The sequence below is a fragment of the Vigna angularis genome, chromosome 6 (genome assembly GCF_016808095.1).
Source record: "Vigna angularis cultivar LongXiaoDou No.4 chromosome 6, ASM1680809v1, whole genome shotgun sequence".
NCBI lineage: Eukaryota > Viridiplantae > Streptophyta > Magnoliopsida > Fabales > Fabaceae > Vigna > Vigna angularis.
In genome coordinates this window covers 30870917-31007703 of record NC_068975.1, presented here as the reverse complement: position 1 = coordinate 31007703, position 136787 = coordinate 30870917, and the positions used below count along the sequence as shown (strand labels likewise).

The window sequence follows — 136787 nt, the reverse complement described above, 5'->3', positions numbered from 1 at the left end:
AAGGAATTTAAAGCATGTCTTTATGTGTACCTTATCTCGTGCCTGACTTTTTTACCATAATAATGTTTTAATTTGTAATTTTTTTTATTCTATCAAAATATAACAATTCAAAATAAATATTATATAACAAAACATTGTTGCAATTATTATGTTCTTTTAGAGTCCAAATACTCTCCTTAATTTTTAGTGTTCATGATTTTTTTTTCTTCAATAGACGGGTTGTTTCTAATCATTTTTTCGATTCCGTCGAGATCTTTTCAATCAAGCATGAGTGTTTGTAAAAACACTCTGACAGTTAAGTATAATAATAATTGTATTAATAACTCATGAATAATATATTTTTATATTATTGTCATGATTCTTCACCTGAGGGTTAACTACGTTAGGTCCATACTAAATATTTTTAAGGTATTATAATCTCATTTTAATCTTTCATGAATCAATTATAATTTCGTTAATCACATCAGTAATACGAGATGATGATATTGTCTCGTATAGACAATATTATTCTTTAATGTAAACCAATCGATATGACATCGTCTTGTGCCAACCATATCATTTCTTTATAAGTAAATGTAAAAAGAAACTAAAGTAAAGGTCAATGTTGCATTTATATAACAGCTGTCTTCAGTGATTTGTCATTTTATAAAATATTAAGTTGAGAATGGTGCATCGACGGTTGTTGAGTTTTTTTTTTTTTAAGTTTAAAATTCAGAAAAAAAAAAGAGATTTCTGATCAATTTTTTCATAAACTAGAAAAATAATTTATAAAATATTGTCCAAAAATTACATCATAAAATATTCTTCAAAGTAATTCAAACGCGTCCAAGTTTCCACCCTATATTTGGTGCCTAAAATTGGCTGAAACCAACGTGTTGTAAAAATTAAAATATTAATTTCATTAAAAAAAATTGTTATATCAATATAAAATGCAGCTGAAGCTTACATAAAAATATATACAAATGTAAATATTTATAAAAGAAACCTCCCTAATTAATACCATTTGAGGTGATGATGGATTCAATCTAACATAAGAATCTAATAAACGAACCCAACTTGAAGAAAAAAGAGAGGAAAGACCGGTTTATTTAGTATTAAGTTGAGTGGCATCATCAAGACATTGGTGAAATCCAACGATACCAATTGAGTATTGAATGCGTAATCTCGATCATGATGAATATAAATCCGAGTCGTCTTCACTATTTTTTATTCCCTCCCACTTTTAAAAATTTTACCAATGCTTGAACAAATTAATCAAAGAAATATATGGAAGAGTTATTTTAAAAGCTAAATTGCATGTGTTTCGAAAACTTAAAGTTTTGAATGTGTTGATTTAGCTTCTAACAAATTCAATTGATATAGTTTAATGAGATTAGTTCAACTTGAATTTCTTTGACAATTTCAAATTAATAAAAAAAAACTATCCGAATTATGTTATTTTACTTTTAATTATAATTTATCCAAGAATATTCGCACCAAATTTCGGAAGTATATAAAAGTAAGGTTAATACAAGATATTTGGGTACTATCAATCTGCATTCAACATGCATGATCTGAGTCGCCAAATTTAATTGCAAATATATTATCTCATCCTCCAATAAAAACAATTTGTAAGTGATGTCAAGTTAGTATACATTCGTTAATAATAATAGCACACTACTACCTTATTAGAAAAGATATACTTCTTATGTAATAAAATTTTAATATAATTATATTTAACATCTTATTAGTATTTAGAAACTTAATTTTATTTATGCATATTTTTAAAAAATATTATATATATATAAATATACTTTAACGAGGTCCTACAGAGCAGGTTTAAAATATATGTATTATGAAATTAACTCCAATTTCAATAATTATTACGATAAAACCACCATAAGTAAATAATTATATAAAACTTTAGTTACATATGTAGATAAGGTAGATAGTATCTTTTTAATGATTTAAAAAGTTTAACATAGTCGCTTGTAATGATAGCATGAGTCAATCTATTTCATTTCAGCTAATCTTATATTTGTTTGATCGGATGAAGCAAGTTATAACCTGCATAATGTGGTTAATTAGTTTGACTTATCTCAAATGATTGCAAGTTTACATGAATTAAAATACAATGTTTTTTTAATGTTTTAATTTCAATTAAATATTAAAAATTTAATATATAATGAAATGTTTAAGAATTAATGTAAAATTAGAAAATTGGATGAGTAAGCATGTAAATCAAACTTATCCAAACTGATGAACTTAAATAGCTAATTTGTTTTTGCATCTTATTCACAATGGCTTACGAATCAGACTAATGTGGTCTTTCCAGAAAGAACTAAAAATCATCTTCGAAATATAAAAACCTAAAACCAAAATTGAAAAGTTACAATTGATATTAGGTTACATAGACACTGCATGGCATTGTTGGATATTTCCAAACAGTGCTTGGATTTAAAAGAACCATGCCCCTCCAAAAATTTACACTATTGCTCCACGGATAAAATAAATTCTTTTATTACTCCATTTTTATATATATTTTTCAAAATTTTAATGACTGATTTGATATAATGAATAATAACAGAGAATAACGGTCTAATTAACTTGAGTTTAATTTGATGTTTATTCGATCTAGTTAAATTTAATTGGATTGAATTTATCTTTATTTTTTTATTTAGCACAGTGTGCTCAAATAACAACTTTTGAAAAGAATATCATTTATTTAAAAATATATCAAAGTAAATATTTTATAAAGAAGAACATCATCGTACTTATTACAGGACAGAACATATTGGTGACTTGCTTGAAGGATAGTAAATATCTTAGTGGAAAAAAAAATACTTAAAAGTAAGAAAGAACGTTACCTGGCTCAAAGAAACACCATTCTTTGACTAAGCTGATATGGATTTATTAGAGTGAAAGTTTATTAGCTTTGCTTCATTATAATTAGGAAAGTATGGACTATCTTACAAGAGCTAAATATGTCCATAATATTCCTTAATAATTATAAGACAACCAGAATGTTTATAATATGTAAATAAATAATATTAATGTCTATGCAAAATTGGTGGACACTTGAGATTTAGTCTTTAATAATGGTAGTCTAATTCGATTTGTTGTACTGCATAAGGTACTTCCACGATTAAGTTTACAGGTTATAATAATTACAGTAGTTATAGTAATAAATACATTATTTGCTATCAGTTTTTCTTTTTGAATAGTCTAACTATAATCCAATTGCTTTATATAACTTTTATTATATATCTATTTGTCATTTATCTAATTATCTTTTGTCGAACATGACGCGGCCTCTCATAACATACCGGATCGAGACATAACGTCTAGATAAAATAGTCATCCTAACTCTTTGAGCGACTGGATACCATATTATACAATTAAGATAAAATATAATTATTTTTATAATAAAATTATTAAACAAAAATATGTTTATTATATATTTATCATGTAGTTGAGTTAGGTGTTTATATATATATGACATTTATAGATTGAGTACACAATTCAATTCTTTTTTTTAATGCTATTTGTTACACAATCTTACCCTATAACTCCATTTAATTTTTAAAAAACGTGATTGGATTATGTGGAATTGGACATATTGACAACTTTAAGTGCAATCCACTTACAATCCTAAATATATCTATAAAGAAACACGTATATGCAAAACTTAATGATTTTCTAATTAAACTTGTTTAGAAATATTTTATAACATCTATCAAGTGGTTTTGAAATGCTTTTACAATTTTAAATAGTCAAATACTCCATATTTTGGATGGTTTTTTGTTTGTGTTTTTTTTTATTGATTTTGGGGACTATAAACTGCAGTGTTTTTTCTTTTCATTCTTGTTTCTAGACCTCCGTAAATTGCATGGGAAAAAGGTATTTTACTTTTTGCAAATAGAAAAAGAATAAAATTATATATAAATACAAGAGATACCTAAACCAATTTCCACCTAGGAGCGCACATGCACATGCACTTGTATATTATTATGTTATCTGTTACAATATATAGTTTGATTAGATTACATAATTATAGTATAATTAGTTATATGTTTTCAAAAGAAAATATAGTTACGTGAATAATTAGTTATAATTATGTTTACATTTGAATAATTCTCCCTATTTTGACTACTGTTTATTGTCGATTGTCTTTGATTACACGTGCCGTGATTCATGGACAAGTTTAATTCATAGTCATTCGTTTTTGTTGGAATAAAAGTAGCATTGATTTCAAACTTGTGACAAAAATTATTAAAAAAATAAATGTTTTAATTATTTCCTTATAGAAAAAATGAAGAATATAATTATATTTTTGCAAGTATATTAATTGAAATTTAAAAACATAAAAACAAACCATCACTACTGAAGTTTTCCATCTTCTTTCTAAAAAACAAAATATAAAAATAAAGTGATATTTATTGATAAAAATATTAAAAAACAAAAAAAAATATTTTTTCATTTTCCATTAACACGTTTTTAAGAAAAATATTCATTATTTTTTTAGCTAAGAGTTTTCTATTTATTAATTAGTATATCAATTTTTTGTGTTTATTCAAATAGAAAAAGATAATATATGAAATACAGGAAACATCTTGGTCGTTTCTTACGTGCTGTATGAATACTTACCTTGTGCTACTCGGTTAGGTAGAACTTATTATTATCACGTGATTTTCAATTTTTAATAATAGAAAATCTACGTCACGTTCTTTGCGCATATATGCAATTGCACGTGTGATTCTTTTTCATAAGTTTTAATTAAAAACTGTTGCACAACCTTATTATTTCGAAACTCAATAATACAAAACAATAAACTTTAGACTTAAATATAAATAAATTTTGAATATTTTTATCTCATTACATAATATACTACTTAAGAAAATATCTTTTAAATTAATTGGGATTATATTATATTTTTGTATTAAGTTCCAACAAAAAAAATCTTTTAAAGCCACAATTTTGAATTTTGCAACATATATTAATCATGATTATTATAAAACCATTAAAATATTGATATTCTGTTATTAAATTTCACAACTCCACTGAGCTCAATGAGCCACTAATTGACATAAACATTTACCTTGCATTAATATTAGTTGCTTTACTATTTTATCTTTTGATATATTTAATTGTATTATTTTAATAAAATATACTGATGCCATACATTAAAGGTTGATATAGTTTGCATCTATTTATTTTTATCATATGTTTACACGTGTGTTAACTTGTTATATAAAACCTAAAGATAGAAAAAGTAATATCAATATTATGGTTAAGAAAATACTTTCCTTATTCACCATTTAAATCTTTTACACCACTTTAATAATATATACATTATGATGTACTATATATCAATTATTTTTTGCATTATATATATATATATATATATATATATATATATATATATATATATATATATATATATATATATATATATATATATATAATGAAAAAACAATTGACGTGTCTTACATCATATTTTTTGTATTTTGAGAATGTAAGTAGATTTTGGTTTAATGTTATAACTCCTTGAGGGATTAAAGTTATATTGAACACTCCATAAATGTTTATTATAATATTATTAATAGATATAGAACTGTTATTATATATGTTTATTTATTACAGTTTTACTATTTCATCAATGTTTTATTTCATGTCAACATTATATTATCCTATGTAAGGCAAACTACCACTAATTCAACATTTGAATAAATACAAAGATACATTTTAATCCAAAATAATTCAGAGAAAAACAAAACAAAACCATAAAAAGTTAATTTTATATAAAAAAATCATTAAATAACAATTTTTTTTAAAAAAAGCACTATAACAATTATTTTAAATATTAATTTATAAATTAAAAAATTATTGATATCTAAAATAGTTTTTATAATGAATAAAAAATTATAATTAATTTATAAACTATTGTCTAAATTAGTTTATAATATTAGTTACCAAGATTTTAACTGTTTAAACTTTCTTTTTTGTATAAAATTTACAAATAGATAATAAATTGTTTTATACTTTAAACCAAATCATATGTAAAACAAGATAAAGTATAAATAATATACAAATTATAAAATAGGTATCAATCTTCAAAAGAGTTAATAAACCATTTATATTATTTATATAGGATATATACATATTTATATATGTATATAAAACAAAGTAAATAATTTATGCAAATCTACATAATGGTTTTATATTTTTACAACCTTCTTTACTGAATGTTTAATATACAAATATTCAACTTCATAAACAAAGTAAGTGACGGATATAAGATATTAAACATAATATTTAATCATAAATAAAATTAATATTTTTCTATGACATAAAAAATTATCATTATGATGAATTTTAATTATTTTTAACTAGATTTACAACTGTACAATTTTTTAAAGATTAAAAGAGAGCATGCACACCTATCAAAGACTAGTAATTGATTCAATAGTGAAAGAGTTTTCATTCACTTTTCACCTTTAATGTTACATAATTTGAAAATCAGTGAAGTCTAGATATATTATTTCTTTAATAGTTTATATGTTGAAGAGACTACACATTGTTAGTGATTTTCTATCATGAAAATTTACTTTCAAATTTGACCAAAGATAAATTCTCCCATGCTCAATAAAATTAGACATAAGTAAAATTTCAATTATATATATATATATATATATATATATATATATATATATATATATATATATATATATATATATATATATATATATATATATATATATATATATATATATATATATATATATATATATATATATATATATATATATATATATATAAGGAGACATTAACACATAAATCAGAATTATATATAATTTTAGTGAGACAAGGTGACTTGAAAGTTATTTTCTAAGAAAAGGAGTTGGTCTTAAACCTAAATCCATCATTTATACTTACGAGCTAAAATTATTATTTCAAAAACACGAGCGTATTTTTTTGACGTAATTGTCAGAGTGTATAGATTTATTTATCTTGAATTTCCAATTTGCTGGAAATCTTTGTTTTTGTTTTCACTTTCTTTGTAACTCTATACATGTCGTATTATAAAAAAGAAAACGGAAATTCAATCCATGTCGATGTGAAGGAATCACTTGCTTTTAATTCGTCCAATCAATCCTTCAAATTACACTTTTTCTTTTAAGCGAAAAGGGTGACTGGTATCTATCAGTAATAGTTTGAAAGAGAACAAGTGGACATTTTTTAATTAAAAGTTAAAAATCTTACGAAAGTATATAATCAATTGTAAATTTTTATTATAATTTTTCCATATAAGAAATATCAAATTAAAAATTAAATAAAAAAATCCATTATATAGTTTCAGTATTAGAAAGATATAGTAGCTAATATTCACTCAAACTTCACCGCCTTTCACAGTCAACAAGTCAGGTGTGAACTGCTTTCTCAAGCCAACTCTGCAACTGATGTTAACATCACTTAGTTTTCAGTTCTCAGTTTTCACATTTACAAACACAGTTTCACATAGAAAAGAAAGATAGAACACAAAGTGAATGTCACACTTTTACAAAGTGAACATATTCAATGAAATTTAAACACCTCATAATAGTTGAGTCCATGTCATGTAACCATGCAAAAACAATCAACCCAGTTTTTCTGATTATGACATATTCTTCTGGCGAAACACTATACTCAACTTGATTATTCCATAATTCATAATGCATTACTTTGATATAAGGTTCAAACTACACAGTGGATATTCTCAAGTACAAAGGCACGATTTAACTAAGCCGTTTTGGTTGCTAATTTGGCTTACCATTGAGTACAAACATAAAGATGTTGAAGAAAGACAGACAAACAAGGAAATGCATTATCTATGGGTCATCATGGGCATTTCAAATTTGACCATTCACAAATGGAGGAAATGACTTGTCTGACACGAACATTTAAAAATTTGAACCTATTTCTCAGTTGCCGACTAGAAATTTATTAGTTGGGACAATAAGGTAGTTATGACATTTATACAAATAAATATTATAAACTACAAAAAATATACAATTTCATGACAAAAAAATCTCAAATATTTAAGTTTGAATAAACTACTATTGCCTTTGCCAAATTTTCGTACTTTGAAAATCCTGTATCCATTTTTTATTGTGAATATAAAAATTCATTTCGGAAGTAAATTTATAACTAGATATATAGTACGCTGTTAACTGTTACCATCATAAAAAAATCAACAAGCTATATCGTGTTCCTCATGGAGACAATATCTAACTTTTGGGAAGAAAAAATATATTACATATGTAAAAATCAGTAAAATCAGACCACATACTTTCACATTCTATTCCCCAAAAAGTTAAACCGTTTAATAAACTATTAGCACACACAGACAATATAGAATTATGCGCATGGAGAAACAGAGTGCAAATAGCACAATAGACACTTAGGAACACTCTTTTGTCTGTTTATATTCGTCAACGCAGGATAACCTTCCCTTCTCTAAAAAGGAACTTCTGATATGTAAACAATATACTTTTAAATACAATAAATAAAGAAATATGTCAATTCATGATTATAGAGAACAAATACATTGTTAACTTTCATGTTCAATGTGATGACGCATTCATGACTCTGATAGGTATATCTGTAATTGATTATAAGGATGAGTATATGCAATCTTGGTTTCCGATGATCATGATTTTGATTAAAAATAACTGAAATAAAACGATTTACATTTGGTCTCAAGAGTAAGTCTGATAAAATTTGGGCGTATTTTTGGACCCACAACTTGACAAATGGGTGGTTTTGGACCCTTAAGTTTCAATTTCTGAAATAAGTTTTCCATACTTTTCAAATCAATGAAACGATCATGTTGATTACGTTTTGTTCATATGACAATTGGTGATGATTCAATAACATCAATAATATGGCGCTCCATTAAATAATAAGTACAGTCTAACCTTAATATTTTGTCTACATATAGACATAGTAAGTTGATGTTAACAACCCTTCTGTGGCATAACAATAACATTCTTGAATCACAGAGACAATCGATTTTGTAGCTTATGAACCAATTAGAAATCATTCTAATTATGACTTTAAATACAAAAGTTGACAAGTTTACTTTTGTTGATGAGCCCACATTGAGATAATGTCACATTATAATATATAAATGATTACCAACCTCGTCTTACAAGTTAATATAGAATTAAGTTAGACTTAAACTTCACTTGTATAAGTCAATTTTATAGAATTAAGTTAGACTTAAACTTCACTTTCCAAAATGGTATAAGTGTCCTTTAGAACCTATCTAAATCAAGTTTGTAGAGTCTCATGTCACCAGATATTGGGTTTTCCCTAGTTCGATGCTCAAGATGTAGTCTACGACATGAGGAGTATTGACGAGTCCATATATAATATGCTGCAAAACACACCTAAGTAAATGGGTTTTGGGTTTTGTATGATTGGATTAGACTTAAATCTCACATTCTAAGAACCTTAAATGACACTATGACTAATGTTTTACACTTTTTAGCGCATTCTAACCAGACTCTTATTGCATTGCCGATAAAAGGCACACAACATAGAATTCATAGACATTTGCGCTCAAAGAGACTGAAAAAAAAATCTAATTAACACTATCAACAAGGAAAATGCACCTTGTCAAACAAAACACCAAAATCCACAAACCCCGCACCAAATCCACAAACTTGCATACCACATATTACATTGGCACTGCCTCCCTTAAGCGAAATTATAGAATCCAAAACTAGCAAGGTTTTATCACTCCTTTATAAGGAGAATGAAGTAAATTCCGTACAAATAAAAGCTTAAAAAATAGGAGAGGCAAAATGTGATTATTAATGTTCAGAAACAACTACAAAGGAGGGCTTTTGTAACGAGAAACGAAAAAAGATTACTTTTTGTTCTGTCGAGCTACCTCGTCGTCGTTGGGGAAGAAACCCATGAGTCTCCCGGCAGAATTTTGGTAAGCATACATGAAGCCACCCATCACTCCAATCAGACCCCCTGTAACCATCGAAGGACCCCTAATTCCAGGCTTAATCCCTAACCAACAAAATTCGTTTTCCAAATTTCAATTTCCATATTGGATTAGATTCGTTACAAATTGACACATGGCAAGAAAATAGGTAAGGGTACAGACCGGAGAGATAGCCGACGGTGACGGAAACGCCGGTGATGGTGACGAATCGGAGATAATCGAGAGTACTAAAGTTGCCGACAACTTTGGTGAAGGGAGGGTTGCGATCAACGACAGGGTACTCCGGTTTCGTCGATGCAGTGATGTCTGTGTTCATCTTTCCTCTTCGGATTCTCTCTCTATATATCCAACGTTGCTACAACAAATCACAAAGACACTGCAACCTCGACACAACTCGACACAACTTAACACAATACAACACTCTTTCTGCTTTGATGTTTGCCTAACATTTGTAACATCAATTGGGCCTTTTTCAGTTTTCACAGGCCGGCCCAATTTTTGAATTGAATGTTGATCCAAGAAAATGTCTTCATTTTTCAGTACCATTCATTGACAGTGCACACCCAATCATTTTGCATCGTTTGGGGGGTTCGGGTCATCCTGTCTATGTGCATTAACTAATCTTTGGGCAATGCTTAGAGTGTAATCAATGATCATAATGTATTATTGTTAAAATAAATGGATTTCCCAAACACATTTTTTCAAATGAATTTGCTGCGATGTTATTTTTGGACCGAATACTTCATTCTCGTACTTTAATTAGTTTGAAATTTTCAATTAGACTCTTAATGTTTATTTAGTTTAATTAAATCTTTTAGTTTTTAAAAATATTTTATTAGATTAGTGTTATCATCGTGTTTATACATGTTATGTGCAATATAAATTTTAATTAATAATTTAGTTTTATTTTGGAGAAATTGCCTTTAAAATAAATTGAGATTTAATTAAATCAAAATTTTAAATACAAAAACTAAATTGAATACATGATACTCACTTGAAAAATTTTTTATATAAAAAAATGAAAAGACTTAACACCAATCTAACAAAAATGATATAATTGAATAATTTTTAAAAATTAAAAAAAGACTTAATTAAACTAAATAAAAATTATGAATCTAATTGAATTTTCCAAAAGAATTAGATGATGAAAAATGTATTTAGCCTAGATAAATGATAATGACGATAATAATCTCATGATAGTTAGAAATAATAATGTGAAGTCATTAGAAAACCTAGCTAACAATTGCATCATCCAACATATTTTCAATTAAAATAATAAAGATATGTTGATGATTCTACATTAATCATAATATTATTTTATATTAATTACAAAACCTTATATTTTTTTTTATATTTAAAAAGAAGTAAACATGACGACTAAACATAATAAGATCACTCAGATAACAAAAAAATTGAACAACAATAATTTAATTAAAGAATATAATTACTTTGAATTTTCAATAAAAAAATTTATATAAACTTAATTGAAACTACTCAATATACAAATAACATTCAAATATATAAATAACTTAAAGCCTAATTAAGAGAAAAACAAATCTTTATAGAATTACACGAACTTATAAAGAAATTGAATAAAAAAATTATTCAAAAGTTAACGTACATAATTTAATTTATTTGTATATTTGTTTCATTTTATTATACTTGGGTAGGTAGATGTGTGGGCAAGCTGCCATTAAAATAACACTTGAATTAAAGTTGGGTTAAAGAGGAACCCGAGAAGAGAAAGACCTGATTTATGGGAACAGATTATTAATCTCATGTTATGTTTCAAATGGTGATGTGTTAAGGCAGCTCAGAAATCATTCTAGATTATCGAGGAACAGAGACATAAATCATAAGTTGTGTAGAGCCTGTTATGATATGCAACAACCGCATGTTGCCGTGTCTCACAATGTTATTTTTCTAAAGCTTGAAACTGGTTACCAATAGATGATCACGATTAAGATATAAAAACTATAGCTATCATCGTTATATTATTATATATGTGTTTCGAGTTTAAGATGGTTCGTAGATTGGTCTTGCAAATTAGGGATTTTGGAGAGGAATGATAAGTAATGAAAAATGAGAAAATAGAACATCATCGTGTAAGGATGAAGAAGAGTATTAGCGTACTTCAAAACAAAATCCTTCTAAAAGTGTTTGATGAAATACTTGAAATTAGATTATCTTCTTGTTTGTCTCTTCCAACCTTTCCCATCTATATCACAAGCTGATGATGTATGAAATGAGAGTCTCTTTACAAATTCTTTCAAGTGTTTTGTTCTTGTAGGTAACAATAGCCATACAAGATTTTGATGGAGAAGACAAACATAGTACATTGGTGTTTGAGATTCTAAGTTAGACAGCAATACAACCAAAACAGTACAAAAGTTTTGAAACAATTTTTAAAAGTTGATAAAAGTGAGGATAAGCTTTGTAATAAGCCCAAATGCAGTGTCATTTAGGATTGGAATTGGGGCATTGAATTGAATTGAAAAATTGATCGAAAGAAGGGTTTTGGGTACGGGACAGAAGAGAAATGATTGGAAATTGAGTCAGTGAGCACGTTAACTGGCAATGAAGAACGTGGGTTTTGGTCCAGCTTGGTTGTGGTGAGGCAGAAGAAGGAATTGAAGAAATTTGAGAGGAAGGACCACACGACAGTTGAGTCGTGCACTCACAAACACAACTGATGTTTCTGTCCGACACCTGGTTGGAACTTTATGGTGCAATGGCAAAAACACCCCAATAACTCATCAAAAGGACCACCTCCACCATCTATTATATATTTTTATACCCTCATAATAATAACACTCAAACATTGCTCGATGCCACCACCTTCTTCTGCTCAAACAATCAATCACGGTTAACGGTGAACTTCAATTCACTATAAAATTTAGTAATTCAAAAGAGAAACTGAAAAGGACGGCCAAAAGTTGCTGAGAGACCATGAAAGTGAAAGCTATGTAACCACGATGCTAACCAGATTTCCTTTTTCCAAAAAACAAAATTAATAATTTCAAATCTGGCTGCACTTTAAAAGTATGTTAACTTATCCTTTCGAAAAAAAGGTACTGTAAGTTTTGTTTTTGAAAACCTATATTTTATTAATTTACTCTTTCTTAAAAAAAAATAAGTATAAGTTAGAAAACCATATAAATAAGTTATTTTATGATTGAAACTATCATTCTCATGAACTAAAATTTCATCAAATTCTATAAATTAAATTAGTATTTGGGGATTCTTATATTTTATCTTTTAACTTACACAAACTTTCTACTATGAAACTCTTTTTTATCATTTATCAATTACCGTCACTAGTCCCTTCATTATTATTATACATTATTGTAACTGCTACCATATTATGTGGTTGTGTTTCTATCATTAATATTAATTATTATCACTACCACCATCTATTGCCTCCAATCATTGTGGATTTTGTTTTCTTTTTCAATTCAAACTTCCTCTTAATATATAACCTCATTTAGAGGTGTGAAATAAAATTTAAATTAACTTAGAATTAGAATTATATAATTTTTTCATAACTAAACCTATAAATAATATTTTCTGATACAATTATAACTTTGACAGCATAAGAATTAAATTAAATAAAATATAATTCAAATTTTATGCCCCTAAATAAGCTTACAGGAGAAGGACTCAAAACTATTTCGTGTGAAGAATTACCATTTTCGGAAACAATTGACAATAACATCTCTCGTAAATTTAGTCATAAAGCCCAATATAAATATAAATCTCTCTCTTTCTCTCTCTCTCTTCAGTATTAGTTATATTTCAGTAATTGCTTTTTTTAATTTAAATAGTTACCCTTTATAAAAAAAATTATTTACACGTGTTTGAGTAACTATTTTTCAAATTTAAATAATTATTCATAATAAAAAATTATTTATAATATTTTTTTTATTTTAATAAATAAAATTGATTTATCTATTGTTACATCTATAATTATATACACTTTCTTTTGCGTCCTTTTCTTTCAATTTTACCCTTTTATTTATTATCATTAAAATTAAAATATATTCACAATAAAAAAATATTTTTCAGTTTTATCATTTTAACAATTACTATTTTGAATTCAAATCATTATTAATTATAATTAAATTATTTACATAATATTATTTATAATATTTTTTATTTTAATAACTAAAAATTATTTTATCTATAACTATATGTAAATGGTTTATTTTTGTAACCGCATCTTTATTGTACACATTTTATTTTCAGTTTTACCTTTATTACTATAAATTACTTTATAATTTTACTTTTTAAATTTTATAATTATTTTTAAAATTAATTAATTACCTACAATAAGAATTATATATCTATAACTATTAATAAATTGATTTTTCATTTTGGTGTACATAACTTTTTCCAATTTTATCTTTTAGGCAATGTTCTTTTAAACTAAAACAATTATCTTACCATTTTTATTTATCCGATTCTTTATTTAAATTTAAGAAAAAAAATTCAAACTATTTATTCAAATTTAACTAATCAAAATTTTCAAACTATGTAATAAATAGTTGACATTTTGTAGTAAAATACTAAATTTGTGAAGAAATGGAACACCTGGAAATATGATTATTTGCTCTTATTGGTTAGGCCAATAGACAACAAGATAATCAAATGAATTCATTTCTACAATAATGTATGTCATGTTTACATATATGTGGACAACAATAATGTATGTGATATTTACATATATGTTATGTTTACCTATATTGTTCTTTAATTGTAGATTCATCATTTGCAAATTTATTCTATTGGTTAAGGTTCTATAACATATGAAACACAATTTCTAAAATTGATCAAACAAGAATTACTTTCTCAAAAAACAAACATTTAATCTGCACATTCTAAATTATTTATTTTCTTTCATTATACGAAACAAAATTTGTATACTTTTACTTATTTATTTTCATTACAAGGACACAACACAATTCAATACCAATTCATACTGTAATAACAAAAGTATACGTGTACATCAAAATATATTTATCAATGAGGTTATTACTATTTATTCAATACTTTATACCATTGTGTATTTTTAATGTCTCATAAGTAAACCATAATATTCAATTTTAATTATTAGTTTTTTAAAACTTAATCATTCATGAGCCATGTCTCCATAAAAAATTAAGAAGACTCTTTGAAAGGTAAATAATGATTTTTATTTATTACTTCTATATAAACTCAATTGCTACATAATATTTATGTTTTATTTATGCTTATATACTATTAATATCTCATGTACAATATTACATTATTTTTTTTTTTGTTTTCAATTCTTTAATATTGAATAAATTACATAATTAAGAAAACCCCTTTAAAGATATATTTTACCTTTTTAACAAAATTAATATATTTATTTCCTAATATATATATACACACACACACAAAAAAAAATAAACATTACACTTTGTTCATAATAAATTTAAATTTATTTCATATGAACTTAGTTAAATTTCAATATCATTACCTATTAATATAATATTATATTATAGATATTAAAAAAATAGAAACACTGCACATAAACTTTCGTTAATTATCAATCATATTAATCAGTAATAATTTAACTCAATTATATTGTTAACAATAATTTGTTCCTATATCATAAATTTGAATTTTTATGTTGCGCATTTATAACAAGTAAAATTAGTAATTTCATTTTTTTTAAAAATACTAAAATCTATCAGTTTTGTTTATTATTTTAGTCGATATTTATTTATCCATCTGGTTAAAAAAGTCAACATCTATAAGTTTGGCTGAAATATCTTCTCCTATTTTCTCTTCCTCAGCTGTGAATCACTGTCAACTTAGACATTAGGTCACACTCAAGGAAATGATCAAACACAGTATACCGCATCAATCAAAGTTAACGATGACTATTACTTTCAGTAATGAATGCCTATCAATCAAACTGTGCTATTGATATATAGTCTGGAGATCCCACTTGGGTATAGCACCCCAGTTTCTATATATTGTTACTTGTTTCCGTTGTTTTCCCAATTAAGTAAATAAAGTGTTAAAAAATGTGAGTGTGATTTGATAGCAGTTTTAGATCTGAGATTTGAGAATGAGCAGTGTGGTTAGGAAGTTGAGAGATGAGTGAGTGTGGACAGAACCCCACAATGGGGTCAAATGTGGTGAATAAGAATTTCTGTTGATTTGAGATATTACTTTTCTATTTTGTTTTGATGAAGCTGGATGGGTGGTATGGTACGTCCATTCAAACTCAGCTCCAAATGCCTTTTTCTTTATTGGACATAGTGAGGCAGAGTTATAGCAGTAAGTCCTCGGCGGTACTCGGAGCGACTGTTTCAGATAAATGGATGTGTGTTTTGCATGAGCAACTTCTTATGGTTGTATGTTGGTAATTTGGCCTAGATTGGTCACATAGTTCCAGCAACATGTGCTAATTATAATTAAGTAAGTGGCGAATGAGAATGAATATAATAGGATTTATAATGCACGCCTTGTCCGTGTGCGAGTGTGGTTTAAATTAATGGAGTATTATGGTTTAAAAGTGGAAAGATGGAAAGAAAATAATAGAGGAGAGGAGGGGGCGCTTCTGCCGCATAAAAGAAGCAGCTTTGATTTCTGCATGCCATTCAGATCCAAACACTCGGGGACAAAGGAGTTGCATAGAGATGAAGAGAGAGAGAAGAATGTTGGTATGTTTGTCCTTGTCATACATAATTGTTCAATCAAAGCATGATGACCTCCAAAGATTTTTCCTCCTTCTAAGCCTTGTCTTCTTGCTATTACACTGCCCCCAACAAAAGCAACAAGTTAGGAGCGCATTTCATTAGAGAGTAAGAAGAAAGTAAATAATAATCTAAAAGGAAAAAGGGGGAAGTTAAATAATTTGATGATATCCAAACAAAGCCTACCAAAAAGACTCCACTATCCCCAAAGCTTAAGAGACCTTTTGGTACATGTTGGCAGGGCATCACTCGACTTATTATTCCTCCAAACATACCCTTCCATGTGCTACTTCCGACATTCCCTTGTTTTCTTCCCTTTGTACTCTTCTGCTTTAGTATGCTTTTGCCTCTTCGTACCCAAAAAAAGGAAAGATATGCTTGTGCCTCCTTCCCCCACATACACACCCTTAAAACTCGCTTAGATTGCCCAATCAACATCTTCTTTTTGGACCTTCCACCTTCTCTGCCGATTCTCATTCCCTTTTCTTAACCATTTACAATTTTATCTTTAGACTAAAAGTAAAAACACTCCCATATTTTATTCTCCTCTACAACTTCTTAACCATGCCATCATCCTATATAACCACACCTACTCTCTCATTCATTCCTATACCTCTCTACCTCCAATCACACCATGGGTCGGGAAAGCCATGATCCTACCTCCTTTCACTCTTCCATTGCTCTTCTACAAGAGAGGTTTAGACAATTGCAGAGAGTAAAACAAATGAGGGAGGAGAGGGAGCTCCAGAAGATGCTCAATGAACCTAAGCAATTCACTTCCAACTCCACTCTCACTTATCACAATTCCAACACTTGCTCCATTCTCTCTCACCCTGAATTCATCATGCCATCCACCTCACCACCCCACGTTTCTCTCTCCCTCTGGCCATCTTCTCAGTCCAAGCAAGACGACTATGCAAGTGCTCCTACCCCGGTCTCAACCCACTCACAGTCCCTCCAGCTTTCATGGAAGAACGTCTATGATTCTGACTCTGGCGCTGATTCTGGTGTTGACACTTCTCTTCACCTGTGAAACAATCTCAGTTTCTCTAACGATGTTGCTTCGGATGGATAATGTAAAATCTAGTGATTGTGATGTGACACAATGGCCTCTCTCGTGGCTTCATTTGGCACCACTGTATTATCTCAACTAATCATCAGCTTAGCTATTTGATATTGCTACCTGTGTTAATTGCTACCTACTACTACGAAAAGATTCAATGATAAGGCTCGAAAAAGCATGACCATGCATGAGAGCTTTTTGGATATTTTGGTCAGTCAGTCAGTCACTGAATATCAACGAACAATATGTTTGGTTAATTTTCTTAATTGGTTGGTTTTATCTTTCATCCTTTGATTTCTAGTTAGCATCAATCTTTGAAGTTTCTCATCACTCTGCTTAGTAATCAACTTCATTTTTTCCTTGAAAAACGAACGTGCAATTGAGGTTTGTGTAAGTGATATATATTTGTAACATAACGGTGATGCGCCGTACTGCGATTTTGACATAGCCCTTATAAGAAATTCTTATAGATAATAAGGTTTCTCAGATAACAACGAAGGAAGGAGAAAATAGTACTATGGTTAAGCAAAAGTTTAAAATAAAGTATTAAAAAAATGAAGAAACAAATCCCTCTGAACAAGTAAACGGTTTTCATGCAACAAGATTTACAAAAAATACAACGATGAAGATGACTTCAAAGTTCAATGAATCCAAATTGTTTTTTTCTGTATGTTTGGATGTGGGATAACCTCACAAAGTCCATGCACCTCCCTAGCTAATATATTACCACTTTAATATTATAGTAATCGTATGTGTGTGTATATATATAGGATAGGATGAGGTACTTCGATTCAATGCACACTAGTGGGGTTATATGCTGGACCTTTTACTACAAAACATCATGGATCCTCTTTTTACTGCTACAAAATGAGGCACACACGCTATCCTTAATACCATTTTATCTTCGAAAACAAATTTCTATAATTTGATTGAATGAATTACCTCCTCTTGAAATAAGGCAATGTAAATTGTGCTGTATGTCCTTTCATCACATCAACCCTCAAGATACTGCATTGGATAAAAGGTGAAAACGTAATTCTCTGAGAAAATGTTTTCTGCTTTTATTTTTAATCACAAAACTCTTGGAGTTTTCAAGATTTTATAGAAAATAGTTAGTTTTTTTCCTGTGTAAATCTTTGAAAAGTTTTAATAGATTGAAACAATGTGACATGTTTTGTGATTAAAATGAATGCAGAAAATGTCTAGATAAGTGAAAACAAACAACTTGAAACGTAGTGATGGTTTTATTTCTGTCGGATAGAGTTTGGAGCATGTATGAGGACAAACGAAATCCGTTCTGATATCCAAGGTTGTTTGCACCTGAAGGGTGCTAAAATACGTCTTCATTAATTACGTAATGTATTTTCAATTATAATAGTCAATTATTGCATCAACTCCATGGCATTTGATCACAGATTTCAAGCAAACATTGGCCGAAACAATTTTTGCATTATTAAGAAAGAAATCTCCTTTGCCACGGTTATGGATCCTAATCATTTTGGAGGTATTCCCCGAGGGAATAAGGGTACCAGTTGGGAAATGAGATAAGTCACTGAAGTATAGAGGCATTGGTATGGCATGTTTTAGCAAGAAATCTCCCACTTGATCAGCAGAAATAGATGAAGAAGATAGTTGTTTATCATCCGGCATCAAGAAAGTGAATTCCCCATTTGGTTGTGCTGTTGTTCCAGTGAGCATCTGCAAAAGCATTGCGAATCCGTAGTAAGATTTTGCTCGCATGTCACGTATTGCTGATTGTAAGTCAGTGTGGTTAAAGGGGTGTGTGAGAGGCTGTGATTCTGCAAAACCAAGAAGGAAAAGAATGATAAAGAAACAAGAGCTTATGAGGGCCATTGGGGAAGAGAAGAGAAGAGAATAGAAGAAAAGAAAAGAAGAGGGTGTTGGAAAAGTTATGGAGTGTGTGAATAAATAAGAAGAGAGTGAGAGTGTTGATGGTGTTTGCAGCTGCAGGCTAAAAGGCATGAAGATCTCATCACAATATTCTTTAACAGAAACGTATAATGGAGAGTAGGTTGTACATGAGGAACCACTTTCTCATCACAAAGTTAGGCTACTACATTCTGCTGCTATCCACTCTTCATTTAATAAACAATAAGATGTGAGAAAAAGTATAATCATCATCATCTGTGTATCCAATACTAGCTAGCTGTTCTAAGTTTCGTATTTCATTGGACGGGCATATTATATTATTAATTTATTTTGAGAAATTTAATAGAAATTATAATTAAAATTACCAATAATTTATAGCCTAGAGTGATAGAGTGTTCATATACGACTGCTTGAGGTTAAATTAATTGTTTTTAACTAAAAATTAAGTTAGCGAAGCCCCAGATTGAGTGATACGAGGGATTGAGTGTCCGTGGGATGCAGTTTGTTTTGATCTGAGCGTAGGACCTGGACATGGGCCACCCAGTTTTCCTGACAAAAACAATTGGCCCGTTTTACTCTCATCTCCCCTTTGTTCTCTTTAAGTCTTTTTCTTTTTGTCTACCAAAATTTGTTTTCCAAATGTATTTTTAGCTTTCGAAAGCTAATTTAAGAAAAAATAAAAGAGTTGAACTAAAATTTCCAATTTATCTACTGGTAATTTTGAGACATTTTTGGACATGTTTGGAATGTTGGATTGGTCCATATGAGGAGTTTCGGGTCCGGAAAGTATGGAATAATTGCAGAAAGATTAAGTTAGTGTTTGTGTTTGAAAATGAATTTAAAGAAGTAAATCTAAGGAGGAAAAAATGAGGTAGATGTAAATTTGTTTTGGATTAAAGAAAACATATTATGTGAAAATTTGTGGAGAAATAAAAAAGTTTTTGAAATAAGAAGAAAATTTGTGAATGATTTAATTGATATAAATTAAAAAAATATTTGAATAAAAGAAATTTATTGAAATGACCCAATTATCCTTTGGTAGATATTATTATTACTAATTAAGGTATTATTATTATTTTAATTATTACCCATGATTATTATTATAATAATGGAGATAATTATTATTATTATTTATATTCTTAGAATCATTATTATTGTTAAACTCAATTAAGAATACAAGCCATGAAAATGATACAGGTAATTTGCTGTTTAATTAGGTATGTGCATTTCATTGGACTAGTGCCCTAAATATAGAGAAAAAGAAAATATATAATGATAAATATATAAATAAATAAATAAAGAGTGTAATCACAAAATATATTTACGGCTTTAAATCCTCTTGATATTTTGAGAACATTTTAACATCATCTACTTATCATTCTATGATTATTTCAAAATTATTCATAATCAATAATAATAATCATAAATACCAATATGTACCAATCATAGAATGACACGTAAATGATGTTAAAATATTGTTAAATAAATATTGTCAAAAGTATCATTATCCATATAGAAACAAATCCCATAATCATCCACATCTCAGTATTTATGTTGAAATAAATTGATTGTGAAGATGGAAGATGATGAATGTTCGTTGATTTGATTGATTTGTGTATTGTGATTTATATGTACTTTACATTTTCTTTAACCTAATATATGAAACAATAAAAATAATGAAAACTTAATTATTTAATATTAATTTTAATTTTTTACCATGTAATACTTAATTAAAATTATTTCCTACCAATCAAATTATATTTTAAATTAATTATAGCTATTAAATAATCTTTTCTAAATTGATCATCAAATTTTATTTTTTTTAAATAATTTAATCATAAGGATAAAAATGTAGATTCAAATTTTAATTTATTAAAATAATTTTTTTCATCACCACATCAGTTGAATCATTCACAAATTTTAGTTTTAAATATCTGAACTTTCACGGACACGACACAAACTTCATTCTCAGATCTCTTCCAATTTATTCATTATTTTTTTTCTCAAATTCATTTTTACATTTAAAAATTATTTGCATCCCTTTGATCAGAAGGATTTGTGGTAGGGGACTCCTTGAGTGAGCCAAGAGAACTAGGGAGAAGGCCAGCTCAGCGTGCTTCAATTACTCCGATACCCTTCCCTTTTCATCACTTTTGTGGTAGTGAATTACATTAATCATATTTAACATCTCATTAATAATATATAATAATAATAATAATATAATATATTATTAATAATAATAATAAATTTTCATTTTAATATAATTAACATTAGTTATATTTTATTTTAAATTATTTTTATGATTAAAGGTAAAGTAGAAATCTTTTATTTTTAACAATTAAAATATATTTTTTTATTCTATTAAACTTATAATATCACTCATTTCATATGAAATTCTTCTATTTTTCATCAATTTTTTTAATCTAAACTCTATTTTTATTTTTTAATCTATTTTTTCAAATCCATCTTCAGATCTAAATACACCCTTAATGCTATGTTTGTTTCCACTAATGTTATATTCATTCACTCTTTTATTTAAGCGAAATGGGCAAATTTGTACATGAAAAACACTCCAAATAGATGATAAAGACACCTAAGCATGGTTGTTCATCAAAATACTATTAATAACTCATTTTGTAAGTATTTATCACAAGTTAAACTCAGAACCAATTTCTATCAAATGCAAGATAAAACTCCTTTTTATAAGCCCATAAAAGATCTAATCCTTCCTCAGACCACCTTGTTGATTGTTCAGTGGTGCAGACAGCAATGCACCATACGCAAAGTAGCAGTACTAAATAATATATATTTAATTTTACTTCAAATAGACAAGCATGGTGGAAACTGGGAGGACATAAGGTATGTACTAGAAAATTTAAATTTATTCAATTCAGCTTCTATAACTCCATCTTTAAAAAAACATAGCATAATGCAATGTGCTTTTTTTTTTCTTGGAAGTACTTGAGAATTGAGAATTTGAGATAACTTTCTATGCACATGTAAAGGCAATCTTACAAGGGTAAGTTAAGCTTGTTAGTGGAATGAAGTTGTTGATATGTAGTGGAATGGCATTATCTTAATTTATACTTGGCATGGTTTGCTGTCCTTTCATTTCACGTGTGAACACTCAGTTCTTCATTTATGAGACAAATCACATACATGTTTTCTGAGTTGCATATTCACTAATACGCGTACCTGTATATTATCTATCAAACGATCCAAATAATCAAAACTCTTGATGACCCTTAATGATTCCTCCACCAGCTTTTATATTCAGTAACTTTTCAGCAACCAAATTCTACACTAGGCCAAACAAGTGAAACTAACTGTTATTATGCTTTATCAAGCAAGATATCTACAAAAGGGGAAGGTCGCATTTCTCTGCTTAGACTTCATCCTTTTCCTAAACCCCAGAAAAAAAAAATGTTAAAAACTAGGCACCATATCCTCCTTTACCATGCTTTTGGTATGGTCTAGGCAAAAATGCAAATGGGTTATCACACGCTATCCTTGGTTGATCAGGATTTAAACACTCCTCATATTATCATATCAGATCATTCCTAGGGACGGGAAACTGTTACTTCTTCTCAGACACAATTAAGGAGCGCTCAAAATCAAATTTTTCTTTGCCTTTATCAGTCCTTAAATGCAGAACCAGAGGTCAGAGCAGACCCATTTAATGCCAATGTAAGTATACATGGATTGAAGTGCCTTTTATGTCTACCTAACACACTTTCTCTAGTCTGTCCTAGCAGCTCCAATTTTGGACCACTTGGCAGCTGCACCACAGTCACAACTTTATAGGAGGAAAAAAAAACTGTCTATATAACTAATAGAAAGTTAAACTTGGTGTTCATCCATAGTTCTCATTTCTCAGTACTTTTCTTTCTAGGCTGATTTGAGGAATTTTTTTCTATTGTACCGTGTTTCTTGTTTCTGAGTGTTGATTTTGGAAGAGAAATGAGTAGTTATTTGGGTGTAGGTGTTAGTACTGGGACTGTCCCAGTTAACCACGACACAAATGCGAAAGTGTTTGATAGGAGGGTCAAGATAACTGAGTTGGTGTTGAGATGTGTGATCTTAGGTTTGGGAGTTCTCACGGCTGTTCTCGTGGGAACTGATTCCCAAGTCAAAGAGTTTTTCTCAATTCAGAAAACAGCAAAATTTACAGACATGAAGGCTTTAGTGTAAGCTCTTCAACCCCAATCTTCTCTTTTGATTACAAAACTGCGATTGTGATTGAAATTTTAAACCTTGCTTATGATTGTCTAAACGTTGCAGATTGTAGTGTTCTAATTTATGTTGTTATTAACCTTGCAGATTCCTGGTAGTTGCAAATGGGTTAGCTGCTGGGCTCTCCTTACTCCAAGGGCTGCACTGTATCATTCGTATCCTAAGAGGAAGAGCACTCTTAAGCAAGCACCTAGCGTGGGCAATTTTTTCTGGTGATCAGGTACATTTTATACAAGTGAAAAACACTGCGATTTGCTTTTCTTTTGAAATGTGACCAAAACTAAGGTATCAAGATGCGTCACCATGTTATTAGATTCCCACTACATTTCATTTTTCTGTGGAATTTTGACTGCTTCCCCTTAACTAATACTCCAAGTTGAAGTCTTGTTTCAAAGGAATTCATATGAACAATTACTTATAGTTTGCATTCAATCAGTTCCTTTTATTCTATTTATTAGATCAATCAATGTAATTGTTAACCAATATCACATTAGGCAAAACATCACAGTTCACAATAGAGAGCGACGTTTGATAACATTATTAGATATGTTTATCTATAGTTTTTTCTCTCTACATTTGTCTAAAGCTCAACAAGGGTCAAATTTAGACAGCAAAACATAAAGATCTCAATTTTGTCCTCTCAAGCAAGGATACTGTGGTGGGGCCTTTTAGGGAACCGTGTCTGATTCATGTTAGGATTCCTGCATCATTCACCGTTAAGACATACTAAATTCCATGATTGGGGAGTATCAAGTGTGTGGTGGCTGTTGGGATTTTTAATAGCACATGGGAATGAGTAATGAAAACACAATGAGCATGGTAGATGTGGTGTTATTATCCTACAATTTCAATACACCTATACAGAAAGAAAGAAATTCTGTTGTATTCATTTATTGTTTCTAACAAATCCATTATGAAGAAATGGATCCTGGTCTTACAGAACATGTTAGTTAAGAAAAGTGCTACACACTGTGATCATAAGACTAAAGACATAAGTTTGGTATGTATGAAGGTAATGGCATATGTAACAGTGGCGGCAGTGGCGGCTGCAGGGCAATCGGGTATGTTAGCAAAGGTGGGCCAGGCAGAACTGCAGTGGATGGAGTTGTGCAACATGTATGGAAAATTCTGCAACCAAGTGGAAGAAGGGATGGCTAGTGCTTTTGTGGTTAGCCTTAGTATGGTGGTCCTGTCTTGTATTTCTGCTTTCAGTCTCTTCCGTTTGTATGGTGGTCACAAAATGAAAATTGTAAATTGCTAGGTTGGAAAATACCATTGATTCAAGTTATTAGGATACCTACTACTCAACCAACTGTTCTGCAACTTGCAATGTTCTTGTTCAGCAACTTGCAATGTTCTTCGTGTATGGTGTATTTCTGTTAACTATAACTTTAACTTATTCAAAAAATAATTAGACATGTGATCAAAATAGACTTATTCAGAACATCGACATCAACTTCTCAAGAAGAAGAGGAAGAACATTTGAAAACATTAACATGCATTAGTTAGCAATGGAAAGCATCAGAGGTGCACAAACAAAAATATATGATCACGAACTACTAAAGATATAGCTACATACCAAATTCGCCAGGATTCTTAATTTTTCTTTAAAAGAGTAACAAACAAAATAAATTCTTAACTAAATTATTTATAGAAACGCAGACATCTGATATCTTTGGAAGTGTACTTTAATTCCTAATTAATTGATCTTTATTTGTTATTGGGTGTGTGTTTTTTTGTTAAGGTGGTCAAAGTATTGCTCATGATAAGATTTTATGAGTCACTGTACGAGACTTTGTAGCATTCAACATCTTGTTATTTGTATTTTTTTTTCTTGTTTTTTTTATTCTGAAAGTATAATTTGAATGAAAAATTAAAATTTGTCCACATTGAAACTTTAATAAATTAATGTAGTTATATTATTTTTAATGTGTTAATTTTTATTATGTGTTAAATTCTTTTTATAATAATATTTAAACTAAAATATATCAAAATGGATAAACAATTCAAATCTCAACTCATAATTAACCACATTTGATACGTTAAATATTAAATTATGAAAACTATATTCATCCATTCTTAAATTTTGATAATTAAATTATATTAAAATTTATTATATCAAAATTTTAAACATAAATAAATTTTAATTTTACATTAAAATTTAAAAACTAAAAATTAGGCTTTTAATTAAATAAGTGACTAGACAATTAGGTATAACTGATATTATTTATTAGAGTAAACTATGATAATATTTTGGGTTTTTATGCTTTTCCTTCACGTTAAATTAAATTGACAAATGTTTGTATATACATGAAATTTTAAAGGATAACTTTATAGCTTAAATTATTTTTAAGATTATCTTAACTGAAAGGAAATATTATATTTATTTATTTTTATAAAAAAAAAAACCTTCAAAATTAAATTCAACTTTTTTTAACTCTATCTTAAATTCTTAGGAGAATGTAAATAGGATATTTTTTTCCTACATTCTAACCACAAAATCTTGAGGATAGATAGCCAAATTCCTTGTCAAAACAAAATTTATTATTTATCAGTTTCGTAATTCATTGCCACATCATTAAAGATAAGTTAGTGATGATTTGTAATGAATGGTCCGTATAGGGTTGATTTCAGACTTTTTGAAATCAACCCTATACTGTTAAGATAACAAATATCAAGAAAAAACAGCTTTTGTCAACTTAAAATTAGTTTATACATATAATAGTTTAATAAAATTATTTTATATAATTTCTCTATTTTATTTTTTATTTTTGAGGTTAACAAATAATCTTAATCATTTTTATAGTTTTTTTTCTTTTGGAAATATCTTTCTCAAAAACTAGTCTAATTATTTACTTATTCATGTAATTATACATAGTATTAGTTCGAATAGTCCTTGAATTCCCACCCTCTTGATTTCTTGGGATACAAATAATTTTATTTTATTTGTTAATTTTGTAAAACGCTGTTTTCATGATCACATGTACGATTTATTAAGAAAAAATATGTAATGTTATTAGATAAAATATCACTAATTATATCATTACATACTTAATAAAATTACATTATAATATATATATATATATATATATATATTATGTATCTAAATTAATATTATATATATATATATATATATATATATTTATTTATATATATTATTCTAACATTTTGAAATTCATGTAATTTTATGATGTATTTCTTTAATATTTATATGATTTTTTACTCACATATAACATACAATTATTTTACGCGGATATCAAAACACAAAAATCGATAATTACAATTTATCAAAATAAAAAAAAAAGAATAAAAGAATAAAACAAATAAAAACTTACTCTATTTAAATTTATAATTGAGTCAAAAACAATTAAGTGTTTGTCTATATGATAAGTGGTTGAATTTTGAAATAGATTAATTGTAATTAAAACTGTAAGAAAGAAATATAATTATGAAATATATAGCTTGAAAAGAAAAGATAAGCATAAGGATGAAGTTCCATTTATTTCTTTTTGTTTTGTTTCTAAACACGTTACAAATAAAATTAATATGCATATGATATTGTAGTTGTATACCCAAGTTTTACCTTCAAAACTAAGATAATAATTTTAACAAAAATAAGTAAAGTAGATTTTTATTTTAATAAAAAATGTAAGTGGAAAGTTACTCCATCATAAATAAAATCAGAAAAAACACAACATAATATGATTTTATGAAGAGAGAAGTTTAATTTGAAAAACTAAGTTGATATAAATATTATAAAAATATACGTTTAAATCATATTATTTAATAAAAATGTCAATACTATTAGTAGGAAGCTACATAATTAAAATTGACTTCTTAATAAGAAATACCATATTTTAGTAATAATAAGAGGTATTTTTGTTTAATTTTTGCAAGAATTTTTTTAATAAAATAATTATTTAGAAAAAATTACATTTTTAAGTAAATTCATTTTAAAAAGGGCTAATAAAGAATTGGAAGTAAATTTATTTTTATAAAAAGTGATTAAAGATATGGAATACAAAAATATTTTTTTTTTCTGGTTCTAATACTCTTGTAATATTTGTATTTTAAAATACAAATCACTTATATAAACTTATATTCGGCAAATGGTCTCGATATTATACAATATAGTCAAATGTAATATTCCCTAGATCTAATATATTTTATGAACTTTTTATTGAGTACTAATTAATGGTAAAGATTGAATGGAGGTTATTATAATTAAAATAAAAGTATAAAACTGAAAATAAAGATTAAATTATGCATTTAATATTTGTGTTCAACTATATTTAATTTTTATATATTACATCAAAATTAGCATACCATAAAAAAAGTTGACTGCCAAATAACATTAAATATACATATTTATTTCATTTATTGTCACATTTAATAGGCTATAATATAGTCAAGTAATTGGATATTTTTATCATTCCTAAGCAACTTTAAAACATTACTTAAAAAAGTTGGATTCCAATTTAGCCAATGAACTGATATTGGTTTTCAATTTGATTTCCCCAACATTAAACTGACATTCAAATACAAATAATTTTGGTCTAAAATAAATTCCAACCAAATTCAATTTGAAGCTACTACTATCAGTTTCAACCAAATTCAAACAAATATATATTACATAAAGATTTCGTGTCACTCTTTTTTTTTAAGGTTGATTTTAATACGGTTCACACTAACAATCTTAAATGTAATGAATTATTTATTTTTTAAAATTAATCAAAAACACGTTCAAAAAATGATAACATAACAAAGTGCTATACTCTTACCATATTTTTAAATAATAGTAATAATAAGCAATATTAAAATTGAATAAAATTGTTAAACCTTAGTTTCATTATCACTTTTGCTAGTACAAAGAAAATAAATTCAAAATAATATTTTAATATAAATTTTTTTATAATCTGATTAATTAAAATATAATCTGATTATTTATTACACGTATTCTAAATTAAAATATTGTAAAAAAAATCTATATTCATAATTTAATTCCTTTTGCAACGTATCCGTTGACAAGAGAAAGTCTTAAATTAATCAGCCATTGAAACGTCCGTAATTACAGAGCATTTAATGAGTCAGTAACTCATCACGCATTTGGTATAATATTTTTCCAAAACAGAGAAAGATATAATTACACTTCCCAAAGTAGAAGAAGAGGGTGTGTTTGGATAATCTCCACGAGTCAGCTTAAGGAGGTGACACACTCATACGTACGTGACAAACATCACTCAAATGCCCCTCTCCTTTTCATTATAAGTACCAAAAAACACTGTTCAGGTTTCAGTGTTTCATCGTTTTACAAAAAAAATTGTTAATTTCCTCACTACTTCTAAAGGGTTGTTCGGTTGGTCTCTCGTCTTCTTACTGCTGTCATTATGGTAAAGTTTCTCTCCCTCGTTCTTTTCTTAATTTATTCTGTAATTTTGGTTGGTTTTTTCTTTTGTTTCTGATTAATTTGTTGCTGTTATTTTTGTATTTTATTGATTGTCACTGAAATCCCGTTGACTTATTTGCCTTCGTGGCCAGTTCATTGTAATAGTCCTTTCTATCTGGTGTTCTCTGGTATTCTTTTCTTTAGTTCGAAAATCTTTGCTTTATCTGTTTGATAATAGGGAAGAGAAAAAGTAGATTTCGGAAATTTGTAATTTGTATATCGGTGTTAATTTCTTTGATTATATTTTTTAAATGTAGCCCAGAATCTTATGTCGTCAAGCTTCTTTAATCAAATCAATAGGCCAAAAAACATTATTTTTCAATTTTATCACAAAAAAAGTTCATGGTTTTAATTTTGTGAATGACATTGTTATCTTTTGTTATCAAATTTGAAGAAAGAAATATAAACGATCAAACTTCAATTAATAATATAAAAATAGGAGCAATATCATATAATTTGGATATGGAGTCCCTGAACCCTCCAAATGTTGTCCTTTTTTATATTTTTTTGCTTTTGGGAATTGCTGTTACAGAAGTCAGAATAAAGACGGTCATTTTCCAAATTTTCATCTTTGATGTTTTGGATTTTGATTTTGGAGCCTTCGGATTTCATCTTTATGCTTTTTGGTTGGTGATATTTCTTGTGTTTGTTTCTTTACCTTGTTTGATTTCACAGACTACTTCAAAGCGCCTAGCAGACAGGAAAATCGCAAGGTTTGAAAGGAATATTAGCAAAAAAGGATCAGAAAGCACTAAGAAAGGCTACCCTGTGGGCCCAATTGTTCTTGGATTCTTCATCTTTGTTGTCGTTGGATCCTGTATGCTCTTCTGCTTCTTTCAAATTTTCATTTCAGTTTTAAACAGCAAAAGGCTAGATTGGATATGTTAGGAGGATACTTTTTTGTAAATATTTAGTTTTTTCTCTGAAAATATGACTCATTGTTGTTTTGTTTGACAGCTCTGTTTCAGATCATTAGGACAGCTTCAAGTCGTGGGATGTTCTAAGGCTGGTGGAATAATGTTTGTCAAGGATTACATTTGTTATATATATATAACGAATGTTATATGTATAGCAAGTAGGTAGCTAGAAAACATAATAAATATTTTACTTTACATCGGCTTTGGTTGATAAAGAGTGAAATTAGAACTTAGCTTTGCTAATAGAGGAATGTTTCATTTTTTATGTGTTTTATTTATTTTTATTTTTTTTTCAGCAAAATTTATGTGGTTTAATTACATGTTTCCTAGAATGTTCTATGCTCAATTCTCAAGTGGTCGAAGTCACAAAGCCATAGGCAATGACATAAAAAAACTAGACTAGTTAATTTTGGTGCTTTGCATTCCGATCTAGAATAATTTATCTGCATGGATTTTTTAAAACAAAATGACGGATTTATAATTGGAAAGGAAAAAACAAAATATAAAATATGCCTCCTAAATTTTCACGATAGAAGCACAAGAGAAACCTGAATTATTAGTTCATCCTGTAGGAAAGTCTCAAAATTTGAGTACACGACCAAAACCAAGAAAACCTTAATTTGAAAGCCTTGTAATGTTGCTACACAATTGAAACAATAAAATTTAATGTAAAAGTACGGTCTAAGAATTGATTCATATTTATTGTTATTGAAAGTAGCATAGAAATTTGCTAATTGGACAATGTCACGAATGATACACAGGGGAAATGAAGGTAATCTAATTGTAGATCAAATATAAAACTTGAGACTGATTATTCTCTCTGTAAGCCAATAATCTCAGCAGATGTAGGAATTTGTACTTTGTAATATCGAATTTTCGAGCAATATTTCTAAGGATATGTAGATTTGGACGCCTTATTCACTGCCCTTGTGCACAAATATACAACGAGGAGTAATTTAATCTTACATGTTTCAAAGAGACGATGTCCAAGTTCTTGAAACAGAAATATTGACGGTATAATAATGTAAAAACTGAAAGATGATAACAGGGAAAAGGGATAAGAAATCCCACTAAGGTGCAGGGTTGAGATTATTTATGCAAATCTATGGTTCATTCTACTTCCATAAGCTAATTTGCTCTCATCAGATCTTCGAGCTGCTTTGGTTGGGACATTTCTTTTGCTGGAATTATGGCAACAGTCAGAACTTTTGGAAAACTTGTGATCGAGAGCGCTAAAATTCATCTCAGGATATACTTTAGCATCATCCTCGGATAAGCTTTCATCAAGTATAGAGCCAGAGCCCCTACCCTCAAATTCCTGCAGAAAAAAGGAGTCATTTTATAAGAAAGACTAATTTGTGGAACACGGGAAATTTTACAACAGAATACAGGAGAAGTTAATCACCTTTGATCTTGATTTGGCGTTGCACGGTGTTAAGCAGGGATTTAGATCATTTAGTAATAGGTCATCGGACTGGTCATCAGAGCTGAATTCCTGCATAAATTTGTTGAGCAGTAAGGTCAAAGATAATAACAGAGTTGCCTAAGAATATATCTTCTTTGGCTGATAGCAGGACTCTGGATTGGCTTCTAACATCTACGATAGATCATACAACTATGATTACGAAATTTCAATTGTATTGTGACTAACTGCAAGCTTACCCAAGAGTTGCAAGCATCTTCCCGGGCATATGTCGGTGTCCTCGGAGAACTTCCATAACCGAGAAGACCTGCTTTGGCTGAATATTTATCAGCCTTGACCTAAAAAAAGCAAATGAAAAATATAAACAACCGAAGAATAAAGAAAAAATACTCAGCAATCGATTTTTCATTTCAAAATTATTAATTTTTAGATTGTTTCCAAAACAACACTTTTCAAAACAAGTGCAGTTAGACTTTTTTCATCTTCTCTTGCTTTCATTTTATCGAACTTCCCCTTGCATTCCACCCGCTGAGTTTGAAAACTAAAAACAGTTTTTAGAATAGAAATCAAACAGACCCTAAAAAATCCCAGTACACTAGCTCCTAATAGGTAATAATACTACCTTTTCTTCATTTATTTAAGATAAAACGAAGATGCCATTCAATAAAAAAACATGACCATGTGTAGCTGAAAGGTGTCCACCTCAATCAGTGTCTAATTTTAATAACCTGCATTTTTGTGACAAATGACAACAACTTGATGTCATACATACAAGGATGCAAGTTATGTATACCTCGGCAAGATCCTCCGCAAGGTTTTGAAGCTGACCGGTGAGAGAAGAAACCTGCTGTTGCAGAGCTGGAATAACCAATTTGGCTTGCTTCAGCTCCGAACCTTGCTTCTCTAGAAGCTCTTGAAGCTGAGAATTCATAACATCCGGGAACAGTATGGCATTCTTCAGCGACTTGATCTCCTCCCTTTGCGTCAAACACAAGTCCTTCAACTTCTCCACCTGCAAATTCAAAATCCAAATCAAAATGCATGATTCCCTTTCCTTGGTTGAATCAGATCCAAAAACAAGACAACACTATAAGAATTCGGTTTGCACTCATCCACAAATGGTCAGATAATGATTAAAAAGACTAATCATACCACTATAAGCTCAATAACAATCACTAGAACAAACTCTCAGTTTTCAAATTTGGAATTGTATACTTAGTGTGATATTTGCTGGTCTGGCAACAATCAAATAGCAATAATCCGACGAGTCCATGAACATATAATCATTAGGATAAACTCCGATATAATACTAAAATCTGGATTTAAAAAAGAAAATCAATCGAAAAACTAGTTCGCGAGGTTAAGACTGTCTCCAAGTTACGTTGTATTGTATAAGTATAACTATGTTGAGATCTCCAACAAACACATTTGAGTATTTTACCTCTTTGTTCCTGTCCTCTAGCATTTGTTTGAGGAGAGAAATTTGCTCCTCGTGCTCCTTGTTGATGCTAAGAAGCTCCCTCTCGCTCCTGAGCACCATGGCCAATGTCCTGGTGTTGTTCTTGACCTCGGTCAAGGCCTTCACCTTCTCCTTCTTCTCGGAAGCGCCCTTTCCGAAGAGCTTCTTCTGCAGCGCAGAGAAGCCCGCCACTCTCTTGGCGTCCTTTTTCAAATCCTGCGCTATCAAATCGGAGGGAATAATCAACCTGGTGGCGGTGGCGGAGGAGGACTTGGGCTTGCGGTCCATGAACTTCTTGACCATGGTGGTGAAGGTGGGGTCCACCTTGGCGGTGTGAGAGGGTTTGGTCTTGACGAGGGCGCGAGAGGAAACTGGTTTGGTTCTGGGGTTGTTGAATTCATGGGAGGAAGAAGGGTCGGAGAAATGAGAGGAGGTGGAGGAGCGTGAATCGTAGGAACTGTAACGCGAAGGAGGTTTCGCACCGGAGGAAGACATCCTGATTCAAATTGAAACTCAACAAGAAGCAAAGGCTGTGAAGTGGTTTTTAGTAAGAGGATGTCGTGGTTGGGGACACGTGGCGTGTGATGGTGTGTGTGTTCCATTCGGCGCTGTAGCAATTCAAATATTTTCACGTGTTGGGCGCGGGCTTTGGTTTTTGAGTAATTGATTGACTGCATTTGTTTTGGAAATTACCAGATAAATCGGACACTCTTCTCTTCATTCAACAGTTGTTTTCTTTTCTTATTTACTTCTGTTCTGCTATTCTCTCTGCCCTTCGCCCTCCAAATTTTAACTTCATATCACTAATTTATATTTTAAGTAATAATTGTTCTAATTTATCTAGTATTGTAGTCTTGGAAAAAAAAATGTCATGTATTTTTATCATATTTATTCATTTTTTCGAGTTATACTAAATATAGTATTTTTCATCTAGTGATATTATGTAATATAATTGATAGAATATTTCAGCTGAAACTTTTAATAAAAATTTAATTATTTAACTAATTGTTTTTAATTTATCTAACGATCAAGTTTGATTCATATTTATAAATATATTAATAATTGATTTCATGTTATCATAAAATTGATAATAATTATGAAAAATTTATATGACCTTTTAATGGTTATATAGTGTTTAAATGTATTTCAATTGATATATTAATTTATACATCAATTTAATTAACAGTAATACTAATTTAATAAAAATATTTTAATTTAATTGTTATAATGAGATCCAAAAAATAAATAAATATAAAATGAAGATGTGGAACGAATGTAGACCACCTTTATCCCTTTCCTTATCTTTATGTTTTCATAACCTAAAATACAAAGTAGCTTAAAGAAATAAAATAGAAGTAGTTTTTCCGTTTCAAAATAATAGTAATTAACACCTTGACTAATAAACATTTAATTAATATATATTGAGTCAAACTTGCTCAAACTTTTTTAATAACTTTTAGATTTTCTTAATAAAAAAAAATATTATATTAAATACCCTTCTTTATATTTGATGATATTATTCAAACTACTATACAAAGTTATACTTCACTAAATCTGGAAACAACTCTAAAGATTCCATCCATACGTGTGTTTCTCACTTTCTTTTACTGTCAACGGAAATAGAGGTGACATTTTTCTTTTGTACGTTATACGTATCACTGTTTTTCAATATTCAAATATTTAATTTATAATTTTAATCAAAATAATGTTAAAAAAATAATATAGATTACATGTTTGGATAAAAGAAAAAAAAACTAATTATATTATAAATTAATAAAAAATAAAATTGTAACGGGTACTTTTCTTGTTATATAATTGATATTATTTTCAAAAAAATTTACTGTTACACGTGACGGAAATAATAGTCATAAGATGGAAAATATTATAATTTTAAAACATAATTAAAAACTAAAATAATAAGTGTTGTTCTAGAAAAAAAAAATACTTTGAAATTGTACCAGTAGGGACCGGACGCCAAACAGGACAGACGTCCATGTAACTACATTGGACTCAAGAATACCCTTCTGCTTACCATCAGGAAGGGCTGGACACGGTAGGCTGGACGCACGTGGACCACGATCACGTAACATTACCGCTTGCCACCCGTGGGAAAAAACAACTCACGTGTAGCCGGTCGATCATACCGCTGACCAGCTGGGTTGCCTGTATGTGCCGGCCGGCCATGAGGGCAAGCCTCGCGAGACCGGCCAGTTATATCGTTAATTAACTTAGTTTAAGGTAAGTAGTGGTTAAAAGCTATTGGGCTGAATTTGGGCCGATCGAAGGTGAGTGGTAGATAGGTTGCATTTACTGCACATTTATTACTGTTCAATAGAAAGACCACTGTTCTCAAACTGACTTTGGCATCGGAGAACCTTTTGCAGGTCTTCCCCGTGCTCGGAGTAAGAAATCGAAAAATGAGGACGAAGGGCCGAACATACGAAAAGCGAACAAAAGACGACGTAGAGATATTGTACTATGCAGTCCCTCACATCCGAAACAGAAATGATTCCTATAACTTTTAGCTAAAATAATACGAACTAAGTATCTTTCCTCGTAATAATAAGAGGGGTATAAAAGTTGTAGGAAGTTGTTTTGTTATTTTCAAAATTTAACTAATATTGTTTAATTTTGAAAGTTTATATCTTTCTTAATGAATTTCAAGTATTTTTGTTTAAAATTTTTATTAATTTTATTGGTTATTTTTTGTTAATCATTAGCATGTTTTATAATTAATTGATTATATAAGTTATATTAAATTGACTATTATTCTGATATTAAATCCGACAAATAACATAGCTAGAATTAATAGTTATAATTAACCAATTCATATTCAATTTTTATTACAGTTTTATTTTTTAAAAAATGAAAAAATAGAGTATATAAATTGTGAACAGAGAGGATCATGTTCGGATCAGATGTAAGAAATTGAGACATTATTTATAATTGAACTTATCCAATCTGTTTAATCATAACAACATACAAAAACCTCCGTGTCTTATAATACGTAATGAAAGAAAAATTAATCACTCTTGTGGTAGAATTCAAGGAAAAAAAAGGGGTCTGAATGCCTTACGAAACATATAAAATACAAAAAATATCTTTTTAACGATGTTTTTTTTTTAAACTTTTTTTACACTCACATGTCACATGTATAATAATAACTTGTGATTCATCCGTTTCAAATATACGGATCAATAAAATAATAACACATAATTTATTATGAAAAATTTGTTAAAAGAATTTGTTAACATAATCCATACAATATATAACAAATGATAAACTTTTATATGCCACTTAAAAGATGTACACAAGGGGATATAAATAAAAAATAAAACTTACACAATGCCAAATCATCATTACCATATTTATTTTCCTTTTCACTATTCACATACTAGATTTTATTTTCACCAATAATATTGTCATTGATATTTAAATATTTTTAGATTTGGTAAGCCTGATAAGGGACAGAAATGCTACAAAATAACTAGGATTGATAGTATTTTTAATCTCTAAATTTAAATTTTGAAGTTATTGTAATTTTTATTTTTTTAATCTCTTAAAATATGATTTTAATTTTTTTTAAAAAATCTGAGAGAGTAAAATAGTTTTCAACCCTAAACCAAAATAACACATTTATCAGTGAGAAATGCATAAAATTACAATTGATTTACATATTAAGTTTAAATTTACATATTTCATGGAATTCTCATTTATAGGTTTGACCATACAAATGTGTAAATTAAGTTTAATTTTTCATTTATACAGAATGATAATATGATGTTGAAATTAATATTTATAAAAATATGTTATTAGATTTATATTCCAATAAATAAATATATATATATATATATATATATATATATATATATATATATTATATATATATCCACTTATAAGTAGTTGTGTAATTCACTTTCGTTATAGAATACAAATGTTATGAATTAAAAAAAAATTGGTTTAAGAAAATGTATTACAATTACAATGATGTCACATTTACATATTTTCAAATAAAAAAAATCCTTTTATTAATATATATATATATATATATATATATATATATATATATATATATATATATATATATATGTTTAAGTTAGACATAAATATATTAGTTGTAGTTGATGCAGAATCCTCGTAGCTGAGTTCCGCACAGGCATCATCAAACTCAACTTGGTTTGACCCTACGCAGGGCTAAAACATATCCTTTGTTGCTGTTCTCTTCCACAATTCCCTCTCTCATTCTTTTTTCACTGCATTTTAGCGCCCAATACAAAAACTACATACAAATCCTCAGGTTTCCATATCTATAAAAAGTTCCCACCTCAATTCTAATCACAAAAATCTAGGGTTTTTATCTTAAAAAATTATAATTCCTGTCCCTTTTCTTCCATCCTGATCTTCTGCTCCAACAAACTTAAATTCCTTCAGGAGTTCTTGCGGAGAATCAATGGGTCGTTCTCGTGGGAATTTTCATCACGCCGACGAGGACCCCAACCAGAGGTTTCTCTCTTTCAATTTATTTTCTTATCTTTACCTGATTATACTTAAAGATTTTAGTCCTTGGTCCAAATGTAAATCTCCTTGTGAGAGAACCGATGACAATTACAATTGAACTTGATGTGTTCTTGAATGTGTATAACTGATCACAAATACAGTAAAATGCCATGCTTATTTTACACTTTGATGCTTAACTAAATCTTTCTTTGCTCCCTTTCTTTTTCCCCCCCTTGTGTTGTATCTGTTTAATTGGTTTTTTGGCTCTGTAGATCAAGAAGAAAAAAAAATGCCGCCAGTGGAGAAAACTCTGAATCTGGAGCTGCAGGTAATTTTTTTGCACTATTCTGCATTATCTTGATAAGTTTGATCCTTCAATGTACTATGAAGTTATAGGGTTTATGTAAAAGATGAGGTTCTCAGGGTTGTTTGATTGTACGAAAATACGTAAGAGCACACCTATTTATCTCCTCGCCGATTTGCATGTAAATTGCACAGTATCAATGGGGCATAGTTGGTTGTCTGTGCCATTTGCCCGTAAACATAGTTGTTAACTGGGTATGAATAATTCATAATTATGATTGATCAATTACAAGTTCTTTATGAGCGATTGAGACAAATTGAGACAAATTTATCTACATAGCCTATCTCACTTATTCGGGTTGAAATTTATTGTTGTAAATATGTACCCGTACTTCATATTCACAATGGGTATATTATGATGTAGTTATGTTGAACACTGTAGTTTTGTCACTACAGTGTATTCCTGAAGGAACTTTTAAATTATGTTTTCAAACTCCATCAAATACAAAAGCTTATTTCTCAATGCATGTGCTCAATAGTCTTTTTACTGAAGATATCATGTATGTGTGGCCTGATTTTCTTTTTCCATTTAAAATAAAGGAAACTAGAAGAAAGGTTGTGTTGTGATTTGTTCTGGTTGTTCTGATATGTTAAAGAAACCACACTAATTAATTTTCAGACATGAAAAACTATAGCTGTAGTAGTTACTTAGACCTTAAATTGCCTTGTTGATTCATGAATATTGATGTTCGAAAATATATATTCTTTTGGTTTTCACATGAACTAGGTCAAGGAGCAGGTGAAGGGAAAAAGGCTCTGTACCATTGCAATTATTGTAATAAAGATATAACAGGAAAAATCCGGATTAAGTGTGCCATGTGCCCGGATTTTGACTTGTGTATAGAGTGCTTTTCCGTTGGAGCTGAGGTGACACCTCACAAAAGCAACCATCCTTACAGGGTTATGGTCAGTTACTGTTAATCTCCCATGTTTTTGTTTAATGCTTTCTTAATTTAAAGATTTTTATTAATGAGAAAGTTGTGTTATTTTTCCTGCAAAACTGCTGCTTGAGCTGTCTGACTGTCTCTGATAGATTACAGGATCACTCACTTAAGTTTCATTGGAGTTTTCTTCTAAAAATGTTTTGTTACCTTGTGTAAAATATGATTTAGATTTGTGGGAGTTTATCTTTAAATGAATGTCCCAAGCTGTTAAGAAAATTGTGTTATGTGATTCTATTTTGACAGGATAATTTGTCTTTCCCTCTTATTTGCCCAGACTGGAATGCAGATGATGAAATTTTGCTTCTAGAGGTAATTCAAATTTATTTCCTAGGTGTAATGATGACCAGTTGTTTGAAACTGGAAAACCTGTGTTCCTGGAATATATCTCTTATTTGTATCTGATCTTTGAGCAAATTTTTTTTATTATTTATTTTAGGGAATCGAAATGTATGGCTTGGGAAACTGGACAGAAGTCGCTGAGCACGTTGGAACCAAAAACAAAGAGTCATGCATCGAACACTATAAGAACATATACTTGAGCTCCCCATTCTTTCCTGTTCCGGTATGATGGGGCATCAAATGAAGATTCAATGAATGTTTTTTATTATTTTCATAGTGGTATTTTATATCCTGGTCTGTCTTATTTTCTAGGACATGTCTCATGTGGTTGGGAAAAACAGAAAAGAACTTCTTGCCATGGCAAAGGGGCAGGGTGAAGACAAGAAAGGTTTGTCAAGATCCATGAAAGCACATTCATTAATTTCTAATTTAGTGTCACTTGTATAGTATGTTTACCAGTTCTTTTAGAGGACATGAACTTGCTTCCTTCTACTTGACTTTGTATGTACAAATAATAATGCCTGGATGCTTGCAGCAGATTGTCTTAATATAAATGCACCGAATGACTCTGATTACTTTGATTATTTTGCATGATCGATATGTGGTTTCTGATTATTTTGCATGGTTGATAGGCTTTTTGTGTTTTAGTGACATTTTCATATCTATTGGTCACCTGTGATTGGCACAGGAATTTCCATGGGGGATCTTAGTTTAAAGGCAGAATCTCCCTTCTCTCCATCTAGAGCCAAGTAAGACTGTCATTTTTATATGCTTCATCTCTCTTCTTTATATTATATTCTCTAATGTCTATTTGTTCATTCAGGGTTGAAGATTCACATAAAGCGGGCACTGCTAATCGTTTGTCTTCCAATTTGAATTCAGGTAAAGCAAAATAAGTTTAGAGCTGATTAGTTAACCATGCATCGACTTACCCATTTTCATATTCTTTGGATCCCCTATCTTGTTTATTTATGGCAGAGCTAGATTCTGGTCCCTCGGGTAACACACACTCTGCAGCTGGTGCTAACCAAAAGGCATCTAATGTGACGAGGGGAAAAGGTGGTCCTGGAGTCATTAAAATGGAAGGTATGCATCTTTATGTTTGGTTCTTAGCCCTCATTGACTTTTAATAAATTTTGTCCTTTTGAATTTCACTTCATCGAAAAACTTAAAAACCAACCTGTTGGAATAACACCTTTTACTTTTATTCGTATAAAAGAAAGAGAGGTGAAAGACTTTTGTGTGTTGCATATTTTTCAACCATAACAATAACTTATATGTGATGAAATGAAGCAGTTCTTCCATTACTAGTATAACTAAAACTAAGATTTTCACGTAGTTTAATTTTCTATCATGTATGTTCTTTGAGGAGATTAATGACACTCTGATGTATTAAATTTCCTAGTCTCTATCATTGACAGATTCTCAGATAGACAGAGATTTTGGAGGAAAGAAGCCAACTTCCTCAGGAAATGAAGGTCCTTCTTTAGTAGAATTGAGTGGTTACAATGCTAAAAGACAAGAATTTGATCCTGAATATGATAATGATGCTGAACAACTACTTGCTGAAATGGAATTTAAGGATACTGACTCTGAGGAAGAGCGAGAGTTGAAATTACGTGTATTGCGTTTATATTCAAAGAGGTAAATAACCAATTTAATGATTTTTTGTTTTTTTAATCATTTAAGGTCAACTATTATTTTATTAATGTGATAATGAGCATATTCGATATGACGAAACACTTATTTTAAGAATAATATCATAATTGAAGCGTGACAAATATATATTTAAAAATGTATAAAAATGCTTAAAATGCAATAAATGTATGACTGTAATTGGACCAGTACAAATTAAACTCACATTTCTTAGACATGATCAAATAAAGAGTTATAAATCATTATGATCACAAAAGCTTTGGTGCTTCATATGCTTTGATACTTCATTGATACGAATTGGTGATGCATCCTAGAGTATCCTATAGAGATTTGTAAAACAAATTGAAACATCAGAGCATCAAAGTCTGGATGTATTGACAGTAAGAATTTTTTATTCGATAATTGTTGCAGGCTTGATGAAAGAAAGCGGAGGAAGGATTTCATACTCGAAAGAAATTTGTTATACCCAAATCCATTGGAGAAGGATTTAACAGCCGAGGAGAAGGCAATGTGTCGAAAATATGATATATTCATGCGCTTTCATTCTAAGGAAGATCACGATGAATTACTTAGAACAATGCTCTTTGAGCATAGAAGTTGGAAAAAAATTCAAGAGCTTAAGGTTTGAAACATGACATTAAATTACTATTTAACATTCACTTTTATTGTTCTTTCTTTTGCTTTTTGTCCCTTGGTATGACATATGTGGAGAATAGAAAATTTTTCATCCTAATTAAGCACTTAGATTGCTGTAGTGAAATTGATATTCTGTTAGATTCTAACTCTCACTTTTGATATACTGCAGGAAGCCCGGTTAGCCGGCTGCCGTAATTCAGCTGATGCTGAAAAATATATCTCATTGAAGAGAAAGAGGGAAGCTGAAGAAAATGCTCGAAGGACAAGGACAAAAGAAAGTGCTCAGGTTGGGCCGAGCAATCAGGGAATTCCAAATGCATTGACTTCTCCAGATTCAGCTGGTAAGGATCTGAGTGCAAGACCTGCAGGGCCAGCTACTTCTAGTTCTGTCAACGAGATGGATGCCATAGGATACAATGGAGCAGATTTACTTTCTGAAGCGGTAAGCTTCTGGAATTGACCTGATATAAACTGTAATAGTTATCTAAGTTTATTTATATTTTTCTATGCTTATTATAAATGGTTTTGGCCAATTTTTCTTTATTAATATATATCCAGTTAATTAATTTTCTGAGGTCTGTTTTGTATGTTAGGAGAAACGTTTGTGCTGTGAGCTAAGATTGTCTCCAGCCACGTATCTAAAAATGCAAGAGCAACTGTCACTGCAAATACTTGCTGGCACCGTCTCTGCAAAATCCGATGCTCATCAATTGTTCAAGTTGGATGCCATGAAAGTTGACAGGGTGTATGATATGCTTATTAAAAAGGGGATCGGTTTACCCTGAGACCTATTTTGCTTCCTATCTGTAACTTGGAAATAGATTATTCTCTTCTAGCCTCCCATAATTGGAAGTTAGCTTGTATAACAGGATCATAGAAATTTTGCAGTGCTGTATTATGTTTTATGTACTAGATTTATTAATATAAATAATTTTATTATTTTATCTTTCTGATTTTCAAACTGATTTTTTAAAATTCAATAACTGTCTTTAAAAGAAAATTACCTACTTATAATAATATTTTAAAAACTATTCATTTCATACTTACTTTCTATTTTTTTTATTTGTTTTATAAATTTAAGGTTAAACCCTTTTAGTTGTCCCTATTTATGTAGAGTTTTTCCAGTTCAATTTCCGTTCTTTTAAAATTTTCAATTTGAGTCCTAAATAGAGTTTTTCAATTAAGTTTTGCTGAGGTTAGAAGTTGATGTGGCAGATTTTTTAAACCTGGCATTCAGAGAGCTTACGTGTAATTTAAAAACATTTTAACATTTTGATTAAAAAAAAAAGTTATTTTCCATCCATTTCAGTCAAGTCATCTTCCATCCAGAACTAGAGAACCCAATCGTGCAGAACTACCATCATCTTCCTCGTGCACCATCAACCTGTAATCAAGTAACCATAAAATCAAAATAGTGACTCTGCCATGTTTACTTTAATTCATCTCCTTCAATCCAGCACCACGAAGGCACTTTAATTCATTTCCTTCCATCCAGCACCATGAAGGCAAATTGCCACCATGACCAACGTAACAGTGCTCAAGCTCTTCACACCCAATCGAACTCATCATCATCTATTTTCTTCTTCATTAAACCATTTGAAACCTGTAAAAAGAAAACAGAATCACAAATCTGAAAATCCCCAAATTAGTCACCAACCTTAAATCACGCCAGACACAAATTGAACTATTTGAAAACCAGTTTTTCGATTAATTACCTTAAGGTTTAGGAAACCTTAGTAGTTTAATTCTCTTGGACCTCTCTTAGGACACTCTCACAGGGGAACTACCACATGCAATAGCCTCTTTGTGTCTCTATTCGCTTAACCTAAATGACAACCTTCTCGGGGGAAATTCCTGAAATTTTAGCTTTAAATTTGCATCAGCTGAAACTCTTCAACAACAGCTTCACTGGGAAACTTCCACAAGATCTGGGACAAAACTCAGACATACAAGATCGCTTCTCCTCCAACCCTCCGCCAACCTCAACAACCGCTTTCTCCCCTGTCCTGACCACATCTCCACCGGCGCCGTTTTGATCTGCGACGAGGACGTGGAGGTGGACTCAAAGTCGTTGGAATTCGCGTTCCGTCGGCATGGCTTGCGCGGGGAATCGTGGACGCGGTGCGGAACTTTGAAGATGTGTTGATGAACTTGGTGGTGGCAGAGGAGGCACGGGTGGGTCCATTGCTGGTGGGGGCGAAGAGAGTGGGGGATTACGGGGACGCAAGGAACGAGGGGGAGGAAGGGGTGAGGGTGGGGTTGAGAAGTAGAAAAGGGGAGCACAGGAAGAGAAGAGGGTGGTGCATTGAGGTTACTTGATTAAAATGTTTCTTGATTGTAGAGTCACTATTTTGATTTTGTTTTCCAAGTTAATGGTGCACGAGGAAGATGATGGTAGTTCTGCGTGTTTGGGTTGTTCATGATGATGCTTGACTGAAATGGATGGAAGATGGAAGATAACTTTTTTTAAATTTTTTAATCAAAATGTTAAAATATTTTTAAATTACACGTAAAACTCTCTAAATGCCAGGTTTAAAAAATCTGCCACGTCAACTTCTAACCTCAGTAAAACTTAACTCCGTTAAGTCAAATTTAACGGCAATGACCCAATTGATCCAAATTAGCACTATTTAGGACTTAATTAGAAAATTTAAAAGAACGGGAATTGAACTGGGAAAACTCTACATAAATAGGAACAACTAAAGAGTTTTAACCTAAATTTAATGATAAAATTAATTTTTATCTTTTTATTATTATGATATAAAAGTATATAGTGCATGTATTGTTACTAGTTTTAAGTAAAAAGTTCATATTTTATTTTATTTTCTTAGAGAAAGAATTAACGATAAAATTAGTTTGCTTAGCTTTAAAAATAATGAAATGCGATTAGATATTTTTCAAACGGCAAAAATAGAAACATATATGACGAAATCGAAGCCTGTTGTTCAATTATTATTATTTTTGTTTGGTAACAACTATAATCAATACTGATTGAATGTTTCCATTTGTCTAACTAATACCCACTCACAAGGGTAACTTGTCACAATAAAAGTTGTCTAATTATTAGGAGTTTCAATTAAGTTAACTTGTAACATTTAAGAATTTGTATAATTCTAAATGTGACCTAATTATTATTCTTTACCAGATGATGAACCACAATAGCATGTGATTATTTTACAAAGTGTATCTTTATTGGGAAAACAAAAATTTTAAAAAACAATAAAACAGCACTTGATTATTTTACCAATAATGATGTGAAACAACAAAGTAATTCTAAAACGAAATTTCTTCCCTTCTAATAAATCAATTTAAAAGTCAACTGAGTTCCGTAGTAGTTGGAGTAGAACCAATCTAAGGAAATTCTACTTACATCTATTTCCTCCATTTACCAGAAAAAAACGGGACCTTACTTAAGAAATCAAATCAGATACTTCTTGAACGATAATTTAGATATAGAAGAATCTCGACATGGCAGATTTTGTAATTCTGTAATCTTTTAAGATTCATGGTCAAATGCCAAAACTACTGAATATCATTAGGGGTGGGCAAACTGCACTATCTGTACTGTATTATAACTAAACTATAATTAACTATATAATAATTCAAAGAAACTGAATTGAACTAAAAAGTAATTAAAAAAAACTGATCTGAACTTAATTTTAGTGCACTTAGTGCAGTACAATCCAGTAAACTGCTTAAGTTCAAAGCCACACTTTTCATCACGCGCAATGCCTTCCTGGACTGTCCTCCTCTGGATCCTCTCCTGTTTCCGTGTCACGTGGTCTCCCAGCGCCTCCCCTTCTCCGACCACCTCCTCCTCCCCCGCCGTGCCTACCGCCCTACGCTCCTCGCCGTCTCCCTACGCTCCTCGCTGCCAAAACCATCTTCGTCACTGACAACTCCCCTGCCAACTTCTCCCTCGACCACACCCCCTTCACCCACCCCGACCTCTTCTTCACCCTCTCCCCTCGCCAGCAACTCCATCGACTCCTTCTGGAACTCAGGTGCGTCCTCCTCCGGCTCCCGTCTCAACGACATCGTTTTGCTCCCCCTCTTCTCTTTCGTTCTTCCACTGCTACCATGCCAAGGTTTTTCAATCTCTTTTGAAAGGGAAAGGGAAAAACGTGGGTTTGCAGATTTGCTTCTCTTTCCAACGAGAAATGTTCTCAGAACCCGAGTCTTCAACAACAATGACGGCAGCAGGAAATTGTGATGGAAAAAGGAAATAAAAAAACCTACGATTAGAAAAAGAAATAGGAAACTGAAACCATAGTTAACTGTACTCAAAATGAAATAGTTCAATATTTTTAAACTGAACTGTTAACCAGTATAATTAGTTTTTAGTAAAAGTAGTTTTAAGTTTTTTAAGTTTAAAACAATACAGATAAACTATAATTTAAGTTTCTTAACTTAACTGTGCCCAGCCCTAAATATCATTACAAACTTTACTCATGGGCTAACTCTATAATATGCGGTTTGAACTGATATGTGCAGTTGCGCATCTACCAGCCACATGACCTAAATATGGAGCCTATAGAAGTTGATCTCATGAGTCCAAAAACATAAGCTATAATGCTATACACTACAATTATCCTTAAGTCAGATCCTTGAACATCATTATCCTCTGCATATGTAACTACCTCAGGGCTTCATATGGTTTATATACAAGCTCATTCCACCTTCAGGTAAAATCAGGAGAGAAAAAAATTCCCCATTTAGCTTCTATAATATATTCATTATGCAACTTGTATTGATTCTGCTGCATCAAGTTTTGGTTCACAACAATCAAAATTTTCCTCACTGGCCTCCCCGTTGTCAACATCATCACCATTGACATTATCATCATCCTCAGTGTCATCATCACTACAAGAGCTATTAGCGTTGTGTTCATTTAAGGTCAGAAGTGTCTTCACAGCCTTGTCAGCTTCATCATCACAGCCACCACCAGAGTTATCCTTGTCCTCATGAATGGCATAGAGTGGCTCCCTCAGAGTTATTCCCTTCATAATTTCCAGATCAACAGGGATTTCCAAACCAGACGATTCTGGTTCAACCTTCTTAGCAAGTTCAACTTTGGGAATTGATGATGATTTACTTTCTAAAGCAGAGCAATCAGACATGGATCCATCCACCACTGCAGAATTAGCTGACATCCCGATGCTGGACCTGACATTTGAAGTTAAATAAGTGCAAATGTCAGGCTTTCCTCGTATATCAATCCATCTGTTATTGATCCAATCTCGGGAAATGCGAATGTTCTTCTGCTCGACCTTTAGGAACCTCTCTTCACCTAATGAGAAAGTCATATTTACCAATTGTCAGACATAAAACCCGAACAAAACATGATTCACAAACTCACGGAGTCCATGGGCTAGTGAACTACATCACAATAATTAAAGAAAAAAAATGTATCCTACCAGGGGTGTAAACTTGCAGGATTCCATCTCCGCTGACATTAACTGCAGTTATGACCCCTTCCCACCATCCATCACACGACCAGGCATCCACTGCTGCTCCAATCTCAAAAGTACGACTTGAATTGTATTCAGGAGGGCATGGCCGGACTGTTAAGCGGCCTAAACATCGCATACCCAATTTATCAGGAGCTGCCACTCTAGATGCAGGAACCCATTCCTAAAAGTGTTAACAACAGGCTGAGAACCATACTCTTCACTAGCTTCATGGATCAATAGAATTTTTTTTATATGATTGGACTTCTATGTCCAAAAATTACTACAATCAGTAGTTCAGCAATGCTGAGATAAGATAGATAGAAAGAATAAAGAAAAGAAAACACAAGCCATTGCATACCTCTAGTTTCTGTGCTCCGTCTATATCAAGCAAATCATCATACTGGACCTTCAGCAGCCTCGGAGACATGCTCAAGATTTTACATCTAAACCAGCATCCTCTAATGCCACTATCTTGACAAAGAACCTCTATCTTAGCACCGACCTGAAAAGGAAGTTTAGGCTTTGGTCCAATAACCTTAATACCTACTGTTTTTCTTGATAGTTTTAATTTTAAACTGGGATATTTCAGTCCACATTTTGTCATTTCATTGGTAGGAATAGAGACTTGCAGACCAGAAAAAGCCTTCCCAAATATGTGATCCTTAGAACATCTAATCCTCTTATTGCTGGACCTTAAAGGATCATCTTGAGTGAAGTTCTCATCATCATCTGTGTGTGACTTTTCAAACTTTGCCTTTCTCTTGGAGAGAATAGGACTATTTAAACAAGAAAGAACAGGCTGGCTACTATACCCACGCAACTTTGTAAGTGTGAAGGGCTTAAGCCTATTGTTTTTAAACTGCCTAAAGCACGTATGGATCTCGGATAAAGACGTATGAGGCACAGCAGCCAGGTATTTCTCATAATGCTTAGGAGTCAAAACAGTCGCAGGACCATTGACACACTCAGCACTGATCACCTGAACATGAGGTGTGATGAAAACCTCTCCCTCTTGCAGAATCAGCTGTGGAATCACCTGCTTAACTTCCTGACCATGATGAAACCAACGCACCTTCACCTTTTTTTGTCTCTTCTTGTCTTCATACATATCTTCCAAGTAACCAAGATAATGGTTTTCTTCTTCAGCCATAATATACACAAATGAATGAACCTAAAATTTACAAAAAATAGCTTCAGAATCATAAAAATTAAACAATTCCAAAAACAGAAAAAGTATATGGTACCAAGAAAGTGGGTTATAAGCACTTGGGGAAGCCACCCTCAAATGCTATCTGTCAAGGAGAACCTAAACACTTAAATACTCCATCAAACATCCCATTTTATTCGATGTGATCTTAAACACCCCATAATACCCAAGTCCTTATCACAGCACTACCCCTAAGAGCCAAAGTCTTCACTTTCACAATACATTACTTGATACCACTTTACTCAACTCCTTGTTGGTCTAAAACCTCCACAGGTTCCTTTCCCAGACACTGACAGCCAACTTTGTTACTGTTTGATAAGCACTCAAAGTCTTAGGAAACCCATCCTCAAAAGCCAGCTACTTGGGGAATAGGAGAGAACCAAACACTTAAATATCCCACCGAATATCACATACTACTTGATGTGAGACTTAGGCACCTCATAATACCAAGTCCCTATTAGCGAGGAAAAAAATTGAGATATAATGAAAAACAAAATAATTTTCTCACATTTATGGTTGTTCCATTCCTGCAAAACCCTGAGTAGTGCTTCAGCTGTTTAGCACAAAACCAAGTGCTGCCTGACCATTCAATATCCGAGGTTTGGAATTTTAGTTTCCTAGAAATCTGCAGTACAAGAAAAAATACATGGTTAATTAATCACATGAAGATAGAAGAGAAAATATAGAGATATGAATTTAATTAGTTGTCATTTCCTTACCATTTTATCAGGTAAAATCTTATTACTGAAATTAATTCCAGGCACTAAAATTTTGAGAGATTCATCAACTTGTGCAAATTCATCCAATTGTACACCTGTGACAGAAAGGTTATGGCTGCTTAAAATGTCTTCTTTCCACAACTACAGAAAAAACAGCTAAAAGAACTAGTGGATCAAATTGTAGAAAAATCAGGATAAGACAAACAACAAAAATATCCACTAGATTAGGGAAAGGAGATTCATCTCGAAAAACCAGTAATTAGTTTTGCAACAAAAGGGCATAAAGCATTTTATTTGGACTAAGGGATCACATAACCACATTAAGAGTGTTCAGATTGCCATTTAACGCTTGCTAAACAGACAATCACACTTTCCAGTGATGAAAACAGAGAAGTAAGGTTTTTTTCTCATTGATGAAAGTTACGTTGAAGGAAATCGTTAGAAAAACCCATCCTAAGATAGTGGCATCCAACTCAACTCAGTTGTAATGTTAGTTCATCTTTGGTTCCTTCTCACAAAATGTTCAAACTATTGGTCTTCAGAGTATTTATACCTACCTAAAATACTACATAAAGACATTCATCTTACTTTATAGAAACAACAAAAATAGTGAATTAGCTAGCGAGACATCAAGTAAAAAGAATTAAACCATAATTTTCTTCAATAGAAGGTTCCTGTCTTTTTTGGACCTCATAATAATAGTATTCTAAACAAATATGAAAAGGCATGGGATAGAATGAAATGTAAAGTTCATTAGCATCAATAGAAATTATTTATCCATGGAAAAGATGTTCTTAAAACTGATTCAAGAAAAGATTGAAATCAACAAACTACCCAACTCAATGCCATAATTGTCTTCATGGTAACATAAGACCAAAGAAAATTTACCAATTCCTCAATGGATACCTTATCAAATCTTTCTTGCCATGAAAAAATAACTACAGGCTAGGCTCACTTCCAAATTAAAAGAGAAATAATATAGGGTGTGAGAGGTCAAGATTTTAAGTACCACATTTAGTAGTTTATTCTTGTCAATGTGGAACTCACATTGCTACCCATTATGAAAACCAACATCCTCAACGATTTTCACTTTATCAATACTTACCCGACGACAGTCCTTTCCCTTTGATAACTTTACTCACATATCAACATTTGGTTTCACCTTAATACAGCCAAAGTTGCCCTACAATTTTGGGTTGGATCTCCTTATTTTCATAAGTTCTAGCTGGTACAATTAGAATCTTGTAGATATGGTAAAATCCAATATATATAGTAATTGTTAATATTAGGATCAATTAGATTCATTTTATATTTATGTTATTAGAGCCTAAAATAGGGTAAATAAATATTTTGTAATTATGTTTTTCCCCTATAAATTCAATAGCATTGTGGTCTAAACATACAGAACTCATTAAATGTCTTCTTGATTTCTCTCTTCTCAACATGGTTTAAAGTGCCTAACGAGAAAGGAACCCTAATTCATACTTTCCCCGTAGGCCAACTTCTAATAAATGTAAAAATTTTATAACCCATGTATGGTTTCTGGTTTTCTTCTTTTTTCAGTTGTGCTTCACTGTTCACCTCTTAAGACTTTCAGGAGAGTGTTTTCTGGTCGATAGTGCCACAACTGGCATTGCTTTGCAATGGCTCTCCGAGCATCTTTCTTTTGCTATCCAGTAATTTCCACACTCTCCAAGCATCTTTTTGCTCTTTGGTAGTCATTGTGTCCTTTGAGCAATTTTGTCCTCAGGCAGTTGGCGTGCCCTTTGACCAATTTTGGTCTTTGAAAACCATTGCATTCTCCGAGCAATTATTGCTCTACAATAGTCATTGTTCCCCGAGTTTTATTTGCACTCCTGCAATCACAGCATCCTCTTACCACTAATGTGACTCTATAATTGGAGTTGCCCTTTATTTGGCAACCACTAGCTGCCTCACTCACTGCCAACTGCCACCATGTGCCACAAGCTAATTGGCAAATCATCTTCACACACACTAAATTGATGTGCGAAGCTTTGTCATTATATACTTTGTCAGCTCCAACAACCACCTAGCTTTGTAACATGCTTGACTTATACATATGTTTCAACTTGAGAGGCAGTGCTAAAGATATGATTTTAAAGGACAAAGCATATTGAAGTTAATTGTAACTGTTAGAGAAAAAGTTATATCTGGGAAAATTCTGATGATCACCTAGCATATATATTCACCAAGGGGTCCTTGGATTAACTACATATGTGAAAAACTTGGTACATATGACCTATATGCTCCAACTTGAGGAGAGTGTTAGAATCCTATAAATATAGTAAATGATGATATTAGGGTATTAGCCTAAAATAGGGTAACAAAATATTCTGTAATTCCATTTTGTGGTCATAAACACTCATATTTTATCATACGCCTTCTTGGTTTCTCTCTTCTCTACAGGTTACTTCATTGAGAGTCAGGCCAAGATAAGGATTACTTATAGGCTATATTAAGGTGCAAACTGAATACTGATAAGACACTAATATTGTCAAATAGAAAAACCTACTATTTAGTAGTGTCAATAGAGTGAAAGTTGTTACGGATTTAAAGAGAGTGGCAATGTTAGGCACTCTACATTGAGTAGCATAAATTACTTGATGTAGTACTTCAGTCCTGAGACTCTTCCACCCAACAATGGTTTTTCTAGTTGGACTCCTCATTAAAGAGCACTTGTAGAGAGTCTAACCCAAAACACTAATCTATTAGGTGGAAGAGCCTCAAATGTGGATTAAGTAGTTTATACTACTCAATATGGAACGTCAAACAAAGGTCACCACTCTTCGAATTGAGTCATGTTACGCCTAAATGTTACTGGTGGAGCGGCTCAAATCACAATAGTCTACAACATTTGCTAATGCAATGTCAAATAAGGTACTAGAGATAGTTTCCCCCTTGACAAGTTTCCATTTCAAGCTCATATATAGAGGGAAACAATGGAAGATTAGGCAATTTGAAGTTGATCCATTTAAGGTTTTCCTTAGCTTCTTATACATCAGAACCCTCTACTGCACTTGTCTGCAAGTTTATAGCACCAAACACTATTCCTTGCTGCCACGCAGCACTTTCTAGCCAATTTTTTGGCATTGAGACTTTGTTCGCACTGGTTTACAAATATATTCCTCTTTCCTCATTAATTTTAGGCATTTTCGTCATTGTTGTAACCTGTCCTCTGCCATTTCAATCTTATTTCTACTTCTTTCTTATAGAGATTTCATATCGGTTAGATATATGATCAAATTATATACTATGTAAATGGGTACAAACCTCACCTTTCAAATTGATTATGTAGGATTCAGTTAGACCTAAACCCACTAGGTAAGATGGTACCAAAATCTATCCTAACCTGTCAGGTTTGAGATTTTCAGTATTAGACATGAAAGGATGTGCGAGAGATCCACATTGGCTGGAGATATAATTGAATTATTATAGTGCATAGGTGCATTCAAACCTCATTTTGCAACAATTTTTGTGAGATTAGGCTTAAGCCCTCTTTCAAGACTTTCTACTCAATTCTATCTTCAGTCTCTTTAAAAATGTTTAGGGTTTAGGTTTAAAAATGTTGAAGCAACAATGACTTATTAACTTTGGGTGATTTTTCTTTATTTTTCAACATATATACTACAGCAGTTATAAGTTGATGCCTGGTGTTTAGGTTCGAAATAGTGGTCATCCTGTTGTCCCTCAAGCTTTTTGGGGTTCACCACACCATGCTACTAGTTGGGATTGACTACTGAGGTATTATACAAGTAAACCAAGAATAAGTAGACCACAAGACTTGTATTAAGTTGTCATGTAATATATATATATATATATATATATATATATATATATATATATATATATATAGTATATGAGTGGTTTGTCAACCCTAGAACCCTAATTCTTTTATTATTATTAGCTATATCTTCTTCAGTCTATCAAAACTGAAAAGGCTGGTGCCTTTTCTGCCTTGCTTCATAATGGAAGCAAGCATTTCAAGCCAGAAGGCCAGATTAAGTCTCTAAACAATGTTTTTCCTAACCATAAGTGCACCTATAAAGAAATACCATAATGTATTAATACAATACCTAATATCTCATGTTTCAAGAAAGGAAAGAGAACAATTTTTCGATTGCTGCTGTATTGATTACATAAGCAAAACGACAGGCCACCAACCAGAATAACAAACCAATCACAGCTACTCTCACATTTATTCACTTAACATGGAAAAAATCAATGACAAATGCTAACATGGCGATAATTAGTCATCCTTAATAGCTAGCTAGGAAAAGTAGAATATAAATTCCATTAAATTTGCACTTAAGCAATCCAAATAAAATATTTGATGTGGTAGTGACACTATTTCAAAATAAACCACTTTACTCAATTTGAACAAATCATAAAAAATCTTTGATTTCCAAAATAAATTCACCTATTATTGTAAATCTTCAATAAGTCCAAAGACAACATCCCACAAATAAGGTGCATGTAAAATAACTTTTACGCAAGTGGTCATGCAGGGAAGAATAACAGGAGTTGACAAAATTCCTTGAAAAGATAAACTCACGGGAAGTGCATTTCCGTTATTAAACAGAACAAGTCTTTCTAAAGGAATACAGGACAAGCGGTTACAGCTGAAAAAATAATGAAAACCGAGTCTTATCCCATTAGGTGCCAATAAAAACCTCCATGTCAAAATTCCGTGAGCCAAAACCATTAAAAAAATACAGGACAAGCTGTTACAGCTGAAAAATTAATAAAAACCGAGTCTTATCCCATTAAGTGCCAATGTCAAAATTCCGTGAGCCGAAACCATGCACACAGTAACTTCAAGCACATGCATCTGCAATTAATATTTCACAAATACAAAATAACCCAAAGCAATAGAAAAATGTGATTGCATGCTGAAAACCTAACTACTGCATGTGAAGCCGACAATTCCACCAAAACAAACAAATGAGTCAGTTGACGACATAACCTATATAACTCAGCACAGACTTGATCAAATTCCTTTAATAGATAAACTCATAGGAAGGATAATTGTGCAGTCAATCAGAACAAGCCTTGTAGCTTTCCAGCATTAATATGAGACACCAGTCATTTTATAACCAACAACTAAAAACAACCAAGCTATTTCTTGATTAGTCAGAACAATTTTTGTTGCTTTCTAATGCTGGTGATACAAGAACCAGTTTATTACCGACTACAACTAACAAAAACCAAGCCATTATGCAATTAATCAGCACAATATAGCACAAGCTTTACCAAATTCCTTTAATAGATAAAATCATATGAAGCAAAGTGTGCGATTAATCGGAACCAGCCTTGTAGCTTTCTGGCATTGATACAAGATATTGATCAGTTCATAACAAACAATTAAAGACAACCAAGCTATTTCTTGAATAATGAGAACAAGTTTTGTCGCTTTCAGGTGTGGTAGTATAAGACACCAGTTTATTACCTACTAAAACTAACAACAACCAAGCTATCATGCAATTAATCAGTACAATATAGCACAGTCTTTACCAAATTCCTTTAATAGATAAACTCATACAAAGCAAAGTTGTGAGATTAATCAGAACAAGCCTTGTAGCTTTGCTGTGGCAGCAGTTTATAACTAACAACTAGAAACAGCCAAGATATTTCTTGATTAATCAGAACAAGTTTTGTAGCCTTCTGGTGTCCATACAATACACCAGTTTATGACCTACTAGAACTGACAACACCCAAGCCATCATGCAATTAATCAGCACAGGTCTTGTAGCTTTCAGGTGTTAGTGCATGACAACAGTTTACTACCAACAATCAAGCCTGCCATTAGGCTGGAAAGTTTTCAAACTGCAGTACCAGTTGATATTGCAGGAAATTATGAACAAATGCAGCTCCAATTGCAGTCCTGGTGATCCCAAAATCCTTATTGTTGTAGCTGAGATAACAAACCACCGTGACAAACCATTTTTTTCAAAACATTAGGGGGATAACAAAACATACAACCTTCCTGGTAAAATTCCAAGGCAAAAGACCATGCAAACAGTAGTAAGTAACATTCAGCACATGCATCCACAATGAACATTCCATCAAACCATACAAATCACCCATAGAACACTATAAGAGTCAAACTACCTGGATGGTGTGACCTATTCCTGGAGACCAAACAAGTAAGCCAGTCAACAACCTCTCGCCGTGCCCTCCACTTGCAGGCATTGATGGGCTGTGTGGATCCATAGGCCTGCAAGAAATGGTCAGGGACAACATACATCATGTGCCTCACACTCCTCTCCGTCCCCACAACCGCCAGCACCGAATTTCCGGACGCATCCTTCAGATAGAAGTGAATCACTCGGTTCCCACGCTCCTGGCATATCACCTGCTCCTCCCAGGCCACAAAAACATCCCCACCACCTACCTCCCCACCAGACATTCTCAAACCTACCACAGTTAGTTCCTCCACCAACGGCAAATTGTACAAGGAAAAACCCTAACACAAACCACCACCCCCTAAGTCAAACCATCTCACAGCACCCAAACCTGCAAAAATACAGCAATTCAAAAAAAAAAAAACCCCGCAAAGCAATAGGGATCAAGTTCTGGAGAGAGTGAAACATCACCGCCAGAATTGAAGTGAGAGAAAACCAAGTGAGAGGAGTCCTGAAAGTGAAGTCAAACAATGCCCAGCAAAAGGAGGGAAAGACTAGAAAAAACACAAATGTTAGAGCGCATTCAAGAGAGTGTGCAATAACTAGGAGTGTGAGGAAGTTTGTGTGTTTAGCTGTGTCTGTGACGAAGGTTTTGGTGGGTGGGGCCAGGTGGGTTCAATGGAGGGGTGACCGAGACGACCCAGATAACAAACAAAACAAAAACAAAACCAAGAAAAAAAAAACTTCAAACTCTTGGGGAGGGATTAGAGAGCATGGTTGGGTCCTCTTTAGTGGGAGAAAAAATGGGTAATAGAGCAGACAAAGAGAGAGACAGGGTTGAAGCTGCTCTGCTATTGCTGCTGCTACCAAGTGACCTTTCTCTTCTCTTCTTCTGTTTCTGTGCCATGTGGTGTGAATCAGTGGGTTGAGGAGAAGAGAAAGGAGAAAGAGAAGAACTGCGAGGGTATTATGGGAATTGTGCTTGTTTTTCCTGGAGGGATATTCGAGTGCTGCGACTACATTGTACTCACTGACACGTGGCTCTCTATTTGACTACCTTTTCTCCATCATGCCCATGTTGTTGCTTGTAGTTGTTGCTTGTAGTTGTGTCCTGTCCATACGACCGTTACTATAATAAATTTGGTTGTGTTTTCTCTTTGTCAAGTTTTCCATCTTAATTTTCTTTTTCTGTGTCTTTGTGATATTCTTAGGGAAGGTGGCTCCTACTCATACTGCACACAGGGTTGTAGTCACTTCCTTAAAGATTGTCTACAAAATAGGTTTACACTTGTAGAATGTCCCAACTTAAAAGTCAAAAATTAAGAAAATAATCATATATATATATATATAAATATGGAAATATTGTTTTTTGTGATAAAAAGTGGAAATCCTTTGACATATTGAAAGGTAACAATTCCCCTAATATAAAATAATATTGATTGGTAAAATTTATGATCATATTCATGTTTACATAAAAATGAATTTGAAAGGTTTAATACTATAGCAGCACATTATTTATTACTATCATCAGTGAGAGTTTATTGGAAATTAATTATAACTTTTTTTAGCTCTTATTTGATGGATATTTTTTATGACTTTGTAATTTTATATTTTTTAATCTGTAGCATATGTTTTATTTAAATTGTGTTTTTATATTAGAGTTGTATGATTGATTATTGAATCCCTTTATTTTTTTTCAAAATTTCTTAAATAGGTGAAGATAATATTGTTAAGATCAGTTTTGGAATTTAAAATTTTATTTTTAAAATTCAATTCAAAGAATTTATACTAAAACAACATTAAATGTGAGATTATTAAATGTATTAAAGTAGCATTAAAATAATATGCATTAACTTTTGTTTGAGATTTACAGTGAGAAATTCATACATTTCATTATTTAAGAATTTTTTATATGATTAGCGTGTAATACAAATACTTTAAAAGAAATATAGTATTTTTTATGTGTGAAAATGTTCAAAATATGATAGCAAAGTCTCAACATTTTAAATGAAATTTACACAGCTATATGACATTTATTGCAACTGAATTCAAACCTAAAAATAGATTCTCCTTAACCACTGTTTTTACCTACAAATAAATTAACTACTGTTTTAACTAAAAGATATTCATAAATATAGATATGTTATAATTTGCTTTTAATTGAAAAAAAAAAACTCACTCTACACGCCTTTTACTTTTTATTTATTTAAAGTCAAACTTGAAAATTAACATTAGTAGAAACATTATATTATAAAGATTAAGTTCTTTTGTAAACCATTACTGCATCCCTAATAAAAATTACTTATAATAGTTATTTATAAATGAAGATAAAATACTTTGAAATTAAAGAAAGTTATTAACAACTATCTAAAAATTTAAGTAACCATGAATATATGACTTATATTTAAATAGTGATTGAATTGCATCCAACTATTAAAAGCAATGTATTACATACTTTTAAGTTTATCATTTTCTTTTCTAGACTTCTTCGTTATTATTTTGATTTTAAAATATATACACATTTTTATATTTTGAAAATAAATAATTACTTTTCTCCAATTTTAAGTAAAAATAATATCAATATTTATTGTATTTTCATTTTGCTTAAAAATTAATAAAAAGGTACGTGTAATTACATCTCTGTCCACCTTTTTATGATAGGAATAAAAAAATTGAGTCCAAAAGAATAAAATTACAAAGAAAAAACATGAGATTAAAAATTAAAAGTTTTAAAATAAAAGTAAATGCTTTTTAAGTGTAGAAAAGTTATATTTATTTTTTGTAGAGTATTTTTTTAGAACACTTAACTACAAACATGATTGTTTTTAGTTGGGGTTATATTTAGTGTTTATGAGAGTTTTATCCCTTAGTAAAGGGCGTTTTTAGTGACTTGTTATTTTTCTAAAAAGAGTCCGTGTAATTAATAAGTTACTTTGAGATTTTTAACAATCTGTATAATAACTTACGCTATCATTTTAAATTATAAATAAATAAACATTTTTGTTATTTTTTATTTATATTTATTCTTTATTAAAATAACAAATATTAAGTTAATAAATATAATTATATCTTTTATTTTGTATTAATTATATTATATTAACTTTTTCTATAATATCATTTTTATATTATTATAAGATATTTAGTAGATATAACATCTCAATTTAATCCCAATTTAATAGTAAAAACTATTAAACTTGAAATTTTATAAATGATAATTAATAGTAAATAATTTTAATTATATATAATATCAAAGTAATACCATATTAACATATTACATATATAAGGAAACTATTTAACTATAAATACATATTCCCATAAAATTGTACATGACAATCATGCACTCTTATCTTAAGGATCAAATTGAAGACTCATCAACGTTATGATATACATCAATTCTTGCATCATTCTCTGTCCACATCACAATGGTGATCATTGCGAGAAGAAGATACAATACAAGACAACCAGAAAGATAAACTAACTAAAAAAGAGAAATAGATAAATACCAAGTACCTAAAATCCACTTAATCATCACATTTAGATATAAAAGCAACCATTCATAATAAATTCACACATACAATTAAATTTGTCTAAACTCAATTTATCTAATTATGTGTATTTGAGTCAGACTTGTAAAATCATGCACTTATGGTAGTATATACCGCTCTACTAAACTATCATATAAAAGGTTAATTTTGGTCATGGTCATAAAAACCTTGAAACTGTCCTTATGACAAGTGTCGATGGTCCAATGCAATCAATTTTTGCAACATGTATATTGGGTAATTTGTAGTACAAGTGTGTATCCACAAATATCTTGTAGTATACATAATGTTTGAACTAGTTTAACTTAATAAAACAATGTTTGAGTTGTGTAAAGATAGATTGATACATAAAGATGTTGATTTAATGTAACAAAAAAGTGTTAAAACAATTTTGAGTAAAAGGTTGGTTTCAATATGATAAAGACGTGTTGAAGCTAAATTTAACCATTTTGTCCTTCCCTTGTCGTGATCCAATCATTATTTACAAAGATACAATTATCCATGTACTGGAAGTTCTCTTTAAATGTAACTCTATGTTCATTCTTAACACTTATAGTATAATATTATCAAACTTGAGTATAATTCCTCAGTGACTGCTTGAATGAATCACTTGCATTAAGATTGTGATTCTATAGTCAATTAGAGCCTTATATATATTTATAAAAGTAAAAGAAGATTTAGTTGAACCACAAATTGGAACCAATTTTCACTTAATCTCAAGCTAATGAAATAAAATTGATAACTTTTTGGCAAGTATACCAAATCGTTCAAAGTAATATATAGTGAGTTCAGAGTATCGTTCTCCCAAAGGACTTGTGCAACACATGACAATTCTTCCTTTTATAACTCAATTAGACATCAAAATGCACAAAACAACACAAGAAACTCTTTTAGGTATTTTATCAGACAGTTGGTGTGCAAGGAATTTATATTTAAAAGAAACTTTGTTGGAATTAGGTTTCATGAATCATATGAATATAAAACTCTGTTCAATATTTCATTATTTCATTCAAACATTCACATCAAGACATACTAGTCCTAATCCCTTAGCAACTAGTTCTAAATTAATATATCAAAATGCTAATCCTTAGTCAATTTAACATATAATTTGCATTAAGTCTGATGTTAAGAATGACCAAGTTATTGAGTCTATCCCTAGATCTCAGATCACTTAGGTGCTCTATCTATGTCCATGTTCAAAGTTACTTTCTCGTAATCAGAAACATTCAAATAACATTATATTTCCATACAATGATAGTAAATTCAAGAAAGAAAATATGAATGAACAACGATATATTGAACAGGAAAATTACATCAGAGTGAGTTCATTACATCCAATTCCAACGAAAGAAAAATTTAACTAGTCCTAGTCATCTAGAACGTACACATTTGACGCAATCACTTGCGATAATGGTGTCTTGATAACTTGAAGTAGTCTCTGAAGTTTCTGAGATGTTTTCGTTTCTTTCCTCTTCCGGAACTTCTCTCCCGTTCTTTCTGTCCAATTCCCACTTTAAAAGCCAATTGAAAAAATAACTAATTCGCTAAGCGCACAACTCTTTATGCGCTAAGCGAATATTCAACTGCAGCATATCTTTAATTGTCCTTTATTCGCTCAGCGAGTTGTGCTGGTACGCTGAGCGAAAAAAACTCTATTTAGCTGAGCAATTTAATGTTGGCTTAGCGAGAAACATCTGATAACACTCCACTTTGATGTATAAATTCTTGTACAATTTATTACACACTTTCCTACTTCTAATTACAACTTTTCAATGAGGAAAACACATTATTTCATGAATAAATACAAATTTTGAGTTAATTAATAAGTCTGAAAACATGTATTTTTCATACTTATCAAAAATGAATAATCAGTTCATCCAACAATAAACATAAATTAATTCACAATCATGTATGTAATAAAAACATACTTTGATAACAATACTAGTACACTAGAGTTTCAAAGGTTTACATCTTAGCTTCAACACCAAAGAGACTTAGCTTCTCACAATGGATACAAACTTTGTAATGCTTTTGATAGTCGTGTCTCTTCTTCCTCTCTAAAGGTATATAATAAGTACAGAGAAAAATGTCTAAAAATCTCTTTAAAAATGTCTCTCAAAATCTCCCAAAAAGTCTGACTAAAACAAGGATACAACTCTAATTTTATAAACTATCTAGAGCAGTGCTCAATAGTGCACTTATGGCTTAACAATAGAGGTTTCCTTCCTATGTGAGTTTGGTTTTATGGTTCAACCTCATGCTCTAATGCTAGGCTCCTAAGATAACTTCTTTGAAAATGAGTCTTTATGGCTTAATCTTAGGTTTAGTGCTTGAGGTTTTGATAATGCTAAATTTTACCATATTTTAAGCATCATTTTAGTAGCAAAATCAACTCCTTTCTAACTTATAACTTGCTTAATCCTCTTGTTTTGTCTTGTTTTCTATATATTTGTGTTTTTGGCTACTTTGATGTACTTTCATCAATAATCCCTTATTTTGTAGCTAAAAATGAGCTTGGAAGACTCTCCAACAAACGATAGAACTGGACCAAGAAATTAACACGAAGAAATGCCATCAGCAGCGCAAGAACGCTCGTCCCAGGAGAGCGGACGCTCGCCCAGAAGGCAGAAGAGTGGACGCTCGTCCAGAGTGGAAGCACGAGCGGACGCTCGTCCAGGAGCTGGAGGACGTTCGTCCCACATTGAGGACGCTCGTCCAGTCAGGTGGCCGCTCGTCCAAGAGAGCGGACGTTCGTCCAGGAGGACGCTCGTCCAAAAGAGGTCGTTCGTCCCATGCAGAGGGCGCTCGTCCAGCCAGGCAGAAGTGGACGCTCGTCCAGCCAGGCAGAGGACGCTCGTCCAGAACGCTCGTCCAGCAAGGAGGACGCTCGGCCAGATTGAAGGACGTTCGTCCACTTTCAGCTTCCAGAGAGTTTCACGCCCGGGCGTGAGAAATGGGGCGCCCGGGCGCGACTTTTCGCCAGTTTTCAATATTTCCAGTGAGTCTCGCGCCCGGGCGTGAGAAAATGGGGCGCTCGGGCGCGACTTTTGCTGATGTGTCTATTTAACCCTAAAACGCGAAGGGGAAATGTCTTTGGTCATTTGGAGGCGCGATTTCACGGCTGGAGCTCATGGAGGGCGTGAGGAGCTTGTGGGAACATCTCCTCCTCTTCCTTTGGGTCTCCTTCTTCTTCCATCTTCCATGTTTGTAAGCTTAGGGTTCTCCATGGAAATGGAGAACCAAACCCATCTTTGTTGGGATTAGTTGTAGCCTTTGAATTCTTGTGTAATTGTTGAATGATTTGATTATATATATGCCTTTTCTATCAATTGCTAGTATTCTTGTTTCCAATCTTAAAGCTTGCATGTAATGGGAACGTTCATGACATGATTTTGGGGTTTTATGGATTATGGGAACGTAAGATGAAATCTTGAACTGAAATAAGAGTCCTTGTGGGTCATTGATTCTAGGAATGGAAGATGATTCACATGTTGTCTTAGATCCCAACTCTTTAATGCGGGTTTTGCTTGTTAGATTGCCAAGGAATTGGGGTTTGATAAGGAAAACCTAGGCTCTTTCACTTAAGGAATTAGGGTTAGAGTGTTTTAGTGGATTGACTTTAGTAAATTGATAGAGAGGAGATAAAATTGGTTATACACAAGAGTGCATTGGTGAAAACTAACCTTAGCAATGTCATTTCATACCATTTCTCGTCTTTTCCATTTCCAAGTGTCTTCAATACCAAAGTCCAACCTTGTAATTATGTATGAATTTACATTCCTGCACTTGTTCTGTATATTGATGTTATGTTATTGAGTCTATATGAGTTGTTAATCGCACAATTCTCTAGTATTACGAGTCTCTTGGGAAAACGATACCCGGTCTTACCGGTTTATTACTTGAACGATTCGGTGCACTTGCCGAAATCGAGCCCAACAAGTATTTTTTGAGTCAACAAGTTTTTAGCGCCGTTGCCAAGGATTTGGGGATTGAACCCGAGTCCTAGCAACGGCTAACAAGTTAAATTGGGCTTCAACAGGTTTCCTCTTCCAAAGAGTTTTTTCTATGACTCAACCTCAATTCTACCTCTCATCAGTTAAAGTTTCCACATAATTGCATGCATTTCGTCTAGTTTTATGTGTTTTTCCATTTTGACTCTCGTGATGTTGGAAACTGCAAAATAAATTGAATTTTGGTAAATTTAACATAACTAATTCAAAATAAGTGTTAAATTCATCTCAAAATTAACTCAATTTAGACACTTATTAACAAGACCTTCTGTCACTCTCACCATCTAACCATACTCCTCTACATGAGTATGAATAGTCAGTCATGATAGCTTCATAAAATGAAACAATTATCGTCTCAAGTCACACCCTAGTGAAACACACATTCAATGAGATTTCCTCCCTAAAAATGCACTACAACTCATCCTTTCATACCTTTTGTTTCACTTTACAAACCAAATACAATATTAAGATCACACTTGGTATCATAAAATCAGAGAAAACAATCACTCAAAGATGCATAACAAATGACACCCAATGATAAGTGCTCACTTTATCTATAATTCACATGCATTTTTGCATTTATTTTGTTGATTTTATTACATAATTTAGATTTTCCTCGTGATATTTAAAGAATTTAGCAAAAACATAAGGATATAAACATGTGTGGTAAAACTAATGTACTTTCGATGAATTTCTAAAGAATTAGAAGAAACATAACATAATAGCTTAAGCATCAAAATAACAGCTTGAGCACTCAAAGGCAGTTTCTAAAAGATACAAAATTTGTTTCCACAGCTCAAGCAGAGAAGATGGTGTATGAGTCACGTGAGCAAACCTTTACCATAAAGCAACCTCAAACACCAAGTTTTGGAGCTCAACTATGGAAGAAACCCACCATTGAAAAAGCTTTGTGCTTGAACAATAAGAACAAAGTCTAAGCTACAAGGAAACCCTCCATGAAATAAAAGCTCACAAGATTGGCCATCATGTTTGGAGCTGTAATCAACTTCCACTTTTCAATAAATTAAGGGCAAACCCCTTACTATACAATCCAAAATTCCATATCCAAATTCTTAGTCTCTCTCCAAACTCTCTTTGCAGTTTGTAATATTTTCTTAGGATTTAGAAGAAATACGAGGAATAAACAATAACTCCTAGGATTAAATGTTATGATCATTATGAGTTACTGAACTTCCTAGTGTTGTAATTGGATGTAGCTCTCTAAAATTATGCATTAGTACCATTTTAGTGTTTTATTCAAGTATTCTTTCACATGTTAGTGATTTAATTCATTTTTTACGTCTGATGAACAAATCAATCATTTTAAGTTAGGCAAAAGCTAATTCATCTTATAGATCCAATTGAAGCATATAAAGTTATTGCTCTCGAAATGGGATGTCATCACCTATCAATATTAGAAATGCGTCCAGCGGTAGTGCTCAAGAGACCTGACACTCAAGGATAAAACCTTTGGAACACCTCTAGATGATTTTTAAAGACAAATGTCTAACGGTATAAGGTGATGCTTAGCGACATAAAGCCAGTAACTAACTTTGGTTTCACCCAACGAAACACGTACTCACCCAACAATAACTAACTCATGAAGTCACTGTTAAAGTAGCATCCGACGACATCATACGCCCAACACCTTAGATCGAAATTGCTCCAAACCTTGAAATTTGAGTTAATTTTTTTAATTAAAAAAAAAAAAGTATCAAGTACATTAATATGTCCTCTAATGAAAATTATGTAAGACCCATGAAAAATATTTATAGTAGTAAATTTTAGCATTTTATTAGTAATAATAATTTTAGTGGATAGAAAAATGTAAATTTTGAATATAAAATTATAGTAATTTTAGAAGGAGAGGTTCAAATTTTTGGTAACTTATTTAGTAAATTTTTTAAATTGAATAGTAAAAAGTGAATAGTAAATAGTAAAAAGTGAATAGTAAATAGTAAAAAGTGAATAGTAAAAATAAATTTTTAGCATGAGGATTTCTTAGCATGGAAGAAAGTAGTAGGTAGAAATTAGGATCAGATTTGGTGAGAAAATGATTGAAATATTATTTTTAAATAATATTAAAATAATAAATAATATTAAAATATTAATGAATAGTAATTTTTTTTTTATAAATAGCCATAGGAGGGAAGGGTATTTTGCACCAAGAAAAGAGGAATCAAGTGAGAGCTTGAGAAATAGAGAAGAAAGAGTTAGGGAGAAATTTTTAGTTGCAAGAAGAGTAGAGGTTCTGAAGGGTTTCGGGGGAAACAAATTCGGAGCAGGAGATTAAGTCTGGAATAGAGGTAGGGGAGCTAACTTTTCTAAGCTTTTATATTATGATTTAGTACTGTTTTATTACTATTCATGTCTTGAAATTATGTATGAATATTGTTAATGCTTACTTATGTTTATCTATATTGATATTCGGTATAAATATTATATGCTGTTGTTTTGAATCTGTTAATAAGAAATTTGTTAAAAACTAGTTGAGGAACACTTTGGCTAAGGAAAGACTTGGTACTTAAGTTGTCCATTGTGACGCACCTCTCTTTCCTGGAAGTCTACTCGACAAGTTTTTAACTTAAATCTTGTGTACAGATTATGTACTGTTAAATTATCATGTAATATATCTTGTTGGAATATATTCAGTTTGTATGATTTCTGAAATGATTGAAGTTTATTTGATTTGAATTTATGCATCTACACATGTATGAGTATTACGGGGAAATGTCGTAAGGGTATAATATGAGTCGAGGAATGTGAGTATGGTATGAGTCTCGCGGAGAGATTCTGTAATGTCAGGGTATGTGTATGAGGATTAGGGGTAGATTTCGTAATGGTATAATATGAGTTGAGGAATATGAGTATGGCATGAGTCTCGTGGAGAGATTCAGTAATATTATAGTATTTGTGTATATGTTGATGTTGAGGGTCCCGTAGTTGGAGGTTATCCTGATACTCTAATAATCATCTAGTCTCAAGTAGAGAGGGATGAATTATGTGGTGAGAGGAGCAGGAGGTCCTGGTCTATGTGCCGGTTTTGGACATAGTGAGGGGACTAACCTTGTGAATGGTATGAAGTATTTTGGAAGTGTATTTGTAAGAAGAAGTAGAAGTCATTCCAAGTGCATAACCTCCCGTGACCACTCATCAACGTATCATCCGGATGAGTGTCTATTGGGTATTGTGGTGTCTATTGGGTATTGTGAGACGAGTGTCTAATAGGGATTGTGGTATGAGGGTGTCGAACATAATTATTATATGATGTTTATATCAAGGTAATTATACATGTTTTAAATGATTTGTTGCATGTTAGCTCACCCTACTTGTTTGTGTTTGTTTTGTGTTTGGGTATGTGCGATGATCGTATAATTCGTTATACGGGAGCAGATGAAGGAATGTCGTCTGATCCAATGCCAATGAAGGGAGAGACAGAAGAATAAGTTAGAAGAATTCGAATTATATTTATGAGATTATAGTTGAAATCTGAGTTTAAAACATGTGTAGACATATATTAATTATGAATTTATAAGTGTGAGATTACGGGATATTACCGTAAATGTAATGTTACAATATATAAATTATGAATTATCTGGCGTGAGATATTGGGATGTTACAAATTAAAAAGCTAATTTGAAAGTTGTTAGAAACTATGAAATTCAAGCCCTATTTCTATATTTACATAAAAATAATATAATTATAATACTTTAAATGATAAACATTAAAAAAAAATTCAAGTTCAAATGCATATATCAGGGTTTATTTGAATACATTCATCTATAAATATTTATAAAATAATAAACAATACGTAATATTTTTTTGTAAACTACAAGCAATTATAACTAATTTATACATGAATTAAAAATTATAATAATTAATATAAAAAAATTTATAAACCAGCTTCCATATAAATTAGTTTTAAGTTTTGAAAAACATAGTGTAATTTTCCATTTGATGAAATTTAGGAAGGAAAGTATCCAAACATGGCATAGATGTGTAGTTGAGTTTTGAAGAAATGGAAGGAAAAGAAAAGAAAGAAGAAGAAGGTGGGTTCCACAGGGTTATTGAGAAGGAAGGGAGAGAAAGAAGATAAGGTTTGGTGAATTGTAGGTTGCAATAGTATGGTTGCTGTCAACAACACCTTCATTTTCATCCACAAAACCTTAGTGGGATATACCACAATTTTAATGGGACACTGTCACAGCATAAAAACATGAAAAACCTTCAAAATCACTTCTTATGATCTTCAACATCACATGCATCTACAAAAAATTCCTTCACTTTTTGATTCTACTGTTCCGGTCTGGCACTGGAAAAATGAGCATGAGGTTTGTGATTTCTTAAGGCTCAGTTACGGAAGATCAAATGATATGAAGAGTTTTGAGTTGGTTAACTGCTATTCTCAACTGCAGTTGTTCTTTAGGATACTAGTTGGAACATGTTTGTTATTATCTTAGTTTTTCACCCTTAGTATCAAATGTGAGACTGTTGGAACATTTTGTTGTTGTTATCTTTATTAGTTCTTCATCCTCGGAATGAAATGTTAATTGTACATAAATTGATACAGTGAAGTTCAGAATTTCAGAAATTCGAAAGACAAAATTGAAAATGAGTAATGCCATAGAAGTAAAAGAATAAAATAAATAATAAAATTATTGTACAAAATTGTTACTGATGTAAATTCTTCCCTGCTTTGAAAGTGATCTTTTGAATAAGATAGAGGGAAGATACCGAGATAAAAATGATCTGGATAATATATACTTGTGTGTGAGTGAATATATTATATATGATTTTTATTTCTAATAGGTAGAATAGTTTATGATATAATATTATTACATATTTTACAAACAAAATTTTGGATTGCCAAACGCAAATGAACATAGTAAATTAGGTCCATCTTGGCGTATAATTATATCATACCCTTAAAAACCTATTGGACTATTTTAGATTGAGCATCCAAAAGTTTATCATGCACTTCCATAATATCAAAAATACATTCAAAGCCGGTTAAAAAATTTACTTAACCAGCGAATTACAGTTAAGAAATTTACTTAACCAATTTCGAATGCCGATTAAATTTTTTTTTTTACTTTTTTTTTTATATTTTTTTTTGTTTTTATTTAATAATAATAATAATAATAAATATATTAAAAGTTTAATATTTTAAATTAAAAAACTAAATTTAAAAATTATTTATTTAAATTTTATAATTAAAAATTATTTTTTTAATATAATAAATATTTAATTAATTTAAAAACCAAAAACTTAAAAAAAATATGTTAATCGTGTTTGGAAATACGGTTAACCTATTCAATTTCAAAAATGTTGGCCGTGTTTCCAATTACGGTTTTTAATTTTTTTTTAATTTTGTAATATTTTTTTATAATTTTTGATAAATGAATAATATTTTAATTTAAAAGTTTAAATTTTATTTTATAACTTTTTAATATATATTATTATTTATTATGATTATTAAATAAAAAATAAACTAAAATAATTTGAAAAAAATCTTGAAAGTTGTTTAAAGTTTTTTCTAAGTTTTTTTTAAGTTAATTAAATATTTATTATATTAAAAAAATAGTTTTTAATTATAAAATTTAAATAAATAATTTTTAAATTTAGTTTTTCAATTTAAAATATTAAATTTTTAATATTTTTAATGTTTTTTTTATTATTATTATTAATAAATAAAAACAAAAAAAAAATATAAACAAAAAGAAAAGTAAAAAAAACCTTAATCGACGTTCAAAAATCGATTAATCAGTTTTCGAATGCCGAAGGGTATTTTTGATATTATGAAGGTAAAGATGAACTTGAGGTGCAGGCAACTGCTGTTTTAGATATTATGGAAATTTTCAAATACACCACTGTTATTTCCTCCACCTCATTTTTTTTTCTTGCACCCCTAAAATCTTTAATCTCTATTCTACCCCTCAATAAAATAATATTAAAAATCCTAACTATTCTTTTTTTTTGCTTTCAAAATGAATTTTCATATTAAAAAATGTTTTTCAAAACCATCTATCTAAAATGTATTTTTTCATACTTTTTGGGTTGACTATTTCGAAAGACATTTTTTAAATTTGAAAATATTTTTCCAGTAAGCCTATCCGGAGATTATAAAATATAAGGAAATGTACGAATTTTTATTATAATTTTAATAAGGGATATTTTGGGGTTTACAACTTTTATGGGTTGCAGGAAAAAATAAGGAGGTGCATGAAGAAAGACCCAAATAAACATCCTCACTTGTTTGTTGTCCTCCGTCTTTATCAAGAAAATGAATTTGTTCTTAACAATATTTATATTATATTTATTATCTTTTCACTGGTCAATTAAATATGATACAATTTTTATTTTATTTTATATGACCTTTTGTATATTTAAATTGCCTATTCATTATTTTTATATAGCCATAATTGTAATAATATTTTCCAGAAGAACTATAAAAGATTTATCAGACTTAGTAGTTAAGTTCAATCAAATTCATTAAAACTCTTATTTTTATGGTCTATAATGTGAGTTTAATTGTGAATAGTCTTTATTTGTGTTTCTTTATTGTAAAATAATATTTTCAAGAATTGTTCATGGGAATTTAACTCATTATTATAAAACAATTTGTTTTTAAAGATTGAAATCAGTTAAGAAAATGTGAGTCACATTGAAAATTTTATATAACCAAAAAGATTATTGATGATAAATAAAAAATTAATTAATTTAAAAGAGAATATTACGTTAAAATATGTTATTTATGTAGTAAAAAATGCATAACTTATATGTATTTATATAAATGTTCGAATTTGTTTTTCAATTTTAATTTTTATATAATTTTTTAAATTAAAATAATTATTTTATAAGTTTTACTTTTTATTTAATTTTTTAATTTTTTTTTCAATTTGATTATTTTTTTAGACTTAACCATTTTTTAATTATAAAATTACCTACAAAATAAATAAATAAAATTTACAATAAAATCATAAAAGTGATTTATATTTAATTTTATAATTATAATGATAATGATAATAAATAATAATAATTTTATTAATTTTTATTATATGAAGTTTTCAGTAGTAACTTTATAAAGAAAATCTCAGAAGTTAAACATTCAGTTTATATATGCTTAATTTATATTATTTCATATTGTCACCAAATATTCTTTTAATCATTTTAATACTATATTTATCTTTTTACTTTGATACTTACATGAATATATATTTTATACTTTGTATGGTTGATCATCCAGTTTTGCCTTATTAAAAATATATGAATTACGGAAAAATAGATTTTATCTAAAAATAAAACTCACACCATACAAAATATTTTCCTCTCAGTAATAAGAAAACTATTAGCATTATTAGACACAAAACATTTGCTAGCATTTAGGCATATATCAATCAAAAGGCCAAAATATAATTAAATAATGGAAAGTTTTTAAATTCTTAATATCTGAAATACTATAACAACAACCAGCATGCATAAAGCAATCATTGATAACAGCACATAATATACGTAGCAATTAGAAAAATATATGAACATAAACCACAAGACAACTTGACCTATTACGAGACTCCAAGCATCCCCACCCACGTATTCATATATGATAACTCTCAGGCCAAGCAACAACCAACTTCAAACATCGCATGAAATCTACGAATACTAAATTCATAGACATGTCGTAAGGGATTGTTAATTTCCTTAATTAAAGCGAATAATGCGCACTTTTTTGTCTTACACGGCTCACAGTGCGCGCCTTCTTCTATATATATATTGTTTCTGTGATGCAGTATCTGTTTCTCAGAGGAACACAAGTTTATAAAATGGCTCTTAGATGGCTTCTGCACTCAGCTTGCCATCTTGTGGGGTACCCTACAAAGGAAGAGGAGTGCAAGGAGAATGAAGGATACCCTAATGGAGAGAGGGTGAAGGGGTTGTGTCCTTGTTCAGGGTTTGAAATGCCACTTCACTATCCGCGCTACACCAGAGAGGAGTATGAGAGCATGGAGGAGTGGAAGGTGGAGTTGCTTCTGAAGCAATATGGATTAAGTTTGAAGGGTAGTGTCGAGGAAAAGAGAGTTTTTGCAATGGGAGCATTCTTGTGGCCATGATCATCATCAAATGTCATTTTTTCTCTGGAAAAATCTGTGTGGTAGATGCTGGTCAAGTTTTGTGTACTTGACCGTGGTATATGATGATGAGGCACGTGAATATATAATAAATTGATAATGCTGTGATAATATGTGTCGTTGTCCATGTACACTTGTATTTGTCGCTGTGTTAATGTATGGTTCATGAATATTGATGGCATATGGTCTTGTTTTCTGGTTGAGGTGGTTGATGGTGATACGTGTCGGTAATGTGGCAGTTCTGTTTCCACGTATACCTGTGCTGAATAATAACACTTGAGATTAATGAGTGTTTTTTTGGGTGATAGTTTGTTAGTAATCAAATATGAAAGAAATGTATCAATGGAGTGATCCTACACAACGTTTTTCGGCTTAAGAAATTTTTATTACCATTACTTTCTAATAAAAACACGAATTTTCAAGTTTTTTTTTTAAAATATAAATAAATAAAGCAAAAAAAAAAATATGATTTTTCAAAAAAGATTATTGAAAAAATTGAGTATGTATTTTTTTAATGAAATTGTGGCACTATTATATAATCATTAAAACGTACTTTAGAGTCCACAGAAAGTGGTTTAAATTTTTTTATAAGAAAATTATATTACAAATATGCTGAAGTTTGAGTTCTTTTAAAAATGTTTAGGTTTAATATTTTAACGTTGGGCATAGAATTATTTTTGGAAAAAAGGATGGTATTGGGTATGTTGTGCATGATTCAATTGAAGATTAAAATTTGGTTGGAGTAGTGTGAGGGGTTGATTTAACTAATTATAAGACAAACATGACACATGGTCACGTATTGAAAAGGTTTTGGCTAGAGAAGCTTCAATATTGATGATAAAACCATAATTAGTGTCTACATCCACACATTTTTGTAGTCTATTATTGTACCAAAAATATCTCAATAATTGTGGAATGACTACGTGGTGCTAACATACTCATCACTTTCATCAAAATTGCCCGAGACCATTACCGATCAAGTTACATCAATTTCCTTTAAAAAGTTTACTTCTTCTTACATTCACAAATGTATACTACTCTATCTCCTTTTCAAATATTTTATGGTCGAGCAATATAGCTAATTAGTTGTATATCTTGATATGTATTTAATACATATAACTTTTATAATTTAATTGAGAAAAACTATTAACATATATGCCTGTTCAAAATTTATGTTGAATTTTTTCAAAAGAAATGTAAGAGAATTTTAACACCAATGAATTAACATCAAAATACACAATATTTAATATAAAAAAAAATCTTAGAACAGATTATGGGTCACGTTATTTATTTTATTTATTTTTATCTAATATAAGACTTGTAAGTTATCTTAAATTTCTGAAAATTAAAAATAATACATGTTATTTTTTAAATATTAATATGAATTATTGATACTATATTTAAATTTTAAATAATTTTACAAAAATATAAAGTTTCTGTTATTTATGTCAACTAATATTCATATCTTAATACATATAAAAACTAAAAATTATTTAACAAATATTTTGTAATATATATATATATAATATATATATATATATATATATATATATATATATATATATATATATATATAATAATATAACCAAGAAAATATTTCCTGAAAAAAAAATTGTAAAAAAAGTTTTTCTTAATTATATGTTTATTGAGTGATATTCTGTTATGATTTTATTCTTAAAAAACATCCTAGAGAGTGAATAGAAGAAAAAATATTTAAAGTGCACATTGCCTCAAATTTTAAATGATGTAAGATTATTCATGTGATAAGAACATCTATATACATACTGTAATATTATTTTTTAAGTTGTATATGCTATCTTGTTTTCGGAAAAATCAATGGTTTGATCCTTTAGTAATTACATGAAAAATGTTGGTGAGGAAGAGAGAAATGTCTCTCTCTTTATACATATAAGCAAAGTAGAGAGTTAATTATAGTGGTTTTTTATTTATTTTCTTTATGGAATGAAAATAAAAGAAAATGATGGTAGATAAAACACAGACCAAACAGCGAAAATGTGTGTTAAATGATTTATCTTAATAACTAATAGTAATATCATATGAATTTGCTTTAAACATCCCAACATATACTCCACCGAATGCGCATATGCCAATTGCCCAGGCAAGTTATTTTAGCTGCTATCCCTTCTAATCTCCTCAAGAAAATTTATATATCCTAATTATCAGAACAAATTAAATAATATGTTATAGTAAAACTGTTCTTTTACTTGTTTATGCATCTTATTTTTATTGGTACTTAGTTTTTTTTTTTTAAAAAAAAAATACATCATAGACAAAAAGCATGAAACAAAGGTAGTAGAAGATCTGAGGCAGGAGATGTGGTAGCCCTCAAATGATAATGCGTGATAGGGTCCACGAATTTTCAGAATGTACACAAATTATTGAGTATCCATTGTTGAGGGAAATTAAGCGCCAAATCATTTTTTTTCTTTTACCAAGCTTATGAAGAACAAAGGTGGCACCTAGAATCTTCACTTCTTTTCCATTATTTCTTCCTGTTCTTTTTCCCAAGTAGTTATTGTCTCTTTTTATTTTGGTCTATCGTTGTTAGTGTCAAAATTTGATATTAGGAACATAATTTGAAACTTCCAATAATGTTATGTAATTATGACGAGTTTTGAAAATTTTCTTGTGTATATCTTTCTCGTGTCCGTACCATCCATAAAATTAGGCCATTTGGCCAAGTTACGTAACAACCCCAATAAACCATTATAGCTTTAGGCTTAGTATAAATTGATGCGCGCATGAAGTTCATTGTTCACTCCACACCACACAACTACACACCAAGACAAATATAGAAGCACAATTCATCATTCACTTCAAAATCTTCTCCTCAAACTCTGAGCTTTCTTTTGCAAGAAGGTAGCAGCTATGGATCAAAACCAAAGCAAGTATCAGGTTTTGAGGGAATATTTCAACAATAGACCGTTTTTGAAAAGAACTTTGCAGTTTGTTCTCTCAGTTTCTGTGTTTTCTGTTTTTGTTTGGTACTCTTCTGGCTTTTCCATACACCCTCAGTCCTTCAATGCCTACTTCTCCACGTGCCTTTTCTCCATGTTCACTCACACCCTTGAGAGAAAATACGTGTTCCTCATTTGTAACGGAATCCTTGCATTTGTAGCCAAGATGTCACTCATGAACTCTTCAGATTCGGACTTTGACCAACCTTCCGATCTGTCAGAGACTAAAACAACAACAGTTTCTGACATGGTAGTTGCTCCTCTGGTCGAAAGTTTTGCGTCCCCAGAGAATGTTTGTCTGGTGGTTGAAGAACAACATGGGCAAGAGGAATACACTGAAGAAGTTTCAGAAGACGAAGACCAAGAACAAGACACCAAAACCGAAGGAAGAGAAAGTGAAGGTTACATTACTGAAGAGGAGATCAAAGAAGGAGAATCAGATAGCGAGGTTGAGATGGCACTAGATGATGAACTTGCAGAAACAACTACTACAACAAACAATGAAGAGTTATTAAATACAGATGAACTGAACAGAAAGTTTGAAGAGTTCATAAGGAAAATGAAAGAAGAGATAAGAATTGAAGCTCAAAGACAGCTTATTGCAGTTTAATTAGTGCATTGATAAAATAAAAGACAAAGAATAAAGTGCTTCAGTCTGTTTCAAATAACTAGAGTTTATTGAAACTTAGTCACTTTTGTTTGCATGTGTAGAACTATTCATTCCATGTTTTCCATCTTTTAAGCTTCTTTCCTTTTCAGTACGCAGAATTTCTGTCATGTCGTTTTTCAATGGTGTTTCGTTCAATCTTAGCCCCATAACCTGATCGTACTTCTATATTCCTCTCGTCTTGTCTTTCTTCTTCTACTTCTCCTTAATCAATTTACAATTGTCGCTTCTTTAATTCAAACTATCTGAATAAATAAGCACTTCATCCATACAACTAAATATTGAATCTGAACATTCAATATCTCAACTTGCATTAATAGAAAAAGAGAATGATATATATACATTCCAAGAATTTTCCACAAAGAATACCAATGATTTAACGAAGAATTTGTTTTACGTGAAGGCACACGAGTTAATGTGGAAATTTATATTAAAATTGATCAACGATTATACAAAATATAATCTCAATGGTGAAAATTAAAAAGAAAGACAAAGTTCAGGCCAATAGAAGAAATTATAGTTTTTTTTAGCTAGAATAATGAATGATTTTTTTTTGGCATAGTATTGTGAGCAATGCTATTTTTCTCTAAAAAATTTCACAAATTTTGCTTCATAATTTTTTTTATTACTGTAAGTGTTGAGAGAACTTTAAGTGAAAATAGTATTACTCTAAAACTATATGAATCCTATAGTTTTGGATAATTGCAAATGAAAATCTGTAAAATATATATATAATAAAAGTATATATGTGATTGTTAAAATTGAAAATGATATTGCCAAAAAAAAATGGAAATGTCTAGATGCTATGACCATGTTACAGTAATTTTTAATAATTTTTTTAATTTCTTAAAATGTGAAGACACTTTATATATGTAGTTAAATAATCAACCAAATTTTAAAATGATATCAAATTAAAATTCGTGGGAATTTGCAGCAGTTAATCCAATCCAATTATTTCTTGTTAGATTCTGCAAATTTCTCTCAATGTAGTAAATACGTAATACAATTTAGCAGTGTGTAATTTTCTTTCCTATTATGCAGTTTGTCGAAGTAACAGCCCTTTCGGCCAGAATAGACATGTTGTTTGTCGTTTATTAGTTTTTTATATCAGTATTGTTGTCCATTCTTTTTCGGTCAACAACGTTTCTATTTTGGGAATATTATCTAAGTTTTCGTAGCCATTTTGATCAACAAATGTTTTCATTTCAAAGCTTTAATTGTTTATAGTTTATACAATCCTTTTCTTCAATTTAATAAATTTGTTCTTTCAGTCTTTATATAAAGAGAGTCATAATAAAAATAATCATATATTACAAGACTAAATATTTAAAGCACTAATTGTAAAAAATTATTTAATTTAATTTTTCAAGATTGGATTTATTTTCATAAGAATAGTTTTGATTTTTTTTATAACTAAAATTGAGTGAAACTTTAGATATTTTTCCATAAAGAAATATTTTATATTTCCCGCACTTCAAGTCTTCAGAAGGATCAGTGATATTTAGTAATTTGGTGACAAAAGATAATTAACAATATGGTAACCATTACATTTTAAATTTTTAGGAGACTAAGTTGGTTATTAATATTTTTAAACGATCTGGTAACACCCACAATTTCACAAGATTAAATTGAGATATTTTTTTCTACAAAAAGACTGAAATCCCTTTTAAAAATAAAATGATTTGCTATATTAGTATAATTTTCTAAAACATCCTTAGAATTTTTAATAAATTTCTTAATATATTGAAACCCATAATAAATTACAAACAGTATTTTCTATCAGTACAATCAACATATGAAAGAAATGATAGCCAAGAAAGTGAACAGTGTTATTGTTGATCAACCTTTGTATTGTGACCAAATATCATGGACAGGGTCACTATACTCATCCTCTAGCAGGGAGGTACCCTCTTTTGAATATGAGGAGTTGATGGATGGAACGAATCACGTCAAAATATCATGCCAAAACATTTAACTGTTCACTCTTAAAAGGAGAAATCTAGAAAGGTCAGGGACACTTGCATGATGAGGGTGAAGCCATGAAACTTAAGAACACAAAACCAATTATACTTGTTGGCACATGTTCCAACAAATGAAATTATAGAAGCCTGCAACATAATTGCCTATATCATGGATCAGTACAGGAACGATCTTTCACAAAATAACATCTCTGTTGAAAACTTGGTCTGAGAAAAATGACATTTGATTGTAAAAAGACAAATGCACAACTCAAGCCCTGTGTTCATTCATCAATCACTCAAGTGGGTCCAACTATTCAGCCAAGAAGATGGGAGGAAAAATAATAATTGAAGAGAATATGGTCACTACTGGTTCATCATCTCACATACAATTAACTAGATCAACTTAAAGAACCTAAGCTCATATTACATTATATCAATTAACAGAAAAAAGATATGAAAACACAAATATTAGGTATTGTCCCGTTGGTTGACAAAGATGATGTTGTTAAGGGATATGGCGTCTCAAGCAGGCAACTGTTCTCAACATTTTCTTCTAATTTTGTAAACTCTACTATTAACAGTTGTAACAGTACCATATTGCGGCATTAACATTTGTCTATTTTTTATCACTACAGCAATAAGATTCTCTTTTGGATGTCAAATTCGAAAATAGTAAGTGCGCCTTTTAGCAATTTCTCTTGGCATAATTAACTTTCTTTGTTGAATTGTACAGGAGAAAACAAAGTTGTAGGCACTAATGCAACAAATAATATCTGAAGAATGTACATGTAGAATAGCTGAAAGTGATTTTGACATTTTCATTTCATCACTTCCTGTGCATGCATTCTTTACTTCTTTTCATTGTATTGTGATGTACATTGGTTGCAAACTTGCAAGTATAAACAACTAAACATCCAAACTAGTTGGCTGGTGAAACTGACATGTTCATGCAGACTCCATCAGCCTCAGGGAGATTTCTAACCTCGTTAAGAATCCTATTAAGTTCTTTCGTCAGTTCTTTACGCACATAGTCAGATCGCTCCTTTGTAATTGATGATTCTTGAAATAAAGTTTCAGCCAGAGACTGATATTCTTGAAACCATTCCCCTCCAACACCTTGATTATTATTATCATCATCAACAAGTAATGAGCATTCCCGCCTCCATCTACCTAAAAAGTACTTATCAGGTAACTGAAAGTAGTTCTTTATTACAAATACACGAAGAGCATGCCTGCATAGTATCCCAGAGGATTCAAATTCCTTGCAAGAACAATGTATCTGATCATCTTCAACCAACCATATTACAAGCCGTTCTCCGTTCATCCTTTTGAAATGCCGCACAATATATGATCCATTGGCCATTTCGGATGCAGCATATTGCATTGCTAGCAACAGCTCTTGCTGCATGGCATTAAAAGCAAAAGGAGTGAGAATACTCCGCGCATGCTCTTCAATCGGTATGCAAGTTTTGAGCTGAATATATTGAGTCTCCTTAAATACTTGATGTTGAAAACTTGCAGAAATGCCAACCTGCAAGCATAAGAATGACAAGTAGAAGAAAATCATTAGAATGACAAGTGAGCATCTAGGCTAGTGTAAGCATACAAGACAAGATACTTCTCGCAAACATACCTGCTCAAAAAAGCTACGTAAACACGTATGAGCAGAGAAAATCCCTTTCAAAAATGCATCTATAGACTTTGAGTAAGTTATTGTCGCCATTCGAGCCAGAAAGTAACCTCTTACATAGGCTTGTGCCCAGGATGCCCGAACGGTATATAGTAAATCAGCATGTTTATCTGAACCAAGTCCAAACACAGAAATCATCTGGCTCCACTGAAGTTCAAATTCCTCTGTATTCTCAATGTGAAATAAGGCATCGAACTCAGATTTAAATTCTGTATACCGAGAACCCAGAGTAGGAGAAAACCAACAGGGTACCTTGGGTAGAATATTCCATTGAGGGACAACATGTTTAGTTGCTGGAAATTCACTTACAATCGCATCTCTAAGTCCCGGGTCTAGATCAGTTAGAATAGTTTGTGGACATCTTCCTCTCATGAACCTGACAAAAGTCTGTATTGAGGAATAATCACCATAAGAGGAGTTTTACAAAAGAACAAGTAAAATCTTATCTTATACAGAGGATGCTAGTAGTAAACCTGTAATGCCCATGAGAAGGATTGAGGTGTTTCATCCTGCAACAAAACACAACCATAAAAAATAGTTCTACCATAGCTATCAATACCAAACCATACTCCAAAAAGCAATCCATAAGTGACCGATCTATAAGATGTGTCAAAATAAACAACATCGCCAAACATAGCATTTGCATTAACTGAGTCGCCATATGACCAAGCTACATTTTCAACCTTATCATTCCCATCCACAGTAAAATCATACACAAACTCATCATCTGCTTCTTTCATAACTTTGCACGCCTCAAGAAGTTCCAAAACATCATTTTCTCTTTTCTCACTGAGCAATGCCTCATTCTCTAGAACAACCTTTTTACGGTTTTGAACAAAGTTCCTCACATCCCTTTCCAAGAAAGGCAGCTGCCCCCCTTGAATCCCCTTTTCCTGCTCCAGCATTTTCACTATCCGATGAATTGGAAACCCTGCCTTGGAGAGCAAGAGTATACGCTCTTGATCAGCCTCATGAATTTTACGATACGCGGGCAAAAGACGCACTTGATCATCTTCCAAAAGTTCATGATTGTGCACATTACTAAACTGCACAACAAACCACTGGGAAACCCCTTCTACAACCTCCTTGGATAGGTACATCTTTGCATCACATCCACACCTCACTGATTTCCTATCTCTATGGTGTTCTCCATTAGGCTTCTTCTTCACTGGGGCAAAGCCGGACCGGTAGCAAACGAAGTCTCGCTTGTAAATCCCCAACTGCGGGCTAATTCTAGACCTTTCCTTCCTAATAGAGAACCCATTCTTCCTGGCAAAGTTTCCATAATACTCAAAAGCATCATCGTCACTCTTAAAAACCATTCCAACATAAGGAGTAATCATAGCCCCGGACGATGCTTTCTCTTCCTTCACCATTTCAGGTGCCGCAGAACCCTCTTCAGAATCACCCTCATATGTAATATAACACTTCCAATCTCCACAAGGACATTGTTGCCTCCGAACACATAGGTTTTTAGAAGGTATGGACGTCATTTGAATGGAGTGTCGTAATTAGTAGTTTCAAACCTTGAAGAGACCCAGAAACATTTAGTGTTAAAAAACAAACCAAAAACCTTAACATGAGCAGAAAATGAAGAAAATCGAAGAATGGGCAAGGTAAATAAAAAAAAAAAAGAAGATTTATTTTCTTATACCGAAAAATTCCCAAAGCAGATATTGAAATTGGCAAGATAAAGAGGTTTTAGGCTGACAGAAAGAGAAGCTTGAAAATATTTGTCCCAAGGGAAATGGAAAACTTGGTTGAACGCAAAGACATATGTTTTAAGAAAATTAATGAAAGCGACATACCTCAGAGTGAGGAGTGCAGAGAGCTTAAACCCTTGTTCTCTGGTTCATCGTATTCCCAACACCTGTTATTGTTTTTTGACAATGCCGAGAATTCCACCAAAAGGAAAAGAAATTCAATTTGGGATTTTCATTTTGAGCTAGTTTGTTTATTGGGCCTCCACAATAAGAAGGATTTTAAGGCCTCGGCCCACAGAGCGTTTTGAGGTGATACAATAAAATTCAATTTTGTCAAAAGGAAAATAAAGGTAGTAACATCATTCCGACCTTCAATCAAAATTGAAATTTCATCTCTTTACATGCTGCATTTATATTGACGATTAGAAGTGGCAAGAACTATTGAGATTAAATGTATGTTTCAATTAAAAAAATAACACTTGTTAACTAGTATCTATGTTGTATCTAAGTCTTGTTTAGTGCTAAATTGTTTGTTTGGGAGTTAAGACAACGGATTGATATACGCTGCTGATTAAATTTTAATTTAGAAGTTGCTCAAAAGGGAGTGTTGCTCTTTTGGGATAATGTGATAGAATTTCTCAAGGGTGGAAAACAGATATCAAGTTCCTTTCTGGATAAGTTGATGTATAAGATGCAACTTTCTCTGGTTCTCATTCTTGTGCCTATGGGTTGTAATGTCCTTATGTGTGCATCTTTTAGAACCTCTTGCTATGGTTCTTATGGACCAAAAAAGATGTTATGGCATAAAGTTTTATATGCATTGTAAAGTAATTTTACCTCCTGAGATAAAAAGTCAGATTACTGTTTTTTTTTTTCAGGTTTGAAAATTACTAGGGATTAGGTTATACAAGTGATGCCACCGACTGTAGAAGATTAAAGAAACAATATTCTCTATGCATAGTCAGTTCAAATGCATTTATTGGTTAAAAAGTTACTGAAAAAGTTAATGAAGTTATCAAACAGGACCATTTGTAATTACATTAAAGTGTAAAAAATCAGTTGTTGGTATATTATATTCTCGTGTGTTAATCTGCAGTTATTGCTCTTTTAGTCTGCTAGATTTTTGTGACTCTGTTAGGGGTGGAAGCAAACAGTATATATGAATAGCATGTGGGTGCTTGGGCTCTCATCCAATTCAGTAGGGACAAACCCAGGCTACCATCAATTCAGTCACTAAAGGGAAGGAGAATAAAGGTAAGTGGGCACATTATGATACGCATGAGCAAAGTAAATGACAAACACCATTTATTTGCTACGCATACTTCTTACCAACCACACAAAACAATTCACATATTTTCATTTATTAACTTCAGAATCTAGGGAAGTTGATCCTAACGTAGACATGTTCCTGGTTTTGACACAAATGTGGCACACATTTGCATTGGAAAATTATGTCCCTTACACAATGCATACATGAAGTATAAAATATCTTTGGATGGATATCAATTTTCCAAAATGTATCTGTAAGTATCATCTATATTATACATTTTAGATCAAGACATCTTAAATATAGGTTTTATAATATTAGTATGCTTGGTTTATAGTAGTTTAACTGAAGCCGTTTGGACTTATTTTCATACAAATACTTGGCTTGTTTGGTTTAGACACTTTCAGACTCAAATTTGCAATAAAACACATATAGCTCATGAAAATCATGACACGCATCTTTTCCAGAACTATACTCTTGTTTATTTTCGTTCTTGTTGTTGCAACAAATTTAAGCACATTGGATAAACAAAACACTCATTTCAGTAGCTATTCGATGACAAAGATCATGACATATTATACTCGAACACAGATTTTATTCACTTGAAAGTTTCTAAGCCCATCTAAACTAAGTCTGAAATTGGTACGACCTTCATTCACTAATAAATGTTTGAGCCTCATGAATATGTTCTGCCCTTCCTGCTACATAATCCAATATTCCTTCACCCACCTTTTCACCATGATCTTCAGTCGAGAGTTTTGAAATGCCTCCGAAGGCTATTATTGCTACCAAGAAGAAAGTAGTGGAAGCGAACAAAGGCCAAAAGTATGCCAGAATGGTGAGAAAGTGTGGAGCAGCATACAACAGCAAAGAGAAGGATAATAAAACGAGTATTGTTATGGTTATGTGATGTCTATATTGTTTAAGCTTTTCTGATATATCCATACCAGAGAAAGAGGAGAAAAGATGGGAAAGGAGGGTGAAGAAAAAGAGGTTGGTGGAGAGGGATGGTGTGTTGTGGTTATGTATCTTATAACAAGTTTAGTGTTGGCAAGCATTATATATCTGAAGAGATTCTACTTTGGAAATAATGGTCTCAATGATTTTCAAAAGTTTGCTTGACCCATTTGCCATTTCTTTTCTAAATGATACATACTTTTCCTAAACTCTCCTCCATTAATAAGTGGACTTAAATAGATAGAGTAAAAATTCACATTCTATCTTGAATATTATATTTGGTTTCTATCCAACTATCATGGTTAAGTTGACAATACACTTTGAACCGGTAAAAATGGTCTGAATTTGATTTTTCACATAACATACATATCTAAGATATAGAAAAAACCTACAAGTAGGCTAAGTCTCAAATTGAAGATTAGTTCTGCAAAATACCACTGAAAAATTAATTATTAGAAATTCTAAGTAGAAGTCTACGTGTCATATTGTATAAAAATAAAAAAGTAAAATATTATTATATAAAGGTGAAATAAAAATAAAAAGATAAAACATTATATAAAGGTGAAAGACTCGTTAACCTATAAAATTTTAGATAAATAGTGGTGTCAATATCTTATATGATATATAAGACTTATATTTCATTAGTGTATCTATCGAGACCCAATAATAAGATCAGCTTAACTTTGAAACGAAAGAAGGAGGAGGGTGCTATTCTACAATCAAATTCATTTACATAGTGATGACTCTAATGGACGGCCAGGGCGGGGGAAAGGGATAAGCCTTTCAATAATTGTTCTAAAGAAGAATTTGAGAAGGGCACATTAGTCAGTAGAATAAGGTGATCAAATGCTTTTGGTATAGATTCTTTGTTAAATGCCTGATGGGTCGGTTTGTGGGTCCTTTTTCGAAGTGGATGCTTTTAATTGGGATGAAGATTACCAATATCTTCTTATTCTTCTCTTTGGTGATGTATATCAAAGAACATACATATTATATTAATCCATGAATAATTGAGAATCATTGATATTTGTATAGTTTACTTCAAATGAGATTTATGCACTAATGCTGTGATAATATGGAAAAGACTGAACAAAATAAAATGTATGTTAAAGACTTTTGATTGAGAAGATAGGCATCTGAGTTTGTGAGTTTAAGGTAAGGGGTAACCTTCAGCCTCATAGAGGAGATGAAAATTGTGACTAAGTTTGAGGTAGGACGTAATCTTCAACCTTATGAATCAGACAACGACAAGAGGTAAAAGTCAATTAACAATAAATCGTAAGCCTTTTTTTTTACTTATGTTGTGTGGGTCAGTGGGTGTTTGAAATTTTGTTAATGTTGTTCTGTTGGAAAGAACCCTAAGCCCACCGAAGATTAATTTGCTTTGATTACACGTAATCTCTCAGTCCATTCATCAAACTTGGGTTTAATATCGTTATCCGTTGCATCATGCAGAAGTGGACATTCAAGGATGATTCAGAAAGTAAAAATGGGCTCAAATCAGCAAAAGCCCAATTCTTGATGAATTTTTCTACTTTTCAATGCAGTTTCTAGATTTAATAATAATAATAGCAGTTGCATCAGTTCCTAGATTTAATAACAATAATAGAAGTTGCACGTGTTTCTTGTAGGGTCTCTTCAAAAATAAAAGAAATTCAAAAGTAGTGAAATTTATATAAAAGATTTGATATTATTTCCAATTCAAAATTTACAGAAGTAATTTTTAATGGATTTTTCATTTTTTAATAATAATACTTCAATAATTTCAGATAATAAATTTATCGATTTTCCTTTTGCTCAAAATTTTATACTCAACATATGATCTTCTATCATAACTCGTTTCACTTATTTATGTGTTTCTATTCATTAATATAAGAAAAACATTTTAAACAAAAAAAAAAAACATCTCTCTTAATTAACTGGGAAATTTATATGTATAAATATTTAACATCGAATAAAAAAATACCTGTAATTCCAATTAATTAAGACATTTTTTCATTATGAATTTCTCTCATTTTACTAAACCATATACTAATTATGAACCTCTTATTGTTAACTTTGTATAGAAGAATATGTAATGTTGTGTGTTAATTGACACCCTTTAATTGTCACTGAAGGAAAATGTAGCAGCATCTGAATAATACTTGATGATAAGATAAAAACGTCCCTTTCTATAACTACCATTATATATATCTCACATATTATAGCGATAATAAATATAGCTAAAGTTCAATACGTTATATAACAACCACTTTATTATTAGCCAGAATTGAACATACATTCTAAAGTTTATAATAATTCTTAAACACTGTTCAACTTATCAGAGTACACCATCCTGTTATCTGCTCAAACATTTATAAAACAAATATATATATATATATATATATATATATATATATATATAATTACAAGCCTTAAAAAGCATTTTTGTCCTATAGCTAGTTTTCCAACTCTATAAAATTTAAAATAAACCATGTCTACTTCTAAATTATTAGCATTTTTTTTTACTGAAAAGGTTATATTTACATTTGAGCAATCTCAACAGCTAATTAATTCTCACGAATTCTTAAATTATGTTGTTAGTTGAAATTATTTTATACTTTGATTTCATAAAGTGGTTTTTTAGAGACCTAAATCAATTAGTAGTAAAAAAAAAATAGAGATTTATTTTCTAAGGCTTGGTTAAAGATAAAATATTGATATTGCAAACCTACCAATTGAAACCAACAAAAAACATATGGCATTAAGTGAACCACAACAACTATAGGAACCCTGTTCTTTCACATCATTATCCCACCCTTTTTAGCAACACATGAATTCAACCCTCTTAATCTTCCATTTTTGTTCATTGGGCTTTCATTGTGTCGCCCTTGGTTGTTGGTGAAGCCCTACATTTGTTGTCTCCATCCAAACAAAAACCACAAAAAATAAAAACTAAAACACAATAAATATATATATATATATATTTGCCTTTCACATGGTGTGCAGAGGAACCGTATTTTTTTTCTTTTTTTTACTTCACTTAATTATTATACTTTTAAGCTAAGATGAGAGCTTCTCTGAATATTAATCCAAATTCATTTATTCTTCGAAGCCACTTTAATTACTTGGTCGCTTTCAGACTCATACTCTTAATTCAAATCGCAGTCTTTTCTCAATGACTTTGATTTCACCAAGTAAAACAAAACTGATCTCAGAACGGTTTTAGCGCTGAAGCAATATAATAGTCTAAAGTGATATCCTTCGCTTGACACAGATATCACAGGATACGACAACTTCAACACATTACTCACTCTCACAATACAGCATTCATATTTCTGTTCATATCTCCCGTACAATTATTAGAAACATACAATATTAATAACACATAAATTCAACCTGAATTTTCATTAATTTGATTGTTAAAAAGTAGATTTGTAAGGTGAGGAAGTTTTCACCTATTTATATACTATAAATTTGTTTTATTTCTAGTTGATGCGAGACTTCCAACACACCTCTTCAATGAATGATTCGATAATGGTCCGATAGTGAATGGAACAATATCCAACAAACAACAACTATTGTTAGGATAACCTGACTCTAATACTATGTTAGAACTTTAAATCTAATTCAATCCTACAAAATCGACTCGTAAGATAAGATTTGTATCTAGTTATATACTCTAAATTCTAAATTGGCACGAGGACTTCCAACATTGATATGATGCTCTGTTTTTATTCAAATATTTGAGACCGAAGCAAAATGTGTCAGCAGAGAAAGAATAGAAAGAAGGATTGAAAGGAAATCAAATTGCAACACCAACTAATGCAGCACTTGGTATTCACCGATATGATTGAACCTGAAGGTTACTGATCACTGGTGAATATGGTTATTCATTGCCGACAATAACGTGCTCAATTGCCACTGGTCCACTTCTGCTGGCTGTAATCTACCCTTTCCAATTCCCAATAGTAACTTCATCAACCTTGCTTTTAAACTTTATATCAAGTACATACTAAAAACTTTCGTACGCATCATCATTTTCACATATAATTCTCTCAAGTAACAAGCAAAATTTTGTCCAGTATAGAATGGTATACTGTGAAAGTTTTCACTGTCACTTCTCATAAACCTCTACAGTAAATTCGTCAACTTTTATAACAGTTATTTGAAGAATTGTAGCTTGATAGTTAACCATCTATGTTGTGGGTAAAGATAAGATGAAGTTATAATATTTCAGTTAACTAATACTGTAAGATGGAGTTATACTTAGTCCTTCTACCATAGTTAACCCATAAAACATAATAGGCAAAGAGAAAGAAGGTAACCGTTGCTGTCAAGCTAGAATTAAGGAGAAGCTAAAGTAGAAGCAGGCTTGTGCATTTCATTTGTCAAGTTTAGTTTGCTTCAGTGCAGGGTAAGCTCATTCCTCGCTTTGCGGTCAATTGATTTCTTATACGAATACACTTTTTTATCTTTTTCCTTCTCTCATTATTATTATTATTATTATTATTATTATTATTATTATGTGTCATCCTTTTAAAATCATCTTTTGTTGTTGTTGTTTTAGGATTAAACCTCAAGCAGAGTGCACTTGTCAGCATAGGTAAGAAAAGCAAAGCACACAAAAGAATTATAAATAGGCAGTGAGCAAGTCTCATTTTTTGTTGAAGAAAGGGTATACGTGTGAGGCTTTGGGCGCAGCAGAAAGAAGAGAATGGTAGCTAGCGAAGAGGTATACTGTGGGGAAGAACTTCCTCTGGTCCAACCAGATCCTGTCAGGTTACAGATTGATCGTTTCAAAAACCAGCTAACAGGTTCATATCATAAATCTCAGAGTGTTGTGTGCGTGTGTGTGTGTGTGTATATATATATCACTTTATCTGCTTCACCATTACTCCTCTTAACTTGGTTTTTCATAGTCTTATCATCTTCCTGTATGCAAAAAACCAGAGGGAATGACTGTTATGTGTGTGTGTGTTTGAACTATAGCAGACCATGATTTGGATAATTCTCATCATCTACTTAAACAAAAGAGATAAAACCAAGTGTTTATGTTTTACGTGATATACTCATTAAAGAGAATGCTATGCAAAAGCTTTTAAACACTTCTTTATTAATTAGATCACTGTCTATAAACTTTTAATGCAATGGCTAATTTTCACCTGAAAAAATAAATTTACAGTTTAAGTTATAATTAATCATTTAATGCACCTCCAGTTTTCAATAGGTTAAAATAATTTCTCAATATGTTTGTACAGAATTGTTTGTAGGACATAATATACTAATCTTTCGTAAGACACTGTTTTGCTAGAGTCATATGTATATAGATGACAAAACTTTAAGAATTGAACTAAAATAACTAATTGGATACAGTAAATTTGGTACGTGTTGAACAGTTAGATGGCATAAGTTTATTTTATTTTGTATGAGAAATTTTATCTATGTTTTTCTTCTACTTTAAATATTCATTGAAAATTTTATCCACGATACTTATATAGATAAAGTTGACATTCAAAACTGATTTTAATTATGAATAAATTTGATTGAATTGCTATGTGTGTGAAAAGTTATTTTCTTATATTGAGCATAGATATAAACAGACTCATAATACAAATTAGTTTTAGACTTATAATTTTCTCAAAAAAATGGTTTTCCATAATGCAGTGTTAAGGTGAATGTTAATGATATTAAACCGATTTTATAACGTTGAATTAGATTTAAAATTTATTTATTGACATAATATTAAAATCATAAGTTAGAATTTATTTTAACAAAATTTATTCTTAATGAATATATTGTTTCATTCGTTATTGGATTTTTATTTGATCATCTATTAATGTTTAGTTTCATGTTTCATATGTAAATACTCGACATCAATGAGATGTATTAGGATCTTACCTCAACTAAAGATAAGACAAATTTATAATATACAATTGAACAAAAACTTTATCAACATCTACTTTTTAATATAAAATTATTTTTTTTACCTCTCTTTATATAAGTATATGTCTGTGAATAATATTTTACTGAGCGTAGAAGTAATAAAATGTAGCTTTCACGTTAAGAGAGTTAAAACTAAATTTAGAACGAAAGCACAACACATGCAGGACATTAAAGAGGTTGGGTATGTTTTTGGAAATAATGGCAAGAGGTTGAATGCATGTTGAGACAAGCAAAGCTTTATTACTTTTTTAAGTTTAACATATACACACGTTCACACCCTCCAAGCTGGAGTTTTGGTTCCTCCATGCTTAAACAAACTCAAACTTAAACTTTTAACTAAACTATTCAAAATGCATTTTATATCTTCAAAACTAAGAACACGTTAAGTTTTACTACAACTTTTATTCTTCATTTCTTATTTAATTAAGTATATATTATACAAATTATGCATTATTTACACTGTTTTCTTATTCTCAAAGTTTCTTTTCAAGATGATGACACAATGCTACTTCAATATTTTCTTCTGTTCATAATTTCGAAAAAAATAAGGTCAAAATAGTTATTAGTAAGAGACAAAATATATATATATATATATATATATATATATATATATATATATATATATAAATTAAAAGAATAAAAAAACTTTTAGACCATAATCCTATAACAAATGAGATTAGTTTGTTATCTTAAAAATCATACTAAGGGTATTTTGTAATTAAATAATAATATAAATTAGCATTAAACTATATAATTAAACATTAAAAAAACACTATCTTCTATGTCTTTAAATGATTCGACACGTTTTTTTTAATCTCAAAATAACTGATATTTTAGAATTTCAAAGTGTGATTAGTGTTATAACTACCATAATAAAGGAGATAAGTAAAAACTGTAATATAATTTTTCTAAAATTCATATGCATAACCTTAAGCACTTAAAGATATAGAAAATAAAGAATGTTATCAAGCCAAATTTCTTATTATTACCAACACTTTGTCCTATACTAGAAATTAGCTACGGATATTTTCTGACAAACCAGAATTTGTGTGACAAATTCAATTCTTACAAGTGACTTGATACCTGTTCTAAAAGTTCTCTTTTAACTTTTTTGACAGTCCTCTTATTTACTTGAACCACAATGTTAACCTAATTTGAAATTTAATTATGTCTCGACAAAATCTTTAAAAAATTATAAGCAAATATGTACTTTACATCTCTACTGTTTTTACAAGATTGGGCAATTACGATAATTTGCTTTCTAAAAGTTAGGAGAATTTCTTCATTTGAAACTCTATCTTCTTTTATTCTCTTAGTTTATGAACATTGTGGTTGAATAGTTTCATTATAGTATTAATGTCTTGAAATATGACTCTTAAAAAATTACTAACAAGGGAATAATAAATATTAGGATACAAATAAAGTTCTACATTTTGAATAAAATGAGATATAAACCTGAGTTTATATACATATAAAATATCTTTGTTAATAAGAAGTTTTTTGGAATGATATTAAAAACAAATATGTGAACTTAGAGTGAATAATACCTTACCAATATATGTGTATTAACCTATATGAAAGAATAGATACTAATCAATACATCTGGGATTTTAAAAATTAAGACAACAATTTAAAATATGATGTTGAAATTAAGCACACTATAATAACGTAATTTTTTTTATAGTAAATCACGTTAAACATGCATTTGGAAAATACAAAGAAGTAGATTAATACAAATCTGTCTTCCAAATAGAGAAGGCAATCTAAAAGAGAAAAAACATTGAGATTGGGAGCCACAAGTCTAAAATTTACATTTGTTAGATTCCGTTACCGTTGAAACTATTTAAAAATTTTAATATTGATAGAAGTTATGTAACTAAGTTTCATTGTCTGCTAATTATAATGTCTCAAGAAAACGAAGAATAAATTATTATAATTAATTTCTTTTTTATCTTTTTTATTTAAATCTGTGTTTCATCTATAAAATTATGCAGAAAAGGCCAAGGAACTAGCAACTTGTCAAAGTGAAATCAAGGTCTTGAAGGCAACTGAAGCTAAAAAGGACAAGGCCATAGAAGAGGTATCAATTTGTTAATTTTATAATAATTATTTTAAAATGATAGCTAGCATGATTTCTGATTAGTTGATCGTGTCAAAATCTTTAGGCATATTGATATACAGTTTAGTTTTTTACGTTATTGATTCATTCAGATAATTAGCCATTCTCAGTCTTCATTGAACTGATTCAGTTGCACTACAGATTTATTTGTTTATAACAAGATATACAAATTTATCAGTCACTAAACAATGGCTGCAATTATTATTATTTAATTGCAGCTGAGAAATGAAGTGAGTAAGCTGGAAGAGAGACTTAGACTTACACAGGATCATCTTAAACACAAGGTACTAATATCACTTGAAACTAATTGGAACCGTGTCAAACAGTGGTAAATTCTAAAAATGCATATGCCTCAATTTTATGCAGAAGCTAGAAATCAAGAAACTGACAGAGGAAAAGAAGGATGCATTGGCAGCACAATATGCTGCAGAAGCCACTCTTAGAAGGTTACACGCAGATCAAAAGGAAGATGATTTTGTTCCTCTTGAAAGTGTCATTACTCCTCTTGAGGCTGAGATTAAGATGTTTAGGAATGAGGTTGTAATAATGCAATTTCCACCAAAGAGGCTCTTGAAAGGAGTGGATTCTAACATTCATTTTGCATTCAGATTGCAGCTCTCCAAGAAGATAAGAAAGCGTTGGAACGGCTCACAAAGTCAAAAGAGGCAGCGTTGCTTGAAGCAGAGAAGATTTTAAGAACTGCACTGGAGAGAGTTTTAATAGTTGAGGAAGTTCAGAATGAAAATTTTGACTTGAAGAGACAGATTGAGATCTGCCAGGCATACCTTTTATGATTCAATTATATAACACGTAGTTTCTGTAGTAAGTGTAAGTATTTGGCTAAATTACAAACTTCCATGAGCAGGAGGAGAACAAAATCTTAGAGAAAACGCATCGCCAAAAGATTTTGGAAGTTGAAAAACTTAGCCAAACCATCCATGAACTTGAGGAGGTCATCTTATCCAGTGGAGTCAATGCTAATGCTGTTCGCGATTATCAGAGACAAATTTCTGAATTGCAGGTAGACAATTCTTATGGCAGATGCCGTTTTGAACACGATGACTTTCTTCATTGTGGTTGATCCTTTTAGTGACATAATTTAACACACATTTTCAGGAGGAGAAGAGGACACTGGAGAGGGAACTAGCAAGAGTAAAAGTTTCAGCCAATAGAGTTGCAACAGTTGTGGCAAATGAGTGGAAGGACGAGAATGACAAGGTCATGCCTGTCAAACAATGGTTGGAAGAGAGAAGGATAATGCAGGTATATTTTCCCATAAGAATCTTCTTTGGAGCTCATATGGTTCTGCCTATTCAATCCAAAAATACTGCTACATCTATTAGTGACACAGCTTTTCCTTCAGTAAATCCAAGACTACGATGAATAAGAAAATAATTAAAAAGGTCCGAAGTTCAATCAAGAAAAAGAAAATTTCAACTCCTAACTGTACCTTAAAATGTTGAAGAACGCAACTCAAATAGGATTTTTATTGTAAGTTTTGGTCATTCGAGTGAGCAAAAGAATTTTACAATCAAAAATGTCCATGCACATGCAGGCAGAGATGCAACGCTTGAAAGAAAAGCTGGCTATATCAGAGAGAACAGCAAAGGCGGAGTCACAATTGAAGGTAACTTTTTCCTTTCATGAATGCGTGCAGATAGAGTTTTTAGTGATAACTAATGTTATCTGGTATTCTTTTCAGGATAAACTGAAGCTGAGGTTAAAAACAGTAGAAGAAGGCTTAAAGCATTTCTCAAATAGTTCAAATTCTGGGTCTGCAAAAGCAGAAAAGTCTAACATCTTAAGCTTCCTAACGACCAATGGTGGACTGAGAAACAGATCCACATCACAGCCAAGGGGATCTACTGCTGGAAGCTCTTTGTTCCCAAAGACAAATGTAAAAAGCAACATCGACAGTGTTACTGCGAGCCTATTACCGAGCAGCATTCTAAGAAAGAAATGTGGTTCTGCAGAAAACATGTTGAAGAAAGGAATATGGGCATCAAGAAATAAAGTTGTTGACAGTGATGAAAAAGAAAATAAGATGCAGGTGAATGCAGGAATAAATTCAAATAAACGCAGCGATGAAAGAGAAGCAGCACAGATTAAAACCGCAGTTGAAGATGATGAAGACTCTAAAAGCAATAGCTGTAATGATTTAGGCACCAATGACGTGGTCTCAGGTTTTCTATATGATAAGCTTCAAAAAGAGGTCATCAATTTGAGGAAGTCTTGTGAAATTAAAGAGAGTAGTTTGCAAACCAAAGAAGAAGAAATAAAGGTACTAGTAATAGTCATGCCCACAATCCTACCCCTTATTATTTTAGAACTGAAGATAAGAAATATGCTTTTGTTTTCAGATGCTCACAAAGAAAGTCGATGCACTGACAAAGGCTATGGAAATAGAGTGGAAGAAAACGAAAAGGGAAGCAGCTGCTAGAGACAGGGAGGCTGCTTCAATAAAATCAGATGATAACAGGAAAATCAGACGCTCAAACTCCTCCAGAAGGTTCTGTAACTTTATCCTTTTCAATGACCAAAACCTGTATCTGTTCTTTGACAAATTTACTGATACTGTCCCTTAACATTTTTATAAAAATACTGCAGGATGATGAAAGATCATTGAAGAGCCTTTACTTAGGGAAACTGAAGGCAACTTATTAATCAATGGCATCTTTGTGATTTTTCTTTATAAATAAAAAAACAAATATATTTAGTGAGGTAGTATGTTGAAATAAAGTTTCACTGGGGAAGGCTGACTCTGTACATACTGCATACACTAAATTTAAATGGCATCCTATGTGTTGTTGTCATGAGTATTGCATACATACTACTCACGTTTGTCAAATGTACCTTTAGAGATGAAAATCATGAACACGAGGAAAATAATTGAGTTACATTTCTGCATTGTGTATCAGAAAACTTATTTGCCAAAGATGGTCATAAAGCAATTATTCTTGAATCCTGAATGATTTTGAGAATCATTCTAAAATATATGAAAACTTAGTGCACGAACGAGTATCTCACTTATAAATCAGCATTTAAGGATATATCTAAAAATCAGTAAGCAGAAGCAGATTATGTACTATCATATAATAAATTAATATAGTGGATAATTTCTACTGGTACAATCACTTAAGCAACGAAAATTGACAAATATCTCGTTCTCATTGTTAATCCAAGAACATGGACAACCGCATTCAGTACTCCTACATATTCTATGCATGAAAAACTATTTATAAGAGAAAAAAATGGATGTACGTTGCGAATCTTCTGTTTTTTCTTCCCCTGCTGCTATATTTAAAAAGTTGAGCAGGTAAACCTCCTTAATTTAATGACCAAATACAACCTAGCATCTTTCGGAAAATTTGCAAAAACTACAAATAAACTTCACTGCACAATCTTCCCATCGTTTAGTAGTTATGCACCTCTTGAATGGTTGGCAGAGATGGAAACCATTTTTGGCACCCTCTCAACCCAGAACTTCGCTTGACACGAGCAACTCTGCGTTGGACTTGGAATTTCTTTGATCCACGTAACAGCAATTCCAATTCTTCTGCAGTCACAACAATCTTCACACTCCTAGTCTTCAGCTTTCTGTTGTTAGTCGTCCAACAAGGTACCAAAGGCATATCAGATTGCAACATGAATGGTGCAAGTTGGTAAACCTCCCCATGCTGCAGCTTCCTACGCACCACTATGTAACGCTTTTTAGAAGCAGATTTCATCCTTTCAACTGCCACTGGGGTATCAGCCTCTACTTCTTTTCCTTCAATTTGAGGATATCTGTTTTGGTTCTTTGGTTGAGAGTGGCAAGCCATAAAATTTCCCATTTTGCATACAATCAAATGAACAAGGATTCACCATTATATGGAGAGAGCTGAGTCAAAATAAGTTGGATAAAATATTAACGTGCAAACCATCACTGGTCCCATTCCTTTTGTTCGTTGACTTCTTTTAAAATAAGAATTTACAGAAGAGTTATGTTCCATTCTGTCTAAAAGCCAAAATGGGATGACTGGACAGGCACTCAGGTTAATGTAGGACTTGAAGTTGCAAGCACATATCTCCTAAACTATTCTCTCAACAAAAGTCAAAAGCCCTTTATTCATTAATTTGCCAACCGTTGTCCAGGATTAATTATTGATTATAATAATAATAATAATAGTACACTCAAACCATAAACTGAGTCAATCCCACATGATAAAACAATTGACAAAAAAGGTCAACCAGCACGTTCAATGTAAAGGTCAACCAGCACGTTCAATGTAAAGGTCAACCACAACCTTCTTTTCAGTTTTATATTGAGCTTTAGCAAGTGCATGTGGAAATACTAGTTAATTTAATTTTATATAAGTATTCATATGTTTAATTCTATATGTTAAAGAATTGATTTTGACTAAGTAATTTTAAGCAACTTCTGTGCTAGATATAAAAGTTATAATAAACTTTACTAACTTCTGAGATAAAAACGTCTAAACACAAATCACATCACTTTAAAATTAATGTTACAAGCATGGATCCAAACATAGAAAAATTGGTATAGTTGGAAAGTGGAAAGAAGTACCACACTTGATTCATAGCTCAGAGCTAAGCTTTTTCATTGTTTTTTGTACCATAATAAAAATATTGCTAGGCTGTTTTCACTTTGTTGATCTCTACCATCTCCTAAATTTGCGGTCCTCAATTTGAAGATATAGATCCTGGCCCTCTAAACCTGCTTTCAGATAGAACAGAAGGTACCAGACTTTGTTTATATAGAACAAAGTAGGAACATGCGCCGCATCAACCTTTCCAAAATAAGAAAGGCTTTAGAAAACAAACTAGCACAAGACCAACTTTCACCCTGTGCAGCTGCCTGTCCAGGCCAAAACAAATTCCAGTATCCATTTTTATTCAATCAACACTACTAATATCCTACAACATTCGCGTAAGAAATTCACCAGAGCCAATAAGTAATTACTTTCATATGCGCTTTCAAGATATTAGTATCAGGCCGCCTTCTTCATTCACAATGTAAGACATCCATAACCAAAAAAATAATCAGAAACTACTTAATACCAAAATTTTGTTCCCACTGTATAGGAAAATGCTTAAATTCAACATGCTACAAGGTTGCCTAAAAGTAAACAACAATTTCATTGGGGAAGAGCCACTGTTGAACCCCTGGACTGCAGCCATGATGTGGCTGCTTCACTGGTAGCCAAAAACCAGCCATCCATATTGGCAGCCTTATGGAACGGAGCTTTAAGTTCCTTCAGATATGATTCAAAAACAGTTGGCAAAGCTTTATCTGAAAGCCTGTGTTTCCCATGCCCAGTGTTGATTCCAAGTAGTGGTGGAAGGTCTTCCCCTAACTCCAAAGCCTTAGACAAGTCATTTATCCAAACACTTAAGGCAGTCAGAGCTGCTCCAACTGAGAGTCTCTTTAGATGCAGAGACCACTTAGCTTGAGATCTTGACTGTATATCAGTATATATCCGAAGAGTCAACCCAAGATCCAAAAGGTCACGAGCTCTGTCGGGCACATCCAGGTTCACACAAAGATCAATTAAACAATTACACATGGACTTTTTTACATCAGGTTCAGTTGAGTTAAAAAGTTCTAATGCTTCCTTTCTAAAATTTTCACCATCCTCATGCTTTTTCATCAAATACCTTAGCACAGACCCAAGCATTGGATTAGCCTTCTCAATGCAACCTGCGAGCTTACCAGATTCTTCTTTTGGTACTTGGGACATTGCATATAGAAGACAATCACAGAAGCGGCCATCAGGACTGATGCCCAAATCCATGAGCTGATTAAATACCTTTACAACATCATCAGTTCGCTTGGCTTTTCCATAGCAATGGAGAAGTGATGTAAGAACTATTACATCAGGTTGAAATCCAGATTCCATCATTTCATTGAACATGGCCTCCATCTCTGAAATTTTGCTAAGGCAAGAGTACATGTTGATCAAAGATGCATATGTAAATTTGTCCGGTCGACAAGTCCCAGAACTTTTCATGTCTTCAAAAATTTTAACAGCTTCATCTATACAACCAACATTTGCACACATGTCAAAAAGCATGTTATAAAGAACTACATCGATATCCTTCCCTTTTTCCTTCATTTCCTTGTAAACTCTCATCGCATTCTTGCTGAACCGGGCTCTACAATAGGCTTGTAAAAGAGCTGCGTAGGTAGGCCAAGTTGGTGACAATCCATTACCTAGCATCTCCTCATATATAGCTTTGGCTTCCCGGGCTCTCTTAGCTCTCCCCATGGCATACAACAGAGCATTATATGTTACCAAATTGGGCTTCGCACCAACAACTTTCATATCATTGTAAACGTTCAAGCACTCATCGTAATCCCCTGACATCCCAAACATCTTAATCAACCCCGAGAACACCACCGTTTCAACATGCCATTTCTCTGCTTTTGCTTGATCGTACAGTTTCAAAGCCATGTCAGCATTACCAGTTCTTGCATAAACATATATCATGGACGAGGACAAATTATTATCCGGTTCACACCCGAAAGTGGGCATCATCTCAAACCACTTCACAGCCTTATGTGGAAAAGAACACATGGAAGCGCAGCTAATCATAGTTGAAAAAGTAATGAGATTAGGGTGGATCCCTCTTTGAAGCATTTCATCAAACAGCTTCTCTGCTCCTTCAAAATCCTTTACCTCCCTAAACAGCTTCAGGGTAACGTTGTAGAGAATAACCTGACTAGAAGGTTTTATCTTCTGCTTGAAGTAGTCAACAGCGAGGAGTGCAGTGTAGGGATTCACCATGGCATTGAGAATAATGACGGCATCGCGTTCTGAAACGTCGTCCCCTAAAACGCTGAGGATTTCAGAGACGTGTTCGCGGGTGGGGTTGCATGAATCCAGAGACTTGGCGAGTTTGGCGAGAGGTGATGAAACGGTATGACTGGAATTCTTCCAAAGCTGTTTGGCTCTGGGGCTTTTGGGATTGACCCAGATGGAATTTTTCGATAAAGATGGAGATTTTGCAACTGGGTCGTCGAGTTTTGTGTCTTGGAGAATATTGGTGGCTTGGAGCAGGGTTTTGGGTTTAGAGAGGAGAGGAGAGAGTTGATAAGAAAAATTGAGAAGTTTGAAATGGCGGGAAGAGTGAGAGAATGAGATAGATGTGGTGATGGCGACGGGTTTGCCATAATAGATTGCATAAGAAGAAGGGGAAGAAGACGAAGAAGATGAACAAGTGCTGAGAAGGTAAGATTGAGCCATTTTCCTTCCTTCTCTGAGACTATGGAGACTCAGACCATATGCTCATCAATGAACTATATTAAATTTATTTTTTGCCCCCTTTAACTTTATACATTGAATATATAAAGTTCTGAAGTTACATAAGAGTGTAACAATATTTATTATTTATAATATATTGCTCCCACAAATCCATGATTTTATATCTGAAATTATAATGATATTTTATCAATTATTATTTTATACATCACAACTTCGTTACATATCAAATAAGAGTGATCAAAATATTATTATTTAACCATAATTATACTAACTTAAATACTTGAGAAGGAAAAGGTGTAATTTTCAGCAAAATTGATATGTTCTTTTCTTAGTTTCTAGTCGCTCTCGATGTAGAAACAAATAAATTATTATATATAGAGAGAGAGGTTAAAAAAATAAAAATGAAAAGCTTCCATTAAAACCGATATTAATATACATTTTTTTGTAAACTAATTTCCATAATGTTTAACTTTAAATTTCTTAAACTCTCTCAGACTGTTTTCCTTTCAGAACATAATTTTAAAAAGTGGGTAAATGAATTTGATAGAAAATAAAAGATAAATTGGTATTGTTTTAAAAGATTTAGAAATGAAAATGAATATATTTAAAAGTAAAGTAAGATTAGATATTTATTATAGTTAAAATTAATAAAAAATGAATTTAATTAGTTAAAACTAATTTCAAATATAATTGGGGTGATTTTTTTATAGAAAAATAAATTTAATAGGTGTAGTGAATTTAAAATAAAATGTGATTGGTTAGAAACAATTTTAATTAAATATTGAATTATAAAAAGGTAATACTATTATTAATTAATTACTTTTTGTTATTATAATTTGTATTAGTATTTTATTTAGATGTATTATTTTTTCATTAATATTATTTTGAATATTTTATATTTCATTATTATTAAACTTATTATTATTAAATTATTATTTTTTATGATTATTAGTTATATAGATAAAAAGTGATAAATTTCAGAAAAAGTTCAAAGTGTATATTTCATTTTCTCAAATCACCTCACCTTGAGAAAGTTAAAATCTCATCTCTCTCTCAAACACTCTCTCATTTATTCATAAATCATTTGAAAGGAAAAAAACATGTTATTCACATTCATTATCTCACAAAGAATAAATCTATCGAAAGAAACAAATTATTGTAGACATTAGATGAGACCCACATAAAGTTGTGCTTAAACAGAAAAGAGAATTTAAAAGAGATTGAAATTCGATTTTTTTTTTTGTAAATGTAGGGATGAAATAAGTAATTAAATTTAAAAAATGGAACATGCTGATTATTTCACTGCATAATCATAAATAAATGACTCGTGATTGGATTAAAAGATTTTTTCCGCGTTTAAAATCAAATAATTGACATAAGTGGATTTTAGTAAACTCTCAACAACCAATCAATTAAAGATGAATTTAGTTATATAATTTAACTAAATACTTATAAATTAAGTTATGAAAAATTTATTCATAGGTTTAGTTTTTAAACAATTGAAATATAAAAAAAATACACTTTAATAAGCTCCTCCCAAGTTTTATCAAAATAAATTAAAAAACTTATAAATTTATTTCAGTAGTGAACAGAAAAAATTTACGCCATTATATGAATTTAATTTCAGTAGTCAACAGAAAAATATTCAAATCTGAATTAACTTAAAAGTTTCTAATTCAAATAAATATTAATTCATTTACTATATATTTGTCTGAAAAAGAAGTAATTTACTTTGAATATAAAACCCATAAATTATCGTTGTTCTCCGAATTTCAACTTATTTAGTTAAGAAAAAAGCATTTCAAAGTTATAATAACATTTTGATCTTTTAATAACAGTGCTAATAATAATTTGGTAGCAAATCCATGAAAACAAATCGCTTACTATAACAATAAATAAAACTTACAGTTATTTCAATGAAAATATTTGTACTGGGAGTAACAATTTAGGACTAGAAAATAATATTGAAATCATGTGTTGCTATTTTTTTTCTTCAGAAGAAGTTTCGTGCACATATATACAGCACAAAATCTCGGCAGAAGGAATTGGAAAAAGCCGAAAAGATTAACATGATACTAAAGGGCCATTGCTGGAACACCTAAAGCCAGAGTGTTCAAACTAGCAATTGATTCTGTTGAACCCCTAGATTGCAGCCATGATATGGCTGCTGGCTTTGTAACCAAAAACCAACCAGGGTTATCTGCAGCCTCGTAGAATGGAGCATTGAGTTCCTTCAAATGTGATTCAAAGACAGTAGCCAAGCCTTTGTCTGAATACTTGTGTTTTCCTTGCCCAGTATTAATTCCAAGAAGTGGAGGAAGGTCCTTCCCTGATTCCAATTCCCGAGACAAGTCATTAATCCAAACATGTAATGCAGTCATAGCAGCTCCAACTGAGAGCTCCTTCAGATGCAGAGACCACTGATTTTGAGATCTGGATTGTATATCTGTATATATCTCAAGCATCAGTCCTAAATCCAGAAGGTCGCATGCTCTTTCAGGCACATTCAGTTTGACACAAAGATCAATTAGACAATTGCATAAAGGCTTTTTCACTTCAGCATGAAATGAATTTAGAAGTTCTACCGTTTCCTTTCTAAAATCTCCATTGCCCTCCTTCCCTTCCACCAAATATCTTACCGCAGTCCCAAGCTTTGGATTAGCCTTCTCAATGCAATCTGTTAGTTTACCAAGCTCTTCTTTTGGTGCTTGAGTCAAAACATTTAACAGACAGCTGCAGAAGTGATCATTTGGATCAATGCCCAATTCAAGAAGTTGATTAAATATTTTCACAACATCATCAGTTCGCTTAACTTTTCCATAGCAGTGGACAAGTGATGTCATAACAAAAATATTAGGTTGTAATCCAGATTGGATCATTTCATTCAATATTCCTTCCGCCTCTGAAACTCTCCCACTGCGGGAATACATGGTCATTAAGAAAGTAAATGTCCAACTGTCAGGCTGGCAAGACCCAGAACTTTTCATATCATAAAAAATTTCAACAGCTTTATCTATGTAGCCAAGATCAGCGCACATGGATAAAAGCTTGTTATAAAGATCCGAAGTAACATTCACTCCGTTCCCTTTCATTTCTTTATAAAGACCAAGAGCATCTTCACCACATAGTGCTCTAGTATAGACTTCCAAAAGTGATGCATATGTTATAAAATCTGGCGAAACACCGCTGTTTTTCATCTCATTATATATAGTCTTGGCCTGTCGGTGATTCCTAGCTCTCAACATGGCACCCAACAGATTATTATATGTCGCCATACTAGGCTTCACACCAAGAACTTTCATGTCTTGGTAGATTATTAAGCATTTATCATAGTTTCCTGCCACGCTAAACATCTTGATCAATGCTGAGAACGTTACTGCGTCAACGCGCCATTTCTCAGCTTTTGCACGACCATATAGTTCCAAAGCCTTATCAACCTTATTTGTGCGTGCATAACCATATATCATGGCTGAGCTTGTGATGTCATCACGTTCACACCCAAAGCTGGGCATCTTTTCGAATAGCTCCACAGCCTTATCGGGAAAACCAGACACACTAGCACAGATAGCCATTGTTGAAAATGTTATGTTATCTGGTTTTACACCTCTATAAAGCATTTCATCAAACAAATTCTCTGCTCCTTCAAAATCCCTAGACTTCCTAAACAAATTCAGGGTCACGTTGTAAGTAATCACCTCCTTATCTCTGGTGAAATTAATCTTGCTATGGAAATATCTAAGAACAAATAAGGCAGTGTTGGGATCCACCATCTTACTGAGAATAAATATAGCATCTCTTTCTGAAATCTTGCCCACTATACCCTTCAAAATCGTGGAGACCTGTTGCTCCCATGGATTGCTCGACTCCAAAGAATCGCTGTGTTTAAGATGAGAACTGTACATGTTGATCAAGCACGCGTATGTCAAATTGTCTGGTTGGCAAGTCCCCGAACTTTTCATGTCTTCAAAGATTTCAGAAGCTTCGTCCAAGCAACCAACATCAGCACACATGTCAAAGAGCAAGTTATAAAGAACTGCATCCACATCCATTCCCTTTTCCTTCATTTCCCTGTAAACTCCCAGCGCATCCTCACGAAAACGTGCTTTACAATAGGCTTGTAAAAGAGCCGCATAGGTAGCCCAACTTGGTGAAAATCCACTATTTAACATATCCTCATATATAGCCTTTGCATCCAAGGCCCTCCTCCCTCTCCCCATGGCATACAACAGCGTGTTATAAGTTACCATGCTAGGCTTGACACCAAGAACCTTCATATCATTGTAAACACTCAGACATCCATCAAAATTCTCCGATATCCCACACGTCTTAATCAATGCCGAGAACACTCCCGTGTCAACGCGCCATTTCTCTGCTTTTGCACGATAGTAGAGTTTCATAGCCATTTCCGCATTACCGCTACTTGCATAAGCACGAATCATAAAGAGGAATATACTGTTATCAGGTTCAACCCCGAAGGAATGCATTTTCTCAAACCACTCCACAGCCTTGCGCGGCAAAGAACACATGGTAGCAGAGGTAATTATAGTTGAAAACGTAATGATATTAGGGTTGACTCCTCTTTGAAGCATTTCATCAAACAGCTTCTCTATACCTTCAAAATCCCTAACCTCCCTAAACACCTTCAGAGTAACGTTGTAAAGAACAACGTGTTTTGCGGGGTTAATCTTTTGCTGGAAGTGCCCAAGAGCGAGGAGTGCAGTAGTGGGATTGACCATAACATTGAGAATAAACACAGCATCGCGTTCGAGAATGTTGTCCCCTAAGACATCGAGGATTTGAGAGACATGTTCGTTGGTAGGGTTGCACGAGTCCAGAGACTTGGCGAGTTTGGAGAGAAATGATGACCTGGTCTGAGGTGAAATCTTCCAACGTTGTTTGGCTCTGGAGCTTTTGGGATTGACCCAGATGGAATTTTTGGATAAAGACGAAGACTTTGCAGCTGGGTCATCGAGTTTTGCGTCTCGTAGAGTGTTGAAGGGTTGTGCAGAGGAGAAGCGTGGTGGGGCGGGGAGAAGAGTTTTGGAACGAGAAGGAATGATAATGAAGGGTTTGCCAGAATGGAATGAGAAGGAATAAGTGGAACAACGGGAAGAGCAAAGAGGGTGAGGATGAGCCATTTTCGGTTATTGTCTCGGCATGAGATTCCGATACCACATAACTGTTCCAGACAGTTAATAGAATCTAACAGTGGTTTTTTCTTCCTCCCTCCCATAATTTCTATCTGCAACCCCATATTTAAAAAAAAAATTATATCACCGTTTTGGAATAAAATTTTTAGGGGAGGATTTCTAGAATAAATGTATTTTAGAATTAACAACTTTTTCAAAATTAAACTTTTCTAGAATAAATTTTTTAAAACATGTGATATGTTTTCTGAAATAATTTATTTAAAATATATGGAATGAAATTCAAAATAGAATTTTTCAAAATACTTTTCAGAAAATATATAATGTCTTTTGGAATAAACTTCTCACCAAACTCAATGTTTTACTCTTTCTCTATTATTCTTCCTCTTAAAGAGTGCAGCGGCAATGAATAATAATTGTAATTGGAAGTGCAGTAAAAATACAACGTCTGTAACAGTGATGACTTTGATTAAGCTTTAAAATGTTATTTGAGACCCTTCAGCGCTGCTACTGCACATCATTTGTGCCTCATTCTTCAGCTGCATCTCCTTCCTCTCATTTGCATCTCATCTTTGCACCTCGTTTCTCTTTTTGTTCTCGTTCATTCGCTAGAAAAAAAAATCAAAAACTAGATTTCCAAATTCAGAAAAAATCAGAACTGAATTTCGAAAATACAGAACTAAATTATAAAAATTTTGAACCAAATTTCAAAATTAGGAAAATATACACAATAAATTTTCAAAATTCGAAAAATTCTGAAACTGGATTTCAATGTCTGAGAAACTCAAAAATCAGATTTTAAAATCCAAGAAAATCCAAAAGCAAATTTTGAAATCCAAATTTTGAAAACTCGTAACTTGATTTCAAAATATGATAAAATCCAAAATCAGATTTTGGAGTCCAAAAAAATCTAAAATCGGATTTTGAAATTGGAAAAATTCCATTTCAAAATCTAAAAAAAAAATTATAATTGAATTTCAAAATATAAAAAGTTCCAAAATTAGATTTTGAAATATGAAAAACTCAAAAATCATATTTCGAAATCCAGAAAAATCAAGAACCGATTTCAAAATCCAATTTTCAAACATCTAGAACCAAATTTGAATTTTTATAAAATCTATAATCAGCTTTTGAAATCCAGAACATTTCAAGAACCTAATTTTGAAACCCAAAAACAAAAACCTCAGAAGTCAAAAATCTAGGAGACTCCCAATTTTAAAATCCATTTTTTGAAAATCTAAAACCAGATTTCAAAATCTAAAAAAAAATATCTAAAATCAAATTTTGAAATTCGAGAAAAAGAGAAGAAATGAAATTGGTGACTTGTGGGTGCTGAGTAAATATAGCAAAAGAGTAAATACGGATATGAAAACAGTAATTACTGTTTATCTAATTAATTAATTAATTTATATATATAATTTGTAGAACTATAATGGACACCGAAGAGAAATTTGGGGTGCATGAAGAAAAACATTGGGCTGGAAGAAAGCCCCGTGCAGTTATCACGAAACTACAGGGAGCGTTACTTCCTCCACCACCACACACTACCTCCTCAATTTTTTTTAATTCTAAAAATACCTTTTTTTACTTTTATCCTTTACCTTTTTTAATTTTTTCTTAAAACCTTAATTTTTTGCTCTCTTGTTCAGCTGCATTTTCAAAGTGATGGACCTTCTACATCTGGGCTTGTTCAACAACTGGAAAGATATGAGCTGAAATTCGTTTTGAAAACCATAATAGTCTTATCGACTTCATGGTCTGCACCTATTTGCAGGCTGAGTACTGTTATTGGTTATCTAAAAAGACAAAGGAACTATTTTCACAACCAATGAATGCTGAATCCAAACCTTGTCTCTCAAACTCTAATGCCTCAGGGGAAGTCTTCCCTGCTCAAGGTATTAAGATGTGTAATGCTTCCTCTATTTGACGCTCCCATGGAAATTTTTCATAACCTACTCCCATCAACTCCCAATAATATACTTGCACCAACATGTGTGATTTTTTGTAGGTTTAATGATCATGTTTACCTATTCTATTTCATAAACTGGAAAATCTGCAAATGTGGATTGGAAGGAGCAGGTTTACCAACAGGTAATGAAGAAGTTGTTTCTCTTCACTTTCTTTTCCTTCTACCTTGATATTGAATGCATATTCCATGATTTTTGAAAATTTTCTAACGTGCACCGTAAAAGATATACATTTTTTGTAACTGTATATTGGTACTTTTAATTGCAGATTCAAAAGATGAATAGTGCCTATTTTTTCAAAAGTTTATGTCTCTTACCTAGAGATGAATAGGGCGCTTCAACAGGTTGGTGATTGATTCAAGCAAACTATGATACTAGATTTACACATTGTTTTTCTTGTTACCACTAATCTTTTATATTTATGTTAAATTTTTTCAGCTTGGGTCTTTTCCTCAAGTATCAAATACAAATCTTTTGGAAAGACTGATAAAGAAAATGAAAAAAATAGAATGTGTTTTGGCACTCTTCAAATTGAAGAAATGCCAAATAACCACCGATACCAACAAGATTCTAGATGAAGCAGAAAAGTTTGTATAATCTAATTTTTTCAAGGTGTGGGGAGGAGTTGTAGCTGCTATTCAGCAAGTTCAGGCTTCAAGGTGCTTGTTCTTGAGAAGGGTAACTATTATGCCTCCGGTGATTGTTCTTATTTGGAAGGGCTTTTTTGAATGAGCTTTATGAATTACGAGGAACTTTTGCACCTTAGGATGGAAAAATAGTAATTCTGGCAGGGTCAACAGTGGGTGGTGGATTTGCTGTTAATTGGGCGACATCTATTAGAACCCCAGACAGTGTGCTTAAGAAATGAGAAAAAAAAGAGGAAAAGAGGAATAGATACCGATATCCGTTTAAGGTATCTATGAGACCCGTTTAAATGTTTAAATGTTCTACGGATAACTATATCCGTTTAAGAAAAATATGTTTTAACCATCACAAATTAAATATTTTATAGGGAAAAAAAAGGAATGGAGATTAAATATTTTATAGGGACAAAAAAGGAATGGCGAGGTGTAGGAAGTTAGGTGTGATGGTAGAGGAAGTAACGCTGAACTACAGGAATAAAGAAAAAGCGCAACACAACCCAATAAAATTGGTGGACAAAAACAAAAGGAAGCCAAATTAGAAAGTGTTTTCTTAAGTAGCCCTTTTGGATTTTAGATATATTTATAAACCTTTAACCTTAAATAATTGACTCAAATTGGATTTAAACTTATTCATTTCGCCCAAACATGATTTTGCTTACAGTGAAGGATATGTTAGTCTTTTAATATATTTTTAAAGAGTAATTATTAAGTAACTTTTTGTAATACATAGAAACTTTGTCATACCATATTTAAATTCGGTTTCTGCTCGGTCTTTAAAAAAGATTTAATAAAGAATTGGACCTGTTACATCTTTTTTTCCTGAAAATTGACTTAATAATGAATTACCATTTTAAAACACTAGTTCCGCATTACAATTTTCAAATGTATTTTAATGCACTAATTTCTTCACTATTTAAAAAAAAATAGCATGGCAATCAAGCCTTTTTATAGGCTATTTGGATAACACCAAGAATGGATTCAACTTCACAAAATTACACACAGTTATGCCATAAAGAGATATTAAGAGCTAATATGTTCTTAAGCTAACAAAACTGTAAATAAAGGCACTGATCTTCTATATTTTTTAATTTAATCTCTGGAATTAGTTTATATAAAAACAATTTATTATAGTTTTACTGACTTCAAAGCTCCAAATACAAGAGGTGTAAAAATTACGGTCTAATTACATTTTTTTAATTTAGGGATAGTTTCCAAACACAATAATTAAAGTACCTACTAATGTACTAAGCAAAGAAATAAAAACATTAATCTGCATATCACATCACGACCAGGAATACAATATTTTATATTTAGATTATACATTAAAAAACATGTTTTAAATTATATAATTCAAAAGATATTTATATTCTAATTGTATATTTTAAAATACCAAATTGAAAATGCTTTCTAAATTATATATTTTATAATACAAAATTTATATTCTAGATTAAACAATATGAGATACAATAATTTATGAGGGTGCAAAAAGAAATATATAGAGATGCATTAAGGAACTGCCAACATGGGATGGCACAAACCAAGAAAGTTATAACATTCTTCCTACAGTATTAGAGGTGAGAAACATTTTACACTGTACTCCTACAACGCCCTGAAGTCTAACAATAACTATCAAATGCATTTGGCCCAAATAAAAGAGGTTATAAGAATTCTTAGTCAAACATTTCAAGTATAGAGTGTCATCTATGGATATTTAGATTTTGGAGCAATGATGACTCCGATTGAAGTATTTGGATTTAGTTTGCAAATGATGGCAACATCAAAAAATACAAACGTAGAACAAATAAAAAGGAAGATTAAGGACATGATATAACAAATATGCAACTCCCTAGACCATGGAACAGCTGCAAAGAGATCTAGCCTAGTATTAGGTCCTCGGTTACTTTACAAGATAACTGAAATTTTAATAAATATGCATATATTGAATCTACTAATTAAAAATTTCCCTTGAAGGAGAATAAAAAAGCATGTCGTTATTAAAACAGACATTATCCATACTGAACGGCCAATGTTGAACCACCTGAAACCTGAAAGTTCAAATCAGCAATTGATTCAGTTGAACTCCTATACTCCAGCCATGATTTGGCTGCATCCTTTGTAACCAAAAACCAGCCAGCCTTATCTGGAGCCTCATGGAATGGAGCATTGAGTTCCCTCAAATGTGATTCACATACACTAGCCAAACCTTTATCTGAAACATATTTGTGTTTTCCGTACCCAGTGTTAACTCCAAGTAGAGGTGGAAGGTCTTCCCCTGATTCCAATGCCTTAGACAAGTCATTTATCCAAACATTTAATGCGGTCATAGCAGCCCCAACTGAGAGTTTCTTTAAATGTAAAGACCACTGATTTTGAGATCTGGATTGTAAATTTTTATATATCTCAAGCTTCAATCCTAAGTCCAGAAGGTCACGTGCTCTGTTCGGCTCATTCAGACGGACACAAAGATCAATTAGACAATTGCATAAGGGCTTCTTTACTTTATCATCAATTGAATAAAGAAGTTCTGATATTTCCTTTCTAAAATTTCCATCATCCTCCTTCTCTTCCACCAAATATCTTATTACAGAACCAAGCTGTGTATTAGCCTTCTCAATGCACTCTATTATCTTACCAAGCTCTTCTTTTGGGGTTTGAGTCATAACATTCAGAAGACAACAACAAAATTGAACATCGGGAACAATGTCCAAATCCACGAGTTGCTTAAAAATCTTCACAACATCATCAATTCGCTTAGCTTTCCCATAGCACTGGACAAGTGAGGTCAGAACATAAATAGTAGGCTGAAATCCAGACTGGACCATTTCATTCAACAATCCTTCTGCTTCTGAAACCATCCCATTGCAGGAAAATACAGTAATTAAAGATGAAAATGATAAGCTATTAGGCTGACAAGTCCCCGAACTTTTCATGTCTTCAAAAATTTCAACAGCTTCATCTATGCAACCAACATTAGCACACATAGCCAAGAGCCTGTTATAGAGATCCACACTCAAATCCATTCCATGCCCCTTCATTTCCTCATAAACACCGAAAGCACCGTCACTATATTGTGCTGCAGCATAAATTCGCAAAAGAGTAGAATAGGTTATAAAATCCGGCAAAACCCCATCAGTTACCATCTCTTTATATATATTTTTGGCCTGCCATGACCTCCTAGCCCTGAACAAGCCACCCAGCAGTGTGTTGTATGTCACCACGCTAGGCTTCACGCCAAGAGCCTTCATTTCCTCGAAGATTCTCAAGCCCTCATCGTACTTCCCTAACACGCCATGCATCTTAATCAACGATGAGAATGTCGATGCATCAAGGGTCCATCTCTCAGCTTTTGCACGATCATACAAGCTCAAAGCCATATCAACATTATTAGTTTGCGCATAAGCAGACACCATAGCCGAGTACACCATGGCATCGGGTTCACACCCGAAACTCGGAAGCTTTTCAAACCATTCCACGGCTTTATTGGGCAAGGAACACATCCTAGCAGAGTTAATCAAAGTCGAAAATGTAATGTTATCAGGTTTAACCCCTCGTTGAATCATTTCATCGAACAGCTTCTCTGCGCCTTCAAAATCCCTAGACTTCCTAAACGCCTTCAGGGTGATGTTAAAGAGAATCACCTCGGTGTCTCCATAGGGTTTAATCTTGTCCAGGAAGTACCTGAGAACAAAGGGCGCGGTAACAGAATTCACCATCTTGTCAAGAATGAACACAGCGTCACTTTCTGAAACATTGTCTCTTAGACCCTTCAAAATTGTGGATACGTGTTGCGCGGTGGGAGTGCACGAGTTCAATGACTCGGCGAGTCTGGTGAGGTAAATGTACCTGGAGCTCGACGATTTGGTTCGGATGTGTTTGGCTCGAGGGTTGCTGGGATTAACCCAAACGCGGCTTTTGGATAAAGACGAGGAATTTGTATCTGGGTCGCGAGAAACAGCGTCTTGGTTTGGCGCGTGGGCGTGAGGGTGGTGGAGAGAGGCTTTGGAGATAAGCGTGAAGCGTTCGTAGGTGACGTTTGAGAATAGAAAATTGTGCAGAGAAAATGAAGAAGAAGAAGAAACAGAGAATGCAGAGGGAAAAGATTGATGATTATGGAAAAGAAAAGAGTGAGAGATGCAAAAATGTGAAGCCATTCTGCTTGGTTATTCAGATACAGAGAAGTGTTTGCGCGAATGTCATGGCCTGTCAACAATGGCTGTATCTTTTGCGCGCTTGGAGTGTTAGCAGGGACGAGATCGAATATATTACTGTTTAACCTAATATATTTAAAAATGAAAACAAAAATGTCATCTAATAACTTATCGATAAACTTCAATAAATTGCATAGATTATATCAATTAAATATAAAATAGTTTAAAGTAGGATAAAATATTTTTTTAAGTGGCTAAAATAAATGTCTGCCAGTTCATTTTTTTTAAGATTTGTTTTGACTTTTTATTTTTACAACTTGGATTGATGTTATTTTAATTTTAAAAAGTTGAATTACTTTTGTTAGTTAGAATTAGAGATTTGTTGCATTAAGTTAATTGAGTTTTCGATAAATTTTACTAATTGATTATTCAAAAATTCTATATTTTTAATTGTAAAGTTTGATTTTTTTTTATTAAGCAGTTGGCTTATTTTGTCTCGTTTTAATTGTTTATTTATAAATACTAAACAGTGATTAATACAAAAATAATATTGTAACTAAAGTACAATAATTTAATGATTTTTATAGTTTTTACAAAAATATGTTAGATAACGAATTTGTTATATTTCTTAACATTATTATTAAGAATTGCTTTGTTAAGATAACCAAACTCTAAATACTCAATTTAAAATATAAAATTTTGTAATATCCAATTAAAAAAAATAGATATTTAATTAAAAATAATTAAAGTTATGAGAGATTTAAAACTTAACTAAACTTATAAAAATATACAAGATTTAAAAATAAATAAATAGATCATGTAATTATAAAAGATAATTTATTTTTATTAAATCGAAGCATAAAAATATGGTTGAATAAATGCATTAGATTTATGTTGTAATGTAAGCATGGTTAGAAATGAAGAAAGGGGCATAGTTTTATTTGTTTTAGTTGAAAACGTGAACGTGGGCTTCTGGCAAAAACACTTGGAGATTAATGAATATGACAAATTCTGGAGAGAATATGTACTCCAAACTACACTGAATGTTTATCTTTTCGGGAACATCTAATAAAATCGGAACAATGTAAAGAATATTATAGCATTGCCCAGCTTGAGGATGACACGCAGATCGATAAATAATCCATATATTGAAACATTAACTTAATTGATTAATAAAATATTATGGTAATTTAAAAACTATTAATTATTTTTATTTTTGTTAAAAAATACAAATTTAATTTAATTAAATCTTATAAAATCACTTATAACAGATGAAATAATAAATTCAAAAATATCACATTAATAAATAAATTTTAAATTTAATCAAAATTAATTTATAAGATAAAATTTGTATTTATTTAAATATTATAAATTAGTTTTATATAATTGACGGGAGACTTTCAATTAGTGAAATTAAATACACATAATTTACTTACATTTATAAATTGTTTTTACATTTGTGTTTATTTTAATTTGAGAACTTTTTTCTTATGAATTAGTTTATTAAAAGATAATTTTCATAATTACAAATTTCTCGATGTGATATCAAAGTTCGCAATTATTTATATTTTTATTATATTTATTACTATAGTTTTTAAAATGTATTTTATTTCATATTAGTATTTTGTTGCTCTTGTTACAGTGGCATATTCACATTGGATGTTGTATTTGCAGACAATTTGAAGTCTTCTAAATACCATATGTGCAATTTTTTAGAATTTTAAGATCATGATTTTTCTTTTAAGTGATATTTGATTAAAGTGTGAAGGAGGAATTTACATAACAAATATAACTTTCACATATTTTATCTCTTCCAAAAAAATTAAGCCACAATTTTATCAATTTGTACAAGGTGTCTATATAGTTGTTGATTAAATTCTCTCACCTAGACTTTCTTGTAACGTGAATTAACGAGAAACATCCTTCAAATATAGTTTTTTTTTTAAGTTTTTTATCCTTTAAATATAATAAATTTTAGTTGAGTTACAATATTTAGTTTAGAAAATTTCGTCTTCATCTTTAACTTGGATTAGTTTGTTAGGTTTAACCAAAAGGAGATTCACCAAGAAGACATAATACCATCACTGAGAACTGAGTTTTACCATGTAAATGATTGATATCACTCTCTAGCTGAAACCTCAAAACAATAAATTAATCACTAGTAACAAAATCGTATAACGTTATTGTTTTTGGGCCTTTTATGTCGAATTTGAGGTCGACATCATATCACGAGACCTTAAATTGATGTCGAATTTTGTCAATATTCAGCGTTAATCAATTTTTTTTATTTTTTTAATGAATTATCTTTTTTACAACTCTACAAGACTGACTTGAAAAGTAGAAAAACAATAAATTTCAGTTTTTGATATTTTATATAGTATCAATAACAAACCATAAACAAGTTCAAATCAAACAACAACAAACAAGTTTAACGAAACAAAAACAAACAAATTCAACAATTAAAAACAACAAACAAGTTCAACAAAAAAAACAACAAACAAGTTCTTCAAAACGAAAATAAAAAGTAACGTTTAAAAGATAGGTTCTTCAGAATAAAGTGTCCTCACCCATAAAAGATAATGAGTCTATAAAGGACAAAAACACAAAATTAATCGGTTAAAAACAAACTAAATTCATTTTAATCTTCATTTTAACTTACTTAAAATAAAAAACTTTTGTGATGGATTTTTTTTGTCTAAAGATAAATTTATCCACAAGTGAAATTTATGACACCTCTAGTTGAGTTTATGTAATATACATAGTTTCTAAACTATCAAATTAAATTAAACAAATATTTTAATGAATAAAAATAATTTATTTATTCCATAATATATTTAATTTTTAAACTAATACCAGTGTTTCTTAATATGTAAAATTGTGGAAATAAACTTCATTAAATTAAATAACTTAAAAAAATAAATGTTAAATATTCTTATTTTCACTTTTGATAAACTGATTTTCAAGAAGTAAAATACTATCAAACTCTGCCTACGTCATTATCACACTACAACATTTGAACGATAATTGCTGTGATGTGAACAACGTGACGGTGCCGACACGATTCTTGGTTATGGCTCTGTGGACTTGTGATTATGTGTGATCACATGGTGTTCGTATCTCTAAGCACTACTTTACATCTATTTAGTAATACTAATTTTTTGTGAACATATCTGTCCAAAGCATGTGATGATGCAGGTTGAAGAAACTGACAAATTTTGGTGGCATCGTAGCTTCGAAAGAATTTACAAAGAAATAATCATGATGCTTAAACATTAAGATCACCCTATAATTGAGATTTGGTTCTTCATGGTGGGTGCTCCTTTTACCCATTATTTATTATTTATTCATACTTATATTACCTCATCATGCATCATGCGATTAATTCAGGACCCCTTTTCCCCCACCCGATTGCTACTGCTCTTGCCGTGGAATATTCTACATTTCATTTCCTTCATATTTGTAACTCCCACTTAGGTTTATCATCATTCTACATTCATTTTTTTGAGGTTGATCGAGAAAGCAAATCACGTTAACAAAACCTTTTTATGTGTATTGTAATGATACCCTCAAAACCTTTTTTTTGTGTGTGAACAAAGTTGTATGCATCTTTTCAGTATCTGGTTGTACTCATTCAAATTATGTTTAGGTTCATGGATCTAATCAGACGGGAAAAGGGCAAGGAAAAAAAAGAGATATGGTTGTCAATTTGTCATCATTATCTTCACAGGTCATTCATCATTTATCACTAACTACTAAAAGCTTATCGACAACAACAACAGAAAAGAAAAAACTAATAAATCTCATAGGAAAAGCATATATAATGTAATAAACTACAACAACTTATCTAGTGTAGGTGTTTGTTTTATCTATCAATTATTAAAAAAATGTACGAAAAAAAATAAATCGTGTAATCGCGTCTTTATTATGACCTTACCCACCTAAAAAGTACTAGTGGTGGGTGATATTGGTTAGAAAGTTATTCACTTCGAGGAAAATCAATTTCAAAAGGCAAATCCACTTCCAGAGACAGATTCCTTGTTGGTAAAGAAACCTTATTTTATTAACTCATCAAACGTAGAACAAAACATGTTGGTAGTATAGCATTTATAACATTTAATTAAATATCCCTTATTTTTTTCCCCTCCCTCTAACACCTTTGAATTTTAATCAAGAAAAACAAAGAAATAGTTCAACATGATGAAACGGAGACGAAGTGAAAGGGCACCATCATTTACAGAGCCAATAATGCAATCACATGATTGTGCAACCTGAAGGGTTCTCGTCGCTGAAATATTGCTCACCACGGTTGTTCAAATAAGAGGGCCTGCCACCACCGTAACTGTCATAAACGGGCCTTGCATAGTACCCGTCGTAATAGTTCATGGGCCCACCGTATTCGTAGAAAGGCCCAACGGGCCTACCTTCATAGCAGGGAGCAGGAGCATAGAGCATCCCAATTGGAACCGCCATCGGTGGTGCTATATGTGGCTGAACGGGTAACGCAGCAGGTGCCGGCTTGTCTTTGGGCTTTTCCGCTTCCTTGGGTTTTTCGGCTTCCTTTTTGGGAGCCTCTGCTTTAGGCTTTTCCGCGTCTTTCTTTTTCTCAGGCTCAGACTTGGGCTTCTCGCCGCCGTCTTTCTTCTTCTCGGGCTCGGCCTTGGGCTTACCGGCTTCTTGTTTAGGAGCGTCGGCTTTAGGTTTCTCCGCGTCTTTCTTTTTCTCGGGTTCGGGCTTGGGCTTATCGGCCTCCTTCTTAGGCTCGGCGGGCTTGGGCTTGGGTAGGTCTAATATCTCAATGCTCTTGATGGAGCCTCCACCTTTGTAGCAAAGCTTGTCCCTAATTTTCTCGGGGCTACAACACACCACCGTAATGAACACCATGTTTGCCTTCTCATCGTATTTCTGGTCCCGAATTTCTCTTGTTCACAAAATTTCAACATCCAAAAAATCAACTCAATTTGATTCCCTCCTTAATGTTTGGTATATCCAGAAAATAAATGTATGCAAATTGCAAAATTTATCGTGATTCTAACGTATGTATAACACACGTAGTAGAGAAAATTAAAGCAAGTGGTGATGAACTCACGAGGATACTTGGCGAGAACTTTCTTAACTTTCTTGCAGCATTTTCCACACTCAAGGTCAACCTTGAGTTTCATGATAGTCACCTGAATTAATGTGTTCAATAAAAACCACCCATCAGAATTATACTACTCTATATGTATCCAAAATGAACCAATCTTACAACTGTGGAATAGAATAAAGAATGGCTTCACCATTATGCTACAAATTCAAGCAGAATTAAAGTAGGAATTGAAATCACAATTTTAGTTCGTAAACAAGGACATTATGTAAAGGACACTAATCCAGAAAAAAGAGTGATAATTGAGATGGCCATGAAAGCTGCTTACCTTTTCAGCCATGGTTGTGGATCAAAAGATCAGATCTGAGGCCGAGATGAAACACAGAGAAAAGTTATGAGAGCAGCAACGCAAAGGAAAGAGACAGAAAAGCAAACTTAAGAAGGCATTAGCAAACCACACTAACCAATCAAACAGCAACACGTAATCCCTCAAAGTTGAATTTCATGGTGAGGTTTTATCGACACTTTTGAGAGGGTGGCCAGAGGCAGAGGATATGTATGCTGTTAATACTTGCAGTAACACAAGATTGATGGCTTTGCAATTCAGCACGCATGTGCTATCTTTGAATGAGACGCCCAATCTTGTTGACTCAATGCACCTTCCTCAATCCCTATAAATAGCAATCAATTAAATGCCATACACTGTGTATGCGTATGGTTAATTTTAATACTATTAGAATTATGGGTTTTATGAGTTTTGTTGTGTGCAATAATGATCATGCACTACCTCGTGCCGACCGTACACGTGTCTAAAGGAAAGTGTCTCACTCGCAAGCGTAATGAAGCATCTATAATATTTGTTACACAAAAGAGATCATGGTCCATTCATTGGTGAGTAATGAACATGAACCAACCTATGGACGCATATCATGTTTGGAGGGTGGAATTGAGTAAAGCCACCACTACCTTATTAATTTGTTTGTAGTTTTGTAGATGCAGCGGGAGTTGAGAGTGGTCCAAAACGGTGGGCTCCAATTAGCCCACATTTTTCTTCCTGGCACTCAAACCCAATCATACCCTCTAACTGAATTCTGTTCATTTCTTATGGTTTTTGCTTAGTTACAACTTTTGTCACAGTTTTCTAATGTTAATCTTCTATTGGAAGGAAGATTAATTTTACATTGGAGGTTAGTAGAGTCATAGTGTGGGACCCTTCTGTTAGACATTCATATTTCTGTTTTGATTTTGGTGATTGTATTTTCTTTGTATCTAATTGATAAAAGGTTCTATCTAAGGTCACACGGAACATGATGTTTTTGGTTACAATCTCTCAAATTATTTATTACACAATCAAACATGATGCTTATATACGTTTCGTAATTGATATTGGATGTCCACAAGTTGATGATGAGTTTAAATGGTATGGGCTTTTGCTTGGATGATTTTAGCGCCATCCAAAATCTTGTTTGCTACATAAATGGAAATTTTTATGCTACAACACTAGTTAATTAACTATAGTCGAGTTTAATGAATATGCATTGTTATTATTATTATACAATTAGAATTTAACTTTGATATGAATTTTCAATAGAAAAAAGTACACTGATTTAATTTGAAAAAAAAAGTAGGAAAAAGAAACTAGTAATTTTTCAGATTTAAAATCAATTCAATGTAAAAATTCATTTTTAAAAACACGTTACTGACTATTAAAAACTTACAGATAAAATTTGGTTTGTAAATTTGTAATATCTTTTGAAAAAGGTAGGTTTCGACAAATAAATCAAATCCAACCCGTAGAGCCAGAAACGGACCAGCCTTATCTGCTAAATGATGAAGTGGGCTTCATCGGATTACTAGGCCCAGAAAGAGTATCAGGGCTTCAGCATCTCATAGGGTCCAATATTGGAAAGTGGCCCGAGTTTCTTTTATTCCATTTATTCCGATGCAGTGGTCTCATCCATCCATTTTCTGGTCGTTGAAAGCAAAAGGGGTTTTCACCAATTCCATATTAAATTTATCTTTTTATTCCAAAATTTATAAATTATTTATTCACTGGCTATAGCCAGTGCCAAATACTGAAAAAGTTGTTCATAAACAACTTGGAATAATGAAGACAATTATAGAACCTGTAAAAGTTAAGTTTCCAAGTGACAAATTATTTGAGTAAATAATAATAAGAGATTATTAGCATTAAAATGTCAAATGATAAAGTATAATAATTCAGAATTAAATCCGACAAAAACCACTGGGTAAAATCAGAAATAAACTGTCGGATGGAAGTATGAATGATGATAGCATTATTTAGACTTGCTGCACGCCCTGACATGTAGTGCAAACTTACCTTGGAAGAGAAATACGGTGTAAGAAAACGTACGACAGAGAATCCAGTGTAATCTAGACAATGGGTCCTGGGAAATGCAGTCTGCCAAAGCTTTATCAGAATATAAACAATTTTTCATATGCATAATGCTCTATGGCAAATTAAAACTATAAACAACATTACTGCATAACTTAACTTCGTATGTTCAACCAGCACAACTATATGGGTTGAAATATTAGTAAACGTAATACATCTTGAGATCGATTCAACAGGAGGATAACACTTTATTTGGTAATGAATCTATGCTTTTGAATGGCTCCACAAAGGTTCAAGCATTCAACATTTCATCTGAGATCAAGTACATATGTTACAACGATTTTTTTAATTAAGAATGAATTCTTTTAAGGTTAGGGTTTCTGTATAAAAGCACACGACTTAAGTTGTCTTTCCCGTCTCATCTTTTCATCCTGAAAACCATCCGTTCATTCCTTCCTTAAATTCATGCTTTCAAATTTACTTAAATTATATACAATAAATCACTTAAAACAAATCTAAAACAAATTTAAGAATGAAGTCTTTTATTTACAAGTCGAACAATTTATGTGAAAAATGAGTTTAGAAGAAAAATTAAGTAAAAGAAGGAAGGAAAGAAAACTTACACGTAAAAAAGTGGGAGGAAAGAAGATACAAACGAATGTACAAGCTACAACTATTCTTGTTTGATTAGGAAGAGAATACAAAAATTTTAAAAAATGTGAAACTTGCTTAATGCAATCTTATAATTAATTGAAGAATATATTATTCACAATTCTCATGCTTAGAAAAAAATGTCACGAATTTATAATAAAAGAGCTACAATTCTTCTACTTACTATTTACTATCATAATTTATTATTAAATTGTTCGTATATGATTCTTTATTTTTGTTTTGTAAATGCTTTCAAATGACCTGTCACACCGTGAAGTTACCGTCCATTTATTTGTCTACTTTTCTTGTAATACTATTATTATTATTATTATTTTTAAAAAAATATTTATTTATATGTAGTATAAGTTCATCAATCAAAACGAAAAAAGTTTATTTTTTTTATTTAAGTATTTTCCAAAAGTTAAATTTAGTTTATATTAATTATTTAAATATGAAATTTACATATGAGTAGTGAAAATAGGAATTGTTATACCAAACTTATTATTTCATACATTTTGATTTAATGTTGGATGAAATTAATCGTGAGTATATTTTTAGCATTTTATTGAAAACCATTATAAATAATTTTTATTTTTCAGAAACGGCCAATCGAAAACGTCAAATCGGCTGCTGGTAATTTTACACTATCACCTCAAAGTTACATGTGACTTTATCTATCAGTATCATAACCTTTTCCATGGTTGTAGACGAATCATATAACACTGTTACTCTGTCCCATCAAATGACAGAAACATTCTAATATATTTAAATTCTCATTTTAATCATCTTATAAAAAAAAAGGTATAAAATATTTTTATCATTCGTGTTGATTAATTTCCTCTAATTTGCCGACATTTTTTTAATATGTTTCCTGCGAAAGTGGTAGTGGTAGAGATTTGAATTGGTGCACCCAAATTTAATGCAGTGGCTGTTAATGTTTTGAAGGCAAGTCGTTGAATTTTTATTTAGCAGTTTTGATTTAATGAGGACGATGAGGATGAGTGCACCCAATAGTAGGGAGATCATTTATGTGTTCCGCAATTTCGCTATAAATTCAACACCAACCTTACAAACAAAGGTTGCAACGTCATTTTATAATCATTATCACGCTCAGTGTCGGAGGTATAAAAAAATTGGGAGTATTAAATATATGAAATATATTAAAGTTAAAATATACGTTTTTGTTTATATACTAATTTATATGCATGAAAATTAAAAAACTTGATGATCAATATCTCCTTCATTGAACATTAAGCTTAGCCACTAATCAAGATTATGATTAAGTGAACTTTAATTTTGTATGATAAACAATTTTTTTATAAGAATTTGCCTTCAATTGGTAATTAACCTTTTACCGGAAGGATGAAAATTAGGAGTTATTTAGCATCCGTTTACAATTGATATATTTAATCAAGTTAAAGAATTATCATAAAAAAATCCCGAAACCAATCTTAAAGCTATAAAGTCATTTAAAAGATAAATATATAAATCTAGACAATTATGCCTATTGGCGAAACGAATTATTTTTTTCAATAATTAGTACAATATATGATTTTGGTGAGATCCATTCAAATTAATGCAAATGTTATTAAATATATAAAATTAAGATGTTTAGATAGTGTTGAAAGAGGGATCAAGATGCCAACATTTAAATGGTGAAAATAATACTTTAAAGAAAAAGAAAGAAAACTCATTAAATAATTTAACTTAAAATATTTATTATCTTGAAATGAACAAATAATAATCAATAAAACAATAAATTTAATGAGTTATGTTACTAATGTATTTATTTTGTTTATTAGCATAATTTTTTCATGCCCTGAACAATTTTTTAAAAACTCTAAGGTAAACATTTTTGTAAAAACGCATTAAATAGCCATAATATTAGAGGCTGAAGAAGTATCTTATTCCTCGTATTTAAGAGACAATCAGGAAGAAAATGAAATTTTGCAAATAAAGAAAATGTCAATTCTAGCTAAAAAAGTAATGATAAAATTATTTTATTAAAAATATATCATAAATACATTTAAAAAAATCATCAATAATACTTTTCGTTTTTTTTTTAGTTTTGAGTTTTTTAACAATTAATATAGTACCTTCAAAAATAGCATTTTGTTTAAAATAAATTATGCAACAGTTTTCACCAACTATGTTGGTCCACCTACTAGTGGGTTAAGTTTGAAAATTCAAAATCTATAGATAATTTTTGATGAATAAAATCGAAAGTCTATATATTTATTTATTTATTGAATGAAATATAAAGTCTATGAAACACAGGAAATGAAACAAGGGTACAAAGCTTTGTGGATGCTGAGTCAGCCATACGGTGTTACATTAAACGGTCCACCTCAGATTTTCAGAATCCCCACGTCAATTTAATGTGCTTCCTTCTTCTGTCTGAAACTATAACATGCTATACAAAGAATCCAAACAAGGAAAGAGAAATAAGAGAGAAACCAAACAAGAGAAATCATCAATTGCTACCTCCAATATATTACACCACTGCAACACTTCTGAAGCAGAGATCACTGTCCATTATCACACAAATGGGTGAAGTAAGACTTCTTTCTTACACCAAAATTATCTGTCCATATTTATTCTTAATCAATCTGTCTCTTTCCTTTTTTCAACAACTTTTAGCTTTGGAAACTAACTACACTATAGGATTGGGATCATGCATATTCTCTCTAACTTTTGTGATCTTTTATAATGTCTGCTCTGTGATGGCGGCATCATTATCGTGTAATGCATTACATGTTAGTCATATGGAGATCCATTTTTCACTCACATCTTTGCTATTTCTAATTAATGTTGTAAGAACAAGGAAGAAGAAAAGAAAGAAGAAACCACAGAGGAAAAGAAGGAAGAAGAGAAAAAAGATGAAGAGCCTCCGCTGATAGTACTCAAGGTTGATATGCACTGTGAAGCTTGTGCAAGGAAAGTTGCAAAAGCATTGAAAGGATTTGAAGGTTATTTTAATTAAGTAATTCTGTTTATGCTCTAAGCTAGTAATTTAATCTGATTAATGTAAATCCATGAATGCAATTAGAGGAGGATCAAAGTTCGAAAGAGCTGTTCGTACGTGACTAGCTTTTGAGTATTTGTGTCAGCTTGTACTTTTGATCTCTCTTTTACCTCTCTTTTTCTTGTTAGAGGGATCCGTTATCTATGATTGTTTTTGAATTTAGCAGCATATACATGATGAAGTAATTTGTCAGGTATATATTATTCTCAACTTTTAGAGGTAACTTTACACATCAAATGGTGACAAAAAATTATCATGGCACTATAGTTTAATACATAGATAAAGGTATAGGTGGTGGGGGAGATTAACAATAATGAAATATTATCAAAATTTAAGTTATAATCCTTTTTGTGAAACAGGAGTGGAGGAGGTGACTGCAGATAGCAAGGCAAGCAAAGTGGTAGTGAAAGGAAAGGCAGCAGACCCCATAAAGGTGTGTGAGAGGCTACAAAAGAAAAGTGGTAAGAAAGTGGAGCTCATTTCACCTTTGCCGAAACCTCCAGATGAGAAAAAAGAAGAAGTCAAAGAACCGCAGCCAGAGCAGAAAAAAGAGGAGGTAAATTATTCTCCCCCTATTGCCTTCTATATTAGACATACCAGTTTTCCTTTTGCTGATTTCTTGTAATAGAGATTAATTTATAACAGTGGCAAAAAATGTTGTAGCTAATCATTCATTCACCTCAAGAGATCTTCTAAGTACATAGGGTTGGTTTCATGTTGTGTAATCCAAAAGCACTCTCAAATAGATATCATGTTTAATTTCTTGACGAAAAAATATCTCTGTTTTTTTTTACTTACACTGAATTTTAGTACCAACATATTTAGAATAAAATCACTCAAACGTCAGTCATTTTATCATAACCATGCAAAATCAATTTTATAACTAGACACAGCAAGCCCTTGAGAATTACTAGCAAAACTTCAAACCTGTAATTAGTTTCTTTCTTTTACCTTGGAGATTAAAACGAGGATGGTGCATGATAAAGACGACCAACATGCTTACTTTACAGCAAAGTGAAAATGTGAAATGCTTTGGCCTTTAGTTTCCATAGTTTGTTCTCTTTTGGTTTCTTGTTCCTGTTGTTTCCAAGGAAGATGGATGCTATGCTAGCATGAAAGTAACGAAACAAAGTCAGGAGAATGATGGCACTCTCCCACAAGGCACGTGTAACGAGGGCAACGGTGGTGACAATTAAGAGGGCTTGACCCCACCCTCTTTTGCAACTTGACATGCATGTATGCAGCCAAATGGGGTCACCTTCACGGGGATTATTATATATCTTGTTTTCACTTTTTACCGTGCCCGCCCTGTCAAGTAGGGAAGTTCATAACGCTATATGCCATATGCCATACATTTCACAATTCTTAAGGCACACGCATAAGTACAAACAAAACCATGTGAAGTGGAAGAAGTTGGAAGTTGTAACCACAGCCACTCTCTATTATGAGCTCAGCGGTCAATGCAGTTCTGTGAGACTGTGTTTTGTGACCAAGATTGTAGTCTTTGCTCCCTTGGCTTATAGTGTACAGTGGGAAACCCCACATGTCCCATTAACAAATTACAAGTCAGTGGAATCACTTAGGCCTCTTTTATTTCACCAACTAACATGTTAATATCTAAATCGATTAGGGATATAAATGAGTAAAAATCTAATTTTGCAAACTGATCTAAATAGATCCAACATCAGTAACCTAAACTAACCCTATGGGCATGTAAAAGACTATTTATGTTCACAAGTAGTTGAGTTTGAGAATTAAGCATGCAGTTAAACTGTCATTGCTCATACATCAGTTTTGACGAAACTGATGATATTTCTAGGTATGGTTGAATCAATGTAACATGTCTTATATTGTTGTTTCAAATTGTTTGTCAGCCACCTCCTGTTGTAACAGTAGTCCTCAAAGTTCGAATGCATTGTGAAGCATGTGCTCAAGTTATAGAAAAGGGGATCCGCAAGATTAAAGGTACATGGATTCATGCTTTTTCTTGATGTTTCATTCTCTATCTTCTGTAATGAATTATTGATTGCTCGTGCGAACTGTCTCTCCTTCCCTCGAGCACTCGCTATCTTGGAACCTACACATTTAAAGACAATTCTTTTTTTTTCTTTTTCTTTGAATTTTCTTATTTGTTATTTAAAAATTCAGTATTTTGATCTCATAATGACGAACATGTACTTTTTTTTATATAATTTTATTTTATGTGTAGTTTTAAGATATGAAATCCCCTTTTGTATATGCTTACAACACGTGAATAAATTTGGAATGCAAAAATTACTAAGAGCGTATTTCGAACGCACTTTTTGGTGCATTGTTTCCTTCTTTAAGTGTTGGATAAATTTCATGCGGATCTCACGAAAAGGATCAAAGTATGTTTTGGATTTTTCAGTAAACACAAAACGAAATTCTCTCAACAAGACAATAATGGAGAGTGTATTAAAAAAAACTGTCATCGTCTCTGTATTGAAAGCTAGGTCAAGAAGCATAAGGCGTGGCGCTAATCCCGTTCCTTTCAAAAATGTGCTTGATTTCAAGGTTTTTGGTGTAGCCTTTTGACCGTGAGAGTTGTGATGTTGATCTTAATTGGATCTCGAGGATTATATATTAATCGCACTACCAATGTCATGTACACCTATTTTTGTGTGCGAAAAAGGCCATAAATATTTTACCTTAACTGCGCAAAATTTTGCATTTCAATATGCTTATTTATGAGGAGGTGGCGGAGAAGGAGGTGTTACATGATGTCGAGAGATGAATCTTTAACATCATCAATTCACTGTTTCAACTTTTTTTATGTAGGGCATAACTTTAACTGGTATTATAAACAATATATTAAAGACACGCTTTGCGTTTAACTCGTGCTTTTAATTTAATTAATCTCTGAACTTTAAACTCTAACACATAATTTAATCATTTGAGAGCAATCTGTTACATGCTAACACGTATTGATTAATGCAGGAGTAGAGTCGGTGGAGACGAGCTTGGGAAATGATCAAGTGATAGTGAAAGGTGTGATTGACCCAGAAAAGCTGGTTGATTATGTGTACAAGAGAACCAAAAAGCAAGCTTCTGTTGTGAAAGAGGAGGAAAAGGAAAAGAAGGAAGAGGAAGAGAAAGAAGAGAAAGAAGAGAAAAAGGAAGGTGAAGAAAGCAAGGGAGATGATGGTGAAGAAGAGGATGAAAACAAAGCTGAGATTAAGAGAAGCGAATATTTGCCGATGAGATCCTACGTTGACTACTTTGACTACTTAGACTACCCTTATGACTCTCAGATTTTCAGCGATGAGAACCCAAATGCATGCAGTGTAATGTAGATCAGTATTATTATGTAGTAATTTATAACTTGGTGTTCTAGTAGCTGATCATCAAGTGAAGCAACTTCTTGTGCTGTGCCTGTTGCTGGAGCGTGGAATAAGGTGCATAGTAGTGATGAATATTTTAATGCTTTGTATATGATTTCAACGGCATCCCTCAGAGTTGGCATTTCCTATACATGGAGCTAGATGCCTTTTTTATTGTGTTTATGAACTTTCTACATATTTCCTTGCTAAAGGTTGGCCAGAATTGTTGCAGTGTGTACTGAATTTTAGCCAGCATCTTCAATTATATATGTACCTATAATGATGTCATTCATTAATAATTTCAACTCATGTTATGATAAAACTTGCTACCAAAATGACACTTCAAGCGGAATTTACTGATGCATTACTCCCAATTGACAGAATTCACAAGCTTCTCAGCTTTTTTATAACGATTCAAGGAAAAATTAATTCGGATTATTCTTTAAGCAAGATCTCATAAGGAGTCTTGTAAAGAAAAACAATATGATTAAAATAAAAGATTTTATAAAAAGTGACTGGCTTTGTTTCAAATAAAACTGAATCATTGATGAGTAGTTTGAAGTAGTGGGGAACTGATTTGGAACTCGGTTTTTTTCCCTACTGCTAAAGGAACCATAAGGTTGAGAGGGTTGTCCTTTATACAGACAGCTGCTGAGTTGGGTAGGGTCCAATTATTGACCAAAAGATTAAAAAAAAGTAGGAACAGTATTATAAGGTCTTACCTTTATAAGCGATTGTTAGAAGCCTCATCAGAGAAATGTAGTCTGTTAACAAGTAATGGAACAAAATATAACTTCTGATTATTACGCACTCTGACAGCGCTCGTGATTTTGACGTGATCTAAATCCTCGTACAACATTTTCTTTTACTAATATTCTTACATGCTGAATAAAATAATCATAAAATTATTATCTTTCCAAAATATTATTTATTACACATGTTTTTTTTATCAAGTGTTTTCTTTAAAAAGTAACAGGAAGGTACAGTGTTATTCATTTGAATATAAACCAAAAAGGATGTGTTAGTTGCAATGTCATGAGTTTTGAAGAAAGGATGATGCAAAGTAGAGGCGGGGAACCTAATTCCAAAAGGAATATGATGCATGCATTGCAATCTGCGAATCTCTGGAGTAATGGGACGTTTAAGATAGCGAAGGTGATATCAAAACAGATGCACAGAATTAAAAAAGGCGAATCAGAGGCACTTTATTCTTGTAAAGGTGGGGTTAACTGCCTTTTTTGAGTTGGCAAAAGCAAAGTTAAAACAGAAACGCCATGACAGAGACTTACAAGGTTATCTACTTTTGTTTTTTTGGTGAATCAGAGACTTGTAGATGTTATAATTGTGTAAGTTAACCCATCGTTTAATGGGATAGAACTCAAGTTGCATAACGCATTAGATCAAACAGCGGCTATAGCAGAAAACTGCGACGCCTAGTTCAAGAAAGAGGTATGACCATTCGTCAAATGGTGCACTGCGGGAGATTTTCTGCTCCAGGAAAATGACAAACTTTGAATTTACGGAATTTGAAAATTCAAATAATTTCAACCCATAATCAATGTTTCTAACTATTTTCAGCTTCTGATGATTTTGAAAATATCTCTAACTATTTTGAGATTCTGATTATCTTGAAAAGTTGTAATATAAACACGAAACTATTACTTTTCAAAAAATGATACTTTGATGAAAAAAGCTTCAGCAAACACACAATTTAAGTTATCACGGACTTCATTTAATTTTTTTAAAACTCCAGTAGCAGCATATTTTTTGTATAATTCATGAAATTGAAGCACAGGAAAAGCCTGTTCTAAAGACCCATAACATCAAGATTTCACAAAAATAATGGTTAATTTTACAATGGGATCTAGATATTTTTGGTGTATGATGCCTTGACATACGCCTTTCAGTCATTTAGTACAAATATGAAACTTTATCATAAAAATTAAACATGCACATACACATTTGTTGATGAGAGAAAGTGAGGTGTGTGGATATAAACAGTAAACGAGATAAACCACAACAAATGGCATGAAAATACCTTTTTTCTTTCCCCTTTTATTTTAGTGTGGATTAATCAAAATTCCTAGATAATATGTACCAAAAAGAAATGTACCAGGAAAAAGTTCCTACATAATAGCCATCAAAATGATGTAAGAATAAAAACTGAATTGCATGATGAATAGCCATCAAGCCATTGGCATTATATGTACCACAATGTTCACTTTCATGTAATTATCCTTATGGAGCTTAGAATTTCTCACTTATAGCCGTACTGGTGGAAGCTATATTAGCTAAAAGGATTTAAAAGGCTACACAGTCCATGTAATTTATCTTTACCTCTGCAAAGACTTGTACAGCACCACAGTCACATATTTGGCTAGAAACCGATGAGTTGTGCCAAGTGCGACCACTGAAGGGCTACCCTTTCCTTTCTGCATGTAAAGATGATTGAGCACTACATGCTGAGGTCTGGCTGTAAGAGGTTGGATTTCCATATTTGTTGACGGAATGTTAAGAAGCGTCATTTGCAAATATGGAGGAACCAATGGTGGCTCCTTTGCATAATCTTCGGAACTAAGTTGTAAGTTGTTATAACTAGAGTCTGGTGATTTAGGAGGTTCAAAACTAGAAATGCTTCCAATGTCCTCAGGAACATAATCCTTTATGTAATATACAAAATTGTTAGTCTCAATATAGATGTTCGCGCCTTCTGGCAGTAAAACATAGCGCAGACATTATTTTTAGTACTAAGATATGCAATGAAACCAATTTTATCATCATCTTCCCATCCCCTGGTTAGATATTGCAAGTTCTACCGATCACCAAATAAGTTTTACTAGAGTGACATGAGAAAAATTGGCATGTATAAAATTACAAAATAAAAAAAAATTACTCTAAAAGAAATGGATAAATTTTAATGTAAAACCGCTATAAAAATTTATTCCATGGATATTAAGGGTGGTTATCTAAAAAACAAAGGAGACCTGCAGAGTTACGTAGCCACAAAGTGACATTGAAATGAGTTCAGGATCATATCCATTGAAAACAAAGCTCTTGCAATAGAAGATATCTAACCTAAGATCATGAAACAGATGAGAAAGGGAGAGCATTATAAGGAGAAGACTGATGCAAGGGATACTAAAATCGAATGTAAAGTCCAAAAGAAAAATAAGAATTTGATAACTTGAGAGAGAAAAGGGAAATATATCCCAGGTTGCACAAAATAAGGTCCTTGACAATTCACGCAAACAGGGTTCCTAAATAATAAGATAAGCTTACACAAAATCACCATCACATGTCAATTATTATCTCAAGTCTATCAACAAAAAAGTACCTGCAAGTCCAAAATGTTGTAAGCATTACCCGCATCATCTTGAGCCCAAGGCAAGTCAGGTGCATACCTCCACTGGCCATCCACAATAAATCGAAATTGGTATACACCGGATGGCAACACTTTCATTATTGTGAAATCCTTCCCTGATCTCTGTAAGGACATTCTGATGAACCAAGAATATTATCATCTAAGCAACAGCTATAGCAGGCTTCGAAGATAAATGAAAAGGACATAACGTATGCATTTCATTTGTTTTATGTTTCATCTTCGGTTAATATGTCTTCACTAACAATTCAAAATCGCCACCTTGTTTTTTCTTTGGTTCCAGTTTTCAAGAAATTGTAAAGGTGACGCGAGAGAAACATATCAACAGAAAATGACAACAAAAAAACAAAAAAGGAAAAACATTACCAAACACATCCTAGACATTCCAAACCTTGTTTTCCAATTATCCCATGATCCCTCCACAGCCACTTCTTTCCCATCATAACTCCAAGTAATCATCGTTGGAATTCCAAGTTCACTGTACATATCCTCGTACCCTGACGTAGTCTGCATCCAGGAAGGGCTTGGAGTATGCATCTCATCAGGTCTTTGTAGTGGAACCACCGGAACCTAAAAACAGAGAATGGGGAGCAGTTAACAACTGCCAAAAAAAGAGAACCCCAAAGCAATACCTACACACAGACAACAGCCAAGCACGTATATTCAAAGCAACGAAAATTCAGAACCAAGCTTCCTAGAGACCAAATAGCACATCTTATATGATTGACAAGAAAACATCACGTAGCCTCTAGTGTCCACGATCAACATAGGAGAGAGTGAGGGGTAGGGTACTTGATTCCTGAACTGGACAAAAAATTCAGAAGATGCGAATATAGTCCTTTAAAGCAATCCCAATACATAAACTTCCCAGTCACCGAAACACTGAATTAGGTTCCCACACATGCTGATTGATACAATAACTAAAAACACAGGGCGAGAGAATGGAACTCCAAAGTAGTGAATGAAGAATAAAAAGGAAAAGTGATGAAGGAGCTTCGGAACTAAATAATCCACCACACGAACTTGCATCACATAGCCACTCTACAACAGGAGTTCTTTTACAATCTTAAAAGGCTAAAAAAAGTTACATGATTCACCCTCCAAAACGAGTGCACTCTGACATCATGCCTTCTAAGACACGCCGACCCAGAAACATGTACCAACATTCAATTAAAACTTTAGACTTTCGCAACTGATTAATCCATGAAAGGGGAGGCCAAGGGAGAACAAAGAAAAAAAAATACATTTTTTTGACAATCTGGACAAAAAAAAACAACCCATTTAGCAATAAACTGTAAAGAGAGGGTTTACTTGTGGGGCGAACATGAAGGGAGATTGGGTGGTTCTAGGGCTAGCAGGGGGAGAATGACCCATCATATCGGAAGGCGCACGATAGCCAGGGTTGGCGGACATGCAATCGGCGACACCGTGAGCAGGTGCAACAGCGGCAGCTTCGTCGTCGTCTTCTTCTTCTTCTTCTCCTTCGGTCTCGGAGGGAGTACCGTTGACATCGTCTCTCCCATTCACATTGCCCATGGTAATTGTGCAGGGAGAGAGAGGGAGGGAGTAAGAAGAGAAAAAAAAAAGGGAAAAAGGAGAAAGAGAAAGGGAAGGAGTGGGGTAAAACAATAATTGTATGATAGTAAAAAAAGAAATGTGAGATGGGTGGAAAGAAGAAAGTGAAGAAAGAGAAAGGAGTTGAGGGTGGGAGTGTGAGGGAGTGGGGTAGGGTAAGGTAAGGAGTGTTGTGTTGGGTTTTGGGGATGGTGGTGACGTCATCATAAGGACCTTACATTATGTTGTGTTGTGTTTGGAGTGTTGGCTCCGACGGCATGGAAGGACGTGAAAAGTCTTCGGAGCTGGGTTTAGGGCTCAAAAAGCCCAAGCTGAAAGAAAGTGAGTGTAGTATTGATATGGATACTTTCTTAAAATTTGGCCCGTTCAGTTGGCTTGGTGGGTTACAATAAGTGTAAGGACCTAGTATTTTATTTTATGTTGTGTTTTTATTTTAATATTATTTTAGAAGGGGTGGGGGAAGCAACTAGGAAGTCACAGGACTTGGTTTATTTGGAAGTGGGGAACAAAGAAGTCCGTGACTTCTCTCTTGTTTTGGCACCATGTAAACTTGGAAGATAAAAAGGAGGTGCTGGGTTCTGAAATGGGGAAGAGTCTTTGCTACCTTGCTGCCATTTTTGTAAAGAGAAGGAGAAGTTCAAAGTTTTGGAGGTGATTGGAGCTACACATCTTGAGGAGGATAGATTCAAAGAATTCACAAAGGAAGTCTTCAAGAGGTGGGTTTCTGAGCGTTCGTTCATATATAGTGGATTAACGAGCGTTGGTGATAAGGATTTGAGTAGAGAGCGTCTGTGTGCGCCTGTGAACGTTCGTTCATTCCAGGTAAGGGAAGCTTATTTGATTTAATTCATGTTGTGTGATTCGTTTGAACGTTCGTTAATTACTGTATGAATATATTTCATGATGTGCTGTGATTTGAGTTGCATGAACGTTCGTTGTTTACTGAGTGAAAATGAATATGACTAAGTTTACATATGTTGTATGAAATACATGAGATTTGGATGATATGAACTATATGAAGATTGTAAATTGTACCATGACATGAACGAATGGAATTTATGAAACTGTATGATGAGAAATGAACTGGAATGTAAATGAATTGAAAAAGAGTTTCCCCTTCATATTGAACGTTCGTATTGAACGGTCTTTGACCGTTCGGTCTCCCTTTTTAATAGTCAAGAATGGGATTCGTTCATTTGGAATGACCCCTGGTCGAGGACGAGCGTACTCTTGTTCCACTGCTTTGTTGAGCGTTCGTCCAATTGATATTCTGGTTGAAATGAGCGTTCGTCCTTTCGTGTGCTCGGCTTTAATGAGAGCGTTCGTTCAAATTGGGGTTCGGTTATACACCGAACGTTCGTTCAAAATTGGTGTTCGGTCTCATACCGAACGTTCGTCTAATTGGCGCTCGATTTTAAATTGAGCGTTCGTTCAAATAGTTCTCAAATTGAACGTTCGTCTTAATATGCTCGGTTTTTGAACAGAGCGTTCGTCCCAATGATGCTCGGTTTCTGTGTTTTAGCGTTCGTCCTTTAGGGTGTTCGGTTTTAGACTGAACGCTCGTTCTAAACAGGGGCTCGGTCTTAGATTGAGCGCTCGCTCAAAATCGGTAGCGTTCGTTTTCTGATTCTTAACGAGCGTCCTTCTTGTCCAGTCAACATGGTTCGTCCTCGTTCTATCTGAAATTCTGCCGTTCGTCCTGTGATTTGAACGAGCGTCTTTTGGTTTTGCTTACAGCGTTCGTCCTCGGACTTATTGGGGACAGAACGTTCGTTTTTGATGGTTTTCTTAAGAATGATGAAAATGATGATGGAATGATGAATAATGAATGATGAACAGTTTATGAGATGAAATGAAAATATGAATACATGATGAAAAATGAATGATGAACAGTATATGAGATGAAAGTAAAGTTATGAATGTTGAACGAGCGTTCCAGGTAGGAACGACTCATGGATGAAAGTTGAAAATTGTAAAGTATGACCGTGGCCAGACTTAGCAGACGATTCGATCCTGATATTCCGTGACTACTCGTCTTGACATAGAGGAGGTATGTCATGCGTGGGAATGGCAGGAGGTCCCCGTCACATAACTGTAATTTGGACGGAACCGTCACATAACTGTAATTTGGACGGAACGGACTAACCTCGGGTGGCAACTGATGAGAATGCCAGTTACCACACCACCCGGGTGCACGATCGTAGTAGCTACACGGGGAATTTATACAGTTCGGACAGTCAGTCGTGTTGAGTTTAATTAGTACCTACCTTACAGTGTATTGATATGTGACAAATGAATAACGTTGAAATATGCATGTTTGTTGAATTATTTACTTGAAATTGTATGTTGATGCATGAGTTAAATTATATAAGCTTACCCTTTCGTTTTTCCTTGTGTTGTCCATTGTACTTGTACGTCCGTCTTGTCATTGCAATGATCATCCGTGTGGATGTGAGCAGATGGAGACGAGCGTTTGGAAGAGGCGCTGAACGAAGACAATCTGGTTGAGGTTGAAGTGAAGACCGAGCAGTGAGGCGCTCGGCTAGTAGTGGTTGGCATGAGTGGTCGTTCGACCCTCTCTTGTTTTCTTTTAAGATTATTTCGACCGTTCGGTAATTGTTCTGTGTAAACCGTTCGGTCAGGTTTTGTTATTTGTGCGTTCGACTTCAGATTGTGATTCGTGTTGTAAGGTGTACGACTTGGCTTTTGTTTTTAGTGAAAAACTGTACTGAATTATTATTAAATGTGACTTTCTGAATTTATAGTTATTATTGTATTTTTGGGATGTCACATTAGTGGTATCAGAGCCTAGCCTCTCCCAGTACGGTGTGGTTCGAGGACGAACCAAGCGGAAGCTGGTGGGCATGTGACACCCGGGCACGGAGACGAGGGCGGGGAGTGACGCCGGTGCAAGAAGCATGGTGCAGGGGGCACAGACAAGGAGCGGCTCCTGGCAGCTTCGGGTGGAAGGGGTACATGGACGAATCGGACATACACCGGAATGAGAGGGATTTGGAGACTGTGTAGGTATGGGACTATACAGTTGAAGGATAGCTTAAAAGGATTGATTTGGCTACTCATATCACCAAAATGCATTTGCTTTTCGGTAGCCTGACCCATAAGAACTCCATGGTTAAGCGTGCTTAGCTTGGAGTAATTCTGGGATGGGTGACCTTCTGGGAAGTTTTCCCGGAAAGTGTGCGAGTGAGGACAAAGCACACTGGAAAGCCTGGTGGTGATCTGTGGGGGCAGTCGATGGTCCCTGCGAGTTGCCGGGACGTTACAGATGGTATCAGAGCAGTTTTGTTCTTTTAAGGACACTGTAGGTTATGAGTACACTGTGTTTTTGCTGTGCGCTTAAATTGCGTTTAATGAGTTATTTTCAACTCTTTGAACAGGACTAAAGTTCATTTTTTTCTCTGTTTCTCAGAGAACCTATGGCATCTAGACTACCTCCTCCTCCTCCACCACAGACCAATGATCATGATGGGCCCAACAACAACACCAGGCTATTGGAATCAGTGATCGAGAAGCTACAAGAGCAGAATGTTGTTCTGATACAGCAAAACGCGGCTAATTCACAAAATCTTGAAGCTGCTCGCACCAATTCTGAAATGACTCAGAGGCAGCTGATGGAGATTCTTGTAGCTACTAGGGGTACGCCGGGGGCATCTGCTTCAAATACTACTCATCAGGTTGAGTGGACTTTGGAGGGCTTCTTGCAGCACCGCCCTGCAAAGTTTGATGGGAAATGCCTTCCTGACGGAGCTGATCAGTGGATACGAGACATGGAGCAGATCTATGATGCCAAGGATTGTCCAAACGATCGAAGACTGGCATTCACTGAATATTTATTGACTGGAGAGGCCAGTCATTGGTGGTCGACTGCGAAGATGTTACTAACGGAATCTCACAGCCCTATTTCCTGGAAAGTCTTCAAGGAAAAGTTTTATGAAGAATATTTCCCGGATAGTGTTCGTTTCGGCAAAGAAGTGGAATTTCTCCAGTTGGTGCAAGGTAATATGTCTGTTTCTGAGTACACCAGCAAATTCAAGCATCTGGTCCGTTTCAACACTATGGCTACCAGTGAAGAATGGCAGTGTAGGAAATTCGAGAACGGGCTGAGGAGTAATCTGAAAGTGCTGTTATCCAGCCTATGCATTAGGTCTTTTCCTACACTGGTTGAGAGGGCCAAAGTATTGGAAAAGAATGTGGCCGAAGCAAAGCAACAAAAGAAACAGCAGCAAGCAGCTAAGGGATTGGTCATGTCCAAGCCAAATTTGAACCGAAATAGGGTACCTTACGCTCGTCCAGTACAGCCACTGAATTCAAGTGGGTCTCAAGCTTTGGTTGTTGCCGGACAATCTGGGCAACGAGGGACGGTCAAATGTTTTCAGTGTGGAGGACCCCATTTCAAGTCAGTCTGTCCTCAGTTAACTGGAGGAAAGTATTGCGACCGCTGTAGGAGAAGTGGTCACTGGGAAAGCGAGTGTTATATGGACAGACGTGCGGCAATGACACCGCCAAATGCTGGGAGAGCGCAACAAGGAAGGGATGGACGAACGCGGGCTGTTGGTAGAGTGTATGCGATCACGGGTGCCGAAGCTGCCAATCCAGGTACGTTCGTCCCTAGTATCTGTTTGTTATTTGGAAAGCCATGTTTTGTGTTGTATGGTTCGGGGGCGACACACTCCTTCATTTCGAAGGCGTGTGTTGGGGAATTGGTTATAGTCGAACGCGAGATGCAGTTCGACTTGGTAGTATCAACCATAGCGGTTGGTAGTATAATGTGTGTAGATACTTGAAGGATATAATTTTACGCACTCTTGTTTCATTTTTGGAACATTATAAGAATGTGTTAGCTTAAGAGTATAAAGAGGAGAGTTATATTCGAAGAAAGTAAATCTCATTTTCAGAAATAAGACAAATACCATATATTTCATTAATTTAGTCCTTTAAGGCCATGGAGACTACACATATTTTTTCAAACCTCATAAGTTATAACCAGATACCATAATGTTCGTGTGAAAATGGTACCACACACTTTAAACGAACAAACATAAAAAGTAAAACAGATAAATATTACAGTCCATAAAATACGCAAATAAAGTAAATAAACAAAAGCAAATAAAAGATGTTCGGGGTTCGATCAATGTTGATCGTTAATATTACAGACCATCAATAATAAAATTTCAGTGGAAAAATTCTCGAGCCGGTTGTGGTGGTCTAAGGGAGAGCTCCGTCGAGGGAGCTCTGGTTCGGAATGCGAGAGGCATGGGTTGAGGGATTTGTCGTTCGTCCTTGTCATCGTCGATGATGATCGGAACGGGGAACAAGTTCAGCAACCTCGGCGCCTTCATAATTACCCAGCCATATTCTTCAAATAATATTTTGTGTCAAAAATAGAAGGGGAAAAATAAAATAAAATAAAATAAATAAAAATGAAAATAGTGGTAATTAGGGTTCTTACCATACATGTACAGCGGCAACTGAGAAAATACGGTGCCAGTGGGGTCTAATTCCGCTTGCCAGCGCTTGACCCGGTTACCATGATTGTTGAACCAGCAGTGTACATTATATTCACTGACTTCTCCGAAGGCCCTGAGTCGAGATGCAATCTCGACGACTTGGGCTCTGCTGGGATGTGTGACCCCGTGGTTGAAGATATTGGTCATCATTTTGACCTGATCATCAGTAGGTTTCCACCGCTGACTGGTGTACCTCTCCATCTCCATATCACTCATCTTCCTCTCAGAGTATTTCTAAAGCATAAATAAATAATAAAATAAAATAAAAAGAGCAAAAATAGAACGAAAATATTCAGTGTTTTCTTTATTTGTTTTGTTCCCTTTTAGGTTCTTTTGTGCAGCCAATCATTGTTGTTTAGTGTCCAGTATCAGATCTGTTTCACGGTCCTCGCAAAGGTTCCTAAACGGATCTATGTCAATTTGTCCATGTCCGGTTCATACAAATAAATTTCTCTTTTTAAGTTTTCTGTTTTTATGGGGTACGTGGCGTTGTTCTACCCGATTGTCTCTGCCATACCCTCAATCGAGGGGAGATTAACGTCTGGTTTCCAGCCGATATACCCCTTATCTTAGTTAATGCAGTGTGTTCTTAGTTTTTGTTAATAAAAGGAAAATAAAAGAAGAAGAAAGCAAATGCAGGAGCAGAAGTAAAATAACAAAACGGAAAATAAAGAAGAAAGCAGAATAAAATTGCGGGAAATAAAAGCTCAGAAAAGAAAAAGAAAAGTACATGAAAGGAAGCAGAAAGAAGAAAGGGAAGAAAAGAAGCGAGAAGTAAAGAAAGAGGAAAAGCTGGGTAAAGGAAAGGAAGAGATAAGAGAAAAGAAATACTTACTCGAGGCGGAGCAAAGCCTTGGAACTTGCAGATTTGAAACTTGCCGGAAAAACTCTCCGATCTACCACACTCAGTCGTTCAGATCTCGCAAAGTTTTCACTCTCAGAACCCTCGGTGCTCAGATCTCACTCTCTCACTAGCTCAGATCTCTCTCTCACTCTCTCTCTCTCTATCACGCGTTCTGAAAATCTCAGCGTTTCGAAGTGTCGCCTAACGCGGCTAACGCCTTACTTATAGCCAAAGAACCTTACTGTGCTCACAGTTCCGGTCATGCATAACCGGAACCTTCAATAGTAGCGGTTAAAAAAAAAAAAAAAAAAGTAATAATAATATTTAGTATGCGATTTTATCACATTTTGGGAGTATGAAATATTCAAATTATAGAGGATCTCTTACTATGAGGTTGAGTGTAAATACGCCCTGATTTTGGTGTGAGTTATGTGATATGCATGATGATCCAAAATTATCTCCTCGTATGAGTGGTTGAAGTTGCCCTGATAAGCTCTTGGAGTGGTGGAAACTACCAGGATGGGTTTATTATGTGAGTAGTGGGAGGCAACTCTACACATCAGACAGGATGTGCTTAGACTTCGACAATCTCTTGTATAAAGTGATGAGAATAACGCTCGAAATGCAACCTGTTAGAATTGAAGATGGCAACACCAAGTACTACAAGAGGAAAGCAATCAGATTGGTGAAAGTCGTCTGGGACGAGAAGACAGGCGACTCTACTTGGGAAGTGGAAGATGCTATGAAAGATTTATATCCCCATCTGTTCGAGACTCCGTCCTAATTTTCGAGGACGAAAATTTTTGTTGTTGGGGAGAATGTAAGGACCTAGTATTTTATTTTATGTTGTGTTTTTATTTTAATATTATTTTAGAAGGGGTGGGGGAAGCAACTAGGAAGTCACAGGACTTGGTTTATTTGGAAGTGGGGAACAAAGAAGTCCGTGACTTCTCTCTTGTTTTGGCACCATGTAAACTTGGAAGATAAAAAGGAGGTGCTGGGTTCTGAAATGGGGAAGAGTCTTTGCTACCTTGCTGCCATTTTTGTAAAGAGAAGGAGAAGTTCAAAGTTTTGGAGGTGATTGGAGCTACACATCTTGAGGAGGATAGATTCAAAGAATTCACAAAGGAAGTCTTCAAGAGGTGGGTTTCTGAGCGTTCGTTCATATATAGTGGATTAACGAGCGTTGGTGATAAGGATTTGAGTAGAGAGCGTCTGTGTGCGCCTGTGAACGTTCGTTCATTCCAGGTAAGGGAAGCTTATTTGATTTAATTCATGTTGTGTGATTCGTTTGAACGTTCGTTAATTACTGTATGAATATATTTCATGATGTGCTGTGATTTGAGTTGCATGAACGTTCGTTGTTTACTGAGTGAAAATGAATATGACTAAGTTTACATATGTTGTATGAAATACATGAGATTTGGATGATATGAACTATATGAAGATTGTAAATTGTACCATGACATGAACGAATGGAATTTATGAAACTGTATGATGAGAAATGAACTGGAATGTAAATGAATTGAAAAAGAGTTTCCCCTTCATATTGAACGTTCGTATTGAACGGTCTTTGACCGTTCGGTCTCCCTTTTTAATAGTCAAGAATGGGATTCGTTCATTTGGAATGACCCCTGGTCGAGGACGAGCGTACTCTTGTTCCACTGCTTTGTTGAGCGTTCGTCCAATTGATATTCTGGTTGAAATGAGCGTTCGTCCTTTCGTGTGCTCGGCTTTAATGAGAGCGTTCGTTCAAATTGGGGTTCGGTTATACACCGAACGTTCGTTCAAAAT

At 32.3% G+C, this 136787-nt stretch overlaps 18 protein-coding genes across 21 annotated transcripts; 8 read left to right on the top strand and 10 right to left on the bottom strand.

Moving 5' to 3' along the window:
* Positions 1–9589: 9589 nt before the first annotated feature.
* On the bottom strand, positions 9590–10411 carry LOC108342192 (uncharacterized). The gene is made up of 2 exons (XM_017579913.2): positions 10142–10411; positions 9590–10044 (listed from the first exon to the last, which is right to left on the bottom strand). Exons 1-2 carry the CDS (start codon positions 10293–10295, stop codon positions 9893–9895), a joined length of 306 nt encoding a protein of 101 aa, XP_017435402.1. The 5' UTR covers positions 10296–10411; the 3' UTR covers positions 9590–9892.
* A 6930-nt stretch (positions 10412–17341) lies between these two features.
* Positions 17342–17740, top strand: LOC108341620 (uncharacterized). The gene has a single exon (XM_017579283.1). It carries the CDS (start codon positions 17342–17344, stop codon positions 17738–17740), a length of 399 nt encoding a protein of 132 aa, XP_017434772.1.
* Positions 17741–19105: 1365 nt separating this feature from the next.
* LOC108341621 (uncharacterized) lies at positions 19106–19650 on the bottom strand. The gene has a single exon (XM_017579284.2). The coding sequence runs from the start codon at positions 19622–19624 to the stop codon at positions 19136–19138; it is 489 nt and encodes a 162-aa protein (XP_017434773.1). The 5' UTR covers positions 19625–19650; the 3' UTR covers positions 19106–19135.
* Positions 19651–23069: 3419 nt separating this feature from the next.
* LOC108342542 (CASP-like protein 2B1) lies at positions 23070–25185 on the top strand. The gene is made up of 3 exons (XM_017580331.2): positions 23070–23847; positions 23981–24113; positions 24906–25185. The coding sequence occupies exons 1-3, from the start codon at positions 23621–23623 to the stop codon at positions 25152–25154; spliced, it is 609 nt and encodes a 202-aa protein (XP_017435820.1). The 5' UTR covers positions 23070–23620; the 3' UTR covers positions 25155–25185.
* A 3909-nt stretch (positions 25186–29094) lies between these two features.
* LOC108342489 (uncharacterized) lies at positions 29095–30528 on the top strand. Its single transcript, XM_017580273.2, has 3 exons — positions 29095–29283; positions 30015–30156; positions 30297–30528. Exons 1-3 carry the CDS (start codon positions 29281–29283, stop codon positions 30341–30343), a joined length of 192 nt encoding a protein of 63 aa, XP_017435762.1. The 5' UTR covers positions 29095–29280; the 3' UTR covers positions 30344–30528.
* A 410-nt stretch (positions 30529–30938) lies between these two features.
* Positions 30939–33672, bottom strand: LOC108342071 (uncharacterized). The gene is made up of 5 exons (XM_017579774.2): positions 33121–33672; positions 32473–32691; positions 31919–32017; positions 31662–31751; positions 30939–31574 (listed from the first exon to the last, which is right to left on the bottom strand). Exons 1-5 carry the CDS (start codon positions 33631–33633, stop codon positions 31350–31352), a joined length of 1146 nt encoding a protein of 381 aa, XP_017435263.1. The 5' UTR covers positions 33634–33672; the 3' UTR covers positions 30939–31349.
* A 3570-nt stretch (positions 33673–37242) lies between these two features.
* Positions 37243–42517, top strand: LOC108340952 (transcriptional adapter ADA2b). The gene is made up of 14 exons (XM_052879004.1): positions 37243–37435; positions 37570–37641; positions 37908–37963; positions 38726–38904; positions 39186–39251; positions 39379–39504; positions 39594–39669; positions 39970–40030; positions 40105–40163; positions 40260–40367; positions 40703–40925; positions 41349–41559; positions 41743–42015; positions 42167–42517. Exons 2-14 carry the CDS (start codon positions 37589–37591, stop codon positions 42356–42358), a joined length of 1683 nt encoding a protein of 560 aa, XP_052734964.1. The 5' UTR covers positions 37243–37435; positions 37570–37588; the 3' UTR covers positions 42359–42517.
* Positions 42518–45958: 3441 nt separating this feature from the next.
* On the bottom strand, positions 45959–56174 carry LOC108343137 (uncharacterized). Of its 2 annotated transcripts, XM_052879003.1 has the most exons (8): positions 55567–56170; positions 55082–55486; positions 48953–49047; positions 48742–48858; positions 48006–48197; positions 47385–47528; positions 46991–47207; positions 45959–46863 (listed from the first exon to the last, which is right to left on the bottom strand). In XM_052879003.1, the coding sequence occupies exons 2-8, from the start codon at positions 55377–55379 to the stop codon at positions 46310–46312; spliced, it is 1617 nt and encodes a 538-aa protein (XP_052734963.1). In that variant the 5' UTR covers positions 55380–55486; positions 55567–56170; the 3' UTR covers positions 45959–46309. The 2 variants fall into 2 exon arrangements, with proteins under 2 accessions (XP_052734963.1, XP_017436710.1); XM_017581221.2 differs by having other exon boundaries at positions 47385–48197; positions 55567–56174.
* Positions 56175–70102: 13928 nt separating this feature from the next.
* LOC108342642 (uncharacterized) lies at positions 70103–70954 on the top strand. The gene has a single exon (XM_017580435.2). It carries the CDS (start codon positions 70429–70431, stop codon positions 70753–70755), a length of 327 nt encoding a protein of 108 aa, XP_017435924.1. The 5' UTR covers positions 70103–70428; the 3' UTR covers positions 70756–70954.
* Positions 70955–73662: 2708 nt separating this feature from the next.
* Positions 73663–74361, top strand: LOC108341622 (uncharacterized). The gene has a single exon (XM_017579285.1). It carries the CDS (start codon positions 73663–73665, stop codon positions 74359–74361), a length of 699 nt encoding a protein of 232 aa, XP_017434774.1.
* A 2710-nt stretch (positions 74362–77071) lies between these two features.
* Positions 77072–80025, bottom strand: LOC108341073 (putative protein FAR1-RELATED SEQUENCE 10). Of its 2 annotated transcripts, XM_052879372.1 has the most exons (5): positions 79878–80025; positions 78753–79595; positions 78543–78578; positions 78013–78456; positions 77072–77910 (listed from the first exon to the last, which is right to left on the bottom strand). In XM_052879372.1, exons 2-5 carry the CDS (start codon positions 79560–79562, stop codon positions 77299–77301), a joined length of 1902 nt encoding a protein of 633 aa, XP_052735332.1. In that variant the 5' UTR covers positions 79563–79595; positions 79878–80025; the 3' UTR covers positions 77072–77298. The 2 variants fall into 2 exon arrangements, with proteins under 2 accessions (XP_052735332.1, XP_017434177.1); XM_017578688.2 differs by having other exon boundaries at positions 78543–79595.
* Positions 80026–86545: 6520 nt separating this feature from the next.
* Positions 86546–92939, top strand: LOC108342225 (microtubule-associated protein 70-5). Its single transcript, XM_017579965.2, has 11 exons — positions 86546–86792; positions 89916–90001; positions 90259–90324; positions 90407–90577; positions 90649–90819; positions 90906–91061; positions 91157–91303; positions 91596–91667; positions 91743–92321; positions 92401–92549; positions 92648–92939. The coding sequence occupies exons 1-11, from the start codon at positions 86693–86695 to the stop codon at positions 92664–92666; spliced, it is 1716 nt and encodes a 571-aa protein (XP_017435454.1). The 5' UTR covers positions 86546–86692; the 3' UTR covers positions 92667–92939.
* A 1577-nt stretch (positions 92940–94516) lies between these two features.
* LOC108341142 (pentatricopeptide repeat-containing protein At4g16390, chloroplastic) lies at positions 94517–97360 on the bottom strand. The gene has a single exon (XM_017578795.2). It carries the CDS (start codon positions 97285–97287, stop codon positions 95179–95181), a length of 2109 nt encoding a protein of 702 aa, XP_017434284.2. The 5' UTR covers positions 97288–97360; the 3' UTR covers positions 94517–95178.
* Positions 97361–99171: 1811 nt separating this feature from the next.
* On the bottom strand, positions 99172–102526 carry LOC108341181 (pentatricopeptide repeat-containing protein At4g16390, chloroplastic). The gene has a single exon (XM_017578841.2). It carries the CDS (start codon positions 102441–102443, stop codon positions 99381–99383), a length of 3063 nt encoding a protein of 1020 aa, XP_017434330.1. The 5' UTR covers positions 102444–102526; the 3' UTR covers positions 99172–99380.
* A 4253-nt stretch (positions 102527–106779) lies between these two features.
* On the bottom strand, positions 106780–109338 carry LOC108341809 (pentatricopeptide repeat-containing protein At4g16390, chloroplastic). The gene has a single exon (XM_017579462.2). The coding sequence runs from the start codon at positions 109212–109214 to the stop codon at positions 107070–107072; it is 2145 nt and encodes a 714-aa protein (XP_017434951.1). The 5' UTR covers positions 109215–109338; the 3' UTR covers positions 106780–107069.
* Positions 109339–113246: 3908 nt separating this feature from the next.
* LOC108341771 (pollen-specific leucine-rich repeat extensin-like protein 1) lies at positions 113247–114954 on the bottom strand. Of its 2 annotated transcripts, XM_017579420.2 has the most exons (4): positions 114759–114954; positions 114623–114657; positions 114298–114379; positions 113247–114127 (listed from the first exon to the last, which is right to left on the bottom strand). In XM_017579420.2, exons 2-4 carry the CDS (start codon positions 114632–114634, stop codon positions 113463–113465), a joined length of 759 nt encoding a protein of 252 aa, XP_017434909.1. In that variant the 5' UTR covers positions 114635–114657; positions 114759–114954; the 3' UTR covers positions 113247–113462. The 2 variants fall into 2 exon arrangements, with proteins under 2 accessions (XP_017434909.1, XP_017434908.1); XM_017579419.2 differs by having other exon boundaries at positions 114623–114954.
* A 4636-nt stretch (positions 114955–119590) lies between these two features.
* Positions 119591–123905, top strand: LOC108342181 (heavy metal-associated isoprenylated plant protein 7). Its single transcript, XM_017579901.2, has 5 exons — positions 119591–119856; positions 120120–120270; positions 120686–120882; positions 122201–122291; positions 123285–123905. The coding sequence occupies exons 1-5, from the start codon at positions 119680–119682 to the stop codon at positions 123638–123640; spliced, it is 972 nt and encodes a 323-aa protein (XP_017435390.2). The 5' UTR covers positions 119591–119679; the 3' UTR covers positions 123641–123905.
* Positions 123906–125813: 1908 nt separating this feature from the next.
* LOC108340905 (SNF1-related protein kinase regulatory subunit beta-2) lies at positions 125814–128793 on the bottom strand. The gene is made up of 4 exons (XM_017578469.2): positions 128358–128793; positions 127438–127616; positions 127002–127164; positions 125814–126327 (listed from the first exon to the last, which is right to left on the bottom strand). Exons 1-4 carry the CDS (start codon positions 128580–128582, stop codon positions 126001–126003), a joined length of 894 nt encoding a protein of 297 aa, XP_017433958.1. The 5' UTR covers positions 128583–128793; the 3' UTR covers positions 125814–126000.
* Between the last annotated feature and the right edge of the window lie 7994 nt (positions 128794–136787).

Bases quoted from the DNA above. Each gene is read 5' to 3' on its own strand.
- LOC108342192 (XM_017579913.2), bottom strand. From the start codon at position 10,295: ATGAACACAGACATCACTGCATCGACGAAACCGGAGTACCCTGTCGTT. The intron at 10,045-10,141 runs GTCTGTACCCTT...TTTGTTGGTTAG, and splicing joins CACCGTCGGCTATCTCTCCG to GGATTAAGCCTGGAATTAGG.
- LOC108341622 (XM_017579285.1), top strand. From the start codon at position 73,663: ATGGATCAAAACCAAAGCAAGTATCAGGTTTTGAGGGAATATTTCAAC.
- LOC108342225 (XM_017579965.2), top strand. From the start codon at position 86,693: ATGGTAGCTAGCGAAGAGGTATACTGTGGGGAAGAACTTCCTCTGGTC. The intron at 91,062-91,156 runs GTAGACAATTCT...ACACATTTTCAG, and splicing joins GACAAATTTCTGAATTGCAG to GAGGAGAAGAGGACACTGGA. The intron at 91,304-91,595 runs GTATATTTTCCC...ATGCACATGCAG, and splicing joins AAGAGAGAAGGATAATGCAG to GCAGAGATGCAACGCTTGAA.
- LOC108341620 (XM_017579283.1), top strand. From the start codon at position 17,342: ATGGGTCGGGAAAGCCATGATCCTACCTCCTTTCACTCTTCCATTGCT.
- LOC108342071 (XM_017579774.2), bottom strand. From the start codon at position 33,633: ATGTCTTCCTCCGGTGCGAAACCTCCTTCGCGTTACAGTTCCTACGAT. The intron at 32,018-32,472 runs GTATACATAACT...TGCTTTTTTTAG, and splicing joins TTGCGGAGGATCTTGCCGAG to GTCAAGGCTGATAAATATTC. The intron at 31,575-31,661 runs GTGATTAACTTC...TTTTTTCTGCAG, and splicing joins ACGCCAAATCAAGATCAAAG to GAATTTGAGGGTAGGGGCTC.
- LOC108342489 (XM_017580273.2), top strand. The intron at 30,157-30,296 runs GTATGCTCTTCT...TTTGTTTGACAG, and splicing joins CTTTGTTGTCGTTGGATCCT to CTCTGTTTCAGATCATTAGG.
- LOC108340952 (XM_052879004.1), top strand. From the start codon at position 37,589: ATGGGTCGTTCTCGTGGGAATTTTCATCACGCCGACGAGGACCCCAAC. The intron at 40,164-40,259 runs GTAAAGCAAAAT...TATTTATGGCAG, and splicing joins GTCTTCCAATTTGAATTCAG to AGCTAGATTCTGGTCCCTCG. The intron at 40,926-41,348 runs GTAAATAACCAA...TAATTGTTGCAG, and splicing joins TTGCGTTTATATTCAAAGAG to GCTTGATGAAAGAAAGCGGA.
- LOC108341181 (XM_017578841.2), bottom strand. From the start codon at position 102,443: ATGGCTCATCCTCACCCTCTTTGCTCTTCCCGTTGTTCCACTTATTCC.
- LOC108343137 (XM_017581221.2), bottom strand. From the start codon at position 55,379: ATGTCTGGTGGGGAGGTAGGTGGTGGGGATGTTTTTGTGGCCTGGGAG. The intron at 49,048-55,081 runs GTAGTTTGACTC...TTTCTGTCACAG, and splicing joins GAATAGGTCACACCATCCAG to GTGTACAATTGGATGAATTT. The intron at 48,859-48,952 runs GTAAGGAAATGA...CTTGTACTGCAG, and splicing joins AGATTTTACCTGATAAAATG to ATTTCTAGGAAACTAAAATT.
- LOC108342181 (XM_017579901.2), top strand. From the start codon at position 119,680: ATGTGCTTCCTTCTTCTGTCTGAAACTATAACATGCTATACAAAGAAT. The intron at 119,857-120,119 runs GTAAGACTTCTT...TAATGTTGTAAG, and splicing joins TTATCACACAAATGGGTGAA to AACAAGGAAGAAGAAAAGAA. The intron at 120,883-122,200 runs GTAAATTATTCT...ATTGTTTGTCAG, and splicing joins CAGAGCAGAAAAAAGAGGAG to CCACCTCCTGTTGTAACAGT.
- LOC108341073 (XM_017578688.2), bottom strand. From the start codon at position 79,562: ATGACGTCCATACCTTCTAAAAACCTATGTGTTCGGAGGCAACAATGT. The intron at 78,457-78,542 runs GTTTACTACTAG...TCCTCAATACAG, and splicing joins CCTTCTCATGGGCATTACAG to ACTTTTGTCAGGTTCATGAG. The intron at 77,911-78,012 runs GTATGTTTGCGA...TTATGCTTGCAG, and splicing joins TACGTAGCTTTTTTGAGCAG to GTTGGCATTTCTGCAAGTTT.
- LOC108341621 (XM_017579284.2), bottom strand. From the start codon at position 19,624: ATGGCCCTCATAAGCTCTTGTTTCTTTATCATTCTTTTCCTTCTTGGT.
- LOC108342642 (XM_017580435.2), top strand. From the start codon at position 70,429: ATGCAGTATCTGTTTCTCAGAGGAACACAAGTTTATAAAATGGCTCTT.
- LOC108340905 (XM_017578469.2), bottom strand. From the start codon at position 128,582: ATGGGCAATGTGAATGGGAGAGACGATGTCAACGGTACTCCCTCCGAG. The intron at 127,617-128,357 runs GTAAACCCTCTC...CTCTGTTTTTAG, and splicing joins CCTTCATGTTCGCCCCACAA to GTTCCGGTGGTTCCACTACA. The intron at 126,328-127,001 runs GTACTTTTTTGT...TATTACATAAAG, and splicing joins ACAACATTTTGGACTTGCAG to GATTATGTTCCTGAGGACAT.
- LOC108341771 (XM_017579419.2), bottom strand. The intron at 114,128-114,297 runs GTGAGTTCATCA...TGTGAACAAGAG, and splicing joins AGTTCTCGCCAAGTATCCTC to AAATTCGGGACCAGAAATAC.
- LOC108342542 (XM_017580331.2), top strand. From the start codon at position 23,621: ATGAGTAGTTATTTGGGTGTAGGTGTTAGTACTGGGACTGTCCCAGTT. The intron at 23,848-23,980 runs GTAAGCTCTTCA...TTAACCTTGCAG, and splicing joins ACAGACATGAAGGCTTTAGT to ATTCCTGGTAGTTGCAAATG. The intron at 24,114-24,905 runs GTACATTTTATA...GTATGTATGAAG, and splicing joins CAATTTTTTCTGGTGATCAG to GTAATGGCATATGTAACAGT.
- LOC108341142 (XM_017578795.2), bottom strand. From the start codon at position 97,287: ATGGCTCAATCTTACCTTCTCAGCACTTGTTCATCTTCTTCGTCTTCT.
- LOC108341809 (XM_017579462.2), bottom strand. From the start codon at position 109,214: ATGGCTTCACATTTTTGCATCTCTCACTCTTTTCTTTTCCATAATCAT.